This window comes from Pinus tabuliformis, chromosome Q (genome assembly GCF_031772625.1).
Source record: "Pinus tabuliformis cultivar Carrire ecotype Pingquan chromosome Q, CPIR1, whole genome shotgun sequence".
Lineage (NCBI taxonomy): Eukaryota > Viridiplantae > Streptophyta > Pinopsida > Pinales > Pinaceae > Pinus > Pinus tabuliformis.
In genome coordinates, this window is record NC_142296.1 from 883,179,775 (window position 1) to 883,323,953 (window position 144,179).

Consider the following 144,179-nt stretch of genomic DNA (forward strand, 5'->3'; position numbering starts at 1 on the left):
CAGGAGACCTGCGTGCGGACGCAGGCCAGACCAAGTCCAGGTGCGTCCAGGACGCAGTTCAGTAACTGAAGATATGCGTGGGGACGCAGAGCGATTGAGGATCAGGTGCGTCCCTGAAGCAAAAGGACGCGGCGCGATAATAATTTTGGGTGCGTCCCTGAGTAAAAGTACGCGGCGTGATAGTGTTTTTGAGTGCGTCCCTGCAGCAACAGGACGCAGCACAGCAGAAGATGAATTGCGTACCTGTCTCAAAGCATTTATTGGCTGATTCTTCTTGATATGCATGATCAGATTTAACAGATGGCACTGGTTCAGGGGGAGCATATGTCCTAAATTCATTATTGATGACAATGCTTATGATTCATCTTGCTATTATGAGTTGGTCACATGATCAGATGTATGGTTGATCCTCTAATGATGCTTGCATGAAGTCTTTATTATCCTTGGCACATATATGGATGAGGTTGGCTGATTTCGTGGATGATTATTCAAAGTCGCATTGTTGGAGACATGATGATGAGTTACTCATATGCATTTCATGATGATGTTGACATGAGCAAGATGCATGATTTCTTTCTTGGCACAAATGGATGAGGATTGTTGGCTGGATACAGGGATGATTATTCATACATATGTTGATTGATGCTGATGCTTTCATTTGATGGCTCTTGATTCATGTAGATCTGGATGGTTATGAGTTGATGTTGACAGATTCTATGGAGCAGATTATACAGTGCTGTTGTTTGTCATGATCTTTAGATGTTTGGAAGGTCGTAGCAAGACTCATGTTGTAATAGTCTATCTATTATCATCATCTCTTCAGGTCATGTAACGGCCTATTTCCCCCCACTATGCATAGGATGAAGATGTAATGTATTTGGTTTTCATATTTCTGATGTATTCCCACTTGGTTGGATGGATGATCCTTATTGTGATGGGTGATGGATGTATGTATTTTATAGAGTCATGTTCTTCTTGTAGAACATCTTTTTGCAGACCTTGCTTACAGTCAGGGGGAGCTTGAGCATGAACAGCACTATATAGCAGAGCAGACATCTCAGCTTGTTCTCAGAAAGACCATTATCAGATTGGAGCACCATGTTATATTCAAAGGGGGAGCTCATTCAGAGACTTCAGCAGATCTGGTTTATAGTCAAAGGGAGCATGTTCTTAGGGGAGCATACCCCTTTTCCCTTGATGTCAAAGGGGGAGAGTGATCTGGTGTTGTTGCCATCAAGTCCAAAGGGGGAGATTGTTGGCATTATGATGCATGTGTTGTACTTGATGGCAACCCCCCTCATAGAAGACCATCTCACTTATATACATTCAGAAGAGATATCAGATGTAACATAATACATAGATGCAGGACAGCTCAAAGGAATCAAATGGCAAGTTCTTAGTAAGCTTTGCCATCAAGTCCAAAGGGGGAGATTGTTGGCAATATGCCTAAAGTGTTGTCCTTGATGGCAACCCATTCAGGTGGTAGTTCACTATTCTTCAAGTCAGCAGCAGAAGTTGATGATCAGCTCTCATTTTATTGAAAAATTATGAAGGACGCAGGAAGCCAGTTTAGAAAGTGCGTCCCCGCAGGTATACCATGCAGAACCCGCGTCCAAAGACGCAGGCCAGCCGTTCAGGGGTGCGTCCACCCAGTGCACACATTTCAAGGCAGAGAAAAGCACGTGGGGGTTTCTTGTGTGGTATCTAGCCGACGGTTTTATATTTCTATGGTGTCGGCTCATGGTATTGTTCCATGTTTTGAGGAGGAGCTTGCCTATATAAAGCAAAGGAGATCATTTGGATTTGGTAAGTCTTGGGTTGAATATCTTATGAGGGCTAGATCTGGTCTAGATCTAAACAAGGCGAATCTACTGATGGACCGAGATCTCTTCGGCGCATGTTCAGATCTGTGGATCTGATTGTCTGGGTTACTTCTAAAGTCTTGAAATCATCTATGCCCGGAGGGACGCAGGTGTAGTAAGGGTTCAGGTGCGTCCGGGACGCAGGAGCGAAGAGTTTCAGGTGCGCCGGACGCAGACGCAGAAGGGTTCAGGTGCGCCGGGACGCAGGCAGTTCAGTAGACTCAGTGCGAGGGACGCAGGCTAGCAGTTGAGCAGGGTGCGTCCAGGGACTCAGGCCAGCAGTTGAGCAGGGTGAGTCCGGGACTCAGGCTAGCAGTTGAGCAGGGTGAGTCCGGACTCAGGCTAGCAGTTGAGCAGGGTGCTTCCTTCTCTTAAAATATTTGTTTATCATTGCTGTGTTCTGGGTTTGGTCCTATTATTGTTGATCTGGTTACTTCAGTTGATTGGGTGTTTCAGAAGGTTGTTTGAGCTTCAATGTTGTTGTTGGTTCCAGTATGAAAATTGGATGAAATGTGGCCTTTCAGTTTATGGGTTGTGCTTCAGTGTATCCAGTATGAAAATTGATGAAACGTGGTACTTGAAGGAGAGAAGATTGTAGGCCGGCGCCTACGTACTAGTATCTAAGCTAGTACAAGAGCTAAAGGAAATCTTTGGAGCATTGTAGCAGGTAGTAGCCTGCGTACTAGTAAATGGATCGGCTAGTACAAGAGCAAAGGGGGTTGTAGCTCCCGTACTGGTATAAGGCTGCACCAGTACAAATATTGTAAAAGAATTTTCTTATTAAGAAGAAGATTGAGATGACTTGCAGCAGGTGGTTTTTCTCCCGCATTGGGTTTCCACCTTACATCATTGTGTTCATGTGTGTGCCTTATGTGTGATGATCTACTTTATGTTACTGCATCTGTTAACTGATAATATGGTTGATAATGTTCTAATGCACTCATTGAAGATCGATTAACTTAATCATAAGAAGTTGTGGAAGTAGCATATATGAATCTGATTATGGAAATGAAAAAGTTTTATTAATATGATAATACTGATTCACCCCCCCCCCTCTCAGTATTATTTCCAACAATTGGTATCAGAGCAGGTCCTTTGATAGAAGCTTGATCGCTTAAAGGAGATCCGTGGAACAATGGGAAAGAAGCTTAAGAAGAAAGCTCATAAGAAAAAGAAGTCATCTCAGAAGAACTATGATAGTGGAAGAATCGATTGGGGATTAGGCATAAGAAGCTCTTCAGATTCAGAATCAGATTCAGAATCATTATCAGGTATGAATGTGTTATCATCTGATGTTCCAGCTATATTTCCTTGTGAAAGAGATGAAAGTGATAGTGAGACTACTGAACTTGCTCTTATGGGTGAGCAAGAAAGATGTCAAATAGAGGCAGAACTTAACAGGTTGACAAACAAAATTATTGAACAAGAAAAACGTTTTGACGTAAAGAATGGTGCCCTCAAGTTATGCAAGGAAAGGTATCAAAAGTTGCAGGATGAAGCAACATCTCTAAAGAATGAAGTCATTGAAAAGAACACAACAATCAAGGAGCTCAGAGATCGATCCAGTTATTATGAAAATCTTGAAGCTACAATCCTCTCACTAAAAGGAGATCTTGAAGAATCAAAGAAGCAGAATACAGACCTTCTCCAAGCTATTGAAAAACAAGAAAACGAAGTCATCAGCTTAAAATCTCAACTAGAATGTGCCTTCCGAGTTCGTCAAATGCAGCAGGATCTGAATGAAGAACAAGAAAAGGAGATTCTCAAACTAAGGGAACAAATGGAAGAAGGAAGGAAAGCTGAAGAAGTTTTGAAAAAGAAATCTCTTGAAAAGGAAGAACAGCTTCAGGTTGAGGTAAATATCTTGAAAGGTAAACTAGAAGAAAAGGATAAGCTTTTACGATTTCAAGATAGCTCTAAAGTATTGGATGATATTCTTAGTAGTCAAAGGTCCCCTGCTATAAAGACTGGTCTTGGTTTCCATGAATCTGTTGAAGGTGAATCTAGTTCACAAGGTGAGGCAAGAAACTCTAAAAGGAAATCTAAAGTGATCAACGAAGAAGTGAAAGATCAATCTCATCATCAACCAAGGAAAGAGATTCCTCAAAGAAAATCCTTTACTCCTCCTATGAATAATGTTGAATGTTATGTATGTCATAATCTTGGACATGTTGCAGCTAGATGTAGAAGAAGAAGAGTTCAAGACCATTATGCAGAAAGGTCATCTCAATCAAGGTACTTTTATGGATATTGCTTTGCTTGCAATATGTTTGGTCACAAAGCTACTGATTGTTACAGGAGGAATATGAAACATGTAAGATGTTATGCATGTAACAAGCTTGGACATATAGCCAAGGAATGCAGGAACAAAGTTTGGGCACCATATCAAAAGGAGAAAATGTCATCATCACGCTTGAAGATATGGAGGAAAAAGGAAGTACAGTTAGAAAAGGATGGCACAGTACAATGTACAGACATACCAGAATCAGAGGAAGCTGAAAGTACAGGACGCAGTGCAGTAACAGGAGACCTGCGTGCGGACGCAGGCCAGACCAAGTCCAGGTGCGTCCAGGACGCAGTTCAGTAACTGAAGATATGCGTGGGGACGCAGAGCGACTGAGGATCAGGTGCGTCCCTGAAGCAAAAGGACGCGGCGCGATAATAATTTTGGGTGCGTCCCTGAGTAAAAGTACGCGGCGTGATAGTGTTTTTGAGTGCGTCCCTGCAGCAACAGGACGCAGCGCAGCAGAAGATGAATTGCGTACCTGTCTCAAAGCATTTATTGGCTGATTCTTCTTGATATGCATGATCAGATTTAACAGATGGCACTGGTTCAGGGGGAGCATATGTCCTAAATTCATTGTTGATGACAATGCTTATGATTCATCTTGCTATTATGAGTTGGTCACATGATCAAATGTATGGTTGATCCTCTAATGATGCTTGCATGAAGTCTTTATTATCCTTGGCACATATATGGATGAGGTTGGCTGATTTCGTGGATGATTATTCAAAGTCGCATTGTTGGAGACATGATGATGAGTTACTCATATGCATTTCATGATGATGTTGACATGAGCAAGATGCATGATTTCTTTCTTGGCACAAATGGATGAGGATTGTTGGCTGGATACAGGGATGATTATTCATACATATGTTGATTGATGCTGATGCTTTCATTTGATGGCTCTTGATTCATGTAGATCTGGATGGTTATGAGTTGATGTTGACAGATTCTATGGAGCAGATTATACAGTGTTGTTGTTTGTCATGATCTTTAGATGTTTGGAAGGTCGTAGCAAGACTCATGTTGTAATAGTCTATCTATTATCATCATCTCTTCAGGTCATGTAACGGCCTATTTCCCCCCACTATGCATAGGATGAAGATGTAATGTATTTGGTTTTCATATTTCTGATGTATTCCCACTTGGTTGGATGGATGATCCTTATTGTGATGGGTGATGGATGTATGTATTTTATAGAGTCATGTTCTTCTTGTAGAACATCTTTTTGCAGACCTTGCTTACAGTCAGGGGGAGCTTGAGCATGAACAGCACTATATAGCAGAGCAGACATCTCAGCTTGTTCTCAGAAAGACCATTATCAGATTGGAGCACCATGTTATATTCAAAGGGGGAGCTCATTCAGAGACTTCAGCAGATCTGGTTTATAGTCAAAGGGAGCATGTTCTTAGGGGGAGCATACCCCTTTGCCCTTGATGTCAAAGGGGGAGAGTGATCTGGTGTTGTTGCCATCAAGTCCAAAGGGGGAGATTGTTGGCATTATGATGCATGTGTTGTACTTGATGGCAACCCCCCTCATAGAAGACCATCTCACTTATATACATTCAGAAGAGATATCAGATGTAACATAATACATAGATGCAGGACAGCTCAAAGGAATCAAATGGCAAGTTCTTAGTAAGCTTTGCCATCAAGTCCAAAGGGGGAGATTGTTGGCAATATGCCTAAAGTGTTGTCCTTGATGGCAACCCATTCAGGTGGTAGTTCACTATTCTTCAAGTCAGCAGCAGAAGTTGATGATCAGCTCTCATTTTATTGAAAAATTATGAAGGACGCAGGAAGCCAGTTTAGAAAGTGCTTCCCCGCAGGTATACCATGCAGAACCCGCGTCCAAAGACGCAGGCCAGCCGTTCAGGGGGTGCGTCCACCCAGTGCACACATTTCAAGGCAGAGAAAAGCACGTGGGGGTTTCTTGTTTGGTATCTAGCCGACGGTTTTATATTTCTATGGTGTCGGCTCATGGTATTGTTCCATGTTTTGAGGAGGAGCTTGCCTATATAAAGCAAAGGAGATCATTTGGATTTGGTAAGTCTTGGGTTGAATATCTTATGAGGGCTAGATCTGGTCTAGATCTAAACAAGGCGAATCTACTGATGGACCGAGATCTCTTCGGCGCATGTTCAGATCTGTGGATCTGATTGTCTGGGTTACTTCTAAAGTCTTGAAATCATCTATGCCCGGAGGGACGCAGGTGTAGTAAGGGTTCAGGTGCGTCCGGGACGCAGGAGCGAAGAGTTTCAGGTGCGCCGGACGCAGGCGCAGAAGGGTTCAGGTGCGCCGGGACGCAGGCAGTTCAGTAGACTCAGTGCAAGGGACGCAGGCTAGCAGTTGAGCAGGGTGCGTCCAGGGACTCAGGCCAGCAGTTGAGCAGGGTGAGTCCGGGACTCAGGCTAGCAGTTGAGCAAGGTGAGTCCGGACTCAGGCTAGCAGTTGAGCAGGGTGCTTCCTTCTCTTAAAATATTTGTTTATCATTGCTGTGTTCTGGGTTTGGTCCTATTATTGTTGATCTGGTTACTTCAGTTGATTGGGTGTTTCAGAAGGTTGTTTGAGCTTCAATGTTGTTGTTGGTTCCAGTATGAAAATTGGATGAAATGTGGCCTTTCAGTTTATGGGTTGTGCTTCAGTGTATCCAGTATGAAAATTGATGAAACGTGGTACTTGAAGGAGAGAAGATTGTAGGCCGGCGCCTACGTACTAGTATCTAAGCTAGTACAAGAGCTAAAGGAAATCTTTGGAGCATTGTAGCAGGTAGTAGCCTGCGTACTAGTAAATGGATCGGCTAGTACAAGAGCAAAGGGGGTTGTAGCTCCCGTACTGGTATAAGGCTGCACCAGTACAAATATTGTAAAAGAATTTTCTTATTAAGAAGAAGATTGAGATGACTTGCAGCAGGTGGTTTTTCTCCCGCATTGGGTTTCCACCTTACATCATTATGTTCATGTGTGTGCCTTATGTGTGATGATCTACTTTATGTTACTGCATCTGTTAACTGATAATATGGTTGATAATGTTCTAATGCACTCATTGAAGATCGATTAACTTAATCATAAGAAGTTGTGGAAGTAGCATATATGAATCTGATTATGGAAATGAAAAAGTTTTATTAATATGATAATACTGATTCACCCCCCCCTCTCAGTATTATTTCCAACAATTGGTATCAGAGCAGGTCCTTTGATAGAAGCTTGATCGCTTAAAGGAGATCCGTGGAACAATGGGAAAGAAGCTTAAGAAGAAAGCTCATAAGAAAAAGAAGTCATCTCAGAAGAACTATGATAGTGGAAGAATCGATTGGGGATTAGGCATAAGAAGCTCTTCAGATTCAGAATCAGATTCAGAATCATTATCAGGTATGAATGTGTTATCATCTGATGTTCCAGCTATATTTCCTTGTGAAAGAGATGAAAGTGATAGTGAGACTACTGAACTTGCTCTTATGGGTGAGCAAGAAAGATGTCAAATAGAGGCAGAACTTAACAGGTTGAAAAACAAAATTATTGAACAAGAAAAACGTTTTGACGTAAAGAATGGTGCCCTCAAGTTATGCAAGGAAAGGTATCAAAAGTTGCAGGATGAAGCAACATCTCTAAAGAATGAAGTCATTGAAAAGAACACAACAATCAAGGAGCTCAGAGATCGATCCAGTTATTATGAAAATCTTGAAGCTACAATCCTCTCACTAAAAGGAGATCTTGAAGAATCAAAGAAGCAGAATACAGACCTTCTCCAAGCTATTGAAAAACAAGAAAACGAAGTCATCAGCTTAAAATCTCAACTAGAATGTGCCTTCCGAGTTCGTCAAATGCAGCAGGATCTGAATGAAGAACAAGAAAAGGAGATTCTCAAACTAAGGGAACAAATGGAAGAAGGAAGGAAAGCTGAAGAAGTTTTGAAAAAGAAATCTCTTGAAAAGGAAGAACAGCTTCAGGTTGAGGTAAATATCTTGAAAGGTAAACTAGAAGAAAAGGATAAGCTTTTACGATTTCAAGATAGCTCTAAAGTATTGGATGATATTCTTAGTAGTCAAAGGTCCCCTGCTATAAAGACTGGTCTTGGTTTCCATGAATCTGTTGAAGGTGAATCTAGTTCACAAGGTGAGGCAAGAAACTCTAAAAGGAAATCTAAAGTGATCAACGAAGAAGTGAAAGATCAATCTCATCATCAACCAAGGAAAGAGATTCCTCAAAGAAAATCCTTTACTCCTCCTATGAATAATGTTGAATGTTATGTATGTCATAATCTTGGACATGTTGCAGCTAGATGTAGAAGAAGAAGAGTTCAAGACCATTATGCAGAAAGGTCATCTCAATCAAGGTACTTTTATGGATATTGCTTTGCTTGCAATATGTTTGGTCACAAAGCTACTGATTGTTACAGGAGGAATATGAAACATGTAAGATGTTATGCATGTAACAAGCTTGGACATATAGCCAAGGAATGCAGGAACAAAGTTTGGGCACCATATCAAAAGGAGAAAATGTCATCATCACGCTTGAAGATATGGAGGAAAAAGGAAGTACAGTTAGAAAAGGATGGCACAGTACAATGTACAGACATACCAGAATCAGAGGAAGCTGAAAGTACAGGACGCAGTGCAGTAACAGGAGACCTGCGTGCGGACGCAGGCCAGACCAAGTCCAGGTGCGTCCAGGACGCAGTTCAGTAACTGAAGATATGCGTGGGGACGCAGAGCGACTGAGGATCAGGTGCGTCCCTGAAGCAAAAGGACGCGGCGCGATAATAATTTTGGGTGCGTCCCTGAGTAAAAGTACGCGGCGTGATAGTGTTTTTGAGTGCGTCCCTGCAGCAACAGGACGCGGCGCAGCAGAAGATGAATTGCGTACCTGTCTCAAAGCATTTATTGGCTGATTCTTCTTGATATGCATGATCAGATTTAACAGATGGCACTGGTTCAGGGGGAGCATATGTCCTAAATTCATTGTTGATGACAATGCTTATGATTCATCTTGCTATTATGAGTTGGTCACATGATCAAATGTATGGTTGATCCTCTAATGATGCTTGCATGAAGTCTTTATTATCCTTGGCACATATATGGATGAGGTTGGCTGATTTCGTGGATGATTATTCAAAGTCGCATTGTTGGAGACATGATGATGAGTTACTCATATGCATTTCATGATGATGTTGACATGAGCAAGATGCATGATTTCTTTCTTGGCACAAATGGATGAGGATTGTTGGCTGGATACAGGGATGATTATTCATACATATGTTGATTGATGCTGATGCTTTCATTTGATGGCTCTTGATTCATGTAGATCTGGATGGTTATGAGTTGATGTTGACAGATTCTATGGAGCAGATTATACAGTGTTGTTGTTTGTCATGATCTTTAGATGTTTGGAAGGTCGTAGCAAGACTCATGTTGTAATAGTCTATCTATTATCATCATCTCTTCAGGTCATGTAACGGCCTATTTCCCCCCACTATGCATAGGATGAAGATGTAATGTATTTGGTTTTCATATTTCTGATGTATTCCCACTTGGTTGGATGGATGATCCTTATTGTGATGGGTGATGGATGTATGTATTTTATAGAGTCATGTTCTTCTTGTAGAACATCTTTTTGCAGACCTTGCTTACAGTCAGGGGGAGCTTGAGCATGAACAGCACTATATAGCAGAGCAGACATCTCAGCTTGTTCTCAGAAAGACCATTATCAGATTGGAGCACCATGTTATATTCAAAGGGGGAGCTCATTCAGAGACTTCAGCAGATCTGGTTTATAGTCAAAGGGAGCATGTTCTTAGGGGGAGCATACCCCTTTGCCCTTGATGTCAAAGGGGGAGAGTGATCTGGTGTTGTTGCCATCAAGTCCAAAGGGGGAGATTGTTGGCATTATGATGCATGTGTTGTACTTGATGGCAACCCCCCTCATAGAAGACCATCTCACTTATATACATTCAGAAGAGATATCAGATGTAACATAATACATAGATGCAGGACAGCTCAAAGGAATCAAATGGCAAGTTCTTAGTAAGCTTTGCCATCAAGTCCAAAGGGGGAGATTGTTGGCAATATGCCTAAAGTGTTGTCCTTGATGGCAACCCATTCAGGTGGTAGTTCACTATTCTTCAAGTCAGCAGCAGAAGTTGATGATCAGCTCTCATTTTATTGAAAAATTATGAAGGACGCAGGAAGCCAGTTTAGAAAGTGCTTCCCCGCAGGTATACCATGCAGAACCCGCGTCCAAAGACGCAGGCCAGCCGTTCAGGGGGTGCGTCCACCCAGTGCACACATTTCAAGGCAGAGAAAAGCACGTGGGGGTTTCTTGTGTGGTATCTAGCCGACGGTTTTATATTTCTATGGTGTCGGCTCATGGTATTGTTCCATGTTTTGAGGAGGAGCTTGCCTATATAAAGCAAAGGAGATCATTTGGATTTGGTAAGTCTTGGGTTGAATATCTTATGAGGGCTAGATCTGGTCTAGATCTAAACAAGGCGAATCTACTGATGGACCGAGATCTCTTCGGCGCATGTTCAGATCTGTGGATCTGATTGTCTGGGTTACTTCTAAAGTCTTGAAATCATCTATGCCCGGAGGGACGCAGGTGCAGTAAGGGTTCAGGTGCGTCCGGGACGCAGGAGCGAAGAGTTTCAGGTGCGCCGGACGCAGGCGCAGAAGGGTTCAGGTGCGCCGAGACGCAGGCAGTTCAGTAGACTCAGTGCGAGGGACGCAGGCTAGCAGTTGAGCAGGGTGCGTCCAGGGACTCAGGCCAGCAGTTGAGCAGGGTGAGTCCGGGACTCAGGCTAGCAGTTGAGCAGGGTGAGTCCGGACTCAGGCTAGCAGTTGAGCAGGGTGCTTCCTTCTCTTAAAATATTTGTTTATCATTGCTGTGTTCTGGGTTTGGTCCTATTATTGTTGATCTGGTTACTTCAGTTGATTGGGTGTTTCAGAAGGTTGTTTGAGCTTCAATGTTGTTGTTGGTTCCAGTATGAAAATTGGATGAAATGTGGCCTTTCAGTTTATGGGTTGTGCTTCAGTGTATCCAGTATGAAAATTGATGAAACGTGGTACTTGAAAGAGAGAAGATTGTAGGCCGGCGCCTACGTACTAGTATCTAAGCTAGTACAAGAGCTAAAGGAAATCTTTGGAGCATTGTAGCAGGTAGTAGCCTGCGTACTAGTAAATGGATCGGCTAGTACAAGAGCAAAGGGGGTTGTAGCTCCCGTACTGGTATAAGGCTGCACCAGTACAAATATTGTAAAAGAATTTTCTTATTAAGAAGAAGATTGAGATGACTTGCAGCAGGTGGTTTTTCTCCCGCATTGGGTTTCCACCTTACATCATTGTGTTCATGTGTGTGCCTTATGTGTGATGATCTACTTTATGTTACTGCATCTGTTAACTGATAATATGGTTGATAATGTTCTAATGCACTCATTGAAGATCGATTAACTTAATCATAAGAAGTTGTGGAAGTAGCATATATGAATCTGATTATGGAAATGAAAAAGTTTTATTAATATGATAATACTGATTCACCCCCCCCTCTCAGTATTATTTCCAACAGAGCTATCATGGAACATGGATTCTTTGAAAGAAAAAAAATCCCACTCATGAATATCATAATATACAACGGTGCTTACTAGCATGTGCTCAAATTGCTCACTGAAGAGCTTCCTCAACCAACTAGCTTCATAATAATAAGTCATGCATGCTCCTTAAATACATTCAATCTCAATAGTGCTCCCAAAGCAACAAATTCAAGAATTATATTACTAGATGTGCTCTTTCCACCCATCACACTACAAACTGGGCCACCATAAGAATATCCATGGAATATTACATTTTGGCAGTGTATCTTTGGCCATAGATAATAGAATCATAGAGATATCTCAACAATAAACTATATAATATATGAGGCTCATCCATAGATTGACTCAGATTCTTTATAATGAGTCATACGATAGGTGTTTATCAAGAACACCAAATATACTATAAGATATATATATCTAGACCAGCAGCTTCTCCATATCATCAAACCTTTAAGTGCAGGAAATAGTGCATCAAGGCTAGGTATTCCATATTGACTTTAAAAGTCAAATTATTATTACATTAATAAACAAGAGGGTCATCATCTGTTAAGCATAAATCATTAGTATATGTATATTTACAATCTAATTGACATATCTCGTCCATAGATCCCTTTTAATATAGGGAAAGTGACCTTGCCAAAACATAATTATCGAGTTATCTGCAACTTTCCCCTTTACTATTATTGACCCTTAGGTCCATGTACCAAAGTCATCAATCATAATCATGAAGCTTCCATGCAGCCTCTAAGGTAATAGAGATATATATCAAGCCATCATTAGAGTCATCATACTCAGATATCATGACTTTCCTTCATCAATAATCATTGGGCAAGAAAGTGATTGGGTCATTTTGCCAAGTATTTTATAGCTCCCTCTGAAGCCTTGCTTGAGGTGATAATATAGCCTTCAATCATGAGCTTCTCATAGGAGAGATGATAATTTACGCAAGGAATCTACAACAACAAACTTCTAGGAAGCTTGCTTCAGGTCAGAGAGAAAAACCCTGAAGACTCATCATGGTCCTCCTTCAACCAATGTGAAGAAATCCTTCCATGAGTTATCCCAAAAAAAATACATTATCCTTCATCGCTAGATGACTAGTACCAATGCATCAAATTATGCAATCCATGATGAGGAGGGGTCTTCTTCTTATTGTTCTTGTCAATACATAGAATCTATCATGCACTTTCTTCAAGGAACCTTTGTTTTCATGCTCATAAGGGTTGTTACAAGCAATTGCTCCAAAGTGCCATGCACTTCTTCTCCTAGCTGCTAGACTTCCAAGGGTACCCAAAGGTGTTGCATGAAAGTCCATTGCTTTAGTTTCTATACAAAGATATAAATTCTTGCTACCGATCTTTTCAACAAGATATTGCTAGCTGCTAGGCATCTTATCACTATCCTCCTTGAAGAGAACTCTTCTAACAACCCTTTCCCTTTGATTAGGGCCTCATAATTCAATGTATAGAATGATCAGAGTAGAGTTGTATGAGTATCTTTACTCTTACAAATTATTTCAAAGAAAACTTCACTGGGACTTGGTATAAATAGGAGACAATGAAATCCTTTCTTTGATGAGGTTGTACCTTTCTAGAAAAAAGAGTAATTTTTTCGAAGACAACAGGCCAAACCAAGGCACCAACTACCTCTTAGTTGGTTGATCCTTCTCACTGTTTAATTTTGCATAAGATATGAAATTGTACTGAGGATATTGGCCTCTATATCACAGACCTACACTCTTGAAGATAATGTATTATGTAAATCAACAAAATATTATAAGTTTAGACCAACTTGGCTTCATGTGCCATACATTGCATATATATATATATATATATATATATATATATATAGATAGGTTATGAAAAATATTTGGATTTATTCTAGACATACAAGACTTCACAATAGGGCTCCTCACATTGCATGTTTTCATACAAGAATGATATGAATCCTCTACAAATGAGGATATTTATTTTTAGGCTCTCAGCCTTATTACCAATCAAGACACCCAAGGCATTTTATTTTGGAGCTTAGAGAAAAATGAGAATGTTGGCCCATTCAAGCACCCTTATCAGGGTAGCTTACTTAGTGTATATATATATATATATATCTATATATATATATATATATATATATATATATATATATATATATATATATATATATATATATGAGACCAGGTCATAACTACTTGACTTTTCTACCACATGAATGCACAGAACAACAATGGCCCTTATAGTAGCTTTTTCAGTCATATGGATAAGCTAAAGACTACAAGGAGACTCAGCTCCATGGTAGGATTTCCCAAATTACTTGGCTCCTTCCTAAAGAGCTTAATACGACTGCAACAAAACATGGGTTCTTGGGAAAATCTTAACCAAATTGTTTCCTTATAATTTTTCCTTCATTAGGTACTGATATTTAGTTATGAGATTATAATATAGGTGCACAAGAAGGACTTGAATCCCTTTGAAGATGAATTTTTGGGCTTTCAAACCTTCTCAGAATTTACGAGGCTGGGATATGACTCTTTCTTGTTAGACAAAAAAGCATCTGATCTTGAGGTAGCAAATTTTCAGAAGTAAATATTCTTTTGTTTCCAAATAAAGTCTTCTGCAATGTAGTTTAAAAATTGTCTTTCTTACCTTTCAATGTATTTTAAGGTCTCTTTCCCACCTTCATGATTATAGGAGCAAACAAAATGGAAAAAAGATGACAGTGGATTCAAGTTCAACCATCCATATATTCAGAATTTTGATCTTTTCAAAAGCTCCCAAAATTGTGCCTTAATGATTTTAGTTGTTGTAGGATTAAAGCCAGAGGTCCTCACCGAAGCTTCTTTTAAAGAATATCAGTAGTGACACTAGCCCTCTCCTCAACTGAATTAAAGAAAATACCTTTTGGATATTTGAAGAGACTTGGATCTTTTACTAAGCTCTCCTCAGATTCCTTGTCTACTAAAAAAGGCTTGAAGGTTTAACACAACCTTAGATAACTTCAAGATAGGAATTCTTCCATTATTTGCTGAAGGAGGACTTTGCAATCATGATTAAGATCTTAAAATTTGATTAGCATGCTTCATGAGCTATTGAGCCCACCTCTAACATATACTCAAAGTTGAGTTCTTAGCTCCTTTAGATATTTTTCATGATTTCTAGGGCTTGCAACAAGATACTTCTTCTTCATTCTAACAGTCTCTTGCTTAATGGAAACTTGAAAACTTCTCTTATGATTGCATTCCTCCTCTTTCTTAGGCTTGTCCTCACCTAGCTTTGATACCATGTAAATTTTATCTTAACATGTTCTTTGCTTAGGACAGTTACTTTATTAAGCCATTAGATTTCTAGTAGAAATCACATTGATCAATATCATATCACAGTAACTGATGAAAGAACAACAACTATAAATGCAGAAGACAATCCAAGATAAGAGGACGCCATGATTTAGGCTTAAAGCGAGGGAAAAACCCCACAAGGGGGAAATCTCACAGATATTTTGTTCTTGAAAATATCAAATGTTTAGAGAGAGAGAGAAATCCATAAGTATAATGATACAATATTAAAAGTCAACAGACAAATTGACTTTCCCAATAGAATATCTAAACATCTCTGCAACTAGGTCAATTTGATGACCTCTTCCATCTCTCCAATTATGTCTCTAGTCAACAGAAGCCAACACTAGTCAATAGCAAACCCTAACCAACAAAGGCCAATAGTCAACACAACAACAACAGTCCACAAAGGATCTCAGCCAAAGGTGAGAGAAACTTGCCTTTCTAGCCAATCACAGTGTAGTTAACACAACCACAAAATCAGGTCAAACTCAATCAATAGGGTCAAATGGTTCTACGATCAAATCTACCTCGGACCTATGGTCAATGCAAGTCAAACATCAAAAATTGCCTCAATCTATGTGCCTACAAGCATGGTCTATCTGGAAGAATCCAAATCCACAAAAAATGCAGTCAAAAGAGAATTTGAAGATATTGGTCAATGTCAGTCAATGTTTCTCCATGCACTGGAAAAGTCAACAGTGGGAAATCAAAAAAATTACAATCAAACAAATCCACACATGTGAAGAGGAGAGAGAAACCATTTTTTCCAAGAAGAGGTGTCGAACTTCCAAATCATGTGAGGAGAGAGAAGAATATGCATGTTTTTGGATGTGCCAAAATGATCTCAACTCAACTTGTATTTATACGAGTCAATTTGGGTCAAAGGTTATGTCTCTTAGGCTTCATAAGCCTACATGACTGTGGGGCAGATCTCGACAAAAATCATCTCTATTGGATTGACTTCAAAAATACATTTTTGTTTGCCATAATCCATCGTGTCTTAGGTCAAAACTGATCCTCTCGAGAAGAGGAATCCAATGCCATCGTCATCTCATGCAAATGAGTTGTCTATAGTGGAATTGAACCTTATTTGTCCATTTTGAACACCAACTAACAATCATCCTTGGCACATGTGGTAAAATTTTGTGTTAACTCAGATATCAAATTTATTTTTCCAATTGTTTATGTTAACTTAAATATCAAATAGTATTTGCTTTTTGTTGTGCTCTCACCTAATGTTTTTCCTAGCTATTTGGATATTCTATCGAATAATATGCAAGAATTCAAGAGGAATTTGGGGTCACTGTGGGCAAAAGTCTTATCAATATGGACTCATGATTAAGATTGAAATTCTAAAATGGAACTATGTTTGATCACAAAAAAATATGGCTCGTCATTAGTGTGAGTGCACTATAAAAAATAAAAGTTGAAGAAAAATGTTATATTTTACTTAGAAAAATTAATTTTATATTATTCTATTTACATTAAAAATCAAAATAAATTATTTTTTCATATAAAAATAATATATAATCTAAAATTTTATGCATAAATGTTTATTTATAATTCACTACTAGTGAAAAATATAATTTGTAAATTATTATGGTACCCAATCATCAAATAAAATTTGTAAATTATTATGGTACCCAATCATGAAATAAAATTAAAAATAACTTAATATTATTTTAATTTTTCTTAACTAGATATGATACCACTATCCAAAATAAGTATCCAAAAATTATCAAAACCACATCATTATGAATAACTACGTCATCCTCATATAATGGAAATTCTAAAATCTTGATATCAAATAACAACAAAACAACACATGTTTACATGTTAAGTTCATCTTTAAACATAAGTAATTTTAAAATTTATCCTCATCCAATTATATAGATATATGTACTTACTGCTAACTCTTAGAAAAAAATATTAAATTATTGTTTGTGTGGATTGATATTCACATAAAGAAATAATTAATTTTATATGGAACTATGGGTTTAATTTTATATGGAACTATGGGTTTAGTTGGAGATCCGTTAAGGATGATCCCCGGTGGACAATGCTAACAGACATTCTAAACCATGATTTAGATGAGGCGACGGCGTCAGTGGGGAATTCATAATTACTTTCCACTTATGGTAAGACGGGACACATGTACTATGGTGTATGATGGTGAGGAGAGCAGGCAGGATCGCGCGGATGGAATGTATATTCAACTCGCTTGGAGTCATAACCATATAAACCAATTGATCATTTCAAGAAGCGGATGGGACTGGTTTCCGAGGATGAGCGGATGCAGCGTCAGGCTGATGGTAAGTGAATCCACTTACGGTAATACATTTGGAGTGAGGATTAATGAGTGTCTTAACTGGCATTGCAGCCAAAGGAACCTAAGGTGGCGGTCCGAACAAGCTTTAAAGCTTGCATGCATGCGACAGAATAGGTGGTCGGGATCATTTGTGAATTCTCAAGCGGGGAGGAGTAGACAGAGGGTTTTTGTGAGAAAGGGTATCAAGGATATGGCGGAGGGTCAGGACAGGGATGGAGGTCGCTGGTTGCGGAGCATGGAGAGCAAACGGGATACGAAGGGTAAGGGCCAGGTTGAGGAGGCCCTCCGGAAAATCATGTTGAATATTTCAGATGACTCTGAAGAGGAGTTTGACATTCGAGACTACTTGGTGGATGATGAACCCCGGCGTAGACAGGAAGGCGGGGATAAGCGTGGCAAAGCTCAAAGGCAGGAGGTCGAAGCTCGGATGGGCGAACAGGAGTTTGAGGAAGAGGCGGGAAGATATGGGAGTGGCAGACGAGGACGAAGTAGGGGAGGGTGTGTGCTGAAGAAGGAAGGGACCAGCCAGCGGGGCAGAGGGTGCGGCAGAGGGAGAGGAGGCAGAGGAGGTAGGACAGCAGCAAATGTTGAGTATGAGGAGGAAATGTGTAGTGAGGCCAGAGAGAAAAAAAGAGGTAAGAGAGATATGAAACAGAAATTACAGGAGGCTGAAGAGGCTTATCATCAGCGTACTCACCCTAATATTCGGAGGATCATTGAACATTTGGAAGAGGAGGCATTGCAGGAACAGTCAGGGTCAGAAATGGAGGATTGGGAGGCCTATATGCCTGACCCAGGACATACAAGAGGCAGGCTGACCTTATATAAACAATCTTTGCATGTCTATTGGGGCATGAAAAGGCTCTTAGCTAAAGCACTTGAACAGGTAGCCATGGACATGGTTGAATTGGCCCAGGTAGCAATGAAGAAAGAGATGCAGAATCTCCAAGTCACCTTAATGATGCAAGACAGGAAGATGGATGTGATCCTGAAGTATCTTCAAGCCAGGGGACCGGGGGTCAAAACGGAGAAGGAGGCCAATCTGGAGGCCCATAATTAACAACAGATGGAGCAGCTGAAAAGAGGTTTTTTGGATTTTAAGTTTTTCTTTACAGATACTTGTTTTGTATGTTTAAAGTCATAACCTGTTTTATAGTAAGTAAAGTAGAAGGATATGTAGTATGGGAGAAAAGACTGTTGGATCTAAATTTTTGGATAATCGGTTATATAGCATGGGTAGAAAGACTGAAGATATTCTATTTTTGGATGGGAATTAAGAACCTCAGGTGGTCAAGATATCCGGTTTCCCTTCGGGGCGGGTTGAGACCGGCCCATATGTGGTATGTTTTCGATGTATGATCCTTATTTTACAGTAATAGAAATGATGAATCTTGCCTTTGCTTACAAAAAAAAAAAATTGTTAAAAGGATAGGGTAATGTATAAAGAGCGATAAATATTATCGTGAAATTTGGTGCAGGGCGGTAGGCAATGGATGACCTTATCAAATTAATGGTAATCCTCACGAGTTATAAATTCTCTCAAATATTATCGTGAAATTTGGTGCAAGGCGGTAGGCAATAGATGACCTTATCAAATTAATGGTAATCCTCACGAGTTATAAATTCTCTCAATCTTAGTCCTGCGTGTTCAATTGTTATTATTCAAAAGAAAGAGAAAGAAGTGAACACCTTCTGATATTGTGTACATACACTATACACAGTGCAACGATTGGTTGTTAAGGAACAGAAATTAAGATTTGGACATATAAGGATCGCTTGAATTTAGGCACAAAAATTGTGATAGAAATCAAGAAATCAAGAAGATTTGGGTTTCTTGAAATCATAATCAAGAAAGGAGGTACTGGGTTTACCAGATGGCATGGGATTGTTGATATTTTTATTTTCTGCAATGCCCACAAAGGCAGAGACGTAAGGAAAAGGTGGAAATATGATGGAAAACTCAAGCATCTTTACAATGCACATGGTCCTGCCATGCAACATGATGATCTTCCACTCATCCAAAATGTTTTTATGATCATCTTCAACCCATCATCCAACATGTCCCTTTCGATCATCTGTGACCCATCATCCAATGTGTGTTTGGTTGTACCATCCCTGGTGAAAATTTCATGTAATAGAAGTTAATAAAGGCCAAATAAGACCACGGTAAAGGGACACTTATTCCAAGCTGAATGTTGGGCAAAGATATCCTAGTGGGCATCACTGGATATGTGTTTTGGCTAAGGAAAATTAGCAAAGGTTAAGGCAAATTGTTAAAATTGGCAACTAGGGAAAACTTCATGTGGGTCATCTTATTCATGGCTGATAATATTTTTATTAGATTCCTCTCGTCAAGAAGTGTAGGATTGATATAAAGATCATCCGATTCCGATAAGTATTCATGGAGATATGAATTTATTTTGATTATGGAATTATTATCAAGCCGACTACAACTCATGTAGGATCAGAAGCCCAACAGTCGCATCTATTCAAACACCAACGTTGTGTATAAATATAGGAGGACTTTTCTTCATTTGGACTCACTCAACTCATCACATCTCTCTCTCTCTCTACTGCGTAGAAAAGGGTCTCTCCCTCACACATGTGAAGCTGGAAGCTACTGAAACTAAAGCTGCAACTACAGAAGTAAAGTTTGACCTGCGTGGACTAGAAGATCTCTTCATCTGAACTGTGTTGTAGGTTCATCTGAACCTCCTCTAAAAGCTGAAACTTTTGGTGGTGGAATCAAGTCAATCCGATGGACGGTTTGCAAGATATTGATTGCCCTAGTTTGAAGGACGTTGCTGAAACTGAAGCTGCAACTGCAGAAGTAAAGTTTGACTTGCATGGACTAGAATATCTCCTCATCTGAACTGCATTGTAGGTTCATCTGAACCTCCTCTGAAAGCCACAACTTTTGGTGGTGGAATCAAGTCAATCCAACGGACGGTTTGCAAGATATCGACTGCCCTAGTTTGATGCCGGAAGCTGCCGAAACTGAAGTTGCAACTGTAGACGTAAAGTTTGACCTGTGTGGACTAGAATATCTCCTCATCTGAATTGTGTTGTAGGTTCATCTGAACCTCCTCTGGAAGCCGCAACTTTTGGTGGTGGAATCAAGCTGATCCGACAGTTGGTTTGTGAGATATCATCTACCCTAGTTTGATGATAAAGCCGCTAATGGTGATGCTGCTGATCTAGGGTTTGCTACTGCTGATATGAATCAGATTTATTGTACTATTTCTCTCTGCTGAATTATTGAAGATAAAAGAAGATTTCATCAAAGGGTTTCCCCACACATTGTGGGGTTTGTCCCTGACTAGCCGCCACATCTTGTGTCTCTTGTCTTGGCTTGTTTTCTGTCGATTGTTTAATGTTCTATCTACACTTTACTTTATGTACATGTGATTGCTAATCTTTGGAATATAATAAGAAAAAGAAGTAAACTGTTATAAGCATAGAACATACCATAACTTAATATGGTATCAGATCTGAGGTGAAGACAAAGCCCGAGCAAGAGCAATAGCAATCATCGAAGAGAAGATTAGCAAGGCTATCCTAAAAGAACTATGGGGTCCTCAACACTCTTTCCTGTTGAAGACAAGCTCCGTGAGAAAGCTGACTATCACGGATGGAAGATGTCTATCAATATAACCCTAGAAGATCAAGGAGTGCTGGACCATGTAAGAGGCAATATTGTTGAGCCTCCATCAAATGCATCCGCTGCTGCCTGGAACAAATGGAAAAATGGAGAAGTCAAAACAAAGAAGATCATCCGGGACTCTATCGACAAGCACTTGGTGGCCTACATCTCTGAACTGGACACCTCCAAGGAAATCTACGATAGACTAGTGAGTTTATTTAAAGTTAATGATGCAAATCAAGTTTTGTTTCTTAGAAATAAGCTGAGGGAAATCAAGAAGGGTAAAGATGAGAGTATGCAAGCATACTTCTTAAGAATCACCGAGATCAAGAACGATCTCCTATCTATTGGGGAGACTATTACTGATAGGGAAATGGCACTCACGACTCTTGGAGGATTACCATCCGAATGGTACATGTTCAGGACTACTCTTTTGAACAATCATGTAATTCCTGGTTTCAAGGAATTAATGGCTAGATGCATTCAAGAAGAAACAAGGGTAGAAGAGCGAGAAATGCCCTTGCCTAAAGGTCCTCTTGTTGTTTTCTCTTCTCATGCTAAGAAAAGAAATAATTCCGGGTCTAAATCGAAAAGAAAGGCTAGACCTAAGGGTGGAAGAAAAGGACGATGTTACATTTGCAACAGAGCAAGTCACTATGCAAGGGAATGCCCTGATAGAAAGGACTATCACCGTGATGATGATCAAAATCCCTCTCATGGTAATCGAAGGGATGGAAAATTCAATAAGAAAAGGTAAAAGGAATGCTGGAAATCAAGGAAGAGGACAACAATTCAAGAAGGCTAGAAATTCCAGGATGTATTAAATGCACCTGACATCTGAAAGAACCTAGTGTCCATCTCGACAATGGAAGACAAAGGCTACAAGGTAACCTTCAGCGATGGCAAGGTATGTGTATCAAAAAATAATGTTAAAGATGCATTTACTCTTGGGTTTTGTGTTGATTCATTATATCAGGTCGATGAAAGTCAGGTAGGTGTCATGTCTTATGACACATCTCTTCAGTCGGAACTTTGGCATTGGAGGTTTGCCCACCTTCATTACAAAGATCTACCTGATGTAAGACATATGGTAATGGGGATGCCCAAATTCTGAGTAGAAAAAGAAGGTGTATGTTCAGGATGTGCCGAAGGAAAGCTCAAAAGGGGATCATTCCCCTCAAGCCTAAGAATGACCTCTGATATATTATAGTTGGTTCACTCAGGCATACCTGAGGTTGGCATTAAGACGGAAACTACTACACCACATACTCCAGAGCAGAATGGTGTGGCACTGTACGATTGTGGAAGATGTCTCTATAGGTAGATGATGTAACAATGCCTGATGTGGAAGAACTGATGGATCCTATTTATCCATCTGAGCCTTCCTCTTCCAGGAAGAGGCCTTCATGGCTTAGGGGGATACTTGATGATGCTGAAAGACATGTTGCACCCTAAGGAACCTTCTGTGAAAGTAAAAAACCCAATAGGTATCAGGGATACCTGACCAGTATGAGCACAATCATACAAAATGAGCCTTCATCATTCTCAGATGCCGTCAAGCATCAAGTATGGAAGGATGCTATGACCATTAAAGAGAATGATGTCTTGGAAGTAGTTCCCAGACCCCAGGACAAGACAATTGTTATTCAAATGGCTTTATAAGATAACGCTGCAGCAGATGGAAGTACGGAATAGTATAAGGCTCGTTTTGTTGCTCGTGATTTCTTCGAGAAGGAAGGTATAGACTATGATGTGATATTTGCACTTGTTGCTAGATATGCGACCATCCACTTGATCATAGCCCTTGTGGATTCACAAGGATGGAACCTACATTAGATGGATGTCAAGACCGTGTTCTTGCACGGTTCGATCAAAGAAGAGGTCTATGTGGAGCAACCCAAAGGATTTTAGATTTATGATTGAAAATCTCATGTATGCAGGTTGAAGAAGGCTCTCTATGGGCTGAAGCAAGCACCCCGAGTGTAAGGACCTGCGGTTCCACCCAAGGTACGACCGCGTTCGACGATGGATGAGCGGTTGGAAAATGTGAAGTGCGACTGCTGTTGGTGAACGAGCAGCTTAGAACGAAGGAAAGTGCGAGCTCAGACTTAAAGTGCGTGGACAACAAGTTATAATGCGCACAAGAGGAGGAGAGCGACTTGATTTTATAGCATGGGAACATGATAGATTGCCCACGGGCCAACCCACACTTGTAGAAAGGCTGACATATGTTTTGAAGGCGTTTGCGATGAGTAGGGGCATTCATAACATGGAGGACGAGTCAGCTTGGGTAGCCTAACTCGCCCTACCACCTATATAAGTAAACTACGTGTGGAGCTCATTTGAGGCATCGATCATTCGATCAAGCAAAGTCTTCAACAAGAGGTGTGAGTTAAGGGCCGTAGTAAGGAGGAAGGCGTAGGTTTTTATGCGCCCAAGTCTTGGGCAGGTCGCTTAGAGGCACAAGTCTGAACGAAGGCATAGGGTGAGGAGCACCCGTCGTTCGAATGAAGGCATGCACGAGTGAAGGCATGGGCGCCCAGTTGTGTGGTTGTGCACGGGTTCTTGGGCAGCACGGGTGAGCGTCCGCCCTTCGTGTGAAGGCAAAAGCATGGGTGTCTTGGTGACTCAGGTGAGGATGCCCACCCACCTTGCAAAGGTGAACGAAGGGTGACTCGGGTGAGGTCGCCCACCCGTCGACAAGGTTCGGTTGTGAAGTTTGGAAGGCAGCTCGTGTGAGGGCATGCCTGCTCAACTTGGGTAAGGAAATCTTGGCTATCACACGGAGGTGTGATGTTGATGTAAAGTTGGCTAAGTATGAAGCTTGGAGTTTCCAAGTATAGTTGTAAAGCATTGTAAACTTGTAAAGTTGTATAATATATTATTCGGGCAGACTCATTGTTCAGAGAGTTGCCCCTCCCTTTATATTGTGCAATTGTGTTCTTCGTTTATAATTGCTGAGGATAATGAATGTGTATTGGTGTTCATTGGTATAAAGGAAACTTTAATAATACTTGGTTGCAAAACACAAACTAAGTAGGATAAGTGGTTAGGCATAGTCCATGAACATAAGTATCGGTGAAAATAAAGTGTTCGATGGTGCCGCACCTCGCCAAGAGCGGTTGAAAGACTACCGTTGGCCTGGGGGCGTGATAGTTGGTATCAGAGCTCGATTGGAGCTGGTGTTAGAGCTGGGTTTCTCGTGACAAAGTGCAGGTGATATTGAAGCTGATTCAGGGTTGAAGAAGCTTGACAGTTGGTGACATTAATGCAGGTACTTGCAGGTGAAGGAAGTTGTTTCACATACAAGTGGAACAAGAGTTGGTTCATGGTTGCAGGCATCTTGGTGAAGTTGTTGGATGGTCAAAAATAAATCACAAAGAAGAAGGAAACTATTAGCAATGACAGCTGAATCTCAGGTTGGGTCTATTCACGATGCGAAGGATTCTACTATGGAATTCATTGAAAAAGTGTTGGAAAAGATGGGGGACTTAGAGGCTTGCTGGACTAAAAAGATGGACTTGGTCGAGAAGGATCAAGAGGCCAATTTGAAGATGAGGGAAGAACTCGATGAACTTTGGACTCAACATGAGTACACTGATCTTTTGTGTACACAAATTGAAGTAAGGGTCAAGGAGATTGAAGAGGCAAGAAACGAGGCTTGGCAGAGATCGTGGACTTGCAGAAATCTCTTGATGAAGCCAGAGATGAGATCGCGGTGTTGAAGAAGGTCATGAGGCATAACTTAGGTGGAGGAGTGCCTCATGTTAAAGTCAAAGAACCGGAATCTTATGATGGTACAAGGACTTCAAATACTCTTGGAAACTTTCTATGGGACATGGAGCAATACTTGGAATGCTTGGGTCTATCTGATGATAAGACGAAAGTGAATGTAGCTGCTCAGTTCTTGACAAAGGATGCTAAGATGTGGTGGCGAAGGAGGATGGATCAGATTGTCAATGGCAGTGCTGGTGACATTACCTCGTGGGATGAGATGAAGAAAGATTTGCAGACCCATTTTAGTCCTCAAGATGAAACGTGGGAAGCAAGGATGAAGATAAAGTTCATAAAGCAGACAGGGAACCTACAGACATATCAGCGGGAGTTTGCAAGTGCGGTTCTGGAACTTCCTGACATGGCGGAGAGGGACAAGGTGTTCAAATTCATTATTAGGTTGAAACCTTGGGCATGCAATGCAGTGAAGAGGCAGAAGATTCAAACACTTGAGGAAGCTTTTGCAGCTATGGACAGGTTGGTTGAGCATTATGATGAGACTTCTGATGATAGGAAGAAGAAGTTCGATAACTGAAAGAGAAGAAGAAGGATGATGCTTCAAAATCGGATGATAAGACGAAGACGAAGAAAGCCTTGAAGTGTTGGATATGTGCTGAACCACATACGGTGAAGAATTGTCCTTCTAGACCGAAAGTGGCTACTATTGCACAATCTAATGCGAAGAATGAAGAAGCTTCTGTGGGGATGATGTAGATACTTGGTGCTGCTGCTACTACAAAGGTGGTCTCTTAGAGGGATCCTGAGAGGAATAGCTTGGAGTATGTTCAGATGAAGATTGGGAGTGTTGATATACTCACTATGGTGGATAGTGGGGCTACTCACAACTTCATGAGTGAAGATACTGCGAGAAGGATTGGGATGAAATTTGTACCAGTGAAGGCACAAATGAAGACAGTGAATTCTCCTCCTGATTGTGTTCTTGGTGTAGCTGAAAGAGTGGACACAACACTAGGTGAGTGGACAGGGAAAGTCGACTTCACTATAGGGCGGATTGATGACTATGAAGCTGCGTTGGGGATGGAATTCTTGAAACAATTTCACGCTATGATCGTTCCACATTTGAAGACATTGTACATTTACGATGGAAGGGAAGATGTACCCATTGGTGTTCCAACCATTGGTGTGACAAGGTCTGATTGTAAACTAGCAGTGATGAAAATGGAGGATGAAAAATGAATGGAAGACTTGAGTAAGTGGTTGTCTATGGTTGAGACAAAGCTTACCGAGCAGTCATTGGTCATCAGGACACTTTCTGATAGTATCTTGGATTTTTCAAGAAGGCTAGAAGTGGTTAAGGATGATGATGATGATGAGGAAGCATATGTGAGGCCGAATGTCCAGGGGGAGTATCGGGTCACTTATCTACAGAGGATGGAGATAGAGAATCTTGACAGATGGATTAAGATGATTAGTGAGGGTGAGCCTTCAGGCTCTACTCCCTCCACATCTTCTTAGATGACATAGAAGATGGAGCTCATTGTTAGCTGCTCATGGTAGTGAGTCCTTAAAACAGGTTGAGCAGGTATGACAGATGGTGTAGGGATGGTTCGGCATCAAGCATCATGACATGTTGCAGATGGGATGGAGTTTCCATGGACCTGAGCATGGGTGAGATTCTTGGTGAGTCCGAGATGTGGCAGATTCCGAGATAGACTGGTGAAGGCATAAGGATGTTCACTCTCATGGCTTGAGCATGACAGTTGGATTAGCTACCCAACTAGTTCAAACATGGGGTCCGAAAGTGCATAGAGAGATGTTGGCATCAGGCAGGCAAGGAGGACAGTTCACAGGATGGGACGACACATGATGGAGATGACAGTTCTACATATGTTGCAGGGATGTTTGCAGTATGTGGAGGAGTTGACATCATGGACCGAGGATGAGACAGTTGTTGATAATGACCTTGGTGGATGGCTACCAGGATGGTATGTTGTCGAGGACGACAACGACTTCAGGTGTCGGAGGATGTAAGGACCTGCAGTTCCACCCGAGGTGTGACCGCGTTTGACGATGGACAAGCGGTTGGAAAATGTGAAGTGTGACAGCTGTTAGTGAACGAGCAGCTTAGAACAAAGGAAAGTGTGAGCTCAGACTTAAAGTGCGTGGAAAACAAGTTATAATGCACACAAGAGGAGGAGAGCGACTTGATTTTATAGCATGGGAACATGATAGATTGCCCACGGGCCAACCCACACTTGGAGCAAGGCCGACATATGTTTTGAAGGCGTTTGTGATGAGTAGGGGCGTTCATAACGTGGAGGATGAGTCGGCTTGGGTAGCCTAACTCGCCCTACCACCCATATAAGTAAACTATGCTTGGAGCTCATTTGAGGCATCGATCATTCGATCAAGCGAAGTATTCAACAAGAGGTGTGAGTTAAGGGCCACAGCAAGGAGGAAGGCGCAGGTTGTTATGCGCCCAAGTCTTGGGCAGGTCGCTTAGAGGCAAAAGTCTGAACGAAGGCATAGGGCGAGGAGCGCCCGCCAGTCGAACGAAGGTGTGCACGGGTGAAGGTGTGGGCGCCCGGTTGTGCGGTTGTGCACGGGTTCTTGGACAGCTCGGGTGACCGCCCGCCCGTCGTGTGAAGGCAACCGCGTGGGTGTCTTGGTGACTTGGGTGAGGACGCTCGCCCACCGTGCGAAGGTGAACGAAGGGTGACTCGGGTGAGGTCTCCCACCCGTCGACAAGGTTCAGTTGTGAAGTTTGGAAGGCAGCTCGTGTGAGGGCACACCCGCCCGACTTGGGCAAGGAAATCTTGGCTATCACACAGAGGTGTGATGTTGATGTAAAATTGGCTAAGTATGAAACTTGGAGTTTCCAAGTATACTTGTAAAGCATTGTAAACTTGTAAAGTTGTATAATATATTATTCGGGCAGACTCATTGTTCAGGGAGTTGCCCCTCCCTTAATACCGTGCAATTGTGTTCTTCGTTTATAATTGCTAATGATAATGAATGTGTATGGGCGTTCATTGGTATAAAGGAAACATTAATAATACTTGGTTGCGAAACACAAACTAAGTAGAATAATTGGTTAGGCGTTGTTATCACTGTAAAACTTCCTTAAAAAGTTTGGACAACTTACATGGTTTCTCAATTCTTGTATCAGTCATGGTCAAGTCATGGTCAAGTCATTTTTATGTTTTAAAGTCTAAGTCATAGGGTTAGAGTCTCATGTCCATCTTCAAATAAAGTTTGATAACCTCATTCCATGTCCTAGAAGCCTCACCATGTGTTTAGAAGACATATCTCACATAATTTCAGAGAAATTTTGAAACTAGCTACGAATCCACGTTTTCGTAGCGCAGACAGTGTAAAAATCCTGTTTTGCGCTACGAAATCAGTGTTTTCGCAGCGCGCTGCGAAACCCCTGTAGCAGCCTGTTTCAGCAGAAAAAACTGTTTTACTAGGTAACTTCCAGAAGCTTTCCAGAGAAGCTGAGAACTCAATTTTGCAAACTGAAAGAGGCTTTTCTTCCTAACATGTTTAATTACAAAAACCTCTTTCAGTTTCTTCAATTCCATTCTGAGGTGGGAGAAATGTGTGGTTAAACTTGCGCTACGAAACTGCTGTAGCTGCCTATTTTGATGTAGTTAACCAATTTTGAGGGACAAAAGGGAAACCTTTTTTGAAAGGGAGTTTCTGAAGAATGATCATTTGCACAATGCAAGCATCCAGCAAGGGAAAAACGGGCAAAGGAAAAGCATATATGAACCATAAGCCATTTGTTATAAAAGTGATCACAGCTACTATTGTTCATCATACTTCAGGCAGCGTTGAAGAGGTTTTATTTTCACAGGGATGCATGAACAAGGTCTACAGCACATGAAGAACATGGCACTTCAATACATTTTTGTGTAATCAAATAAGATCCTTGTGGAGACCAAAAGCAAAAAAGGAGAGACATTTTTGAACTCCAAACTTCATCAGTCAACTTATCAGTCAAACTGTCTTCTTGTTTTTACCAGTCAACGTCTAGAAGAGTTTCTGAGCAGTTGAAAACTTATCTCTGAAAAGTGAAAGAGGTTTTCATTCCTAAGATACTAAAGTGCAAAAACCTCTTCCACTTTCTTCAAATTGATTATGAGCTGGGAGAAAAGGGTGACCAAAGTTGCGCTACGAAACTGCTGTAGGTACAGTTTTTCATCTCCTGTTTGACAACTATTTTTCAAAGACTTATTCTGGGCAGCTGGAGTAGTTTTTCAAAAAACCAAAAGAGGTTTTTGTTCAGAATGGATTTTTTCACAAAAACCTCCTTCATTTTTTCCAAATACATTTTGTACGATAATTTATGACCTCTGTCCCAAGACCTATTTTTCAGCCAGAACAGAACAAGGGACAGTTTCCTGTTTGACATGTGTTTTTCAAGGACAGATTCTGAACAGCTGGAGGAATTTTTTAAAACACCAGGAGAGGTTTTTGTTCTAGACAACATGGGCTACAAAAACCTCCTTCAGTTTCGTAAAATGTGTCATGGATGAGGAGATAAAGGCTCTGTCCCACGTGCCATTTTCAGGGATTCTAAACCTAAAAACAAGGAAACATGTTCCCTAATTTCTAGGGTTTGTCTTCAGCAGTCAGATGACCACGTGGGAGGCTTCATCAAATTTGACTTCATGGAGTGTTAGGTGTCAAAGAATGCTTTAAATGTTTAGATAAGGATGTTGTAATCATAATAAGGAGTTACACTCCTAGTTGTATTAGGTCACTAGCACTCCTAGTTAACAGCTAGTTTTAATTAATGGTTGGTTTTATGGTTAGAATAGGTGTCACTAATGGAAAATTCGAATTCTCTTGATGAGGGATGATGGAATCCTAATTGTAAATGCTTTATATAGAGCAAGAGGTCGAATTAGCAAAGGGTTGGAGACTTTTTGGCTCAGCTGTTGCTCTATGTGCAGACTGTGTATATTTTTAACCTAATGCAGATTTCTACTTAGACAACTCAAGATTCATGAAGAGTTCTTGTATGTACTTGTTATGATGGTATCTTCCAATACTTACATTGCAGTGGTGTTTACTTATGATACTCAGAATTCATCACTGATTCTCTGACTTTCTTCATAGATAAACTTACTATGTTTCATTGTTTTTTATTGTCATTTCTACACTCGAACTCTATAATGCCTTGACTTCCATGCTAGGTAGAATGCTTTGGCTTCACTACTCAGGATTCATGAAGGATTTCTTATATTCAGAATGTGGGTTGTCCTTTCCTTAGTTTTGTTTACAGTTGCATAGGTGTACAATCACTCAGAATTCACTGATTGTGCTCTGACTTCCTGTGTGCACTTATGAGCTATGGTTCCATATGTGTGTTGTGTTCTGAATATTCAAATGCTGAATGCCCTGACTTCATGTTAATCTGATCTTGTTGTGGTACTGAAACATACTTTGACTCCATAGCCCAATGGTAGCTAGCCTTCATCTTTCAACCTATAAACATATACAATTACAAACCATAGAGTTAGCCTTCTATTCATATCTTTAATCTAAATCATTAACCCTTTGAGAGAGCCCTCTCAGGCTGAGGAGGCTAAGCCTTAGCTAAAAGATTGGTTTGAAATAGTTACTTGAAGTCTTCCTGGTTTGCAGCCTTCCAGAGCTTGATTTTGAGATAACATTTTGGTGCGTCTACCGGGAGCCTGAAGATTATTCATTCCCGAAATCAATGGCTGAACTTCTGAAGGTAGCAGGAGCTCAGACATCTTTTTGAGGCTGCAAAACTACCTTGGCGACTCCACACATCGAATAAGAAATTGGAAGGTGACTCCACTGCTAGAAGATCAGTAGCTTGATGAAGTTTCAAGATGAATTCCACTGCAAGAATGAATGCCAGGTATGCTCCTATGAATCGGTCTCATATCCCTGGTTTTCCAAATCCTATGCCAAAGGTTGATTGGTTAGAGGATCTTTCGATATTCAAAGATGAAAAGAAAGACAATGCTGCTCTTCATTTGGTTAGGTTTCATATGCATGTACGCAGTCTTAAGGTTCACTTTCCTGAGGATTGTCTCATGAGGATGTTTATGACCACTTTAGAAGGAAAAGCATGGTCTTGGTATAAAAGTTTGGAAAATGGTTCATTATATTCTCTTGCTGATTTCCATGATGTGTTCTATGACATGTATAAAGAATGTCATCCTTCCTTATTGTTGCTCAAAGATTGCTGTAGACATTCTTTAAGTCTTATTCAGTACTTGGAGGATTGTTATGATGATGATGAATTTATGGATGAAGAAATTTTAGAGGCTCTTCAAAACAATGCATTTCAACACCAAGAAGAAAGTATAACATCTCATGAAATTCAGCATGAAGATCAGCAGGGGTTTACTTATGAAAATCATATTACATCCTCTGAGATTGATGTAGAGATGCAGCAGATTTGTCAGGCTTCAGATCATTATAAGTATGAAATTGATTGCAAACAGCAAGAAGAAGTACTGGAAAATAGCTTTTATAGCCCTCAGGCAGAGGAAAAGGTTGTTCAATTTTGTAATTCCTTGCAGCAGGTTACTTCAAATAATGATCACAATAGTGAGGAAAATTACATTGTCTATGAGAATCATGCAGAAAGGCAGTTGGATAGCACATCAAAGGAATTTTGTGTGGCTGAGGATCAGTTGTCTGAAGAGATAGAATGTTATGATGATTATCAAAATAACCATGTTTTCTTTGACCCTATAAATGAATACATGGCAAAGTTTTGCACATCAGTATTTCATTTTCATTTGCATTATGAAGATCATATACATTATAAGTTGATTTGGTCATCTCACTATCATGGTTATTTTGAGGTTGAATGCAATCAAGAGCCTCCCATATCAGAAAGGACAATTGATTGGCTTTATTGGAAATATCATGTTGCTTGAGCTACAAGTGGAGCTTGCAGCTGATAGGGTAGGTAGGAATGTGCAAATAAGCTCAGGGTAGGTTGACTGAGAATCTGTTTCAGTAGGTGCAGTTGGAATTCTTCATTCAGAAATAATTAAAGGCTTGAGGAGCAAATTGGGTAGAAGTTCAAAGTTTTCTTCTAAAGGATGGATAGCGGCACTGGAGCTACAGGTTCTTAATGTACCACAAGGGCACACTATCCCTAGTGGAGCCACTGTTATCACTGTAAAACTTCCTTAAAAAGTTTGGACAACTTACATGGTTTCTCAATTCTTGTATCAGTCATGGTCAAGTCATGGTCAAGTCATTTTTATGTTTTAAAGTCTAAGTCATAGGGTTAGAGTCTCATGTCCATCTTCAAATAAAGTTTGATAGCCTCATTCCATGTCCTAGAAGCCTCACCATGTGTTTAGAAGACATATCTCACATAATTTCAGAGAAATTTTGAAAATAGCTACGAATCCACGTTTTCGTAGCACAGACAGTGTAAAAATCCTGTTTTGCGCTACGAAATCAGTGTTTTCGCAGCTGCGAAACTCCTGTAGCAGCCTGTTTCAGCAGAAAAAACTGTTTTACTAGGTAACTTCCAGAAGCTTTCCAGAGCAGCTGAGAACTCAATTTTGCAAACTGAAAGAGGCTTTTCTTCCTAACATGTTGAATTAAAAAAACCTCTTTCAGTTTCTTCAATTCCATTCTGAGGTGGGAGAAATGTGTGGTTAAACTTGCGCTACGAAACTGCTGTAGCTGCCTATTTTGCTGTAGCTGCCTATTTTGATGTAGTTAACCAATTTTGAGGGACAAAAGGGAAACCTTTTTTGAAAGGGAGTTTCTGAAGAATGATAATTTGCACAATGCAAGCATCCAGCAAGGGAAAAACGGGCAAAGGAAAAGCATATATGAACCATAAGCCATTTGTTATAACAGTGATCACAGCTACTATTGTTCATCATACTTCAGGTAGCGTTGAAGAGGTTTTATTTTCACAGGGATGCATGAACAAGGTCTACAGCACATGAAGAACATGGCACTTCAATACATTTTTATGTAATCAAAGAAGATCCTTTGGAGACCAAAAGCAAGAAAGGAGAGACATTTTTGAACTCCAAACTTCATCAGTCAACTTATCAGTCAAACTGTCTTCTTGTTTTTACCAGTCAACGCCTAGAAGAGTTTCTGAGCAGTTGAAAACTTATCTCTAAAAAGTGAAAGAGGTTTTCAATCCTAAGATACTAAAGTGAAAAAACCTCTTCCACTTTCTTCAAATTGATTATGAGCTGGGAGCAAAGGGTGACCAAAGTTGCGCTACGAAACTGCTGTAGGTGCAGTTTTTCATCTCCTGTTTGACAACTGTTTTTCAAAGACTTATTCTGGGCAGCTGGAGTAGTGTTTCAAAAAACCAAAAGAGGTTTTTTTTCAGCATGGATTTTTTCACAAAAACCTCCTTCAGTTTTTCTAAATACATTTTTTACGAGAAGTTATGACCTCTGTCCCAAGACCTATTTTTCAGCCATAATAGAGCAAGGGACAGTTTCCTGTTTGACACGTGTTTTTCAAGGACAGATTATGAACAGCTGGAGGAATGTTTTAAAAAACCAAGAGAGGTTTTTGTTCTAGACAACATGGGCTACAAAAACCTCCTTCAGTTTCGTAAAATGTGTCATGGATGAGGAGATAAAGGCTCTGTCCCACGTGCCATTTTCAGGGATTCTAAACCTAAAAACAAGGAAACATGTTCCCTAATTTCTAGGGTTTGTCTTCAGCAGTCAGATGACCACATGGGAGGCTTCATCAAATTTGACTTCATGGAGTGTTAGGTGTCAAAGAATGCTTTAAATGTTTAGATAAGGATGTTGTAATCATAATAAGGAGTTACACTCCTAGTTGTATTAGGTCACTAGCACTCCTAGTTAACAGCTAGTTTTAATTAATGGTTGGTTTTATGGTTAGAATAGGTGTCACTGATGGCAAATTCGAATTCTCTTGATGAGGAATGATGGAATCCTAATTGTAAATGCTTTATATAGAGCAAGAGGTCGAATTAGAAAAGGGTTGGAGACTTTTTGGCTCAGCTGCTGCTCTATGTGCAGACTGTGTATATTTTTAACCTAATGCAGATTTCTACTTAGACAACTCAAGATTCATGAAGAGTTCTTGTATGTAATTTTTATGATGGTATCTTCCAATACTTACATTGCAGTGGTGTTTACTTATGATACTCAGAATTCATCACTGATGCTCTGACTTCCTTCATAGATAAACTTACTATGTTTCACTGTTTTTTATTGTCATTTCTACACTCGAACTCTATAATGCCTTGACTTCCATGCTAGGTAGAATGCTTTGGCTTCACTACTCAGGATTCATGAAGGATTTCTTATATTCAGAATGTGGGTTGTCCTTTCCTTAGTTTTGTTTACAGTTGCATAGGTGTACAATCACTCAGAATTCACTGATTGTGCTCTGACTTCCTGTGTGCACTTATGAGCTGTGGTTCCATATGTGTGTTGTGTTCTGAATATTCAAATGCTGAATGCCCTGACTTCATGTTAAGCTGATCTTGTTGTGGTACTGAAACATACTTTGACTCCATAGCCCAATGGTAGCCAGCCTTCATCTTTCAACCTATAAACATATACAATTACAAACCATAGAGTTAGCCATCTATTCATATCTTTAATCTAAATCATTAACCCTTTGAGAGAGCCCTCTCAGGCTGAGGAGGCTAAGCCTTAGCTAAAAGATTGGTTTGAAATAGTTACTTGAAGTCTTCCTGGTTTGCAGCCTTCCAGAGCTTGATTTTGAGATAACAGGCGTAGTCCACGAACATAAGTATTGTTGAAAAGAAAGTGTTCGGTGGTGCCGCACCTCGCCAAGAGCGGTTGAAAGACTACCACCATCCTGGGGGTATGACACTGAGCATGGTATGAGAGGATCGATAGCTACTTGATGAAGTTGGGATTCACTAGGAGTGAAGCCGATCCTAACCTTTACTTTAAGGTTGAATATGAAAAGCCTCTCATACTGGTGTTGTATGTGGATGACCTCTTTCTAACATGTGCATACCCTCTCATTCACAAATGTAAGAGGGAGTTGGCTTCTAAATTTGAAATGAAGGACCTAGGATTGATGCACTATTTCCTAGGACTTGAAGTGTGGCAGAAGCCAAGGGAAATTTTCCTATCTCAAGAAAATATGTGGTGAAGATTCTGAAAAGATTTGGTATGGTGGACTGCAAGCCTGTGACTATCTCAAGGATCTTAACCTTCATAAGTTATATGGTAGTGATGTCGGACCAGATTTGGGAAATGCCTCTGAGTTTCAAAAACTCATTCGCGTTGATGTTCTTGGTGAACCTCCATCCGAATATATATTTTTCAGTTAGCATTGTGAGCTCATATTTGGTTGAGCCTCACTAGATTGGTGCCAAGAATCTTCTGAGATGTCTTCAGGACACAATCTCTCATGGATTGAGATACACTATTGGGAATATGAAACTGCATGATTATTCGAATGCTGATTAGGTAGGTAGTGTGGAGGATTGATGAGCCCAAAAAATGGATAATTATATGGGCTCATTCAACCTCCTAATTCGAATTAATCCACCATTCGCATTAGTTTATTGCATGTTTTTTATTATATTTATGCTAATAGAGTGAATTGGGTTAGTCATTATGCCAAAAAGTCTAATGGGTGCTTTGTGCAAATGTTTAGTCAATTTTGAGACAAAATCAAAGGTTTTAATGAGCACTTGGCAGCCAAATTCGTGGGAGAACAAGGGAGAGGATTTGTAGGAAGGTGTCCCCTTAATTTATGGGCCCTTACCTCGAATTCTCCACCATCAGCTCGAAGTTCAAGGGCCACCAAATCAATTATCACAAGGGCAGCCGAGCAAGTGCTAGTAAAAGTGTTGTTAACTACAAGTTTTGGCAGTCGAGTTCCTAAAGTTTAGGAGGGCTGTTGGGCTCCTCAATTTGTATAAATAAGAGGGCTTAGGGCCTCATTTTAGTTAGTCACTTTGTAGGCAGAAGTTAGCTAGTTTGTAGTTCAATTTTAGTCAGTATATTAGTTTTGCATTTCAGCACATTTTCAAGCTTTCCCTTGTGGACAGTTTTGATGTAATTCTTCTTTTCTTACTCAATAAAGATGAATCTAGCTTTGCAACAGCTCTAAATCTCTCTTAGGAGGCTGTAGCTCTTGGGGTTGGGCCCATCTCAAGTGCCCAGTACCTCCTTTGTTTACTTTCATGTGTCTTTGCTGCATTCTTAGAATAAAATCTGCTATTTAGATTTAAATCTTGTTTTGTTATTTAAGTTGTTTTTGATTATTAAAATAGCTTTTCATGTTCAGATTTGGTTGATAGGTTATTAATAGGGACAAGCTTCAGAAAAAGGCCATCAAGCACCTCTAATTTCACCTCTCCCTCAGTGGGATCAGGGGTTGGGATCAAGGTGACCTTGCTGCCAACAAAAACACAGTCTTTGCTTCGCCATGCAATCATTAGTGTTCCATTTTTATTTGCAGAAGTTGGTTACATGTTCAAAGTCTTGATTGCTTAGTTTGCATAGCATTTCACATTATTTCGTTGCAAATAAACTGTTGTTCATTTTCCTTGCTGTTACTTAGGTCAAATTAGGTCATGATAGCTAGATCTTGGGTTTGCATAGTCTTTGTTTGGTCAGTTTTAGAAAATTGTGTGCAGATCACCTGTATTACCTCTCTATCTACCTTTCCTCCATCAAATAATCTGCTCCAACCCTTAATCCATGATTCCTACCCTTCATTTGCCATACTTTTCCCTCCTTGCCCTAATTTCTACATTCTTGTGCATCATGGCTTCCTCCATACTTGAACCAAATCCAATCGCTCCTTAGCCTCATGCGCCAGGTATTAAACCCCTTAACATCATTATCCAACCTCCATTTCCACTTTCCCACCATTTTTCCTCCATCAACCCTCCAAAATCCGCTTTTCGGAACATCTTGTAGAAAATTACAGAACATCCTGAACATCATGTAGAACCCCTGCAGACTTCCTGTAGAAGCTCACGAATGAGGTTTCTTGATAGCCAAACTCTGTGAAACTCTCTGGAAGGGTGTTAGGGACCCCTTAGGCCCTCTCTGAACCTTCTCGACCTCCTCCAAGCATGTCCTCTCGCCAATCCACCTATGCATAGTAAAAAACAGTTAAATCGCATGCATGATAATTCTGATAACTTATTCAAAAATACAAAAAGATGTTTTCTTCAGATAGTGATAAATTAGACACATGAATTTTACCTTCCTAGAAGTCAATGGCATATCTTTCAGTAGCTTGCATCCTCTTTTTCGCATCAGTAGGGCCAGCTGATAAAATTAGGGTTTGCTAGGGTTTGCATTTCCTTTCAACTTTTCAGTTCTTTCTGCAAGTAGATTAACTTCCTTTGAGTTAGCTTTCATCCATCAGTTAAAAAGTTTCTTCTCAGAGCTCATAGAAGTTGGATTAAGCCCCTAGTGGACTTGTGCCAACTGACCAAGTGACAGCTGCGGCAAGAGCTAGTACTTGTGCATACAGCATCGTCGCTTCCAAGTTTGTTACGAACTACCGGGTTGATAAAATTAAAGAAGGGAGTCCTAGGAGTTGTAGCAGTATTGCTGCAATACTGGGGCCAACCAAGGATCATTGGAGCACTTCTTAGTGTTGTTTCTCTTTGGATTCTACTTCGATATAATGGATGAGCAGGAAGAAGAAGTTGGTTGCCATAAGCACTGTCGAGACCAAATACATATCTATGAGTATGATCTTGTATGAAGCTCCGTGGTTGGGGAAGCTCTTCAGTGAGCTGTTTGAACACATACCACTATGATTCTATGTAACAACCAGAGGTGGGATTCGATTATTGAGGAATCCCGTAGTTGTCGATTGCTCCAGTAGATAGACATCATCTGGGATATGGTAAGTCGATGAGCAAGGAGGCTCCATCGCATTAAGATGATGTACAGGTCGATAAACCTTGTCAAAGCCACGACGAAAGATCTAATATATGATTTTCCCAAACAATTTGGAGTCATCAAGAAACCCTTGTAAAAGGGTTCTGCATGTTGCATACATTGAGCTATGGGAGCTCTGAGGGCTTGCGGTTCTTACTGGAGCAACATACGACCACAGGGTGACTCACCCTCCCCCGGTGGTGCGCACTAGAACAAGATGATTCACTCTCTTGTGGGACAAGATGATTCACTCTCTTGTGGAACAGGATGATTCACTCTCCTGTGTAGTAGGATTATTAGTTCTCCTGTGAGGCCTGGATTGATGTGTTCTCCGTGGAAATTGTAGCAGGATTGATGTGTTCTGCTATGAAGCCTGGATTGATGTGTTCTCCATGGTGATTGTAGCAGGATTGATGTGTTCTTCCTTGACTGTGACCTTCCATTGTGGCCGGCTATCTTTCTCTTAGTTGATAAGCCATGTCAGCATCAAAACCATCTAGGAATTTCATGATGGCTAGTCCCACAGGTGGCCTTAGATGATCAGGAATTTCATTATAAACGGAATTGAATCTAATGCAGTAGTCTTGGACTGACTCACCAGCGTTTCGTTTGATCTACTCATATTCAGCTAGAATTTGAAGAGGATTCTTTTTTACTTCCCAGTGGTCTAAAAATTGTCTTTGCAATTCGGCCAAGGTAGAAATACGTGCAGCCGGCAAACCTCTGAACCATTTCCTAACTTCACCGACAAATGTCTGTACAAAGAGTCTCATTGTCACATTCTCTACATCAATCTCATGAAGGTCACATAAATCTCCCATTCTGTCCACATGTTGTTGAGCAATAATGATGTTAGGAGCACCATCAAACAAAGGGATTTTGCTTTGATAATCTACGGGCATGTCATCTAAAACTTGAGGCAGCACAAGAGGTGCAAAACGGGCAGCCATCACTCTTGGTGGGTTTGGTATTGGAGGTGTTGGATGGGTGTGTGCAGTTTGTAGGGAATTAATAATTTGAGTTTGAAGCTGTGTCGCAATATAATTATCAATGGACCGGTTAGCCCTTTCAGTTTCTAGGTCTACAAGAAACAGTGGATTGGGGACAGTATAGTCAACAACCCTTTCGGATTTGGTCTCGAACAATGATATTTCAAACCGCTCATCAAACTCAAGCTCTTCAAGATACTCAAAAATGTTAGGACATGAAGGGGATTTGAACACGAGAGTTATAGTGCTCTCTTGACGAAGGAGTTTTGGAATCAAATTGGGGTTTTCGTAGATATGAGGAGGATCTGGATCTGGATTGGCTCTGGTATATCGTCTCGAAGCCAGCGTGCTATTTTCAAAAAATCAACAAGACATGAACAACTTACTTAGCATATCAAATCCTAAACTTATCATCTGGAAGCTTAGAATTATCAGAAGTATGGGGTGTTTGTAGGTTAAGCCTACCATTTATGCAACAAAGAAGACTAACAAACGAAGAATTTTTGTCCCCAGCGGAGTCGCCACTATGTTAGTGATTAAATCCGCCTTAGGCTGAAGGAAGGAAAAATTCAGGGTAACCACAAACCACGCTCAGTCGGGTAGCCAGCCCTACCAGAACAAGAGAGGGCTCTCTTTGAGTCATGCTCAGGAAAATAAACAATAGGGTCTGAGATGACAGAAAAATGGATACTGATTTTAGGCTAGGTAAACAAATATGATGGAGGTATTTTGAAGAATGACTGAGTTTTTTGGGATGTATGGGGCCAAGGAACAGCATGAGCAGAGAATTTAACTCAAAGACACAGATTATTTCGTGAGGCAAGACAGGCGGAAAGTCTAGCAATTAAATTCGAAATAATATGAAGTGGAGAGATTGTTTAAGAGTGTGAAAAGGGCATAAATACATGAATCCTTTTCAACAAAAGAAAACATAGAACGTGAAAACTATCCCAAGGCAGAGCAGTACACTGAATTCTACCTTTTTTACTCAGAAAGCTTTCACTGGAAATGAATATGAATGAAAATATGAAACATAATGAAATACATATGAAACATAAAGAAGATACATTTGCTAAACTCACGCCACAGGAATCTCATGAATCAGAGCTGCAATCTTTCATTAAGTCTCTGTCAAAATGTATAGTGAGTGACTGGGTTTATCTCCCACAGTTTCCTAGAAATTCCAGCCCTTTACAAAATGACTCTCAATACAATAAATAAGCTTTTCCATGAGAAAGTCGATCCACCTAGGAGATGAGGAGCCAACCATCAGCAGTTACATTCAATTTTCTATGAGGACCAATTAGAAAAAAGCAAATATGAGCGTAGATTTTTTGGGTGGCCATTCGCCTTCATTTGGCCACTTGGGTAGAAGCCAAAAATGCTTTTTAAACTTTGCCTTTGATGATGGGAAAAATGTATTGTAAATGAGCGGGCCCACTTGGAGAAAATTGTGAATCGAAATTTCGCGAAGCGGGAGTGATTTTGGCCTTTGGGTCTCTATGCGCCGCGCCAAAAACTGTATGCGTCGCGCCACTTTGGAGCTGGTTTTGAGGCACCTTTTGAAGTCCAAATTGAGCCCAAGTGTGCTTGTTGGAAAGCCCTACCTGTCTACTCTCCAACCCAAGTGGAATTTCTGAATTTGGTGCCCATTTTCCCCTCCAAAACTGCAATCTCCCAAGATTGCTTCCTGTGTGTCAAAATAGGGGCAGAGAGGTCATTTTTTGGGTGTTTTTGACCTCCTGAGGACTCAAAATTGGCCCAAACTTCTTGTCCATGCACCAAAAGTCATGATTTTCCATGGAAAATCCAAAAATGTAAACCTTTTGTCATTTGGAGCTCCCTATTGTAAGCGCGCGCCACGTGGCGCGGCGCACAGGGAGAAAAACCCTGTTTTTTGCACAAAAATTTCCAAAAATCCCAAAAATGCCCCAAATTTCTTGAAATTTGGGCTGGAGCTTCCTTATCAAGTGTTATGCTAGGCTAGATTCAGCCAATATCTGAAGTCGATTGAGCTCCCTTTTCCTCTTTTGCTTCTTGATTGCCTTCCTCAATTTCGCCTTCAAATTCCTGATTCGGGCCTTGCACACTTTGTTTCGCACCATGTAGTGGAAAGCCATGTGTCTCAGAAATGCATGGTCCTTGTCAGCCTTGTCCAACAACCTCTCTAAGTGCATGTTAACTCCCTCGAGGTTAGCCTCCCGATCTTCATTAATCTCTTGCTCCAATGACATGAGCTCAACTCTTCTCCTTTGCGCAGCTTGGCAATTCTCGCGAATGTTTTGTAGCTCCATGATCGCTTTCTGATCCTCAAGCTGTTTGTTCCTCTGCTCCAGATATTTCTTGTTCCACTTATCCCTCTCCAAGTCAAGGGATAAGGCTTCAATCTCTGATTGCTGCTCTTGGATGATCTCTCTAAGTTTGGCGCTTTGTGGACCCGTATCTGTATCATCATCATGAAGGAGAATGAAGTCGGTCTCTCGTTCACCTGATGACTCACCTGAAAGCCCCTCATCCTGCATTGGCTCCTTGCCTTTGTCATTTTCCTGTGATTTTGATGGAGGAAGCGAGGCCCCTTCCACCCCGGGTGGAGATAACACTCGCTTTGATGTTGCAAACAAATGTCTAGCACCCCTCTGATATGTGACGAATATCGACATACTAGCAGTCTCATGGCGCTCATACCGATGAGAAGGTTCACCCTCATGCTTAACCTCTGATACTCTCCGTGAAGCTCTGAAGAAATCACGTGAGATGAAATCATCCCAAGTGATGCCCTGCAATCCAAGCTGATGAACCACCAAAATCTTAATAAGAGCGAAATGATAGACACTGTTAAGTTGTTGCTGAGGTGTTTTGTGCTGTATAAAGGTGGTCATCCTCTCTATGTTCTAGCAAATGAAATATGGAATGTTCATCATCCGTACCCTGGTGAAATGCATGAGCAACCTGATGTGATAAGCATAAAGACGAGAGAATCACCCCTCACAGCTGAAATATTTCATTATCAATCTCATTAGTGGAGCATATTAATCTTTCAGATACCAGAATGGAAACACTCTCTTGAGCTTCCTTAAGAAACTGGTTTTGATGTAAGGCTCATCATGCTACCGGTTAATCTTCTGTTTCTTGTGCCATGGTTCACGAATGTTCGGTATACTAGTCGCTAATGAGACATATTCTGGTGTAAGTGTGAAGGTGACACCAGCAAAGATAGCATGATCTTCGTGCAAGTGCAACACAAAAAGACGAGCCAACTCATGATGAAATTGGACACTAGCCACCTTTTGACAAAACTCATAGCATGACTGATGCTAAAAACAGGACATAGCAAGAGGACAGGCCTGCAATTCTATAAGGGTGGTCGGTTCTTCTCTAACATGTCTGCCACTCTTATGAGGCCTCCAGGGTGCCTGTTCCTCCAAGGGAGAGTCACTTTGGGTTTCCACCTCATAGTCCGATGAATGCTCAGATGCCATGACTGCTATACAAAATACCTTGAAGACAAGATGACTGTTGTGTATGAACTGTGCTTGAACTGCTCTTTTTGGTGTTGAAATCTGTCACCAAGGGGAAATGCAACAAGGGGTTGTTAGGAAGGGGAATAATATGAAGGGATTAGGGAATTTAGGAGATTTTATATGGGGTAGTGTTTGGGGTGTTAGGAAAATTTATATGGGTAGGGTTTTGGGTTTTACCTTTGACCAATGTGCGGAGGGGATAGGGAATAGGATTTTAGTAGCAATTTAGGATAGGGAGAAATGGAAAAAGTGGAATAGGGAAGAAGGGAATGAGGGTAAGAAGAAAAAATGAAATGGAGGAAGAACCTTGGCACCAACACAATGAGTTTATAACCCTAACAGCATTTGCTTTGGTGATTTTAAGTGGTAGGGTTTAAGATTTTTTGTGCAACCATAAGCCGCCATGAACTATCATCATACTAACATAAAAATGGATGAAACATTGAGAGATTGACCCCACCTGGAAAATTCAAGGGATTGAAGGTGATTGGTTGCAAATTCTGAGCAAAATCGAGCTTCTGTGTATATGTGCCGCGCCAAGAACCCAGTGCACTGCACCCTCTGTGTGCGTCGCGCCTGTTTGAATTAGCACTAGGCGGAAATCCCCAGTGCGCCGCGCGCTCTATGTGCGCCGCGCTCCTCCACCTGTGCACCGCGCTCCAATCCTTTGACATAGTCACGGCCTTTCAACTGCGGTTTGTTCTTCAACCTCCAAATTCGACTTTGCTAGAAGATTTCATGAATGTAACTTGTCACAAATGATTTATATAACTTGGAGAAATATGTTGCAAGAGTTGGATTTGATTTTTTCTTCCTCCAAAACCCATTTTGTAATGTTTTCACTTTGGCACTTTTTCACAATTAATACAATTGTGCTTTTCACACTTCCTTTTGATTTCTTTGACTAAAATGATGAAATTTTTGGCAATTTTTTGCAGGGGTAGCCGACATAGAATTTGGTTGTGCTTGGAGAAATCCACTGAGAAACTTTTGAAAATTATTACAAATGGAAAACTGTTGACTTTTCTTCAAAACAAAGTTTTGAAGAACAATCGTAATCTATCGATATGACGATGAAAACCTTTGAATCACAACTTTATAAGAGCCTCCCTCTGGCCTTGCTGGCTTTATTAGATATTGTTTGAAGACCTAATGACTAATCCCTAGACTTAATGACCGAAATGACTCTCGTCCACTAAAAGATCAAACATTGACTGTCATGGACTTTAATACACATTGATGAAAAGACCTAAGCCAACAGGTACAAGACATGAGGGGAATGAATGATAAGGCCCTTCCGTTAGATAATGGCATGCCCCTAGCGGAATGCAGCTGAGTGAATGGAGCGAGACACCTAAAAATGAAATGCAGAAAGAGTTTTGATCTCTGACGGAGGACTGACAAGACTGACTCTAACAAGTTGGTGGAAGTCACAATTTTAGTGGTTTGCCACTAGGAACTGAGTGCTTTGAGTGAGCATATGGGGAATATTCTCTCTGTAGAGCACTCTTTTGATTTTGTGAAATTCAGTGAAGAATAGGGGCCAGAATGAAAGGAATGAGATCATGCTATTGGGCGGAAAGGTAGATGACCTTGCAACATTGCTTAGGATCTTTCATGAATTCAACAACTTACTCATCAAAGATGAGTGAAGTGATGGAAGAATAGGGATGAGATGAGGTAGTAGTAGAAATAGGAGTGGTTGATGGTGGGGGAATAGTATTGGTAGGAAAACTAGCAGAGATAATAAATGTGGAGTTGGTTTCCATATCTTCCAGCTCATCAGGGATGATGGGTGAATCTAGAAGGTTAGATATTGTCACTTTCGATGAATGAGGTGTTTGGTCAATTTAGTGTGTCCTAAATTTCTATTTAAAATGTCAATCCGAGAGTCGTAAACTGCTGAAGTGAAGTGCACTGTATATGCAAGATAACCAATTTCTTAGTTCTTTGTCGTTTTTGAGTTTTTGGTTTGTTTTTGGGTTTATCTTCTGTTGATTCCCTAATTTGAGATGGCAAAATTGAAAGTCAAGTATGGATGGTGATGATGATTTCTACAATGATTTTCCAAACTTTAAAGTTCTCAAAAAGGTTTCAAACTGGTTGTGATGAAATCAATTCTTAAAAGAAAATAAAAATGTACCAAAACAGTGAACTAGTGATAATGAAGCCCAATATCCTTACTGTTGTATAAAAAGAAAATAAAAACTGAACTCAAAGCAATTCAAAGACTGTAAGCAAAGCAAACTAAATCACACTACTTCAACTCATATTTTGACCCTTCACCTTTTGACTCGCTCTGGCTATAGGAAGCAATCATAAACTAATTGAGTAATATGATATCTAAATTGCAGGAAATGAAATTGCATAAAATGAAACTAAGATTTAAACTACTCATTCATACTTCAATCCCTGAAAATGACATAAGTAATTTAATCACTAACTTTCAGGAAAGTAAACTAAATCATACTACATCAAGTAATATTCTGATTCCTCACTATTTGAGTCACTTGGCTATAGGAAGGAAATCATAAACAAATGAGTAATATGATATCTAAATTGCATAAAAGTAAATAAGCAAAGCAGAACTGAAAGAAATGACAATGCGGGAATTAAAACTCAGAAAATGAATCAGCAGAAAGGACAAGATGATCTCATGTCATTAGTCATTAAAACTATGTAAATTGCCCGGGCTGCCTACAAGAACCTGAAAGAAAAACACTGATCAGCTAACAATCATGAGAAAGCATAAAAGGAAATATGGACAACAGTTAACATGAATAATATACAAGTAAACGACTATGAAAGAAGTGACATAATGAAAGAAAGTGAGAAACTATATAGTAGATACAGAGCCTTGGTGTACAGGGGCCCTCTGCAACCTCGGCCAATCAATACTCAGTCACAAATTGAACTCAAGAATGTTGTCTTCTCATATATTAAAGTGCAGTCAAAACATAAATATAGAGCACGGCACAGTGGGCTCGTAAACACAGTCAAGATTACATGTAAAAGCTAACTATCAAGCGTATGATAACGCGTTATTTATAACTGAAGATGCTATAACTGATTTCTAAATTCTACGCTGCCAAATAGACACGTAAATCTCCACGTCCTGAGATCTAGCAGTATGGTAGCCGTGACAAATAAATCTATGGAGTGGTGGCTGTTCAATTTGGTTCACGGATTGATCCACAGGTGTTAGCACACCTCCAGAGATTGAGGAACTTGCCACGCAAAACTTCACGTGGGAAAAACAAAGTCGTGCCACCACAAAACTCTTGGTTTGACCACTCCTTTCACCGTCCTTAACCATGGCCGTTTGTGAGTGATTCGACTGAACCAAGGGGACATGCTCCATGTACATGTCATTTGAAGCTTGCCCATGTGGCCAGATTCTCCATTGGACACATGTAACATAGTCTTCAACAAAATGGCTGCGGAAACTTGAGCTGGCTGTGGAAAGTGACAAGTTTCCGCAGCTGATTGAACAAAAATCTAAATCAAACAGCAGTCACAAACATAGTTAGGAAACCATTTTATAAGATATTTTAAACTAATATGCAATGATTTGATAGCTTGGTGGGTCAAGTAAATGGAAAAGAAGGCTGAAAAGGTGTATAGGGAAGATGCAAGTTTGGGACTCAACATACCCTCACTGTGAAGGTGTTGCATGTCCTCATGCAACCAAAATTTTCTTCATTCGTCTTTAATCCATATGTTCTGAAGCCTCTGCTAGGACATCTAGTCCTCTTTTCTTCTTTCTTGGTGCTACCACCATCCTGGGTTTCCTTATCAGACATCTGAATTTGAGATTGATCAATTCTCTGCTCAACTTTCTGCACTTTTTCTTTAGTTTCTTGTTCTTCTTTTTCCATAGTGCCAAATGAAGCATAGTATTATCATGAATAATTTTATCTACTTTTCTCTGCTCCTTAAGTGCTTCATTTTCTTGCTTAATATTCCTGTTTAGAACCTCTAATTCAAACACTTATTGCTTTAAGGATTGAACTTGTGCATCTGGTGTCATGTGGGGCAGAGTGGTACTCGGGCCTGCAGCTGTCTTTTCTAAAGATTTGAGGTATTCATACACCTCCTGTTGACTGAGATCTATTTCGGGTGTTTTTCTTGGACTGACTTCAAAGTCTTGTGGAGGAGGAGGACTGCTTTCTAGCTCTGGCCGAGAAGGGCTTTCATCAACATGTGGAGGACTAGTTTCAATACTTGGCTGAGGACGAGGTGGACTATGGCCAGCTGGAGGTTTCTCGGGTGTTTCCCCACCCAAGTCAATGAAGTGGGGTCGTTTTACTTGTGTTTTACTCCCTCTTCCTCTAAGTCTGTTGCTTCTTCTTAAATACGGTGGACTAGTACTCCTTTCTTTTATGCTCTATTTTCCTTTTTCCTTCTTCTTTGCTGTAACAGCCTGTTCTTGAAGATGCACTAATCTCTCAGACAATGTTTGATAGTCTTCCTCTATAGATGGTTCAGGTGATTGATAGACTTCTTCTATGTTTCTTTTGCCTTTCAATTTTCTCTGTTTCTTGTCCTTAGTTCTGTTATCTTTTTCTTTTTGACCAACTTCTTGAGTTTCAGTAGTAGGAGAGTCTTGGAATATGGCACTCTTTTCTTTTCTTCTACTCCTTCTCGGTGTCTTTGGTGTACTACTTTCAGGTGCCTCAGATGGCTCTTGAAAGTAATTTCTTATTAAGAATTGTTCCCAGGTATCTTTGTTTTTCTTCAGTTGGTCTTCAATGAGAATCTTTACAAGTCCATGATGATATAGATGAGGTTCTATATTTCCTATGTGCTTTTGGACTGTGGTACTCATCTTTTTCAAACTCAGTAGTAAGAAATAAGGCAAATTAAGAGTTTGACTCTCTAAGAAGTTCATCAACAACCTAACATGGTACATGTACATTGAACCAAAGCATCCTTTGCAAGTGATAAACTTTTGGATAACTAACAGTAGGCTGGCCCATTCTTTTTTCAATGCATGAACATGAATTCCTTTTGTAAACACAGTAACGTCCATACCTGGGTTTCATAGCATAATTCTCCATGCCTGTTCGTCCACGCTTTTATTTTTAAACCATCGCTCACCTTCCTGGGGTAAGCCTATGGAAGCTGCTACTGTTGCTTCAGTGACCGTGAGCTTTAAGTCTCTAATGTCCACCATCTGGCCATCGAAAGACCGTGCAAAGGCTTTGGTTACCTCTTTATTATGGCCCTTAAATTTTTGGATGAAGCGTAACCATTTTGTTTTCTTCAGAAAATCTTTTGCTTGAGGGTAACCTTCTAAATATTTAGGTCCTTCTGGTTCTGCCCTTAGTAATCGTCCCATTCTTTCCTCTATTTTAAATTTCAACTGAAAATTCAATTGCGTGTGAGGGTTTAGTAGAGGGAAGGTGGCTCGATTGCAGGGTTTATGGCAAAAATACACTGGCTGCAATCGGTAGATGGATAGCAGGTAATGGGAGTGTTTCGGAATTACAGGTGGAACAGAGGATGAGCAGCCATGGTGAGTTCACAGGATGAAGTGCAGACGTATGTGAAGAAGATGGTCTTAATAGAATGGTAATGAAATGAAGAGGAGTTGGGATTTTGAATTGAACGGCTGCATACGAAATGTTACATGTTTAATGAATGGCTGCGGAAAATGCGGTGGAGAGGAGCTGTAATGAGATAGGTCACATCTCATGATTACAGGTGGTGTATGAAAGTGCAGTCGACTATGAGTTTAAACCCGAAAATCAATCATGAGACCGTTAAGAAATGAATGCATGGTGTGCGGAATAATATCGTGGGATGGTAATGGGTAATGGAGCTATCGTGATGATCATTGCACATAGTAGAGCTTTTATGGTTTGACAACTATGCAAAATCGTGACTTTAATTGCTATTTGAAAGAAATTTTTGCTCATACCTTTGGGAACCTTGTCATTTGTTGTCCATTAGCTTTTAACCAACTGCTCTTTATTGATGTCTGGAGATGCTCCATATCTTCATAGCATATGCTCAATCACACCTGCATTTTCATGATTATTGCACTAACATTTTGACTGTAAATTTTGAAAAACAGAGTGGTGGCTGCGGAAACTGCTACCAGCTGCGGAAACTGACACAGCACCCACTTAGCTGAACAAAGATAGTTAGATAATAACTAACTGAGTGAAAATGGTCCTGAAAGGGACATTTATTGATGAAATGGAATGAAATGAATGAAATGGAGTGAGATGAAGCGGAGTGAAGTGAAATGAAAATGAGATGGAGATGGAGTGGAATGGCAAATGAAGTGGAGTGAAGATGGAAAAAGAAGGAGAGAAGATTTTTTTTTTTTTTGGAAAATATAGAGTGTCAGGTGTCCCTGATTTTCACTCTATATTTTCTGTATAAGACCGCCAATCTGTGATTGGTTTTCAGGCTTATACCATTATTATTATTATTATTATTATTATTATTATTATTACTAAAAGAAACAAAGGCTAGGCTGGTGGGGAAGAAGGATTATTCTTCACCAGCCTTATTGCACAATTCTCTTGAAATATTTTGACAAATTCCTCTTTTGAGAGTGGCTTATGATAAATTTTCAATCTGTGGCCATTCACAATAAGAGGAGTTTGAAATTCATCAATGGTCTTGATTATTACCGCTCCATTGCTAAAGACTTTGTCAATTTCATATGGCCAATGGGTATGAAATTTACCTTTGAAGTCTTTAAACTTGGAATCAAACAGTAGTGCCCAATCTCCCTCTTGAAACTTTTTCTCTTTGATGTATCTGTCATGCCACTTAGCTCTTTGATGTTGAACTAGATCAGTTCTTAAGATTGGTTCTTGTCTGATCTCATCTAGCTCATTCAGCTGCTCCATTCTGTGCTTTTGGGCTTCTGATAGATTCATCCCCAACTGAACTGCCATCTTGAAAGTCTTGACTTGAAACTCAATGGGGAGTAGGACTTCTTTCCCATAAACGAGTTCATAGGGAGAATGTCCTGTTGTATTCCTCCATGTAGTTCTGTAGGCCCACAAGGCTTCAGAAAGCCTTTCTGCCCAATCTCTTCTGTGTAGATGGACAGTTTTGGTGATGATGCTCTCAAGAACTTTGTTTGTAGACTCCACTTGGCCATTTGCTTGCGGATGGTAAGGAGTAGATTTTCTGTGCTTGATTTTGTATTCTTCCATCAGCTTCTCCATCAAGTTAGATGTAAATTGACTTCCCTGATCTGTCACAATTTCTCTTGGGACACCAAAACGAGTAAAAATATCCTCATAAAGAAAATTAAAAGCTGAATTTTCAGTGGCAGAAGGCAATGCTTTGGCTTCTACCCATTTAGTGACATAATCAGTGCATACCAATATATACTTCTTCTGTTTAGATGGTAGATTAATGGGTCCAATGAAATCTAAAGCCCATTTTTCAAAGGGTTCGATGAGTACCTGTGGTTGTAATGGCATTTCATTTGAAAGAGTTGGTCTCCCAACTCTTTGGCAGCTGTCACACCTTCTGACATATTGTTTTGTATCTTTGAAGAGGGAAGGCCAATAATATCCTAAAGAAAGGATTTTATAGGCCGTAATTTTGTCAGCAAAGTGTCCACTGCATGGTTCATCATGACATGCCTTGAGGATGTCAGGCATTTCATCTTCCCGAACACATCTTCTGATCACACAATGTAGCCCTGTTTTAAACAATTCGTTAGAAATCCATGAATAATTCGAACTCTCCTGAATAATTCTTCTTTTTTCACTAGGAAATAAATGTGGAAGTAGCTTCCCTGCAACCAAATAGTTAGCAATATCTGCATACCAAGGAGTTTTAGTAGTTACTGCAAATAAATATTCATCTGGAAACTTATCCTCTACAGGAGAATCTTCATTAGTATTTTGGATCCTAGACAAGAAATCAGCTACTGTATTTTTTTCCCTGGTCTATCCAATACAGTAATATTGAATTCTTGTAAAAGTAAGAGCCATCTTGTAACTCTGCCATTAGTAACAGGTTTGTTTATTAGATATCTAATTGCAGAATGATCAGTATGGACGAAAGTTTCATACCCTGTTATATAATGTCTAAACTTATTGATTGCATGAACAACAACTAAGAACTCTTTTTCAGTCACAGTATAGTTCAACTCAGTGGGAGTCAAATTTTTACTGGTGTAGTAAATGGCATAAGGAACTAAGTCCTTTTGACCCACAGCTCCTAGAGCTGTATCTGAAGCATCTGTAGAAATATGGAAAGGAAGTTTCCAATTTGGCCCTCTCAAAATGGGTGCTTCAGATATTCTTGTTTTCAAAGTTTCAAATGCAGATTGACAATCAAGATCCCCTTTGAATTCACAGTCTTTTGTAAGTAATTTGAAGAGTGGAGATGCTATTTTGGTGAAGTTTTCTATAAATCTTCTATAGTATCCAGTAAATCCCAGAAAACTTCTAACATCATTTTGACAATTTGGAATAGGCAACTTGGAGATGACTTCAACTTTTGATCTATCAACTTTAATCCCATCCCCTGAAATATGATGTCCCAAAACAATACCTTCAGTAAACATCATAAAGCATTTTTCATGACTCAATGAAAGGTTTGTTTCTTTACACCCTATAAGGACTTTTTCCAAATTCTCTAATGCCTCTTCAAATGAATCACCATAAACTATAAAATCATCCATATAAACCTCTACACAATCATGGATTGGATCAGAAAATATTCCTAGTACTGCCCTTTGAAATGTTGCGGGTGCATTACATAATCCAAAAGGAAGTACTCAGTAAGCAAAATTTCCCCATGGACAGGTAAATGTGGTCTTATCTTGATCTTCAAGTGCTACCTGAATCTGATTATAGCCACTAAAACCATCCAAGAATGAAAAGTACTTCTTACCTGCTAGAGTATCTAATACCTGATCGATAAAGGGTAAAGGAAAGTGATCCTTCAAAGTTGCTTTGTTCAATTCCCTGTAATCAATGCATACCCTCCATTTACCATTCTTTTTAGGTACTATAACCAAAGGAGAAACCCATCGGCTATCTGAAATTGGATAAATGAAGTTTACATTGAGTAGTTTTTGGAGCTCTTCTTTCACTATCTCCCTAAGGTTTGGATTCATCATTCTCTGAGGTTGTCTGATTGGTCTACTGTTTTTCTCGATGTAGATGTGATGAATGCAAGTCTTAGGGTCAATACCTTTCATATCAGTATACTCCCATGCAAATGCAGTAGAATGTTTTTGCAAGATTTTGGTTAGCTCTCCCTGTTGTGATTTTTCCAAGTTTTTGTTGATATTCAATGTTTTACTTGGAAAGATCTCAATGGCGGAACTACCAAACTCTTCCATAGAGAAAAGAGACATTTGTCTAGATGATAGATACTCAATGTCAGAATCTAACTGAAATTATGTGTGGTCATATTCTGAATATGTTTCAAAGTTTTCTAATGTGTTCAGAATTTGACTATCTTCACTGATTTCAAAAATGGCAAAGACAGGTTGTATAGTATCCTCATCATCAACCCACTCATTATCTCCTATTTCTGTAATTACTTTTGCTGGAGGATACAGATTGAATTTCTTTGTCGAATTACCATCAGAAATATACATATACCAAGATCTACAACTGATAAAAGCATCAGCTGTGGCTAGCCAAGGTCTTCCTAAGATGAGAGGGTGTCCTCCTAAATTACTCTTGGGAGTTAAAATCATGAAATCTACTGGATATTCCCAAGAATCTAAGGAGACCGAAATGTCTTCTAATACACCATCTGGTTTAATAATTGATCGATCTGCAAGTTGTAGTAAAGTAGGTGTAAAAAGAAGATTAGGAAGTTTTAGATGTTCCATAGTCTGTCTACTCATAATGTTGATAGCAACCCCTAAATCAATCAAAGTATTTGGAATTTCTACCCCATTGATATGTGTTTTGACAATTGGAGTACCAGGATCTACATACTTTTGCATAGTAATTTTTCCCATCATGATATCTGCAATTTTTCCTACCAGGTGGATTCTTCTTGTATCTCTTGGTTTCCTTCCTGGTCTTTTAAGACTCAACTACTTTATTGTTTTTGCTATAATAGGAATCTCTCTAATGGCTTGTAACAAGGGAATCTTGATATAGACTTCTTTAATTCATCTAGAAAATCATAGTCAGGCAACAAGATTTGTTTTTCCACCCCTTTGTCAATTTGTAATCTTTCAGGAAAAGGAGGTGTGGATGAAGATGCAGGTTGCTCAACTATAGGAGTTGTGGGGGTTGACTCTTTTTCTTTTTCTTTTTGAATGCTTGGGTTTTGAAGAGATGCTTCAGAACCTTTATTGGCTTCAAGAGAATCTTCCTCAGAAATTCTTTGCTTTTGAGCATCTATAGAAGGCTTATCTAAAACTCTACCAGATCTGAGTTGTACATCATTGAGAGGAACAATCATATAGGTAGGAAATTGTTGTCCTTCTACCATGTAAGCATTTTGAGGGTTTTTATTGTTGGGGTTCGGCAATGGCTGGGAAGGTAGTTGATTTGTCTTCTGTTGGAATGGAAGCAAGAGTTGAGAATTTGGATTCTGTTGAGAAGGTTGTTGTTGTTGTGGAAATGGAAATGATAGTTGTGGATTTTGATTTGGAAGTTGTGGAGCTTTTTTATTTTGAAAAGATGGAGGATATTGATAAAATTGAGAAAATCTCCCATAAGGATTTTGCATACCTTGTACCCATGATTGAAAATGATTTTGAGGTTGGGAGCAAGGTTGTTGCCAAGGATTCCAATTTGGTGGTGGTTGAAAGTTCATAGAGTTGTTAAACCCTTGATTTTGTTGCCCCTGCCAAGGTCTCATTGCAACAAAACAGAGAGACTCAATTGAATTTGGATCTTCTTGAAAGACAGCCTTAAGCCCAGGAATTGAAGGACAATCCTTGGTCTCATGGTTTTCTGAACAAATCACACATGTTTCTACAACTTTTGCATCCAAGGGACATTCCCTTAGAGCATGTTTCTTTCTACATTTTGGGCAAAATATGGCCAAAGCTTCAGCTTCTGCTTTCTGCTTGTTTTGTATCTTAAGGGTGTCTAATTGCTCACTAAGACTCCCTAAGATATCAATTTTGAATTCATCAAGCATTTTGCCAATCTCAGCCCTACTTACTGATCTAGTTGCTGATTTGTTTGCTCTAATGAGAGAAGGATCTCTAGGCCATTTTCCAGTTTTAGATTTTCCCCTTGAGAGATGGACACATAGCTCTGCTATATCATGAAGTGGAAGTTGAGATATATCTCCTTTTCCCATCATGTTCAAAATATCTATCCATTCATCTCTAATGGCTTTTAATAGAAGCTCTTTCAAGGTTTCCTCATCTAAGTTATTCATTTTTGCTCTTTTCAGGTTGTATTGAAATATTTCAAGTAAATCCCCCAAGTTTTCATTTTGTCTTTGCACCATTTTGAATACCTCATCCTTGTGATTGGTGGGCATAAAATAGTCCAGGTATCTATCCAAAAATGTTTGTTTCATATCATTCCAAGTCCTAATGGATTGAGTGACTAATCCCATGAACCATTTCAAAGCAGCTCCTTTCAATGTTGAAGGAAAAAATTTGAGTTTTTGAGAGTCTTCCAGATAATCATAAGTTCGACACACGACTTCAAACTCAAATAGAAATGTTTCAGGATCCTCATTTCTTAACCCATGAAAGTTTGGGAGGACAGATGGTGAGATGTTTTTCATTGTTTCTCGAGAATCCTCATCAACTATCTCCTCCATTGTTTCCTCCTCCTCCTCTACCTCTACCTCTACCAAATCCGTTTACTACCTCCTCTGTCATGATAGTTTCCTCAGAGACTTCAGAGTCCTCTGGTTCCTCTACTAATGGCGAACGAGGAGGAATTTCTCCCTCTTCTTCTTCAGGTGATTCTAATTCTTCAATTACAATGTGTTTTCCTGTAGAAATAAAGAAAGGGTCTTTTCCTAATTCAGATTCGGTGGATGGTGTGGGTGAGTCTCCTAATTCAACTACTGCCTCTTGAATTCCAGGAATCCTAAGGCTAGGAGTGTGAGTTGGAGATGATGGAGGTGTTTTTTTTCTATTCCTTGAAGTAGATGGAGTTGTAAAAATCGAACTCTTGGCCCTAGCTAAAAACCTTCCCCTAGAATCTCTTGCTCTATGCATGTCATTTTTTTTTATTTTTTCTTCAAGTTGGTCTAATAATTCTCTTTCTGATCTTCTAGGTCACTCTAGGTGCAAGAAGAGAGCATACTCAAGAAATTATTAAACCAATAACTCTCTTTTTTGATCCTCCAGATCACACTAGGTGCAAGAGGAGAGCATACTTTGAGAAGTTATCAATTTTTACCTTCCTTGAAATTTTCTTGTTTTTTTTTTAAGAAATTGGCTACCTAGTTTCACTTCCCCAGCAACGACGCCAAAATGTTTGGTCAATTTAGTGTGTCCTAAATTTCTATTTAAAATGTCAATCCGAGAGTCGTAAACTGCTAAAGTGAAGTGCACTGTATATGCAAGATAACCGATTTCTTAGTTCTTTGTCGTTTTTGAGTTTTTGGTTTGTTTTTGGGTTTATCTTCTGTTGATTCCCTAATGTGAGATGGCAGAATTGAAAGTCAAGTATGGATGGTAATGGTGATTTCTACAATGATTTTCCAAACTTTAAAGTTCTCAAAAAGGTTTCAAACTGGCTGTGATGAAATCAATTCTCAAAAGAAAATAAAAATGTACCAAAACAGTGAACTAGTGACAATGAAGCCCAATATCCTTATGGCTGTATAAAAAGAAAATAAAAACTGAACTCAAAGCAATTCAAAGACTGTAAGCAAAGCAAACTAAATCACACTACTTCAACTCATATTCTGACCCTTCACCTTTCGACTCGCTCTGGCTATAGGAAGCAATCATAAACAAATTGAGTAATATGATATCTAAATTGCAGGAAATGAAATTGCATAAAATGAAACTAAGATTTAAACTACTCATTCATACTTCAATCACTGAAAATGACATAAGTAATTTAATCACTAACTTTCAGGAAAGTAAACTAAATCATACTACATCAAGTAATATTCTGATTCCTCACTATTTGAGTCGCTTGGCTATAGGAAGGAAATCATAAACAAATGAGTAATATGATATCTAAATTGCATAAAAGTAAATAAGCAAAGCAGAACTGAAAGAAATGACAATGCGGGAATTAAAACTCAGAAAATGAATCAGCAGAAAGGACAAGATGATCTCATGTCATTAGTCATTAAAACTATGTAAATTGCCCGGGCTGCCTACAAGAACCTGAAAGAAAAACACTGATCAGCTAACAATCATGAGAAAGCATAAAAGGAAATATGGACAACAGTTAACATGAATAATATACAAGTAAACGATTATGAAAGAAGTGACATAATGAAAGAAAGCGAGAAAATATACAGTAGATACAGAGCCTTGGTGTACAGGGGCCCTCTGCAACCTCGGCCAATCAATACTCAGTCACAAATTGAACTTAAGAATGTTGTCTTCTCATATATTAAAGTGCAGTCAAAACATAAAGATAGAGCATGGCACAGTGGGCTCGTAAACACAGTCAAGATTACATGTAAAAGCTAACTATCAAGCGTATGATAACGCATTATTTATAACTGAAGATGCTATAACTGATTCCTAAATTCTACGCTGCCAAACAGACACATAAATCTCCACGTCCTGAGATCTAGTAGTATGGTAGTCGTGAAAAATAACTCTATGGAGTGGTGGTTGTTCGATTTGGTTCACGGATTGATCCACAGGTGTTAGCACACCTCTGGAGATTGAGGAACTTGCCACGCAAAACTTCACATGGGCAAAACAGAGTCGTGCCACCGCAAAACTCTTGGTTTGACCACTCCTTTGACCATCCTTGACCATGGTTGTTTTTGAGTGATTCGGCTGAACCAAGGGGACACGCTCCATGTACATGTCATTTGCAGCTTGCCCATGTGGCCAGATTCTCCATTGGACACTTGTAACATAGTCTTCAACAAAATGGCTGTGGAAACTTGAGCTGGCTGCGGAAAGTGACAAGTTTCCACAGCTGATTGAACAAAAATCTAAATCAAACAGCAGTCACAAACATAGTTAGGAAACCATTTTATAAGCTCTTTTTAAACTAATATGCAATGATTTGACAGCTTGGTGGGTCAAGTAAATGGAAAAGAAAGCTGAAAAGGTGTATAGGGAAGATGCAAGTTTGGGACTCAACATGAGGTGACTCGTCGGAAGATGTATGTGGGCATGGGATTTGTTCTTCATCAATGGGAATAACAATATCATTGGATGGCAGCTTGACATCAAGGTAGATGATGGTGGAAGCAAAGGTATCAGGACGGGATTGGTGAGATGAAGTGGAAACAAGGGTGATAAAAATTGGAATGGTGGCGATGATGGTGGGAAGTGCAGTGGACATAGGAGTGACTTGATGTACGCGGGTAGCTTTCTCAACCAAAGAACCTACCGTAGTCCAAGTAGCATATGTCAAGCTTACACACTCCTTTGATTTCTTCAGCATGGGTTGAATATATTCTTGTGTATCTTTGGGATTCTTATGTGAGGGATGAAGGGGCATCGCTGATAGGTCTCGTGGCATCAAAATTGTACAGGTGCGTTCCATCTTTCTGTCACATCAAGACTCCTGGCCAAGTGATGACTTCATTGTGGAAATCGCTCTCACTGATGTAAAAAAATAGTTATAGGACAAACATGCAATGGTCGAAGATAACAATAATTATGAGTTATATCGAACCAGACATGATGAGCATACTGGTCAAGTAGAGGGAGCACACTCGCAAAATGGTTCAGGTCACATCATCCATTTCTTCGAGCTAGTGTCCAAATGCAAGGTCATTAAAATCCTTGTTGGCAGTGTCATCAATACTATTCCAAGGTGCATAAGCATATGCAAGAGGTTCACCTTCTACAACCATGTCCAGGTCTTGGCCTTCTAGAGTACACCATTTGTACATAGAAAGTGGAAGAAGAAGATATCCAAAAATAAAATGAGTCAGGTATAAACATCATTTGTAGCTTCAAATAATTCATGAAGAAGATAACTAGACCAATTGAGTTGGGCCCCTCGGACGCAAGCCTTTGCAATTGATAGGGCGTCCAATGAAAATTCTCCTCTGGTAAAATGGTGCATGAATTTAGTAGTGATAATGGTGGCAGCAACTCAAACCGACATATTATTAATTATATCAAGAACAACTCTGCACCCTTTTCTGGTGGTTCCATACTTTTTATACAAATTAGTTGCATCAGTCTTTTTGTCGCATTTAGCAGTGTTCTGAAAGTTGAGCTAACATCGAAACCATAAACAAACTGTCCTATGAGTCTGTAAATATTTTCTGCATGAATTCTTGGTCCAACCAGAGAGAACCCAAATGGAGCTGACTGATTAAAAACTTGGTGCAATGAGTAACTTCACCAGTGGTGCGAAAAATAGATAACTTGCATAGAACAAAGAGAGTAGATTATTTCAACAGAAGGAAATCGGTTTTGTCTTTTAGGGTAGAACAGGAATTGGGATGGGTATTGGGATCTATAAAGGCATCTGTTTGGAGCGCAAGGAACAATGACAGATTAGAGAGGTCATTATCAACAAGAGTGTATTTTTCATATTTCCCTAAGAGGTCATCCTGGCAGTGGATACAGGAGTCATTAGTATACAGAATGGAAGCATTTTTAACTTGACGAACCATGGTTGTAGAACAGTGGGGGAAATAAGGCAATGACAATTCATGGGTAGCAGAATAGTGCATGCACTTCTACCAAAATGCTTGGGCATTCATACTCTGGTACATATATGTACAGTATCTCATTAGGGCACATTTTGTATAAGTGTCCAGCGATCACAGAGAAATCAGCCACGCGTACCACCAATTACTTCTTCTGTTGTGTCAAATATTCTGCTGGGGATATTCTGGTAGACAAAAACTGAATTATATTAGCAAAGTGATCATCTGCGACACAAACAACAAAGAGTTGTGCATCAGGTAACCCTTCTTCCAAAATTGTAGGCTCATCACCAGTCTCAATCCAAGATAAGTGATCAGGACCATCATTCAGGCATCCAGGCTTCACAATCACCTCAAAATCATACTCCTGGAATAGAAACAACCATCTGCAAATATTCCCCCCCCAACACAGGCTTATTGACCAGGTATTTTAGAGCAGAATGGTTTGTATACATTTTGAAGTGTGCGCCTAACAGATAGTGCTAGAATTTGTGTAGCACATACACCATTTCTAGTCCTTCATGCTCTGTAGTCAAGTAGTTCTTCTCCACCTTTGATAATTTCCTACTTGCAAATTCTATAGGATGCTCAATATCTCCTTCGCCTAGTTGGGTCAACACCACATCTAGCGCAATATAGGACATGTCCACATGGACATGAAACTCCTTTTTCCAATCTGGGAATACCAGAATGGGTGCGATGACCATTTTCTCCTTCAAAATGTCTAAACTATGTTGACAATATTCGTCCCAGCAGAAGGTTGCATCCTTCTTCAACAACCTCTCCATTGGTGTAGTTATTTGTGCATATGCCTTGATAAACTTTCTATAATACCCTGTATGGCCCAACATTGAGCACAAATGTTTTATGTTCATCAGGGCTTCCAAATTAACAATAAAAACTATATTTGTAGGGTCTACCATCAAACCCTGCTTGCAAACCACATGACCCAACAATATTCCATAGGGTACACAGAAGATGCACTTTTTTAGATTAAGGGAAATCTCATGTCTTTGACAGGTATCCAGCATAAGGCGCAGACTAGCAACATGGCACTTTACCAATCCAAATATGGTCCAGTCATCAAAGTAGACTTCTAAGAATTTGTGGATAAATTCCTTAAAAGCCGTAATTACCACTCTTGAAAAGATCGCAGGTGCATTCTTCAGCCCAAAAGGAATTACTGTGTATTGAAAACAACCTCATTCTGTCGTGAAGGTGGTCTTGCTTTGATCCTTTGGTGTGATCTTGATCTGATGGTATCCCGAGAACCCATCAGTGAATGAGTAGGCTTCCTGTCCTCCAACATTCTCCAGTACTTCATCTGTAAATGGTGTTGGGAATGGGTCATGGACGCATGCATCATTTAACTTCCTCAGGTCTATGCATATCCAAATTTCATCCTATTGCTTCTTTTCTTAGACTACCATGGGACTCACCCAATCTGATTCCTCCACAGGTTCAATGATCCCTACCTCCAGCATTTTATCCAACTCCTTGTGCACCTTTTCCTTATATTTGGGATTTAATCGGTAGGGGTGTTGCTTTACAGGCTTTGCATCTAGCTTCAAAGTAATATTCATAATGCCCAAATCCCCTACTATCCCCTTCAGATCCGAGAACTTGGTGGGAAACAAGTCCTGGTATTCGCTCAATAGTTCCATGGCCTTGTCAACTGTGTCCTCATCCCAATAGTCTCCTATATTAGCAAACTTTGGCTACACGTCTGATCCAATATTTACTTGTTTAGTATTTAAAGGCTCCAATATGTCAGGGATTGCTGCTTTGGGTCCCTCGACCTTGTGCTTTCCTTCAGATTCAAGAATATTGATTTCTAGGGTCATCTTCGCCTTCTTCTGTAGTCACATTACAACATTCCAACACATGGCGCAATTGCATATTCCAATATGGAATAACCCATTGTATAGGTTCCTCAGGTATTTTAAAGATCGCAACTTTGATTTCTTGGAGTGCCTCATCAATACACTCAAAACCATCTTCAAAGCTAAAAGTCAGCATGAAACTTTCCTTCAAGATATCCCATTCGGTCTTCCCATGTTGCAGCTCAATTTCCAGGTACCAGTTCATTGGGATGGCATCCAAAGTGTAGAAAAAGATGTGAACCCATTATGGTTGCGATTCCTCTCCCCATGCCTTAGTCCATCGTGCCAAATGTTCACGCAAATCCTCCTTCCTAGTGTATTTCTTTGTCATACGGGTATTGGCATACCCAAACCTCAGCTTCATCCTTCGTTTGTATTCTTTCCAATCAACGAATTTGTTCTTATGTGTACCCCACCAATGGACAGGCATATCTCAAAGTGCCAAATCTGGCACTTGGAACCGATGCCCTTCTGGAACATCCCTTTCAAACTTATCCAAAAACAAGTTAACATATTATAAACTATCATAATAGGGAAGATTTCATACCTCAGTGGATATGTAGTGAAGCGATTTTGACAACATGTTAAACGCAACGAGGAGACTTCGTGTAATCGGTTCTAGCAATGCTCAAGATCTTCATCAAAATCTGAAGTGTAGGGGCTATCCCTATCCCATGTGATTCGTCCATCCATCGTAGGATTAATCTAATCTTCATCACACATAGTGATCTTATAAATTTGGTCAAGTTCATCTTCTTCTTCATAATCACAGACCGGTTCCATATATCGTGCACCTTCAGTTGGATCCAATGGAACAATGACTTAGAGCTCCTTTCTTTCGAACGCCATTCTGTGCTTCTTAAGATTAATAATCACATCCATATCAAAGGCCCAATCAATGCCTAGTAGCGTAGGTTAAGGGTTACTATCGTCCACTATCTCGATCACTTCAAGGTTATCCAGGGCACTCGCTCCTTCAATATCTACGTGACCCCGTATAGGCACCCCATAGGAATGATATTTTGATTATTTACCATGCGTAGTTGGATAGAAGACCATTGCGGTGTAGGTCTTCCAATTCTTTCCTATGTTTTCTTTGGTAGAACATTCACATCAAATCCTAGATCGAGAACCACCTATTCGATTTCATACTCTCCAATTTGTGCAGTTAGCCTCATCTCACGACCAGTTCGCTTCCTACTTCTACCCACTTTACGCACTATGCGTTGTTTTGGAGGATTTTAGTCTTATGCGTACAATTATCAGTTAGCTCTTAGAGCTCTTATATCACTTTTTTATCCCGTAAGAGCTTCATGCAAGTCTTCAGAAAGGTTTCAATAGTGAAGGATCTATGTCCCACACACCATTGTTTTTGCTAGACTTCTCCTAACCTACTGAGGTAGAGGCTTTGGCGAAGCTCTTTTTAGCTTCCATGAAGGTTTCCTTCACGTGGCTTAGTTCGAATCCAAATTCCTTTTAAGCAGCTTTACCCGTCCTTCAACCTCCAACTGCTTCCCTTTATCTTCTCCAGTGGAAATACCACTTCACGTCACGATATTGATGCTAGGTCTTCTTCACAAGGTTTCGCTCTCATCATTTGGAATCATATTCTGTGTAGATGGTTGAGATTTATTCTCCTTCATCTTTGCTATTAGTATGGGGAAATATTCGATGACATGATCAAACTACCGTCAATACTGACAGGTGGGGTGCATCGGATTCTGACAGTCGCGTGCAAAATGACCCGCCTCTCCACAATTGTAAAAAATAACCTATCTGCGACCCCTTGTAGCTCCTCCTCCTCATCCTCTTCCTCGGACTTGGAATCCTCTGTGCGCTGCACCTCTACCTTGATCCTAAGGCTGATTTTCCACCTTCATCCTATATTTAGGGGTCCACTCCATCATCATTTCATAACTCCGAGAGTTGTGCTCATCATGCCTAACCGATTTACAGAAAGTGAAAAATAATTGTTGTGGATTTTTCACAACAGAAGAAGTAATTGGTGGTGCGCGTGGCTGACTTCTCTGTGATCGCTGGACACTTATACAAAATGTGCCCTAATGAGATACTGTACAAATATGTACCAGAGTATGAACGCCCAAGAATTTTGGTAGAAGTGCATGCACTATTGGCCAAGCATCACATGCCCTACAATATGCCTTCGAGTGCTTATGCACTATTGGCCAAGCATCACATGCCCTACAATATGCCTTCGAGTGCTTATGCACTATCCCATTAGCCCGTGCGTGATATGGTGTGCTCTTTTGGTGATATAAATTCCTCCGTTAGTGCGTTTATTGTCTCATTTAGGAAGTGCGTACCATGATCACTCATCAAGATCCTTGGACATCCAAATCATGTCAGTACATGCTCAAATAGGAACTTTGCGGCCGTCACGCCCGTGCAATCCTTCACCGGTTGTGCTTCTGCCCAACGAGTCAAATACGCCGTCGCAATGACAATGTACCTCACCCCTATCTTCCCTTGTGGCTAAATGGGTCCTACGAAATCTATTGCCCACTTCTCGAAAGGTTGCAACGTCATTTGTGGATTCAAAAGAATTTCATCCCTTCGCGATGGCCTGCCTATTCTTTGACATACATCACATGCCTTGTAAAATGCTTTTGAATCCCAATGAAGGGTTGGCCACCACAACCCTAGAATCTTCTGTGTGGTTTCTCTCCCTGCATAATTTCCTCCCACGGCACCTCCATGAGCGTCCGCAAGGATGTTGCTTCGTTCGAACTCAGGTACATATCGTCGCAATATCTCATCAGTCCCCATCTTGTATAGATGACCAAAAATGACAAAGAAATATGTTGCGCGCGCCACTAATTCCTTCTTTTCCTGGACATAGTATCCTTCTGATGCAGTTATTGTTGTTAGGAAGTGTATTATATCCTCAAAATGACCATTCACAACACATACTGCAAATAGTTGCGCGTTAGAAAATCCTTCTTCCAAGTTAGTAGGTTCCTCCCCTGTTTCGATGCGCAATAAATGATCTAGTCCCGTGTTCAATCGCCCAAGCTTCACAAAAACTTCAAAATCGTACTCTTGGAACAATAAGAGCCATCTGCAGATTCGCCCCCCCCAACACAGGCTTATTGACCAATTACTTCAGCACGGAGTGATCTGTATGCATTTTAAAATGACCTCCTAGCAAGTAGTGTTGATACTTTTGGAGCGCATACACCATAGCTAGCACCTCGCATTAATGGTAGAATAGTTCTTCTCTGCTTTGGATAATTTGTGGCTTGCTAACATGATAGGATGGTCCAAGCCTTCGTCTCCATCCTATGTTAGTACTGTCTCTAGCGCTATACATGACGCATCAACATGTACATGAAACTCTTTCTTCCAGTCTGGGAAGATTAGAATCGATGCGGTAACCATCTTTTCTTTCAATATATCCAAGCTTTTCTTACATTCATCATTCCAACAGAACGTGACATCCTTCTTCAACAATTTTTCCATCGATACGGTTCTGGGCATAGCCTTTGATAAACTTTCTGTAATATCCCGTATGTCCCAGAGTAGCACGCAACTGTTTCACACTCCTCGGTGCTTCCAATTTTAGTATCACCGCGATTTTTGCGAGGTCCACCATCAGTGCTTGTCTGCAAACCACATGCCCCAATAGGTTCCCAAAAGGAACGCAAAACAGACACTTCTTGAGATTGAGCGCGATCTGGTATCTTTGACAAGTATCCAGCATCAGGCACAAGCTTGATACGTGGCGCTTAAATAGCCCAAATACACTACAGTCATCAAAATATACCTCCAGGAACTTATGAATAAATTCCTTAAATGTCGCAACAACCATGCGCAAAAATATTGCAGGCGCATTCTTCAATCCAAATGGCATTACGGTGTATTGAAAACAATCCCACTCAGTCATGAAGGTTGTCTTGCTCCTATCCTTTGGCACGACTTTGATTTGGTGGTACCCAGAGAACCCATCAGTGAAGGAATATGCTTCCTGGCCACCTACATTGTCCAGCACTTCATCTGTGAACGGACTCGAAAAGGATCATGCACACAAGCATCATTCAGTTTTCTGAGATCCACGCATATCCTTATCTCATCCTTCTGTTTTTTCTCTTGCACCACCATAGGGCTTACCTAATCAGATTCTTCCACACGCTCAATGATGCCTACTGCTAGCATCTTATCTAGCTCTGAGCGGACCTTCTCCTTGTATTTTGGATTGAGGTGGTAAGGCCTCTGCTTAACTGGCTTCGCGCCGAGTTTTAATGTGATCTTCATCACTCCTAGGTCTCTGATTATTCCTTTCAGGTCCATACACTTGGTAGGGAATAAGTCCTGGTATTCGTGGAGCAATTCAGCGACCTTATCCATCGTCGTGTCGTCCCAGTGGTCTCCAAACTTCGTGAATTTGGGTTTTGCCTCCGTACCAATGTTCACTAGTTTTGTTTTCACTGGCGTGGTTATATCAGGGTTCTCAATATGCGGTCCTTGAACCTTGGGGTGGCCTTCTATTTCCGGAATTTTAATCTTCTGCGAATCCTCATCCTCATCTTCAGCAATTACATTATAACATTCAAGCGCGTGACTCAGCTAAGTAGCCCATTCAGGCTGAATTAGGTCTAAAGGATCTTGCAGTATCTTAAAGATGGTTGCTTTCACTTCTTGTAGTGCCTCATCAATATTGTCAAACCCGTCTTCAAAACTGAATGTCATCATGAATTCTTCACATAGGATATCCTAGTCGCATATCCCATGGCGGAGCTCTGTTTCTATATACCAATTCATTGGGATAACATCCAGGGAATGGCAGAATAGGTGCACCCACTCAAGTTGGGGCTTTTCTCCATAAGTCTATGTCCATTTGGCCAAATGCATGCACGGATCATTCTGCCCATCGTACTTGTTTGTCAATTGCATCTTAGGCTTCCCAAATTGTGTTATCATCATCCTCCTACATTTGCGACAATCATCAAAGCTTCCCTTATGCGTACCCCACCATCTTGCGAGCGTAGCGTGCAGTGCCCAGTCCAAGTCCTAGAAGCGTTGCTTTTCTGGTATCTCCCTTTCAAATGCATCCAAAAAGATATCTACCTCATTTAGACCATCATAAATAGGAAAATTTCTTGCCTTTGACGACACATAGCGCAGCGACCAGGTCATCATGTTGCAATTGAATGTAGTTACTTCGTGTAACCAATTCTACCAGCGTTCTATTTCTTCATCGGAATCCGAAGTGCAGGAACTCTCGCAATCCCATGTAATCCGTCCATCCGTGGTGGGATTCACCCAGTCCTGGTCTCACGATGTTATCTTATAGATACAGTCCAAATCATCATCACTCTCATAATCGCAGACTGGTTCCGTATAACGCGATCCTTCAGCAGGATCCAGGGGTATTATTACACGCATTGATTTCTTCTCAAAGATCATATTTCACTTCTTCATATTGATTACCCCATTCATATCAATAACCCAGTCAATTCCCAAGAGCACAGGGTAGGGATTGCTATCATCGACTATCTCTATTACTTCAAAATCCACTAGCGCGCTTGCTCCCTCAATGTCCACGATCACCCCCTACAACCGCCCCACGGGGATGATTTTCTGTTGATTTTCCATCCTTAGCTAAATCAGAGACCATTTAAGCGCAAGTCTCCCCATTTTCTCCCAAGTCTTCTTTGGTAGGACATTTGCATCTGACCCCAGGTCCAAAATGACCTGATCCATTTCATACTCTCCTATTTGTGTGGTCAGTCTCATCTCCTGTCCTCCTTTTATGCTTGCCAATTTTTCGTAATACGCGCGGCTCACTTGGCGCGGTCCCTACACTTATATTGATGATTTCTTATAACCCTTTCACAACCTTACTATCGCGCAGTAACTTCATGCAAGTTTTTAGGAAAGTTATGAGCATAGAAGGGTCCATCTCCAACTCAGGCTTATCCTTGCTTCCTGAGGTGGACGCCTCAATGAAGCTCTTCTTAGCTTCCATGAAGGCTTCACGAGCACACTCCAAGTCAAATTAAGCCTCTCTTGCTGAGCCTTTGTGAACCCATGTACTGTCTTCTGGCTATTTCCCATTGTCATCCCCTGTTGCGATCCCACTCCTGAGCACTATGTTTACGTTTGGATCCTCCTCGCATAGCTCAGACCTAATCATCTACAGGTTCTGATTCGGTGGAGGTGGTAGCGCCCCTTTGTCTCGTATCCTAGCTGTCATTGTAGGACATTGTTCTGTTTCATGATCAAACAACGTGCAATACTTGCATGACAGACACGTTGGATTAGTGCAATCGTGAGCATAGTGTCCTAGTCCTCCACAATTGTAGCAAATAAACTGTCCTCAACCTCTACTAGGTCCTCCTCTGCCTCGGCCTCATCCACGCCCCTGAAATCCCATCTGCGTCGTTCCTATTCTAGTCGAGGGGCCATGTTTTAGCCTGAACCCTGTAGGTGGGAGTTCTATCCATCATCAATTCATAGCTCCTGCAAGTATGCTCATCATGTCCTACTGACCTACAAAAGTTGCAGAACAACTGTTGCAGTGCTTTTACATACTTCTGTAGCAAAGTGACAGTGATTCGTGGCATGTTTTCCGACTACCTGACAGATAGCGCACCATAATGTAGGCCCCACACTAGGTCCTACTTGAGCTTTCAGCCTTAAAGGCATTGGGCCTCCCCCTACAAGGTAATTCACAAAGATTGGGAAATGGTCTTTGTCATGACATTGACTCTTGCATTTCAAGCACCATACTTCCTCACGTACCTCTGGTCGAACCGTCCTATCTTGCTTCAGACCTTGCATCTCAAGGCACAGATTCTTTAGTTGTGCATGGATCTACTGAACTCCTAGATTAGGATCTTGCATCGGACTCTCATGTAGTCTCATGGCAATCTCCAATGCCTCTGCCTGAGTTGTTATCTTCTATTGCAATAGCGCACTCCTTAAGTTTGGTAGTGGTGAAGCCACAAACCACTCGCAATGTTTTCCATCTGTCAAATTCATGTTGGCTTTGTGGATTGCAGATTTCAACCTCTAATCTAGTTCCCAAGGCATCTCGTCTTGTCGCATCGCGATCTCTTTGAATTCCACAATCGACTGCGCCTCAGATTTAGACCTATTAATTCCCTATTTAGTGCCGCCTGGATGTCTGCTACTTCAGCATTTGGGTTATCGTTAGAGTACTTAATATAACAGGTGTCGACCGTGAATTCAGTCACAAATCCTCCTATGACGTGATTGAGCCAATGATCGACAACGCGGGCAATCTTATCCTCCGATGCTTCCAACCTTCACACTAGCTTTGGGGTCCACACAATAGGACCGTCAAGTTTCCACCTTCCTTGGCTATCTGCTAGCTTTGCGATCCACTCGTATAACTCAATAGGGAAAGAGCAGAAAAATATTTCATGGATCTCTGTATACAGGTATCGGTCCAATCACTGTTCTTTTGATAGCCATGGGTTTCTGCTCTCCTGTGCTGTGAATTCATGGATCTTTCTATCCAACCAATCTCCAATCTCCTTCTTAGTTGGATTCCAGTGAAACAAAATCACATATCTCTTATGCAGATTCTGGTTCCGGAAATGGAACCATTTGTTGGCTTAAGGGTGCCTGACCCAGGTTTAGCGTTAGTTAGCCAAACAAATCCCTACACTACTAGCCCTTTCAACATCAGCCCGCGGAGCGCGAATTGAAGTCTCACCTGAAGCAGTATGGGGGGATGGTGGAACCAAGTTTTCGCACCCAGAGATGGTTGTGATGTCAGTTTATTCCAGCTATACCTGCCTTCATGCAGGTTTCTTAGCCCTCTGTTCCACCCTTCAGTACCTTCGGGTACAATTGGCTTTCACGCAACCCTAACCTACGGCTCAGGGACTTTCGTGCTGCTAGGGCAGCGAACTGCGATATCTCCCAAACTAGGCTAAGTGTCTTACTTATCTTATTAACTGATCTTAGTTAGCTTCGCGTAAACAAATGTTCTTACTTGTGTTCACTTAACCAACACATTTACATACATTCGCGCATCATATAAGCATTATAAGTGAAATTCATACCCAACATAACAAGATGCATAAACAAGAAATAAAGACGTATAAATTGTAGAATACTTCTCTTTATTGATAATTCCGAACGATTACAGACTCGACCCGCCCTGTGCACTCAACTGTAGGGGTCTGCGCACTCAGCTACAGACTTCTACCCTAGGCCTCTGCGCACTCAGCTACAGAGCCTCTACCTATGCTACGACCCAAACTTAGACTTCTACCTCAGAGCTATCTCTCATACATCATATCTTTGTGTGTCTATCTTCTATTCTTGCTCTCAAACTACTTAGAGCTTAGCTCTATTTATATAATCCCATGGTCCATGGACCATGGGTAGATATTTTACATCCAACATTCATTTCCAAAATAAGGGCGGACAACCCTATGACTCTTTAACACCTACGTGATCCGCGACCACAAAATGTGGAGTCTTTACACTTGGATTACAAAATTTGACCAAAATATGGGCTTTTAGCCCCAAAGCTATCCTTGGGGGATCCCGCGCCCAATAATTGCCATCATGGAGAAACGGGTTATGGGTATGGGATGATGATGGTGGCGTCTCTTATGGAAACTTAAAGGCCCACACAAGACTCAGTTATTCATGTGGTGCATCCTCTCAAACAAGGTCCCTACAGAAGCAAATTTAAGAAAACGTACTTTTCAGGGCCCCTCATGATGTTGTCTTTGTAAATCTGAAGAAGAGGATTCAGACCACTTATTTGTCCACTACCCGGTTTCTACCAAGGTTTGGTATTTCATCACATCATCTCTGAACATAGTTAAAAAATGGAATGGACAAAATATTGAAGAAGCCTGGCTTCATTGGTGGACTGAGGTTGTCTCCCAACAAGCTAGGAATCTTCCTCTGATCGTTTGTTGGGGAATCTGGCTGAACATGAACCACCTTATCTTTCATGAGCCCCCGATCCACTGGTTTGTCACATGCAACCACATTCTTGCCATTTACAACCTGATTCCCAAGGATTTCGTCTGCCACAAGAACAGGGTCATCTCTCTTGAAGCTGTAGACACAAGTATCCCCTAGGCGTACTTCGATGGCTCGGTGCAAGCAGTGGAATATGGGGGGAGTGGGTGGTGTTTTTCTCCATGTAAATGCTTCCCTTTGTTTCCAAATCAAAGTGGGTCTTGGGAGGGGTACAAACAACTTTGTGGAGTTAAACAACTTAAGACACCTTCTCCATTTTGCTCTGGAACAAAACTGCCACAAGATTCAGATTTTTGGGGACTCACAGCTTGTCATAAATTGGATCAATGTTGAATATCACTGTCACTTGCACACACTCAGGGATTTACTGGAGGATGCCCTCTCCTTAAAATCACAATTTGATTTTATTGTATGCTCTCACATATACAGGGAAAGGAATGAAGTCGTTGATCTTCTATCCAAAGAGGTTGTGCAACTGATCAGGGGACATTGGTTGATTTAGGAATTCAGGGATGGGGAATTCTACCAGTTCTTTCATCGTCCATTCATCGATGTGGATGGAAACCTCTTGGAATGATCTTCATGATCATTTTTTTTGCTTTTTGTAGTTACAATTATTTTCTAGACTCATAATGGAATATATAGTTTTTTTTTTTTGGTAAATTATTGTATTACCAGGCATCAATATGTAGTGTGTCAGAACATTGTCTGTTTCCAACTTCATGTGAATGCATCTCATACATGTTAGAGATTCAACATGTAATTTTCTTAATTTATTGATGAAAATTACGTTTTTTCCCTCATAGAAAAATAGAAATAAATCATATTGACTTTCTTACAAATACTAACAAGTCATAATTAAGTTTTTGCCTTGCAACATGATGTAAAATAACTTAATAACCTAAGAATTAAAGACATCTAGAAGCATGAAATTCTACCTCTTTATAGACTCCAGCCACTTTAAATAATATGTTTTTTCTTGGGTAACAATGAAATTGAAACCATATTTTCTAATAGTATCTACTAATAACCATCCTCACTACTAATTAAAAACTAAATAATAATACAAATTTTCCAACTTAATTTTTTTAATTTAAATTAGAAATTAGAAAACTTAAGTTTACCAATAATTCAGAACTTCAAGAATATATAACTAACAATATTTTGATAGGATAAAAAATCTAATATATTTAAATGTATAACTTATTTGAAATGTAATTTACTTTATAATTAAAATCTAATATATTTAAATGTATAACTTATTTGAAATGTAATTTACTTTATAATTATTGTCAATTTATAATTATTGTTAATTTCAGTAAACCCAAAAGATAAATTCAATAAATAATGATTTATATGTATAAAAATAAAAAACAATTTAACAATATATTATGTGTAATGAATTTTACTTTATTATTATTTTTAAAAATGCTTAGTCTAGATATTGAGAGCATCGCATATTGTTGAGTGTTTTTTTATTTTATTTTTTAATGATCAGGATTTATATGATAAAAATTGTAGCAGATTGAAACATATATATTTTAGCGATGTAACTGTAGAAGAAGAAGAAGAAGCCGCCTATGGCAGACCGCAAGAACGTGATCACATATGCCTCGTGCGCATCGCATCATTTTCAACCACCACCAGATACGAAGCCTTTGCTCCCTTCCCCTTTGTCTTGCGTTTATGTCGTTGCGGGCAATAAAGAAAAGAGGCGAGGCCATCCGGTAAACCCAACCCAGTACCTCCTTTCTTTCTTCATTCCCATTTCAACAAACCCAAACGTTCGTTCTTCATTAATTATGGTGTCGTTGCAATGTCGGTTGTATCAACGCAATATCACAGGGATTTCACTTCTTTCTCTTTCTTTCAACAATAACAATTGAAGGCACACCACTAACATTGCAATAATTTATAAGTTGTGAGAATTATTGTTAGTTTGACAAGGTTGTCCATTGCATATGTCCTGCACCAAAATTTTCAATAATATTTATTATTCTTTATTCATTACCTTGTCCTTTTAAAAATTAAACCTCATAAATAATAATTTAATACTATTTAATATTAATTCTAAAGAGTGAGTAAACCTTGTCTTTTTAATAATTAAATTTCACACATAATAATTTAATACTAAATATTAATTCTAAAGAGTTAGTAATAAGTATATAAATGAAATGAAATGATATTTTAAAGTTCACGAGACTAAAAATAATATATACAATTAGATAAAACTTTTACCATAAATCGACAATGATAAGACTTTTGTCCATAATGACCCCAAATTCCTCCTGAATTTTTTCATATTATTGGAGAGAAGATCCAAATAGCTACATAGAAACGTTCAAAGGTGACATCACAACAAAGTGCAAATACTATGAAAAATAAATTTGATATTCAAAACAATTGGCGAATCAAAGCAATATTACTACATCTGCCAAGGATTATCATTAGTTGGGAGAAAATATTAGATGCATTGATGTGACAACTATAATTACTTTTAAAGAGTCATAATGTTTTTTTTTTTCTATGTTTTTTTTCAAAACTAAGGGTTAGTAAGTTAGTTTTGTGTGGCTAAAAGGTGAGTGGTTAAAAATAAAATTATTAGAAATTAAAGTAATTAACCAGTAAATATTAGTGCATTCAATAATATGGATTTTTATTTAATAAATTCAGATTTGCAAATTAAGAATTAGAGTTTAGTTAGACCAGGATTGGGAAATATTAGTTACTAAGTTAAGCATAATTAGTTAATAAGTTAAAGGTTAAAGTTGTTAAAATGTGTAAGTTAAATTAGTAACTCATTAGATGCATTGATGTGACAACTATAATTAATTCTAAAGAGTCATAATTAATTATTTTCTTTAGGATTTTTTCAAAACTTGGGGTTAGTAAGTTAGTTTTGTGTGGCTAAAAGGTGAGTGGTTAAAAATTAAATTATTAGAAATTAAAGTAATTAACCAATAAATATTTGTGCATTCAATAATATGGAATTTTATTTAATAAATTCAGGTTTGCAAACTAAGAATTAGAGTTTAGTTGGCCGAGGATTGGGGAATATTAGTCACTGAGTTAAGTATAATTAGTTAATAAGTTAAAGGTTAAAGTTGTTACAATGTGTAAGTTAAATTAGTAAGTCATTAGATGCAAAATATTAGATGCATTGATGTGACAACTATAATTAATTCTAAAGAGTCATAATTAATTATTTTCTTTAGTTTTTTTCAAAACTTGGGGTTAGTATGTTGGTTTTGTGTGGCTAAAAGGTGAGTAGTTAAAAATTAAATTATTAGAAATTAAAGTAATCAACCATTAAATATTAGTGCATTCAATAATATGGATTTTTATTTAATAAATTCAAATTTGCAAATTAAGAATTAGAGTTTAGTTAGCCCAGGATTGGGGAATATTAGTCAATGAGTTAAGAATAATTAGTTAATAAGTTAAAGGTTAAAGTTGTTACAATGTACGTGTCAATGATGCTAATTAATGTGATAAGATGGCCGGCTCGCGGACAGGAGAGCCATATGGCTTCAAGCTTCGTCCCCCGCACCAACCTCAAGGGAAGTTATTACACATTGCATAAGGCAATTAATGATATCGTAAGCCGAGATACCTCCATCTCCCTCATACCCATGGCTCCTGCAGATCGACAGACAATTCCTTCGTTGCTTCAAGGCGTTTGCCCTTTGCAAACTGCTGAACCTTGCATGCGCACCATGACCTGCAGTCAATGTTGGATTCTTCCTTGCCTGGACCTTGGCAATGGCTTTCATTTCTTGCACTCCAGACACTGCATTTTAGAGCAAGCCCAGACCTCTTCTGCTCTCTCGTCACGTCGAAATTCTTCCAATTCCTCTGCTACCAACATAACTCATATTTCTACTATGGCTCACATTAGGCACAGAATGCGCAGTAGGCGCGGCGGAACCCGTGGAGGCTTCATTCGCACGTCGGCTTCAACCAGCTCAGACAGTGATTCCCCTGACTCCTCCACAGATACGCTCAATCCTCTCAGCCGCTACCCAAATACCAGAAGTGGCAGGGGTCGTGCTAGAAATCAAGCCGTTGAAGGGAGAGGTGTAGCAGTGCGTACTGCGGATTTCCCTCTTCCGCCTTACCCTGCTCCTCACAACACCCAGTTCCAGTTCAGAAGTACCTTAAACCACCCAATAATCATTGTAACTGTAACAATTTCCTTTGCGGAAGAAGCTGAGCCGCAAGCTCCTCTGACTGAACTCAAGGGCAAGCAAAGCATGGAGGCTTCAGGAAACCGAGGAATCAGCATTCCTGGCAACGGGCCACAAAACGAAGGTAAAGCGACTCTGCATGGCAAGGATGCCGCTAGCGGTCCTTCAACTGAGAGCGGCAAGCATAGTGGCACAAAGGCTTCAGGCAGTAAACCGAATGACACTTCTGAAGCGCAGATGGGCACAGGTGGCACTGAGGAGGCTCCACTTACTCAGGGACGTGGCATGTCTGACGCGGGTGATGACTGGTATCAATTTGCATGTAGAATCGAGGAGGAACCAACCCCGAAGGATCCTCCGAATTGACACGTGGCAACCTTTTCATGTTGTTTTCTGCTAGGTGGATATGTGGATATGTGTTGTTTTTAGTGATGTTTCCTGCGTGGCAACCTGTTATTGCTGTTTTTTATTCTAGACATGCTTATTACATTTTTGATTCAGCCTCTTTGGAAAAACTATGTTTACCCAGGAACGGTTTTCTTTCTAGTTCAATCGCTGGTATCCCCTATGCTGGGGCAATCTCTAAGGTTCAATGGACTGGTTTCCCCTATGTTGGGGCAGTCCAAAACAAACTGATTTTTGGTGTTGATTGATGTTCAACAACTTTGAAGTCAAGCCTCTCTGTAACTTTTTGTATCGTATCAATAGAACAATATTACTTAGGAAAAAAAAAAATTGTTACAATGTGTGAAGTGTATGGATTAATTAGAGAACATGTGTATGTCCTAAAAGAAAAAAAATGTGTACAAATCTTGATAATCCTAAAATATATGCTTATTAAGTCTAAATTTAAGCTTTTTTATAATTTTCCTAGTTTATACTTGAAACCAATCATTTTATAAACATTTAGCAGCCTAAATATCCTTTAACTTTATTAAGATTAAAGCATCATTTAAAAAATTAATTCACCTTTTATCTTACATTTTTTCTTTTAAATAGTTGTAACTTTGTAATAAAAAAAAAATAAAAAAAAAATTCTATCAAAATTTTAATATTATTTTATATTTTAGTTCAAACTATTCTTTACATATACCTCTAGTTTTGAAAATTACAGTAAATGTAAAATTGTTTCATTATGCATGGTTAATCTCCTTGTTACTCTAGTAGTAATTTTTCCTACAATAAAGATGATGGATGTAAAATTGTTTCATTATGCATGGTTAATTTCCTTATTACTTTAATAATAAGTTTTCCCACTAGAAAGATGAAGATGACCATCTTTTCTTTTAATGACAATATTTGTTATTTTATTTTACTTATTACTATGATTAAGTAAGTAGTCTACTATACTATACTAGAAAATGATCTTTGATTTCTTTGACAGAAACCTAATAATATTGTTAGAGTAAAATTGAATTAAATGAATTTATGTATATATTTAATTTTTAAATTGATAGATAAGTATTTTAAATAAGTTTGTGGTAATATTTTAAATTGTAAATAGGATAATATATATTTAAAGCTAAGCATTATTAGAAAATATATGACCACATTGGAGATAATTAAAATGATGACCACACAACATATTGACTTTCTTACAAATATTAATGAAGTTAGAATTGATTTTTTGTCCTAAAACATGATGTAAGATAACTTAATAACCCAAGGCTTTAGGACATCTAGAAAGACTTGGAAATATAATTCATACCTATCTTTGTTAAGATTTTTTCAATGTAAAGGAGTTTGTTCCTATTCTCTAGGAGTTGTTTAGATCTATTTGTTTCCTAGATTGTTGTGTGATTGAGATATTCTCTCAACGAAATAATTGTGTGTCCAAGGCAATTTCCCTATCTTGAGATAGCACTTCATGTATAAATGTAACATTATTTGATAAATGTAATTGAGTGTGCATTTAGAAAATATTTTTTGGTATCTCAGCTCGTTTGGGCCTCGGGCCTTGACCCCTTCTGAGCCGACGGAAATAAATATTTTGGTGAATGTTTATCTATCCATTCATTTTTTGGTATTTCCATTGATTCAGGCTTAGCCTGGCAGAGTGTGGACGAGTGTTTACACTATTTTAGAAGTCTTATGTTGACTATGTTGTGACTTTGGAAGAGCCAATAAGAGCAGTGGAATTCTTGTTGGAGCCTGGATGGAGGTGTATTGGAGAAACATTGTTCCTATAGGTGCCCATCGTTTGACTGGGTGTATTTCATTTGACCCTGGTGTGGTTGCTAGGATACGAGCCTAGGTCTCCATGGAAAGTGGACGAGTAATCAAAGAAAACCCATGATGACGATGATGGAGGGGGATTTATTGGTATAGGTACATGTATGCAGATAATGTTTTATTGAACCATGTACACGAAGGACATCCTAGTAGACTGGCAGTTGCAGCAGTTGGTACGCATGCATTCCGTTAGATGGTTGTTTCTTTATATGAATGTCTACATATTATTTTTTATATAATGTTTGTAAACACCAGGTGTTGATTTGAGGTAGCATAGGATGTGCTATAGCCATGAAAATTGGTGGAGAGGCTAAGGCACATGAGATCTCCAGTACCTAGAAAGGTTTTGGGCAGATTCTAAACATTTTGGGAGATATTAAAATAATTAATATTTTTAATGAAGTCCCTAAGTCTAAACTTAGGGAGAAAAATATTAATGTGAATTAATATAATACTATGTTAGAATGGTCCAAAAGTCATGGATCAAGCCATATCTAATCTTAGTCGTTGATTAGGAACTTAATCTCGACCGTTGATTTGTCAACGAGAAGAGTATAAGAGGAGGCTTGAGGGTCACTTGGAGAACACACTGAGGGATACCAGTGAGTTCAATTTCTTGAGTGGGGTTAGCTGAGAAATTAAACTAGTGGTCTAGTGAGCAGTCAGGAGGCAGCAAGTAGGAAACATATAGATGGGATCAGTCACTAGAGATCAACGCTGAGGTAGGACAGGTAGACGCATGGCACTTCAGGAAGACACAAAGGCAGCAAGAGACTGCACAGTCACTAATTGGGCCTGTGTGGGTGACACAAAGAGGCCCAGGGTTGACGCAGTCAAGAGGGGGATGACGCAGAGCGTCTGAGAGCCATGTAGAGGTCAGTCAGGTTGATGCTAGGATTGGGAGAAGTGTTGGAGAAATTTTCTCTCTGTGGGTAAGCCAGTTTGGCACCCTGTTGTACTGAAGAATTGCTAAATAATAAAAACCTCCCTTGCTGCACCGGTTTTCCCACATTGGGTTTTTCCGGGGACTGTTGTCCAAAATAACTGTGTCAATGTGTTGATTCTTGTGCATATGTTTGTTTCTGTGTTACGGTGTGATATCTGCAGCAGTATTTATTTTAATGTTTATTGAAGTAATTTCATAGATAACTTATTGTGGAATAAGTAGAAAAAGTAAATCAGTTGTTGTAGTGATAGAATTTTCACACCAGGACCATAGCTAGAATTTACTGATTAAGATCGAGACAAGTAGTCATTAAGGGGGCAACTTGGAAATATAATTTCTACTTGTCTTTGTTGAGATTCTTTCTGTGTAAAGGAGTTTATTCTTATTCTCTAGGAGTTGTTTAGATCTAGTTGTTTCCTAGATTGATGTGTGGTTGAGATATTCTCTAAACCAATTGATTATGTGTCCAATACAATTTTCCTATCTTGATACAACACTTCATGTATATATGTAATATTATTTGATCAATGTAATTGAGTGTGCATTTAGAAAATATTTGTGAAAGCATGAAATTCTACCACTTTATAGACTCCAGCCACTTTAAATAATGTGATTTTTCTCAAGTAACAATGAAAACGAACTCATATCTTTTAATGGTATCTACTAATAACTCTCCTCACTATTAATCGAAAACTAGATTATAATAAAATTTTTCCAACCTAAAAAAATACAACTTTAAATTAAAAACTATAAAAACTTAAGTTTACCAATAATTCATAACTTCATGAAAATATATAACTAGCAATCTTTTGATATGACGAAAAATCTAATATATCAAAATGCATAACTTATTTGAAATAGATTTTTCTCTATAATTATTGTTAATTTCATTAAATCCAAAAGATAAATTCAACAAATTGTGATATATATATATATATATATATATATATATATATATATATATATATACACACATATTGTTGTGAGTTTTCAAATTTGTTTATTTTTTAATGGTTAGGATTTATATGATAAAAAAATGTAGCTTAATTGAACATCATTACAATAAAGAGTAAATTGTTCATGCTTAAACATGGGAAATATACACACCTCAATGATTGAGAAAATTATAGAGAAATAAAACATAGCTAAAATAAGTTTCAGTTCTCATTTTTAGTTGTCATTTGTGATAAATACAAAATGTTTTTTTTCTTTTAGATTTTTTTCATCTGTGGCTTAAGTTTTGTATAGTCATCATTGATCCAATTGTTCTCTTGCTATAATTAGATTCACAAAAACATATTTTAAAATATTCTATTCTATTTCATTTATTACAAAATGTTCTACTTTACTTCATTTTCCACCATATATTTATATTCTTTCTCATCTACCTGTTTATCTTAGCTTACATGAGGCTAAGGGATGGATTTATCGATTCTACTCATTCAAGAAGAAGATTTGAATCCATATTACTTAAGTAACAATCTATATTTTTTAATAGTATCTACCAATTAATATCTATCCTCACTACTAAAGTAAAGAATAATAAAAGTTTTCCAAGTTGAAAAATAAAAACTACTTTAAATAAAAAATTGGAAAACTTAACTTTACCAATAATTCATAACTTCATGAAAAGATATAACTAACATTTTTTTGATATGTTGAAAAATATAATATATCAAATGCATAACTTATTTGAAATGTTATTTTATTTATAATTATTTGTAATTTCATTAAATTCAAAAGATAACTTCAACAAATTAAATGTATGAAAATAAAAAACAATTTAACCTTATCTATATACTAGTGTATTTCATTTTACTTTATTATTATTTTTATGTGGCTATTTATTGAGAGAATCATATATTGTTGTGGGTTATTTTTATTTTATTTTTTAATGGTTGGGATTTATATGATAAAAATTGTAGTTTAACATTACTACACTAAAGAGTAAATTGTTCATGCCCAAATGTGGGACATATACACACTTCAATGATGAACTTTTTACCAATTCCTAAAAGAACATGTTTTCCTAAAAATTCTTTCATAAGCTGGAATGCAAGGCATAGGTAAGTGAAAAATATCTAATGTAATGCCCCCTCGTAAAGTTGGTAAATACTGGTTTATTGTAGTTAAAATACTTTGTTTTATTTTGTGGATCATGGGAAGGACCAAAAGAGTATTTGATATGGACATATAATTTTAATACTTTGTTTTATTTTGTGGGCCATGGAAAGGGCCAAAATAGTATTTGACATGGACATGCAATTTTATTTGTTTTATTTATTAATTTCCTAATGACTATGTGATAAACGTGAACTCATAAGTGACACAATGCTAGAGAGGCTCACACAGAGGTAGTTGAACAATTATGGGCAAGGAAATTACCTACCCAAGTTCCTCCTTGGAAATATAATTTCAAAAATAAAGCCAAGAGGGTTATCCTTGAACCTGAGGCAGAAGGAGGAAAGAAAATTGCCGATATCTAAGAAATCATTGTTACTACAGGATTCTAGAACTCATTGGCTAGTTGCGTCCATCTTAGGTTTGAATGCTCATATTGGAAAACTTGACCAAGTCTGGTCGGAATCAAATGGTCATTGAAAGAGTTAGTGTAGATTGACCACTATTCTGGTAACTATACTGGGTGTGAAGTAGGCTTAGGAGATGTAGTGTTAAGGCTAGTCTCATTGGTTGAGCGGAGCGTTGTGTTCCTCGTGACTTGGTGGTTGAAAAATAATCAAACTAAATCGAAGGAAACATATAAGTACTTTAAAATTGTCATTCTTGTATTCACTGCTCAAATTTTGTATTAGTAAAAGTATTAGTAGTAGTTTGAGATTAAGAAATTGAATCTGGAAGGATTTCCTTGTTAAAAGGAATTGCAATGTTTGTGATTGGTTGTATGTATTACTGATAGTGAGAAAGTTTGAATTTCCCCTCTTTAATATTTTCTTTAAGGGATTAGGGTTAGTTCCCAGACCAAGTTAATTGAATCGACAACCTAGGTACAATCCCTATTTCCCTATAAAATAAATAAGAACCAATATAATTCAAATAAACTATGTGTTATGAATAAATCGTAAATGATTGAGAAATCGTGGGAAAGGCAAAGAAAGTGAACGGAAAAATTAAATACAATGCTGCAACATTATATTACGGGTTTGGGAGTACCCCTATAACCGAAAGCTAAAACAATTTGTTATAGAAATCTAAAATTGGAAATAATCTTGCTCATTTAGTAATTAAATGCAACTTTCTATAATACATTTTTTTAAGAAAAAATTTGAACAAAATTTAAACTTACAACATAGTGTATGCTCTTAAATATTAACTATCAAAAAAAAAGTATGTTGCAAGTATTTTGGAATTTAACAGTTATGGAAAATTGTCGTAGAGATGTCCAAATTTATTTACAACAATAGAATTATACATATACAATCATTTTGTATTACTCACATGACTATTAAATATACCAAAGTAAAACCAAAACTACACAACAAGAAAGGACATCATGACCTCGACTACAAAAAGAATGCAAGAACCCTTCTAAATATTCAACAATAAAGAACGTTGGGCATGTAACGAATAGCCAATCTATTGATAAATCCATATAATCCATATAGGACGCACACACATGTAATGGAAATAAATGATTTTAAAATTGGAACATTATTCTAGGAGACAAATAACCAATGTTTATATATCCAAAATAAGATACAAAAACCAGCCTGGTACAAATACGATTTTCTCTTAAGAGTTTTAGGGCTGCACGAAGCAGGTAGAAATACCCATGTTCCAAATAATTTATAATCCAATAATTTAACAAGAGCCCTCGTAACCCAAATTTACAGTAATTTCCAAGAAAAATAAGTATAATTTAACCTTCCAAACAAGGGTCGAAACTCGTGCCATAGGACCTAGGGGTTCAGGCACTATGGGAGATTACAAAATAAAACTACAAACCCTAAATGAAACAAAACAGAGGCTACCATTTAGAGAAACTTGGAAACCCTTATAGGGTAAGAAACTTTTGGACCTGTAAACGAAATAAAGGAAAACAAGTAAATTATTAGAAAATAACTTGGGGTCGTGAGTATGAGTTGAATGGTAAACCTCAAAAATGGAGACCGTGAACTTGTACCTATAAAGTCCATATCAGAGAAAACACAAAATTCAGAATAACATTCTCCATGGAAGGGAAATACCTCAAAGGAAAAAAAAAAAAAAATATAAAAGAAAAGAGTGGGAAAGAAGGAATACTTGAAGAATCATTGTTAGTCCCCCACACCTTTGTCTTGTGAGCCACAAAGCTTAGAAATTCCTAAACTGAGTGTAAGAAGAAAGAATATAGTAAAGAAATCAAGTAATGGAACCCTCCAGGAGAGTTTCTCTACCTTGCTAGAAGCTCTGGGTTGCATGCACACAAAAGCTTCAGACCTTCGTGAAACTTGAAGAGCCCAAACCATCCCAGAAGAAAATTGGGGTTGGGGTTGCGTCTAGTAGGAAGCTATCAAACCAAGTAGATAAAAAGAATAAAAATAAAAATTTCTGAAAACATTTATGGGAAGAAAAGAGAAACAATAGTGTAACACCATACCTGATTGGATGTACAACTACCAAAAAAAGGTTGTTGCCAAGGGTGTATTTCCTCAGAGGTTGTACAGGGTGGATGCACAAAAGGAAAGGGAAGGAATGAATGGCAGATCACTAGGGAGGAGTGGTTGGTTACTTAGTAACTTCTACCATCCCATACCACTGTTTGATTAACCCTAACCTCCCTCCGTCGTATATCTCCTTCCGCATCCCTAGGGAAGGATTAAGCCACCAGGTGGCATAAATCCATAGAGGCTCTAGAAAGTTCCTTTTGAAGGCATATGATACCCCTAGTATGACAACAAAGAATTGCAAGTTGACAAAAATAATTTAATGTTTCCATATGAAAGTTTAGGGAAGGATGGAGTTAACATAGTGCGTCTGATACAATCTTTAATATATGATTAAATATAAAAATCTTTATGTTGTGTGAAAGGATAATTATGAATGATAATTAACAAAGGATAATTACAAATGATGAATATTATTTATCCAAATTATAAAATTATATGCTATATTGTAAGGTAAAATAAAAAATCACACAGTGGTGTCTTACAGTATTGAGGTATTTTACATCCAAGAACCAAGAAAATTGTAGAGACATACCTATAACAAGTTTTGATCCTAATTTTTAGTTGTTGTTTGTGATAGAGAAGGGATGTTTTTTTATTCTTGATTAATTTTTTCCATCCCTCCCTCAAGTTCTGTATAGCCATCATTGATCCAATTGTTCCCTTGCTATGGTCAGATTCATAAAAGATTATTTCCAAATATTTTACTCTACTTCATTTTCCACCATATATTTATATTCTTTCTTGTCAACCTATTTAGCCTAGATTACTTGAGGTTAAGAAACGCATTTATCAGTTCTACTCATTCAAGAGGAGTATTTGATGTTGTTAGGACCTCAATCTACCTCAGGCTGAGAAAGGCAGGTCTAGGGTAACATCAAACCACGCTTAACCTGGTAGCTAGCCCTACCAGGTTGGGAGAGGGATCTCTCCTTATCAATCTCAAAGAAAATATGGCAAGTAAGGCTTGAGATGACTGATATGAATTCTAATTTTAGGCTAGGTATGTTTGCTCAGAGGATTTTGTTTGATTTTAATGGTTGGTTGCTGGATCAGATGGGGAAGGCAGCTTTGGGTCCGGGAAATCAACTCAGATTTGCAGAGGTTTCTGTGGGGAAAGGTAGGAAATTGTTTTAGCACTTTAAATTGAGTGAAATGGAGAGTCTTAAGACTGGTGAGGAGTTGGATAGGGCATGAAAGTGTCAGGAATCCTCTTCAAACAGTTGAAAACATGAATAGCTAAACAAACCCTAGGTAGAGCACTGCAACATCAATGATTTCTACCTTTATCCTTGATTCATTTAGTTAAGCTGAAAAGAGAGAGATGATGGCATACATAAACACATGTAAACTTGAATTAAAAAAGGAAAAACAATACTAATTCACCTTTCCACAAGAATCCCACAAAATGTTGCAAACCCTAGTCTATTTCCTTGCCAAACTGCAGAGATGAATGTACAATAATGCTCAAAGCATTCACAAGAGTCCAAACTTTACAAATGACTGAAAAAGTACTAGATATAGGCAACAAACAACCCATGCTATCCTTTAGGGGTCGAATTCATGATTTTAGGAGCTATTTCAACAAGATCTAAACTAAGAACTGAAAAGTAGGCAGTGGAACAGCTTGCCTCTAAAACCTAGGAAACTAATTCATTCAGTTCAAAACCACCTAAACATGATGTATCTACATCCATGAGTGAAGTTTCATCATTTTTTACATAAGTCCATCAATTTACATCATGATTTTGACCATGAGAGAGAAAAAGTCAAATTGAGAAAAAACTAGGCGAAAAACAGATTTTTTTGGCAAAAATGGCACTTTTCCATCCTGTGCGTAGCGCCACTTTCCCTGTGCGTAGTGCCTTTTTTGCAGATGATTTTGGAGGCCTTCCCGTGCACCAAATTTGATCCAAGTGGGCTTGTTGTAAAGGTATGTCTGTCTAATTTCCCGAACAAGTGGAATTTCTGAATGTGGTGTCCATTTGCCCCTCCAAAATTTAGTTCTCCTAACACTACTTCTTGTGTGGCCAAAAAGTGGCAGAGAGGGCATTTTTGAGGTGTTTTTGACCCTTTTGGAAGCTCAAAACTTGTCAAAAACTTCTATTAATTTCTGGATATTCATAATTTTTCACAAGGAATCCAAAAATGTATAGTTTTCCTCCGGAGGAGGTCCCTACCAAAAGCGAGCGCCGGGTGGCGCTATGCACCAAGCAGAAAAACCTGTTTTTTCCTTCAAAAATTCAAAATTGTCAAAAAGTGTGCCAAATTTCTTGAAATTTGGGATGAGTGACCTGCATCAAGTACTATGTTGGGCCAAGGAAGCTTCAGTGAAAATCTTGAGCTTATCTTGCTCCTCAAATTTTTCCTCAACTTGGCTTTTAGGCTCCTTATCCTCGCTTTGCAAATCTTATTTCTTGCCAAATAATGAAAAGCCATGTGCCTCAACATCTTTTTCTCCTTATTTTCTTTCTCAAGTAGCTTCTCCAAGTGCATGTTTGCCCTTTCTAGCCAAGATTCCCGATCAGCATCAACCTCTTGCTCAAGCGGTGTCAATTTGATTTTCCTCCTCTTGGTTGCTTGCCTATTTTCTCTTATGTTTTGCAGCTCCATGATTGTCTGCTTGTCCTCCAACTGCTTGTTCCATTTCTCAAGGTAATTTATGACCCACTTAGCTCTTTCAAGGTTAAGAGATAAGTCATTAATGTCAATTTCTTGTTCCTTGATGATCTCCTTAAGTTTTTAGCTTTGGGAGCCCAAATCAGTGTCCTCATCCTGAATCAAAATGAAATCTTTCTCTTGACCTTCAGAAGGCCCCTCATCATGCACTGGTTGTTTCCCTTTGTCCTGTACTTGCTTTGCTGAAGAAGAAGGCAAAGCCCCTTTCACCCCAGGTGAAGATAACATTTGCCTATGATCTGATTAAGGAAACGAGACCCTTTCCACCCCAGGTGGAGATAGTACTCGTTTGGCAGTTGCAAATAATCTCCTTGTGCCCTTTTGGTAAGTGAAAAATACTGGCACAATAGTAGTTTGAGTCTCATGCACTTCTTGCTGATTTGAAGGGCCTCCTGCCTCTTGAAATACTAATGGGGTCACTTGAGGGCTTTTGAAAACCTCATGTGAAATGAAATCATCCCATGAAACATTCAACAAACTCAGCTGATGCAAAACCACAATCTTGATCAATGCAAAGTGATAAATGTTGTTGTACTGTTGATGAGGAGGTTTTCTTTGCACCAATGTGGTCATTTTCTCAATGTTTCTGCATATGAAATAGGGGAGGTTCATCATCCTCACTCTAGTGAAATGCATCAATAGTCTAACATGATAAGTGTATAAGCGAAAAAATCTCCCTTCATAGCTGAAGTATTTGATAATGAGCTTCATGAGTGGAGCATAAGTGTTACCGGGAAAAGTGTCTATTTAGAATTGCTCTATCCCACTAAGGTGTGACAGCTGCCTTAGAAACAAACAGAGAAAACTACTTTTGTATTTCCTTTATGAATTGAAGATAGAGGGGGATAGAAAGAACCGACATGTGTCTTGCGCTAATCCTTTGATACAATCCCTCTCTTCTTTGACAGCTTCCAGCTACCTGCTCCCTTACTTGCCCAGCTTCACCAAGTTCCTGTAAGATCACAGAAGAAGAAAACTACACAAAGACATGGATCTATATTCATAAAAAGCTTAGGATCAGATTTAAGCTAAACATACAAATGTAACAAGCATCAATGATACACAAGCATGTAGGAGAAACTCAAATAGTTTTATTGATATAACAAGAAGATCCAGGAGGAGTTACAACCAATGATTCCTAATCCAGCATCAACCTCCCAGCAAAGAAGCCCCTTCTTCACCTCCAACAAAGCATAAATCACCCAATACTCTAATCTCTATCTCAAAACCAACAGCAATTCCTTGCAATGCACAAAATTCTCACCTCTGGATCTCTGGGATGAGGGATCCATATATAAATGTATGCAAGGAGGATGAGTCAGCTTATGATTTGACTAGTGTCTTCTCTCTGTCAATTCTTGCTTCCACTTGGAGACTGAGAGCCTCTTACTCATCCTTGGTCGAATTCAGTGAGGCAAGTGTCATTGGAGAAGATTCTGGAAGCTTCCATGGTCTTTCCACCTCGCGGAATGGCACTGCCATTTGTCATTTCCCGCTCAACGCACCCTGATAGTACATTTAGGTGCGTTGCAATGCACCTAGATAGTGTATTTGGGTGCTATGCAACGCAGCTAGCCAGTGGAGCAGCTGAAATGATCCTGATTTGACTGATTCTGAGCAGTTTCTGGTGGAGAACTTCTTGGAGAAGCTGTAATTTGTTGACCTTGTTCCTTTAGGGGTCGGAACAACAATTTTAGGGACTTAGGATCCCTTGGTTTATGGACATTCCATGCTTGGTGCTGCAAGGCACAAAAATGTCTATAACAGTTGCCCCCTAAAGTATGAGGCCGTTAATAGGGTGAAATGATTTATTATGAGGATCCGAAGTTCTTTCAATGCTGGGAGGAGACCTGTAATAAGATACAATACAATACATTATCTTCATACGGTTTTTCATGATCTAGCTGAGGCGGGCATTCCCATGCTCAGCTTTATAAATTCATTTTAATGTACATAGGACAGACAATCGTCTGAGTGTAGACTGATGATTCTGATAGAGCCATCATCCTTTTGGTAGGATGATTATCTGTGCTGCAATGTTGTACATTTAATGTCTTTATTTTCCTGAATATATATCGCAGCCCGGATGGATGAAACTAGATCCGGGGTATTCAATCTCGTTCGATCTTCACTCGAAGTACAAGTCGATCCATGTGAGAAATGTTCTGAAGTCGAACATGGAAAGACATCACTTGATTACCAGTCAATGATGTAAATTGTTAACAAGCGCGAGAGGAATCACCGATAATGATAATGACCCTCAAGGTACTACAGTACAATTCACGTGGTGTGAATAAAGGACTTGGCGTTGAACACCACGCAAAATCTTTCGGTCGAAGGCCATTGATGTAAACCTGTCGTCGGAAGTGAGAAACTTGCCATTGAGGCATGCAAGCTTCAAAGTACTGAACAGGGTGTTCCTAGACCAACTTCTTGGATAATGAGCTGATGTCGACAAGAAGTGATCCGTCAAAGGAGGGCCTTAATGAATCCCACATCAATGACACGGAACGGAGCAAATGATTTTGATGGAGGTGAAAACAATCTGATGATATACGGTTCAGGATGGCGGTCATGAAAGAATGAAGTATGATGTATGGTAGTGGATGGGACACAGGTGACTTCTCTAGATGACTTCTCTTGAACATGTCGGCGACACTTATGTGATGGATTGGTAGCATTTACCCCAAATGTGGATGGTATGGCGTGACCATGGCGATGTGACCGGTGAATGAAACAACCCAACCTGACTCGGACACGGAGTGGAAGTGTCATGTTCAAGAGTGACTTGCTACCAATAAAGATTCTTTGAGTTTTCTTCCCAATTTTTCCCCAGTCATTGCTGACCAGTACCTCTTTATTTTTGTCAAGCTTGAGGAGGATAACATATGCTTGTTCTATAATTTGTCCTTCGGGCAAACCCATCGCTATGTTTTAACGAGCCTAGCGATAGTGAAACTCGTTCTCGTCTAAAGACAAGTTTGTCGCTATAAATCTTTTTAACGAGTTTAACGACAAAGATAACTCGGTCCTTTTCATTTTTAGAGAGTCTGAAAAGGTACGTAAAGGTAACTCCAAAATTCCTTTTTCGTCATCTAATCCCTTAAGTCCGAAAAAGTATAAAACAATACAGAAGGGATGAATTTTCGATAGTTTTAACGAGCCGAACAAAACAAGCGCTCGATCTTTTTGTGCAATAATCCCTCAGGTCCAAAAATATTAAAATCTAGAGGAGGGATAGCACTTCCTGTCCCTTTAACGAGTTGGAAGGCCAAGGACTCGGCAATCTTTTCATATTTTACGAGTCAGTTGAAAAGAGCTTAAAGAAGACTCGTCTTTTGAGGAACGAGTGATAAAATGGGTAGCAACTGATTCCAGGTAAGGTTTGGAATTTTCCAATCACGACAGTGTCATAAGGATGGCTAGTGAAATCACTCTTCGCAGTTGTTCCTCAAAATGGGTAAACAATAAAATGGAGGTGAATGATCGGCCAATGGAAAAGTGGAGGTGACAGTGCAAACACGACCAAGGCTTTAATGGCTGAAGTACTACATTCACGGTGGTTATTTACCGGGGAATAGTTCATTTTTTAACGAGCTTAAACGCGGGTGGAAACATTTGCTCGGTCTGGGTTTATTTTTTAACGAGCTTGAACCTCGCGGTAAACACTGCTCGATGCGGGTTTATTTTTTAACGAGCTTGAACCTTGCGGTAACACTGCTCGATAAGTTTGCATGCCCCCAGCATAATAACTCAAATCGAGGTGCATGCCCCCCAAGCTTCATTGCATTCAACTCGGTGGTTGGAATGAAGGTTTACCTTTGAGACTTGGAAAGGGGATTTGTTTCATTTTTTAATGAGGTTGACACAGTAAAAGAACTATCCTCATAATCCACCGTGTTTACAGTATTTGATAGAAAATCAAAAACTGAAGGATAATTAAGGTTATTGGAATGATCTTTGTTGTAATCGGGAAGATGGGAGCGATGGTGGTAATCTTCCGATGGTGCCTCTCGTATCATCATTGTCTGATTGATTCCTTTGTCTGTAGAATGTACATGCGACCAAGGATATGAAGAGGTACCATATTCCTTAGACCTATCTATCCAAACACTCGATGAGCGTTGATTTGGGTTTGCCCCCAAGGCCAAGAAAATTGATTGCTACAATATTTCTAAAATGGCGATGATCCATGCTGACAAAATGTTTAGGAATATTCTGAATCCATTAGATATAGAAGATTTCATATTGTAGGTTTCCACTGTGGCCACTTCCGCCAGATTACTCGGAGGCGGTAGGGAAAAAGTACCCATTAAGGCAGGGTCTTTTAGGAGGCCTACTCCAATATTTTGAAGCGAATGGGGGCTTCCATGGATCATGGGAATGCTTCCAGTAACTTGAGAACCATTGGGGAGGAAGTTTTGTTGATCGACGATTGTAATCCCTCCTTGAAATGGAAATGCAATCTTTCTAAAATAGGTCGACACAACAGCTGCCATGGCATAAATCCATGGTCTTCCTAGTAGGATGTTGTAATCAAGATTCCCATCGATGACTTCAACATCTATTTCTACCGTTTTCCCTCCTAGTTCAACTTTCAAGTTATTTAGGATACCATATGGGGTATATGTCCTTCCGTCGAATGCTTTTAATGTCGTCGAAGATCGCGACAAGGTTGGAGATCCTAAATTTTTCCAGCAACTCATCGACATAATGCATGTAGATGCCCCCTCATCAATAATTGTTCGATGAACAGTTTTGTTGAGGGCTTTCACTTGAATAAGGAAAGCTAGTTGAGCTGGTAACTGAGGATCGTATCCTTTATGATCGAAGGATACAAGATTGGAATCCTTTGGGTCAATCCCACCAATGGCTGATAATAAAGCCTGCCTTTGGGATGGGCAATTTTGTAGTACTTCAAGAGTCGACATAGTGGATGGTGATTGGGCCAAATCTTCCACTATGTTATAATGTTGTGCCACTCTAGTGCGGGGATTAAATGTCGACTTGTGTACTACTCCCTTTGGCGGTTTTATCGTTAATTCAGGAATGGTGGGTGGTACAACTTCTATTGAAGTTGTTGTCGAACTACTTGGTTGATCTTTATCCTTGTTGTTCGACAGCTATGGATTCCCATAATCTTTGTTCCTTGTCGATATCAAAGCATCATTTTGTTGTTTTGAAACCGACAACATTAACACTTGAGACGGGGAAGCATTTCCACTTTCATCCAGGTTTGTTCCTGGATTTGGAAACGGATCAGTTAACACTGCGGAGGTTTTTGAATTCTTGAAGAATTTTTTAAGCTCTGCTCTGTGTGGACAATCTAAAGTCCGATGATCCTCATCACATATCATGCATGGATATTTTTGTTTCCTATTTCCAGGAGGGTTTGAAGAAGATTTTTCAGGTGATGATTCCTCCTGTTTCTTATTCTTCCCTTTGCCCTTCTTCTTGCTTCCTGGTTGTTTGGTTTCTTTGCCTTTATCTGTCGATACGGCATTTACTTCCAAAGCAAGAAGTTCGTCTTTTGCATTTTGACCTGAAATCTTACGGGCCTTTTTGAATGCAGCCTTTGTCGATTTCGTGTCTGTCGTGCCAATCACGCCATCGCCAGCATGAGAGTCATTGTTTGATTTAGGAGGAGGAGGAATTGAGAATTCCAGTCTAGGGGCGTCAGGTATTTTGTCGTATAGCGTGCCGGACTGAGTATAAATCAAGTCCAGATATTGTGCACGAGCGATAACTTGCTCTTCTGTTACGACTCCCCCCTTTGCCACATCTTCAGTGATGGAAGGCAGTAATGACTTGATAAACCATTCAGCTAATAGCTGATCGGGGACGTACGTTTTTACCATCCTATGACGACGTCGCCACTCATGTATATGATCAGATATGTGAGTGGCCGTTGTCTGTTTGAAGTTGGTAAGGAGTTCTATTCCCGTTTCGTACCTTATCGGTAATTAAAAATGGGTTAAAAAGGTTGTGGCTAAGGTACTGAAGTTGTCGAACAAAGCTCTAGGCAATTCAATGTACCATTTTTCCGCTGGACCCGTTAACGTCCTCTGAAAGAGGCGAAGTCTTATCGAATCATCATTTAGGGTGTTTGATGAACACCATAGATGAAATGTCATCACGTGATTCGATGGATCTTCACCCGGATTTCCATTAAATTTAGGAATATCTGATGGAAGTTTATGCGGAATCGTTGGCCACCAAGGGGTGTAAGCAATTGGATCGTTTGTTAACCGATTTAAATCAGGTAACTCTAAGGTTTCCAGAAAGGGTCACTGCTGATTCAGGTTAGGTGAAGCATACCCAGGATAAGATGGTATTGCCTGAGCAGTTGGTCTTTGCATACCAGCATAATGCATTTGATGCTGGTATGTTTGGTAAGGTTGGTGGACATGACCATTATAAAATGGTTGATTTTGACCATTTTGAATGTACGACTGTCCACTGTTCACAAAGATTTGCTGCTCAGAACCTTGGTATACTTGTTGGAATTGTGGTTGTTGGTATTGCATCAGCCATGGTTGTGAAGCAATGTGATGTTGCGCTATACTAACCGTTGGACCAAGGTGAGGGGTAATTGTACCCGTCTGGACCTGTGTCGCCCCACCAATCGGCAATTGTGGTTGAGTCGCAGGGTCAAGGGGCTGTTGCATTACAACCTAAGAAACCTGAGGTTGGCATACAACAGGCAGCGTTTGAACTTGTGACACCGTCACAATAGCTGGTGTAGTCAGGATATTCAACATAGGTACGCATTGTTGCATCGAATACACAACTCCTGGTTGTTGAGGTAGTATAGGTACCCAACCACTTGAGGTAATTCCAGTGTTACCTGAATGTTGTTGTGAACTCCCGTATGGATATCCTCCCGGAGGGGTTAATGAAAGGGCATACTGCCCCCCATACGGTGGTAATCTGGAATTCCAGGGAATTGTTTGTCCTGGGGGACCGGACTGCCCAAATTGACCTCCAAATGGATCAATTTGTTGAGACTCAACATAAGAGTTCCCGGATATTATTCCGGATGAAAAAATAGGAATGGAGCATACTGTCATAATAACCCCTGAATGGGCTCCTTCTAGCGGCTGAGAGCTAGTCGGGACAGATGGTATGTCGGCGAACATTGTAGGAGTGATAGCAGGAAGTTTTGCTGTCGCTGTGTCGGATGACACAGTCCTAGATGTTGACGGTTGTTCAGACATTTGTAGTCTATCCAAAAGATTACCTAGCGATTCTACAGGAGCTTCCGCTGGTGGTAGACTAACTTCCGGTGAAGAAGGATATAGATTGATCCCGACTCCAAAGTGCGTTGGAGTACTTGTTTGAGGATCTTCTACAATTTCTTCAATTGCAATCAGACCAGGTGGAAGGGGAAGACCGTCAGGTCCGTAAAATATTTCTAGTGCCGAAGAAGGTATGGAATCGACAGCGACAGATGTCTGAAGAGCAAGACTCTCCGAACCGGTTGTAGATGGAACTGGTTCGGTAACACAAGTGTTTACTCTCAGACTAGGATCAGTATCACTGTCCCTCTGTGGCTGTTGAACTTCTTCTGTAGAGGCAGGGATTCCAGAAATGTTTGGAGTAACCGGAGTCTCTGATGTCGTTGGAACACTTGTTCTAACTTTAATAGGAGATTTGGAACCGGTTAAACGAGTTCGCTTTGTCTGTACTGGTTTCGATTCCGGAGACAAAGACGGTTGACTCGTAAGCCTCCGCGAACGACGGGGTTTCAATTGACTTTCTTCCACGATTGCGGATTACTCAATCAACTAAAATAAAAAGGGAAGTATGTTTCCGAATTAAATGAGTTTTAGACGCTTTTGACACAACTTGTTTTTTCAGTTTTTAAGAGTCGAGAAAAAACAAAATATGACTCTAGTCTCCTTCGATTTTTAATGAGCTTGAAGTGACAAGTGCTCAGATGGACCTTTTCCGTTAAGGAGTCTGAAAAGGAACGAAAGGGACTGCTCTGGAGATCTAGGTAGAGGGAGTACCAAACCAATCGCAAAACTGCAGAATACTTTTTACGGTATGGCAGTCAATCTTCCCGAATGCTGTGTTCAGTGCATTGTGATCGATAGGGCGACAAACACGGCTTCCTATGGATAAAGGATTTAAGCCTATAGGGGTCTCCCAATATATACTCGACGGTACGTGGGAGCACAAGTCCATACTGGCACTTATCGTCTCAAAGTGGAGGAATCACCCAACCATCAGTGAGGACAACAGTTACCAGGCTTTACGACGCCGGAATACGTCTCTAGCCTAGACCTATAAATGTTGTGCGTTAAGTTCCAAAGCGTTGTTAGATTCATTGAATTTATTTTAAGTTGATCTTTCTTATGAAGTTTTCCTTTTGGGTTCACCACGAGATGTAGATGTAATTCCTAAAATGCAGTCTAAAGATGATAAGCAAACCTTTATCTCTTTTCAGCAATGAAAATCCTAGCTACAAGGGGAAAATAAAGACACAATCTTTTCATAGAGAGCAAAGAGCACACTGTAAATGCACTTTCCTAAATCAAGCCAAACAGACTGTCAATATGCAAATGCACATGTGCATGTATTTGTTTTCGACTTTCTTAATATTGATGCTAAAAAGAAAGTTGATGCACAAATCTGAATTTGCTTTCAAGCGTCAAACACAAACAAGCTTCTTTTCGAAATCAAAAGATAAAGACGATTACGACGCTTTACGATTTTGAAATAAACACTCGTTTTTGACACTAGAAAAACATAAATTCAGACCAAAGGCAAAAGTAAAAGTATAGTCGACCATCAACAGTAATCAAATTTTCTCCTATGATCAAAATCGACACTTGCGACAGATCTAAATCAAAGGACGACAGTACGACTATTCTACTTTTGCAATGGAAAACTGTAAACGACTCAACAAACACACAAAAACATCTACAGTCTTTTTGTACAAAGGAGGCGGAATTACAGCAAGGAAAAGGGGTTTTTAAACAGACACATACACTGATCACAGGCTGCAAAAATCAGAGACAAAACTGGAAAGAATGAAGCACAAGAACCTCAGCTACACAGGGCTAGTCTGATCAGCGCACCTGTAACACAGAGAAACTGCATTGCAGCGCAGGTTGCCCTCTCGAGAACTGTGCTGAAATGGAGGAACTCTTCACAGTACCTACGCTGGGGTAGAAACGAGAATTCTATCTGGTTTCTGGGTCACGGTTTACAGTTTAGTCTTTGGTTTTTGGCCAAGTAAAAGCAATCAGTAATGCACAATTAGGGGGTAGATATAAGGAGGGTCTAAGAGCTATCACAAAGGGCAATCAGATCATTCATGAATCAGTTGTTCAAATCATAAACAGATCCAGTGAATGGATTGAAGTAGCAGATGTCTACTTTGCATTTGTTATGGCAAATGCAGTTCGAATGCTACTTATAAGTTTATGAAACAAACAACAAAATGATACACAAATAAACTAATTAGACAATCATCCCCAACGGAGTCGCCATTTTGTTACCGGGAAAAGTGTCTATTTAGAACTGCTCTATCCCACTAAGGTGTGACAGCTGCCTTAGAAACAAATAGAGAAAACTACTTTTGTATTTCCTTTATGAATTAAAGATAGAGGGGGATAGAAAGAACCGACCTGTGTCTTGCGCTAATCCTTTGATACAATCCCTCTCTTCTTTGACAGCTTCCAGCTACCTGCTCCCTTACTTGCCCAGCTTCACCAAGTTCCTGTAAGATCACAGAAGAAGAAAACTACACAAAGACATGGATCTATATTCATAAAAAGCTTAGGATCAGATTTAAGCTAAACATACAAATGTAACAAGCATCAATGATACACAAGCATGTAGGAGAAACTCAAATAGTTTTATTGATATAACAAGAAGATCCAGGAGGAGTTACAACCGATGATTCCTGATCCAGCATCAACCTCCCAGCAAAGAAGCCCCTTCTTCACCTCCAACAAAGCATAAATCACCCAATACTCTGATCTCTATCTCAAAACCAACAACAATTCCTTGCAATGCACAAAATTCCCGCCTCTGGATCTCTGGGATGAGGGATCCATATATAGATGTATGCAAGGAGGATGAGTCAGCTTATGATTTGACTAGTGTCTTCTCTTTGTCAGTTCTTGCTTCCACTTGGAGACCGAGAGCCTCTTACTCATCCTTAGTCGAATTCAGTGAGGCAAGTGTCATTGGAGAAGATTCTGGAAGCTTCCATGGTCTTTCCACCTCGCGGAATGGCACTGCCATTTGTCATTTCCTGCTCAACGCACCCTGATAGTGCATTTAGGTGTGTTGCAACGCACCTAGCTAGTGTATTTGGGTGCTATGCAACACAACTAGCCAGTGGAGCAGCTAAAATGATCCTGATTTGACTGATTCTGAGCAGTTTTTGGTGGAGAACTTCTGGGAGAAGCTGTAATTTGTTGACCTTGTTCCTTCAGGGGTCGGAACAACACTTTTAGGGACTTAGGATCCCTTGGTTTATGGACATTCCATGCTTGGTGCTGCAAGGCACAAAAATGTCTATAACAATAAGTGTCCTATAGGTATCTGAAAGGGAAGACCCTACTGATTTTCTTCTGATAGCTAGCCTTGATATAAGGCTCATAATGCTCTTTGTCCACAAGTTGTCCTTTGTTCCACTGTTCACCCACATTCGGAATACCTGTTACTTCAGCTATAGTTTCAGGTGTCAAAGTGAAGGTAACACCTGCTAAATTAACCTGGCCATTGTGAAGATGGAGAACAAATAGTCTAGCAAGCTCATGGTGGTATTTCACCCTTTCCACCATCTCACAAAACTGGTAGCAAGACTGATGTTTGAAACATGCTACTGCAAGAGGACAAGCCAATAGCTCTGTGAGTGTAGTGGGCTCCTCCCGGATGTCTTTTCCTCCCTTAAGTGGTTTTCTTGGTGCATGATTTTCTTGGGAGGAACCACTCACAGTTTCCTCATCCCTTTCATAGGCTGAATGTATTTCCATGTTTGCCACTGTTTGGTGTAAAATGATGAGTATGAAGAGATTTTAAATCAAGAATAGGTGTCTACTATTTGATCTTTGGGATTAATGATTGGGATTGATGAATGAGGGATTTTATGCTGACTGTAGGGTTATAAGGGAGTGATATGGTTTAGAAATGCAAATTAGGGTTTTGGAGAATAATGGGAATTTGTTAGGGTTTTAGGGTTTTGGGGATAGGGGGGTAGGATGAGTGTAAGTGAGAGAGGGAAGGGAAAATGAAATGAGGGAAATGTAGTGAAGGGGAATGTAACAATGATGTAGGGGAGCAAAACAACAAAAATGACAAAATTGAAAACCCTAGACAATTTTTTCAATGTAACTGTGCAACAAACTAGGGTTTTATCTTTCACTTATTAGAACACCATTAAAGTTGATCAAATCTCTTGCAATGGAACTTAGGAATCTTTACTTACTTGGAAGAATGAAGATTGCACAAATTTGGAGCTTGGGCAAGTTGATTGAGTGAAATTATGCTTGGAGGACTAGTGCGCCGCGCCAAGACTCAAGTGCGTCGCGCCCATTCACTTCTCTTTGCAAATTTTGTGCTCTATGCGCCGCGCTGACCAAGTGTGCCGCGCCACTACCTAATTGCGTCGTGCCCAGGAAACTTCTAGGTTTTGCTTCAATTTTTCTCTCCTTCAGCTCAAATCGTGATTTCACCTTGTTCTCTCTTTCCTTAGCACACAAATGATGTCTTTAACATGAAAAACACTTTATATACCCTTTTGACTTTAATTTTTGCATTTGGAAAACCCACTTTCTAATGTTTTCTTTTCACTTTGTCCTTTATAAACTCTGTTTTGCAGTTTGAGTTTCTTTTTTACTTTTGATGGACTAATGCTTTGAATTTCTTGTCTCTTTTGCAGGAGCTGGAGTGCAGGAGTTTTGCAAGGTGACCCAGGGCTGCTTTTGCGAACTTATTACATATAGGAAAATAAAATTACATGAAATTTTATACATAAAACATAAAAAAACTCTGTTTTTGCTCAAAATAGGGTTTTGAGGAAAAATCAATCACTGAGCATGTGATTATTGAAATTTCTGATGTTGAGACTTTATTTGACCTCCTCATGTGCCTGCTGACCCTTATTGAGCTTTTACAAGACTAAAATGACAAAACCTAGACCTAATGAGACCTGAAACCCTAAAAATGGCTTTTGCAAGTGTAAAGACAGAAAATGACTGTAAATGACCTAAATTTATGAAAATAGGCCAGCAAGTAAAGATCATGAGGGAAAATTGATAATATGCCACTACCATCAGATGATCCATGACCTAATGGAATGCAACTGATCGGATGAGACACCTAAAATGCAATGCAACAAGAGAATTTTGATCACTGATGGAGGGATGAAGATACCGACACTAACAGATGTAGTTTTTATTGGAGGAAGATGTAGAAGGGTTTCTCATGGAGAATTAAATGTAGGAAATTTTGTAATAGATTTCAATATTAAATAAGCATATCCATGCCTATGTACACAGGCATGGATATGCTTATTAATATTAATTGAAACTGTTACATTGATAGGAAATTTTCCCTCTCATCAAGTACAAAAGTACATTATTAAATTGGGGATTAAAACCTAGGGTTGCATTCATCATCCCCTTATTTCTAGACCATCCTTAGTCCTCAACACCATACAAATGTGCATATATACAAACTTACGATTTAAAATACAAAAATAAATGTGGGTATGCTTCTCACAAAGCGTCTTCAAGCTCCCATGTTCCTTATTTAGGGTTGTGGCATATTGATTGGATCTTTGCCCACCCCATGTATTTGTTCCAAAGCATCATGGCCTTGTTGTCTAGTATATGCATTGGTTGTACCCAAAGGTCTCCTTCTAGACCCACTTAATAAAATTCTAGTTAATGACATGGTTAGGATCATAGGCATAAGTTTTCAATAAAGAAACATGAAACACATTATGCATTTTCAAGGAAGAAGATAATGCAAGCATGCATGCCACTAGTCTTATTCCGTCCAATATTTCAAATGGACCATAAAATTTGGCTACTATCTTAGTATAAGTACGCAATATCAATGAGATTATCTTTGGATTCACTTTTAAAAATACATGCCATAGCACTTCAAATTGTGTAGCTATCCTACTATTATTTGCATAATAGTTCAATGCATCTTTAGATGCTTTAAATTTTTTCTTATATTTTACTTTCTACTCTTCTATCTCCTTAAGTAATTTTGGCCAAGGTATTAATCTCTCTACTAGGTTGTCCCAAATCATTTGAGTATTTCATTTTATACCATATAAATCTTCAAATCCATTGATTCAAGTGGATATTGGTGGCCACCCGCCTATTCCACCTAGACCTCCAGTTGGTTTCATCCGTTTCCTTGTCCATTGCAACATTCACTATTTTTAGCAATTTTTCAGGTCTTGAACTTCCAGAGTAGTTTTGACCCCACAAAAATTTTTTTTTAAGGCCTGTAGCAAGCCCACAACCATTATGGTCCTACCACGAATCCTGTAGTACTCGGAGAGATCTTTCCAACAAGGTATCATACAAGAAAAACAAAGATAATATGACCAAGTTACGACCTCGGGAAGTTGGCTACCCAACTAACCCCAACGGGGCCCACAAACTCTTGGTGTTCCATCTCCTGGGGTTAGGGTTTTAGTTGTTTAGGGGTTTCTCTTATTGTTTAATAATAATTAGGCCCTTTAGCCTCATTGTAACACAATTCAGAGGCATGTAGCCATCACATCTCTTCTCAAAGATAAGATACCATCGTCTTAGCTAGTTTATTTTTATTCTTGTATGTAAGCATATTTCAGTTCTTTGATATTAATGAAATGAAGTTTTATTTCTGTACTTCTCTGTGTATATGGGTATTTCTGTATTTTTTTGCATTTTTTCATAAGTCCAGATCAGTGGTATAATGAGATAAGGCTCGAACTAGTTGAACCTTTGCAAGACCATCCTCATAAAACCTAATGGCCTCCCTTGGAGATCCTTTCAAAATATTTCTCGAGGAAACCCTCGAGCGATAGAGGAACACAATGATGGATAAATTTGCTCAAATCCTTCGATGAATACCCACAGGGGATACATCTTCATCTAGCAGCCACTCTAGAGACGCCACTCAATTTAAGGTACAAGTTAAATTTGATATTCCCATATTTGAGGGCTAGATAGATGCATACGTCATAGATAAATGGTTAAATCTTTGGAAGGATATTTTTCATTCATGACTTTTCCAATCGAGAAAAAAATAATTTTGTACTTCTCAAATCCACCCCACACTCTAAGGACTGGTGGGAAACCTACTGTGAACAAAAGGACAAGAGGGAATCCTCACTGTTTTCAACCATAGAAAATTTTAGGGGCGAATGTTCGCCCTTTGGCGAAATTAAGGGGTTTTAAATTTTTAGTGGGCGAATATTTTGTATCATAGCACATTTTTACAAATCACCTCAAATAGCCCACCTTATTTTAAGGGAGAGGGTTAAAAAAGTAAATTTAGCCCTTGAAACTAGGAGTTACAACCTTCCATTCGCCCATTTTCAAGAATAGGTTTTATTTAAGTGAATCCATTTGCCCATTTTCAAGAATAGGTTTTATTTAAGTGAATCCTATGGGCCAAATACCATATTTATAAAAGAGGTATGGTAAATTAATAAAAATATAAATAAATGAGAGGTATGGTAAATAAATAAAACATTTTTTATATTTACTCCATAAGTCACCTTATATACATGCAAGGGTGTAAACAAATAAAAATATAATAGATATCATTTTTGGGATTCAACTGCGTTAAGTAAGTCATTCAAACGTATGACCATTTCCATGAGAGGTAGTCGTAACTGACTAATTTCTCATGATTTTTGAATAGTTCACTTAGCACTCATTGCATCGGGTGATGCTCACAGGGGTGAAGAAGTGGGATTGAAACTAGTGAAATGTGGAGAACGAATCACATAGCATCAATCATCACTTCCGGGGCTTGCACCCGGTAACCAGGACTTCCCAGGAGGTCACCCATCCCAGAACTCCTCTGGCTCAAGCGCGCTTAACTGTGGAGTTTTTTCCCACAATCAAGCCCACTTAGCTTGCTACCCCATTTGCAAAACCTTAGCAAGTATTGTGCCTCATGAACCATTCAAGTAGAGATCCCTTGACTCTTTTTGAATTTAAGTATGGGGGATTTACGCAGTGCATTATATTAGATATCATTTTTGGGATTCAACTGCGTTAAGTAAGTCATTCAAACGTATGACCATTTCCATGAGAGGTAGTCGTAACTGACTAATTTCTCATGATTTTTTAATAGTTCACTTAGCACTCATTGCATCGGGTGATGCTCACAGGGGTGAAGAAGTGGGATTGAAACTAGCGAAATGTGGAGAACGAATCACATAGCATCAATCATCACTTCCGGGGCTTGCACCCGGTAACCAGGACTTCCCAGGAGGTCACCCATCCCAGAACTCCTCTGGCTCAAGCGCGCTTAACTGTGGAGTTTTTTCCCACAATCAAGCCCACTTAGCTTGCTACCCCATTTGCAAAACCTTAGCAAGTATTGTGCCTCATGAACCATTCAAGTAGAGATCCCTTGACTCTTTTTGAATTTAAGTATGGGGGATTTACGCAGTGCATTATATTAGATATCATTTTTGGGATTCAACTACGTTAAGTAAGTCATTCAAACGTATGACCATTTCCATGAGAGGTAGTCGTAACTGACTAATTTCTCATGATTTTTGAATAGTTCACTTAGCACTCATTGCATCGGGTGATGCTCACAGGGGTGAAGAAGTGGGATTGAAACTAGTGAAATGTGAAGAACGAATCACATAGCATCAATCATCACTTCCGGGGCTTGCACCCGGTAACCAGGACTTCCTAGGAGGTCACCCATCCCAGAACTCCTCTGGCTCAAGCGCGCTTAACTGTGGAGTTTTTTCCCACAATCAAGCCCACTTAGCTTGCTACCCCATTTGCAAAACCTTAGCAAGTATTGTGCCTCATGAACCATTCAAGTAGAGATCCCTTGACTCTTTTTGAATTTAAGTATGATTGATGCTATGTGATTCGTTCTCCACATTTCACTAGTTTCAATCCCACTTCTTCACCCCTGTGAGCATCACCCGATGCAATGAGTGCTAAGTGAACTATTCAAAAATCATGAGAAATTAGTCAGTTACGACTACCTCTCATGGAAATGGTCATACATTTGAATGACTTACTTAACGCAGTTGAATCCCAAAAATGATATCTAATATAATGCACTGCGTAAATCCCCCATACTTAAATTCAAAAAGAGTCAAGGGATCTCTACTTGAATGGTTCATGAGGCACAATACTTGCTAAGGTTTTGCAAATGGGGTAGCAAGCTAAGTGGGCTTGATTGTGGGAAAAAACTCCACAGTTAAGCGCGCTTGAGCCAGAGGAGTTCTGGGATGGGTGACCTCCTGGGAAGTCCTGGTTACCGGGTGCAAGCCCCGGAAGTGATGATTGATGCTATGTGATTCGTTCTCCACATTTCACTAGTTTCAATCCCACTTCTTCACCCCTGTGAGCATCACCCGATGCAATGAGTGCTAAGTGAACTATTCAAAAATCATGAAAAATTAGTCAGTTACGACTACCTCTCATGGAAATGGTCATACGTTTGAATGACTTACTTAACGCAGTTGAATCCCAAAAATGATATCTAATATAATGCACTGCGTAAATCCCCCATACTTAAATAAAAATATAAGTAAAGTGGAGGTATGGTAAATAAATAAAACGTCTTTTTATACTTACTCAAAAGGTATGGTAAATAAATAAAAATATAAATAAACTAGACGTATGGTAAATAAATAAAACCTCTTTTTATATTTAGTCCATAACCCTCGTTCTATTTATGAAGGCTCAAGAAAGAGGTTTTATTTAAGTGAATCCTATGGGCCAAATACCATATTTGTAAAAGAGGTATGGTAAATTAATAAAAATATAAATAAACGAGAGGTATGGTAAACAAATAAAACATTTTTTTATATTTACTCCATAAGTCACCTTATATTTATGAACACTCAAAAAATGCGTTATATTTAGGTGAAACCTATGGGCAAAATACTATGGGACAAATACCATGGACTAGATTGTTATTTTTTTTCTAGTTAAGACTAACCTAAGTACCCACGGGGGATTTGAACCGGTGACCTATCGCAAGGAGTGCCTTAACAGCGCACCCATTCACCGTCAATCCAAAGCCCAGTGGGCTGGACTAGATTGTTATTAATACCATGCATAAAAACATTATTAACCCTAATATTAGTATTAATAAAAATTAAAAATGGCACATGGTATTGACCCATGGTATTCACCAAAATGGCACATGGTATTGACCCATGGTATTCACCTGGAATGTAGCCTATTTAAATGGGGGAATTAAACCAGCATAGATCCATCTTTACTCTGGATCTACTAACCCCCGAGAGGTATCAAATATCGTGATATGCAAATTAGCATAGAGTGAAAAAATATTTGATCCCTCTCGGGGCTTGGTGGATCAAGAGTAAAAATGGATGTTGTAATTTAATGTATGTTAAACATTTTAGCTTGGTTAAAATAAAAAAATAAAATAAAATTCAACTATTAATTTTATTAATTTTTATAAATTACTAATAGTAATTTTTAAGCTCCAAGTTTATGATAACCGATGGTATTGACCCATGGTAATACCATAGTATTCATGTGAGCATAAACTATTTAAAGGGGAAATTCTATCATCTTAGATCCATCTTAATTCTGGGTCTACCAAGTGCTCAGAGGGATAAATAGATTTCATCCCCCTAAGAGTGGTAGATGTGGAGTTAAGATGGATATAGGTTGGTTTTTATGATAATGAAGATATTAAATAGACTTAGGAAATTATATTGTAAAAACATCTTAAGGTGAAAGGTTAAAGCATAGACATTGGACAAGTATATTTGTATAATTTTGTTTTAAACTGAAACAAATCCAGGGCTAAAAGGAATGGATTGATTGCACTAGTCATCCTTCTATAACTTTCAAACATATGCTGAAGTAAACAGATGGTAATTTGGGTAATTTTTCTAACTGCAAACAGGAACATACTTGTGTATTGGCAGGGTGGTTACGAGGTCCCTAGAAGTGATGAATTTTAATTTTTCTTGGTTTTATATATAGTATTAGGTTTTTTTCTCATGCTTTCTGTGAATGACACCGGTGAATTTATCCTACACCCACTAGGTTATTGATATGTAATTTCAGTAATTTTGATTTCAAAAGATATTTTAAAGAAATGCAATGATTTCATTTGTGTATTCAATAAACACAATATTCTAATGGAATTTTGCATTTGTGGTTTACCTATGTAGATTCCATGGAGAAGTGTTAGTGGTGTGACATTAATTGTCCTCAAGTAGAGGCTTTAGTTTTACTCTTTTTGGAAGCAAATACTTTCTTCCAACATTTTTGAGTTCCATGAAAAATTTGAAAGTCCTAATAGTATTCAATTATGGGTTAAAGAGATCCACACTGAATGATCTATCGGCCTTATCTTCACTCAGTTTAAGACTATTCACTTGGAGAGCTTGCATGTGCCCCCACTTCAAGAGCATAGTAAAGTCATGTAGAACTTAAAGAAGCTATCTTTAAGCTTTTAGTGAAGAATGGAAAAATGTCTGGGTTCAATAACAACTAGTCGAGCATTAAGCTTCCAATAATGCTAGATTTTAACCTGGAGCACTTTTGTGATTTGGAGGAGATGCCCCCTCGTATTTGTGACACATCTTCAGTTCTGAATTGGACTATTACTAACTGTCATTTCCTTCGAAAGTTACCTGATGACTTGGGGAACCTCAACTCCTTAAGAATGTTAAGGAAGGAAAGAAAGTACAATATGCTAAGTTCTCTTATGCTTTTCAAATTTTTCTTGGATATCTACAACGTTTCAAGTAGGAAAGTACATTCTGTTAATGAAAATTTGTCTTAATAGAAAGGCCCAATTTCAAATTCTAATGCTTTGAAAAAACATTGTATAATTGTAATGTTTCTAAAAGGAAAGCATATTTTTTCAATTTAAGTATCATGATCCCATATTCCAACTTATTTTTCAGTAACCCATTAGGCTTTGTAGCTTTGAATAAATCAAATGTCTTTTGATAAGATTCTCTTCCAAATTAGTATGTAGTTTCCTTTTGGAAATAACCACATATAATGTCTTGATTTTGTTATTGAGAAAATAGAGGTTCTGAAACAAGCTTGTGCCATACAAGGACTTGATTCATTGATTATGTATCAATTATGGCTCTTGATGTAACAATGTCTTGATTTTGTTGCTTGAAAATAGAGGTTACACTTTACTATTTCACATAATTTCTTACAATCTTTCCATAAGTATTGATTTGTAATCTCAGTCACTGAGGGATGACAGTAATGACAAAGGTAATATTCCATGGTTTGAAGTTACCCTCTTACTAAATATTTAAATATATCACCACAATTTAACTATTAGTTAAAGCAATTGTATTTGATTTGTAAACAATTCATTGCTTGAATTATAGATTTTGATTTTTTCCCTTTTTTATTTTTTTCTCAAATTTGGTATGAGATATCTTCCAATATTTGGGTTCCCTAGTTTCCCCACCATAGCTATGAGGTTCAGATGCTATCATTAAATATTCTTAGAACGTTACAACATTTCTGGTAAGTGTACTTTGAAACATTGTTGTTGCTTTTCCATGGTGTTAATGCAAATAAGCACTATAACTAGTGCCATTGTTTAGATTAAGTGCCGAAATCTAGGTGGTCTTGTAATGATGGAGTGATTGTTTTCTAGCTACTAAGGCCATATGCATTTTTATCTCTTATGTTGTCCTGAGATATTCAAATTCATAATAAGAATTGAGTTCTCGTTTCCAGTATAGATTGCAGTCAGTTTCTTGAACATAATATATAGTAGATTATATTTTACTAATCAACTGTGGATGTGATCCCTCGCAGGAAAGGAAATCCAAAGTGATTTTGATTTCACATTGATTTTTCAAAACATCCACACAGGAAAGGAGATTCAAAGTGACACTGATTTCACACTGATTTGTCAAAATGGAGGCAAGAGAAAAGGAAACTTTGTATTCAACAATGCTCTTAATTTCATATGTACATGCATAGACATATTAGTAGAAAATATTGAAGGGTTGCCTAAGTAATATTTTCCATTCCACTACATTATTTACAGCTTGTAAATAAATAACTCGAAACAATTCATTACACTACTTGTTATTCTTTATTAATCAGTGGTTAAGATTTTGATATTGAACTAGCTAAGATTTTTCTTCCTTCTGTGAAATTGTGTGTTCTATAATGCTTCTTTTCCATTCACTATGTATAGAATATAAAGTGTGTCTAATGGAGTAGGAAGATTGGAAAGTCTTGTGATCCTTGAACTATTTTACAAGGCAGAAACCCAACAGGGCAGGGTAGGTGCATCCCCACAAAGGGGTCACAAATACCAAAGTTGGTATTGGCTAGTGCCTTGAGCTAGAAAATTTCCTTTACCCTTGTATTAACAGTGAATCCGGAGAGGATTCTAATATTATCTTTATAAGATTTATATTAGTTAAGATTGATGAATAAAATTCATGAGAAATGAGCTAGGATGTCCTTGCAAGGTGGTTGTTGATTATTGGAAGCTATGATGGCCATTATGTCAGGCTAGGTGGTCGCACTCCATTGATCGTGAGCACAATTGTGATCAAGATGGAAGACTTCATAGTCTGGATTGATTGTTTAGTAGTGATAATTAGTGGGCTCATTCACAAAAGCTTCTATTTCACTAATCCTTTTTATAGAGTTGTCAGATTCAATTTCCAAAGGTTTTAATTACACTATAGAGTTGAGTTCTGAGAGAGTTGTGATTCACAGTGTTAAGTATAGCAGCTATGACACTTGAATGAAGACAAGCAGAGTAGATGTATTAGACTCTATTATAAGCTTACCTACATATTATAAGGGACTTGGTTGGCTTTTTTATAATTTTATAAACAAGTTCCATTTTGTGGAAATGTGAAAAAAACAGTGATATTGCCACCATGTGGCTCTTGTCATATATGGTTTTATACTTTTTCAAAAAATTCTCTAAGAGTTCACAATGCTAAGATTCACTAGGACCTTACAAAGTTTTATTATTTAGTGAAAGACTCACCAAGATCTTACAAGATTTTATAATTGAGTAAAATATTCGCCATGCCTGGTGAGAGATTTGCCAGAAAAGTTTATATATATATATATATATATATATATATATTATATTATTGATAAAATCGCCTTTAATTTTTCCTATATACCATGGAGATTCACCCATTTATTATACATATAAATTTGGGGGGGTTCTTAAAAGTTTCCATGTTTTCAACCGCACCCACTTGGAATTCTTTCTAAGATGCCATCAAGGAACAATATTACCTTGTCGGGAGCTATGAAGATAAATATAGAAAGTGGACCACGCTACGGTAGGGAAGGGACCAAGATGTGTCAGAGTTTACAAATGTTTTCTATTATCACTCAGATGTATTCCTTGGAAGTTATCAAAGCAGGAATAGTCTGAGGTAACCAAAAACCTAATATTTTAGACTCGGGTCCTAGCCAACCTAAGTCCAGAGAGGGTTCTCTCTCTATAATTTAACTTTGTTTTGAGTAGGATTTCAGGCTAGTTATTAGTGCTCATGATGTTTTGTTTTGATTGGGTGGTGGAATTAAGAAAATAGATGGGCAGAACAAGTATTTCAGGCCATTGGGCTATGGATTCAATCAAAGAGTGGCTTAACTAGATAAGATCGATCACTAAGTTAAGAGTTCACAGGGCAGGCTAGCACAACGAAAAGCAAATCTACAGGTTCAAATGGATGAGGTAGTCCTAACTAGGGCAAAGGGCAATGAAGAATCCTTAATCAGGATTAAGATGAAGAAAAGAAAAGAAGGATGATCAGTAGCAAAGGGCAACTAAGAATCCTTTACTATGGACCAAAGGGGGGGGACTACGGAAGTAAGGGAGCAATTAAGAATTCCCAGACCAAGATAGTTTAGCAAAAAACATATAAAAAGCAAACAATTAAAACATAGAGCATTTAAGCTAATTCTGAGGTATCATTCCTTGTTTACTTTTAAGATTTCGTAAGAGGCACATGTGAATATTTAAAACATGATGAGAAAACAATATTTAAGCATGAAGAGATAATACTTATTTGGTTCCAATTGTGCACAAGAATCCAACAAAATGTCCTTAGCTTTATTTCATAACCCAAAAAAACCAGTCCAGTCTTGAGTACAATAGCTCCTTGGCTCAATATAAAATGTCTACAGAAATGTATTTTAATCCAAACTAATTACTTCATTTTGTGAAGAATTTATACAAAAAAATGTTACAAAATATCTCATAACAATATGAGAATTATTCTAGGAAACTGAAAATATCTTCAAGCATGAAGATAGAGACAGATGGAGAACTACCTTCTTGTTGTCCCTTTTATTGTGACTGTGCTGACTGTTGTAATTCGGATTTGGCTCTTTCAGTTGCTTGATCCTTATGTGCTGGAATTACTTTATGTATTCTACCTACTGATACTCTTTACCTGCTACACTTTGACTCGGTTTTACCTTGCATATGGATTTACTGCAGTAATTTTATAGTAAATATGTTAGTTTCATCCACCATTCACTGCAGGTAATTTCATCCTTATCACCTTTCTATATATATCATCACCTTCGGTATACTTGTAAAAATTTGACCTGTCGACGAACAAGTGCTTTACCTCATGCTCTATGAAAAACAGATTTTCCAAACTATCATATAATACCTTTCCAGTGGGCAAAGCTTTTACCCCTGAAGTACTAGCTTGGCTGCTAGCCAATTTGTTTAGTCTTTCAACATAATCATCTTGGGTCATCAGCTTGTCATTTATTACCATAGGACTGGGAAGTCCTTTTTCTCTTAAAATACCAAACTTTGTCATAAATCTATCAATATCAGCTTGGATGCTTTGGCACCTTTTCTCCAGATTGAGCATCAGGTTCCTCTTAGTGAGAACCTTCTTTATTTCTATGATGGTTCCTGTTCTATCTTCTATTTCTAGTTCATCAAGCTGGCACCTATTTCTGCTGTTCAAAAATGTTATCAATTGGTTGACCTCTTCAGGTTTCTCTCCCAACTCTTCCCTTGTCTTGTGGATTGCTTCTGTAGCCATTTTTACTAGTTCATTTTGTTCAAAAATTACTTGAATAGATGGCCAAACATCATTGATAGAATCAATGATGTTGGCCCAAAGAATTTCCTTCATGTCTCCAAGTGGCTCTTGTAATGTCAAGTCCTTTCCAAGGACTTTTATTCTTTCTCCCATTCTCTGATTCTTTTGAACTTATTCCTTCTGTTGTATCTGTGCAAGTTTGCAATCAGTCTCCAAACTTGACACTTTTTCTCTAAGTTTCTTAAGTTCGGTAGCTTGAATCCTCATTTCCTCCATGGCTTTTACCAATTCAGTTGTCTTTTCTGTGGATGTCCCTACACTTGTTGATGTACCTGTCACTGGCAGAGCAGCAGCTGGTGGAACTATTGGTGCTAAGGAAGCAGCCAATGTGGAGAGTAATGTTGTAGAGACTGTAAGGATTACGGTCTGAGGAGTGGTGGCCAACTCACTCTGTTTAGACTGTATCAAGTTATCCAGCTCTTTTTCTGTTTCTTTCAGTTGTTCATTTATCTTAAGGACTAAGTCCATAAGCTCTCCCTCCTTCTGATTTTCCAATACTTCAGCTGTCTGAGGATGATACAGAGGAGGAATTTTGAGTTGCTGCTTTAGTGCAGCTATGTCATCATTTTTATTTTTAATAAGCTTTTCTACAGCTTTCACATCCTTAGGATCATGCCCCGGTTCTATGACCAAATCCTCTAAGGACTTTATCCTGGTATCCTTGGCCTGTGAAGAGGCCTTCTCTAATTGGAGTTGCGTTGATATGTTATTCAGCGAATTTTGGAGTTGGTGAGCTGCAATTGCCTTGCTGGTCAAGGTGGAGTAGACCATTTCCCCCGTCTGCTTGTGTAATTCTATTTGGTCAATAGGATGAATATCCTTTGCCAATACTTCAAAGTCTATTTTCAAATAATCTGCAATTGACCTGGGCTGCTGTGTAGTTGGCTTCAAGAAACTCATTTGCATCTTACCTTCCTTTATATCAAAGGCTGACATTAGCCTTGTTTGATTGGTAGGAGCCATTTTAAGGTAATGTGCATAACTTTGGGCCTTCAATATTTCATTCCTGGCCTTTATTTCTTTGTATTTATCTTTAATGTCCTGGCTTTGGCCACTTGGAGCTCTGAATGAAGATAATTCCACGCTTTGTTGTCTCTCTAGCATTTGAGCTTGGGAAGTGGAAGGTTCTTGTGTACCTCCTGAGGGAGTGACCTGCCTGCTTTCTACTCTTTCTGTACCTGCAGTTCCAGTTGTTTCTTCAGTAAACTCTTATTCTGAAAATGGATTCAACCTTTGCCTCTTGACATAAGTCTGGGAAATAGGTCTACTAGAAGGAGTGGCCTCCTCTCTATCTCTCTTAGGATTTCTCTCCTCATTTAGAGGAGTCTATAAAATAGGTGGATTGTTCATGATATGTTCTGGCTAAGAAAGTTCTTCTGATATCTTTGGCTGTTCTGATTCCTCTGGCTGCTCTAATGGCTCTTGCTCTTGAGGTCTTTCTTCTGCTATTTCCCACTGTGTCCTTGCGATTCCCTTTGAGATTGGGACTCAGGTCTTTCTTCTATTGTTTACCCATTGTGTCCCTCTGATTCCCTTTGAGATTGGGACTCTCCTGGAACCTGTACAAATGAATCTTTATCAAGTCTTCTTTCTAAATCAATCAATACATTATTGACAACAACTTTTGTGCTATCTCGGTCTACCAAAGTGTTTTCCACCCATTCTAGTTGATTTGCATATTGTTCAATTTCATGGATTCTATGGTGGATATAAGGAGATAATTTGTTCTTTTGTCTCTTATTGCAAATGAACTATAAAGGGTCATATTCCATATAAAACTTTGTTTCAGTTTTAGCTTTTGGAGGATTCCTTCTGCTTCCTTTATTGCTTCCCTACTGTTACATATAAATGGGCCAAGCTGACCTTTTATCCTAAGTTGAGCTTTCTTCTTAGCCTTCACAAAATGCACCTCATCTAAATTGATCATTTTCCTGTAATACTCCAGAGCAAACAATCTATGGGGAGGTATCTAGGCAGTTTGTAGGGAGCCAACTCACATCCATATATTTTGATTTCAGTGTGATTTTGGTACAAGTACCAATCTCCCACTCTATATTGTTTGGACAACTGTAGGACCCTCCTGATATCTGCACTTATTCTTTGGGGAGGACTTCCTAATAGCATAGTTACCACTGGGTGCACAAAGAGATATATGAAATCAATATAAGAATATTGAGAGTCATATTGGTGGATTAATGAAGTCCAGAAGACCACTGATCTAGGGTTGCTTTTGGTATCAAGATTTTGGAGTGTGATTGGGAATTTGTCAGCTTAGTAATACAAAAAAAGATGATATAAAACTGATGAATATTTCAACACTCTTTCATTATCCATCCTCATGAATTGATCGTGCATTTTATCAGCAATGAACTTAGCATAGTCAAACATGATGGCTGGGGGCTGCCAAGGAGAGTAGATGGACATAAAGGCTATAATGATTTCATCATAAATTCACTTGTAGTTTGGCCTAATACACTGGATATCATGTCTATAATGTCTCTGCCAAGATTAGAGAATATGGTAGTTATGTATGGTGGAGGATTCTTTGGAATGTAATGTTCTTCCATAATGAAGGTCTGGAATAACCGAACAAGTTTGATGGAGGTGAGTGTGGGGAATTTGTTAAGAAAATCTCCAATAGAAAGACATGTTAGGTTTTGGCCTGGTTGTAACTGCAGAATTTCGTTTATGGACTCAATACTGATGGAAAATAATACAGATTGGTTAGGATTCATCACTACTCTTTGGCTAGGGCTATAGTTCATATGGCAATAGTGGATAATCTCTGGGAAGATATGAACTCTGGGGAATTGGTACTTGGGTAAACCTGATTCCCAAATCCCTATGTAGTCTGCATGGTTTAGGTACTAGTCTCTGTACCTGCAATATAGTTTTAAAGGGGATTCTTGGATAGAGGTATGTTTAATTTGAAAATCTTTATCTGCCAATGGAAGATGGTCGAAATCCCTGTGGGGAGTAGAAATTGGGAGGACGTTCAATGCAATGGTAGCATCCATCCTTGGTTCTTATGGATTCAAGGACAAAGGCGAAGGGTTTTCAGTGAAATTGGGGAAAACTGGTCTAATTCAAAGTATTTTGGAGTCACTGGGCAACTGTCTTGATGAATTACTTACTAATTTAAAGCAATTGAGTCAAGTTTCAGGAATAAAACAGGGTTTCTCAGCAGATTTGGGTAAATACCTGGTTTCGGCTTTGAACAGAGTAATAGGCAACTGTGCATGGTTTTCAGGAAGCACACGTGACTGAAAAGTGGTCTGGAGTTTCAGCAGCTTCAGCAAGTTGGCAGTTGGACATGGGTTGACGGTTGTATATGCTCTGGTGCTTGCATGGAGGTTTGTGTGGTCTTTTTCACGGTAAAACTAAAAACAATGAGTTTTTTAGTTTTATTCACAAATTCAACTATTTTGGCAGGTAGACAAAGAAAGGGACATTTGACGTTACACGGGGGATGCGACATTTTTTCGTTTAGCGGGAGGCGGTAAGCGGGATCATATCGCACTGCTTTTGGGCTTGAGCGGTTTTCAAGGGAGGCCGCCCAATGCCATTCATCGAGTGCCACGTAGCAGCGGGGTGAAGGTCAAGGTAAAGGTCAACCTTTGGAGGCCACCCGATATGAGCATCAACCGTTGGATTAAAAGGGATCAGATCGTACGGTGATCGGGGTGATGATTTGATATGAAGTTTAATGGAGGGGCTTGGCGGGGTATTAGTGTGGCGGGATTTAATTAGTGAAGGATTATGGAGGTTTAATGACATCGAGAATGATTTCATTGGTGAGGATAGATTATTATTTAACCACTGATTGATTAATTAATCTCTTTTATTCGACGGTGGGTCTTGGTTATTAATTAGCTGTTGATCGACTTAATTAACCCATTAATCATGACATTAATAAAGTTTATGTTTCAAACTTCAGGGATGGGATATTAAAATTAAAGGGGTTTAATAAAATATACGGGAAAGGGGTATTTTTTGGATTTAATACATAAATTTAAAGTTAATATGAAATAAAGGCGGTAAATGGATTTAGCGCTAAGTACAATGTACGTTTATAATTTATTTGCTTTGTATAAACACATTATAACTTATGATTAGTGTTATTTTTGTGGGTTTTTTCATAAAAAAGGGTATCCATGGGGATGATTACTTTTCCTTAGGTAAATGGTGTTTTAACCTTAGGGAAAAGGGGTTTTTTAGGAGAATTGAGTGAATTATGGAGGGGGTGAATGCTTGTGAGAGGACTTTTAGTACTTAGGACCTATAAGTTATTATGCCAAGGGTCTGGTCCCTCCAAAAGTCAGAGAAATTCTCTGAGCCCCTTTAACTTAATGTTTTAGGTACTTCAAGACTTTCTTTGGAAATTAGTTAAGTGAGAAATGAAATGAATGAGGGAAGTTAACCAATTGGCTTTGTTTACTTTGGTAGATGCTAAATTATTATCCATACTTCAGAAATTTGATGATGAAGGTAAATGATATAATCTTATCTAATCATTGATCACAATTCTGCAACCATTCAACTACCTACCCATCTACTCATCCTACCATATTTTATACTCTTTATTAGGGTGAACTTAAGCTGGCAAACCCTTATCAAAACATTTTTTTCTTTTCTTTTTACAAAAGTAATCTATCTAAGTCCAACCTTGTTCCATCCAAGGGCTCAGATTAAACAGTTGAGCTCCTTTTATTTTCTCTACCTATCTGCTTATCTGCCAAGATTAAATTGTTTGGTCAAATTTTATTCTCTATTTCTAAGCATGAAATAGCCGAGTTTAAACATTTTGAATATCCATGGGTTGTGGCAAAGGTAACAAGCTGAACACAATCATTTATTTTGTACAAAAAGTAAATAGTAGTGGAATTTTGACTTGTACACTTTCATGGTCTTTTTCTTTTTCCTTGGGGTTCATTTTTTCATCTTTTTTGACCTTTTTCTTCTTTTTGTCCTTTGATTTTTCTTTTAGGACAAACCCTCTTTACATTTTTTTTTTTTTTTTTTTCAAAATTGGAAAACATTTGCAGGAAGCAAAGGTATGTACATATTACAGATTTGACCTCAGCTATTCAAAAATTATGACTCCTATTGGTATAGGAACATAACAGTGGCTCCACTTGGGGATGGCATTTCCTGGTGAAATGTCAAGAACTAGTAGATCAATGGCCTTCTGAATTACTGTGATTTTACTCTGCAAATTTTTTCCCTTTTACTTTGTTGCTTTATTGATATTTATGACAGTGAAACTTTTGAAGCTTAGGGCCTTCTCTTTAGGCTTCAACTCCAAAATTACCATCCAATCAACACTAAACTTTGTGAAAAATAAAATATGTACAAGTGATTAGTGAAATCAGTGACTGGGATCTATATAGTGCTTAAGCATTTGACCATTAACTGGTCCTCCTTCTACTTCTGCACCATCCAATTCTTTGAGGAAATAAGCATTATTACCTCTAAAAGCATAAATGATGTAAGGGCCTTTCCATAGGAAGTCAAACTTCCCATGTTTACCTTTTTCCTCCCTTCTTGAGTCCCATTTCAAAACTTTATCTCCTAGATAGAAATCTTCTGCCTTGGTTCTTTTGTCAAAAGCTTTCTTGATTCTCTCCTGCACAACTTGGGATCTGATATACACTTCTTCCCTGGTTTGTTGCAAGTGAATTGTCTGGTTGATCCTCCTTTGAATATCATTTGGCTCAACCTGTGCTTCTTGGAGCAATTTCATCACTGGTGTTCCCAAGGAAGATGGGAAAACAACCTCCATTCCATAGAATAGCTGATAAGGACTAGTACCAATGGATTTCTTTGTGGTCAGCCTATCTGCCCACAAGGCATTTACTAGCTTCTTATTCTAGGTTTTCTTGTTATCTTCCAACAATTTTTTGATGATATTCACTAAGCTCTTATTGGAAGACTCTGTTATTCCATTTCCTTGGGGATGGTAGGCTGTGGAGTGACCCAGGGTTATATGATATTTGTTACAGAAATCAATCATCCTTTTTTATTTGAAAGTTGCTGCATTTTCTATGATGATTTTGGTTGGACAACTGAATCTGGAGAGAATGTTGGCCTCAAGGAAACCTATTATGACAGTATCAGTAGCTTGTCTTGAGGGTATGGCTTCTATCCATTTTGTAAAATAACCTGTGGCAGTCAAGATCCATTTATGTTGGGCAGAGGAAGGGGGATGAATTTCACCAATGAATTCAAGACCCCACTGTTGAAATGGTGCTTCAGTAGATATTGGTTTCAAAGGTAATGGTAATAGTTTTATTTTTCCTTCAAAAATCTGACATTTGTGGCATGAGGTTACAAATTTCTTTACATCAGAAAACAAAGTGGGCCAGTAAAAACTAGCTCTTAAGATCTTATCAGCTGTGGTCTTCCAGTAAATATGTCCCCCACAGTCACCTGCATGAAACTCCTATAATATTTTGTCAGATTCTTCCTTTAACAAACAATTAAGAAGGATGCCTTCATGATTTTTCCAAAATAAAGCATTGTCAATTATGCAAAACTTCAAAGATTTCATTTTTAAGAACCTACTTTTAGTTCTGGACAACTCAGGAGGAGCTTGAAGATTTTGTAGAATGTATATAATGTCAGCATACCATGGTGAGTCAGTAAAGGCTTGGCTGATCTGTGGAGTCGCCATCTCCTCTTCGTTATCCAATTCTGCAATGAAATTTATGTCTAGGGCCTGACAGTTCGATTTAGCCATGAGTTTGGCTAAACCTTGGCCTTTGATCAATTTTGTAGGTTTAATTTCTAAGTCATATTCTAATATGGTAGCTATCCACTTCCCTCTCTTTCCATCTGGTCCATCCTGTGTTAGAATGTCTTTGACTACAGCATTGGGAACATAAGCTACTATATGAGAGTACAAGATATAAACTTTGAAATCTTTAATAGCTCTAACGAGAGAAAAAGCTTGCTTTTCCATTATATTATACTTTAAAGGTGCATCTCTTAGGGCTTTAAAGAAGGCTATTGGTTGTTCAAAACCCTGATCATTTTTCTACAGTAGGACTGCAGCAATTGTATGTTCTGATGCGAAAGAAAAAATGATGAAATCCCTATCAAACTTTGGACTGATGAGGAATGGTGTTTGTGTTAAGGCTCGCTTTATATCTTCAAAAGACCTTTTAGCCTCTAGAGTCCATTTAATAGTCGAATCTTCTTTAACATGTTGTTTAGTAATCTAATTAGTTCAGCGAAGTTAGAGATAAATCTTCTCAAAAAGTTTATTTTACCTAAAAATGCTTGTAGTTCTCTGATGTTCCTAAGATGTGGTATCTACAAAATGGCTTCAATTCTTGTTAGTTCAATCCAGATACCATCTTTAGAGATTATGTGGCCTAGTAATTTTCCCTCTTCCAACCTAAATAAATATTTTTTAGGATTCAGTGAAATTCCATACTTCCTACACTTGGTGAAGACCTACCTGAGATGATCTAGGTGTTGTTGATCTGATTTAGAGAATATTGTGATATCATCTAGGTATATGACCAGGAATTCATGGATTTCCTTAGCAAAGGCTATGTCCATTTCTCTTTGAAAGGTGGCCCCTGTGTTTTTTAACCCAAAAGGAATTTTCACATACATGAAAGTGCTCCATGGAGTAGTGAATGCAGTTTTTGCCTAATCATCTAGGTGGACTAGGATCTGGTTATAACCAGAAAACCCATCTAGTAGTGAGATTCTGGTTGAACCTACTACCCTCTGTAATATGTGATCCATTTTAGGAAGAGGGTAGTTATCCTTGAGTGAAACTTTATTCAAATTCCTAAGGTCAACACACAATATAATTTCGCCAGTTTTCTTTCTTGTAGGTACTAAATTAGAGACCCAATCTGAGAATCTAATTGGTGCAATAATCTTAGCTTCATACATTCTTTTGATCTCTTTTTCAATGGAAGGCAATAGAACAGGGTTAATCCTTATAAGCTTCTGCCTAAAAGGCTTCTAGTTTTCTTTTAAGGGAATGGTGTGTTGTATTATGTTGGTATCATAGGACTTAAGGTCCTCCTAATTCTAAGCAAAAATGTCCTGGAATTCCTTTAGCAGTTTTATGTATTTCACCTTTTCATTGGGAGGCAAATACTTTGAAAGTTTTATCATTTTGGGATCTTCTTCAGAGCCTATATTACATTCCTCGATGTCTGATTTTAAAGGTTCCATTTTCAGCTTTTTAGGGACATCGTTTGAATCAAATAAGTCCTCCAAAGGAGTTAATCCTTTGGGTAAAAAATTGTCTTTAAGATTGATGACTTCAGATTCTTCATCGATTGCTTCATCAATTTCCATTTGTTTTAGGTTTCAAATATATGATTTTGTAAACTTTGTGTGATGGAATATATCTATCCTTTCATCTTCTACTTTGTTAATTTCTATTTTATCAAGGTAATCAAAATCTAATGTTATGTCTGTGTCTATGTTGCTATTTACAAATTCCTCATCTAAAGTCAGAAAATTGTTAATTTGTTGGTCATTATTGAACACTTTCCAGTTCTTTAAGTTGTCAGGAATAGAAGGTCTATGCCTAACCTCAGCAGTGTACTGATGATTAGGTTGAAATGGCAACTTGCAAGTACTAGCAAACATAGCTAAGTTTTGAGCTTGCATATTGTGTTTTCTTGGAATAACAACAAGCTTGGTTTCTAAAAAAGTATTTCGTATTTCTACAATTATTCCTCTATAAAATCCTAACCTAGGATCCCTAGTCATATAAACAGCGTTAATTTGTTTTATTACCAACTCAGAATCTCCCATAATAGAGACTCTTATGGCTCCTAACCTTTTGACCAATTTCAGACCTAACAGAAGTGATTCATATTTGGCCATGTTGTTTGTACATTTAAAGTTCAATCTGTAGGCATGACCCTCTGAATGATCATTTTCTAAGTTGTAAATCCATACACCTACTCCTACACCTAGTTTGTTAACTGACCCATCAAATTCAAGATGCCATAGAATTTCATGTTCATAATTCTTACTGTCTGGGGGAACAAAATCTTCTTTGACTACTATATCTTGGTCATCTTTGTTATCTAAAATTTCTTGAATTTGGACACTTTGATCTTCTTTTAATACTGCAATTTCTTTTGGTTCTACTATTATGTTATTTGAAGTGTCTTCTTGGTTAGATTCAACATTGTAAAGAATGAAAGAATCAATATCAGAATGCATTGAATATATAGGAAAGTTTTGAGGCCTCTCCTAGGTGCTCACTATATACTTCATCAGAGTCTCTCTATACAGTTTCTTAGGATGTCCAAAGACTGATATGGTAGCATATGACATGTCAAGTTGCAGAGATCCCTGGAGTTTGGCACCCCAAGATCTAGACAACAACATACCATACTTAGGTGGTATAACATAATTATGGTCTTAGCAGGGTACTGCACTAGGGAAACACACAAATCTTTTATAAGTCCTAGGAACTTAACTTGGCTTGAATCAAATGAAAACATATCCTTGTAAGGTCTAGTGATATCCAAGTTTAGATTCTCCATAACATATGTAGGCATAATATTGTGTGAAGCACCAGAGTCTAGCATGGAATTATGTAGGATTTTATCATGGATGTTAAGGCTAATGTAGAAGGGTGGTATCCCTCCTTCCACTAGTTTTCCATTAACATCAGGACTGAAAATTAGCTCGGTTGATCATCAAATAAGTTAACAGAGTCTTCATTCTCAACGAAGTTTAAAGATTTACTTATTTGAGATTTGTAAGTTTCATGTTTAACCAGTTCTGTTAAAGGAACTGAGATTTTAAGTTTGGCCACCTCTACTCCCAAATTGAAAGGCAAAGGGGTTTTGTCTATTTGGACATTTGAAACCTTAATAGAAGGGTTAGGAGTAGTATGTTCTTCTTTTTTAGTGTTTAGAGTATTCTTAATTAGATTTTATAATATAATTTCTGGAGGTTGTTCCACTGTTCCCTTGAGGGGGACTAAAGTGGAAGGTTGCTCATTAGAAGTTTGGTCATTGGTTACATCTTCAATGGTGGGACTAGGAGGGTTTTGATTTGATCTAGAAAGGATTTGTAGAGTTTTTGTAACTAGACGAGCTTTCACTTTCTTCGGCTGGTTAGGTATTGCTTTCTTATTTTGGTCTGGAACATCAGTGTTCTTTTTGCTTCTCAAATTGTACTGTTTATGTACTTTGAAGATAGCAGAGTCATACCCTTGCTTGTAGTCGAAGGATTCTCCATTTTGGGTTTGTAACTGCTGAAGCATGTATAATTCTTGGTCATCCTGAGTCAAAAAGATTGATTCCTCATCATCTAATCCCATTAATTTTATTTGGGTGTCTATCTCAGGGTCTTCTTGATGGGAATTTTCAGCATAATTCTCTTGGAAAGGAGGTCTAATGTTCTGATCAGGCCCATTTTTCCAATGTTTTGGTTCTGGTTCTTCCTAAAATTTGGACTCCTTATTGGAGGTGCCTGTTGGCTATCCCAATGAGGTTTCCTTTCAATGTTTTCTATTTTGTCCATCAATTTTTCCATTCCTTTAGCTAAAGCATCCATTTTTTTATCAAAGGGTGAAGTTTCATCTTTCAAGGGTGTTCTTCTTTCATTTCTAACCCTAGCTCTTTTGGATAGCAGATTAGCTTCTACGCTAACTGCAACACTTTTCATATCTTCTAGTGCAGAGGGATTCCTTTCTCTAAGTTGAAAAGCCATATCTGTGTCAAATCCATCCAGAAAATTGATCGGGACTAAACCAAGTGGAGGTCTAAGGTCAAGTGGTATTGCATTATAAACATTGTTAAACCTGGTACAGTAGTCCTCAACGGTTTCGTTTGGTCCCCACTTGAGGTTTTCATATCCAGAAAGAATTTGAAGAGGGTTCTTTTTCTTCTCCCAATTATTTAAAAAAATTTGGTAAAGAACTTCTAAACTATCTATACTTTGAGGAGGCAAAGATCTAAACCATGTTCTCACTTCTCTAACTAGAGTTTGGACAAAAATTCTCATTTGGACATCTCCTATGTCAATTTCATGCAATTCAAAATAATTTGTCATCTTTTTTGTGTGTTTTTGTGTTGTGTAAGATCCAATTCCATCAAATAAGGTAATTTTACTCTGATATTCTGGTGGCAAGACACCTTGAGGAGCAAGCATCATAAGGGGAGCATATTTGAGTGCCATAGCTCTAAGTTGGACAGGATTGAGAACTGGAGTTGTGGTAACAGGAGGATTTGGGACAATAGGGAAACTTGTGGTAACAGGGGTAATGGGTATTTAATGGGTAATGATAGGCTAATGGGGAAGCGAAGGTATGAATGGAGATGAGAAATTGATCCAAATTGGATCTTAGAACACTCTCTAAGTTTTCATGAATTATTTAAAAATCATGCCAAGGATTAAAAGTCTTATAAAGATCAAGCTTATCGGAGATATCCTCGTAACAGTTGCAATTTGTGACCAATGCAAAGCAACGAGGACTGTCGGTCAAGCGCATAGACTGTCGGCCCATGGTAATGCGCGTTGTCGCAAATTAAGCAAATCCAGAGGCCATTTCGAGAAACGGGGGTAGTTTCTAATATGCGATTCGCTAATCGCATATCGTAGGGAAAACCCCTCAAAGAAGGAAAGGCCGCAAGCACCCGGACCTAAAAAATCATAAAATGTAATGGATATCGCTCTGATTCCATCAGAAGCGAGATTCCACAAAATCCAGCAGAATATTAGAAGGGCTTCGAGCGGTAAGCAGTTTCAACCAAGTCCCACCCGATGCCATTCAACGGTTGCCACGCATCCGGCTGAAGGGAGAGAAAATCGCTCACATCGGACGGGTAAACATCATGTTACTTATCCGCCCAAAATGGATGATGACTATAGGATTTGGAGGCTCCAGATCAACGATGGAGACGCATTCCGATGGATGACTGGATTTGACAAGGTTCATAGGTAGAGTTGTATAGGATTTGAAGTCCGATGTGGATGATGTGTTGGCAGAAGGTCGTGTTTCGCGGGCATTCTTGGAGATAACGGAATAAACAGTCATGTCCAAGAGAACTGACACTCATCCGTTATGAAATAGGTGGCCACCTTCCTATAAGGCGTTATACAGTGACTAATTACGCAGAACAGAGGGATTCGAACGGACAGAGGTAGGGGAACCAGAAAGCCAAGAAGCGGAAACGAACAGTTAGAAAGCAGATTGGCTTTAAAGCCACGAACTGACAGAAAGGAAAAATGGAAGGAGCAGAGAACAGAGAGAAGAAGCCGAGCTGACCTACAGAAGCAAAGGTAGCATCGAGCCAGAGTTAGGACAGAGACAAAGAGAGTCAGAGAGTCTGTGAACTCCAGAGAAGGCTTGAGAGGTTCGAGCATACTCCTCTGTAATGCCTGTCATGTATGAGTCTCATATTAGGCTCATACTACTATGACCAATAGAGGTCCAGAGTCAGTAAAGAGAGTCTGTGTACTCCAGAGACTTGGGGGATCCAAGTACAGTCTTACTGATTTATATCTATTGTGTGAGACTCAAATTGAGCTCACTGTTGTAAAAACTCTGCTTTGAAAACATAATAGAGAGGCCACCACTGAAGGCTGGACTAGGAGACGTAGCCCAGGAGTATTGGGTGAACTCCTTATTAAACTTGTTGTGTTTATATGTGTTTCCTTTTATGTTTTCCTTAATTGCTTCATTGACTGTGTATTTCACAATCTTATCGATCCGTTGCATAAAATAACATAGGCACATCCATGCACATAAGTCTGTAATACCTTATTGCCTGTCTTAGATCAATTATGGATCAAGTCGTATTAGAGCTCTAGGTTTCTAAGGTTAGACAAGCTTGTGCTGGATTTTTTTTGTTGAATGCTAACTAGGACAAAGCTCAAATTAGGAGAAGGAGAGTTGATTGAAGCTAATCCAGAAATTGGAAGAGTCTATCCTAAGAGAAAAATGGCAGAAGAGAGTCCCTTTGAATCAGACTCCCAATTCATGGATAGTTTCATGACCATGAGGGCCATGGTAGAGGAAATGTATAGAGAGTTTAAGAAAGGTCGAAGTGAAGATTCTTCAACTTCCCAGCATGATAAAGGAGTAGAAGAATCTCTCCTAAATGACCATTCTAAAGGCAAAGGGAAAGAAGAAAAACTTCCCACACCTCCTGATAGTCCTGAAAATAAAAAGAAGAAAGCATCTTTGATTAAATTAGATGTTAAATTTGATTTGCCAATATATGATGGAGAGTTGAATGTAGAGAAGCTGGATAATTGGATTAGACAGATTGATGTGTATTGCAGGGTGCAGAGCATTGATTCAGACAAAAGTAAGATTCAATTGGCCAGCCTACGCCTTGGAGGAACTGCCTTGGTATGGTGGGAAGGCAGAACACAAGCTAACATGAAGAAGCATGGTAAAATTCTTTCTGTCTAGAGTGAATTTGTTTCTGCAATTAAAAAACAATTCTATCCACTAGCTTATATGCAGCAAGCTATGATGAGTTGGCAAACTCTTCGCCAATTGAAAGGGAAAAGTGTACAAGGTTACACCCAAGAATTTAGAAAAAGGGCTTTGATTATAGGCATTTCTTTAGACTCACCTAAAACTCTGCTGAATTATATAGGTGGTTTACACAGCTATTTAAAGCACACCATTCTCATGTTTAATCCTGCTATCATAGATGAGGTATCTGTTCAGGCTACACATATAGAGGCTAGAGGCAAGAATGTGAATCCAAAAGTTGGGGGATCATCAAAACCCACTGCAAGCAAGAACAAGGAAAAGAGAAAGTAGAAATGGAAAGAGAGGAAGACCAATGCTATACAAAAGACCAAACCTTCATGCACTCACTGCAAGAAGGATGGGCATGATGATGAATGCTACTGGATTCTGCATCTGGAGCTGAGGCCCAAGAAGTTCGATGGAAAAAAGAAGAAGGCTGTTGCAGCTATTTAGAAGAATTTGGGGTCAGACTCAGGTGATGAAACAACAATTGCAACCACAGGTATAAAAGGTATAAATTCTGAAGCATCTACTAGTAATTCTGCACAATTTACTAATAATGAAGAAAATTAGAGGAAAAGGCATGAGATTTTTGATATTAGAGTTATTTCCAAGCATCAAAAGATTGATACTTTGTTTGATAGTGGCTCAAAAGTAAACTTAATTTCTGAAGCAACTGTAAAGAAGCTGGGATTACTAACCACACCTCACAAGAATCAATATCCATTAGGGTGGTTATGTGATAAAGCAAAGCTACAAGTGACTAGACCATGTGAACTTAGGTTTTCTTTTGGGTCAGCATTTGTAGATGAGGTTGAGTTAGATATAGTTCCCTTGGATATATGTGGAATCGTTTTAGGAAGTCCTTACTTGTATGATAGAAAAGCCATTTTCTATAGAGCTAAAAACGAGTATCAACTTGTCAAAGATGGAATCGAATATATTGTAAGAGCTCATAAAATCAAGAATAATTATACTCTCTTAAACTTAGGGTAGATGAAAAGAATTGTAAATTCATGCAAACACTTTTTACTAATGGTTGTAAAGGAAAAGAAACCTGATAAAACCAATGTATTCGAGAGCTATAATGCTAAAAAACAAGCTGATTTAGAAAAAGTTGTTTCAGAATATGATATGCTATTTCAAGAACCTAAAGGTCTGCCACCCAAAAAGGAAATAGTACATGATATTAATTTGCAACAAGATGCTTTGTTGCCTAACATCAGAATGTATAGGTTGTCCACTTTAGAGAATACAGAAATCAAGAAGCAGGTAAGGGAGCTGCTCGAGAAAGGATTCATAAGACCTAGCACATCACCATGTGGGTCTCCAATTGTCTTCGTGAGAAAGAAAAATGGCTCATGGAGAATGTGCATTGATTACTGAGCACTGAATAAGGTAACGATAAAAAATCATTATCCCCTTCCTCGCATAGATGATCTATTAGATTAGTTGAAAGAAGCTGTTTACTTTTCCAAGTTTGACTTGCATATTGGCTACCATCAAGTCAGAGTTGCAGAGCAAGATGCATGGAAGACTGCTTTCAAAACGAAGCAAGGATTGTATGAGTGGTTAGTTATGCCTTTTGGCTTAACTAATGCTCCCACTACTTTCATGAGAGCAATGAATGATGTACTCAGGCCTTTTATTGATGATTTTGTCATTATATATCTAGATGACATTCTTATATTTAGTAAAACATGGGAAGAACATTTGAAGCATGTAAAGCAGACTCTAGATGTTTTGAAAAGAGAAAATCTTTATGTTAAGCTATCAAAATGTGAATTTGGCAAAACATCTTTAAATTATTTGGGTCATGTTGTAGGGGGTGGTGAATTGAAGATAGATCCCTCTAAGGTTGTAGTCATTGTAAACTGGCCTAAACCCAAATCTGCTACAGAAGTTAGAAGCTTTCTAGGAGCAGCACAATATTGGAGAAAATTTATTTCTAACTTTTCCTTGATTGTAGCTCCCTTACATGCTTTAACAGGATTGAACAAGGTGTTTCAGTGGGGAGGAAAACAGCAAAAAGCCTTCGACACCTTAAAAGAAAAGATTAGTACAGCACCAGTACTAGCACTACCCGATCTTCAAAGACCCTTTGAGATTGAAACGGATGCCAGTGACTATGCCATGGGAGCAGTGTTGATGCAGCACGGTAAACCCATATGTTATCATTCTGAAACATTTAATTCTGCAGTAGTTAATTATCCCACATTTGATAAAGAATTGGAAACATTATGTAATGGGAAAAGAGACAGTTATACATACTGATCATCAACCATTTCAATATTTACACTCACAAACTAATTTTCAGCAATCAAGACACTATAGGTGGATGGGTTTTCTACAACAGTTTCATCTTGTCATCAAATATAAAAAGGGCATACACAATAAATTTGCAGATATGTTGTCCAAACCAATCATAATTGCATCTACTATACTTAAGCATAACTCAGTATTGCATGAAAGCTACATTGAACAATATGCTCAAGATATAGATTTTAAAGATGTATATGCAACTTTAAGTAATGGAAAAAAGGTAGAAGAATTGGATTACTATATTAAGGACCAACTCTTGTATCATTTTGGAAAGCTATGCATCCCACAAACAGAGAGAGTTAACATAATTAGGGAGGCACATACTTCCCTGATATCAGGTCATTTTGGGGTAAGTAAAATAGTTGCACAACTACAAAGATTTTGTTCCTGGCCAAAAATGAATGAAACAATTTCTAGATATGTAAGAGGGTGTACCATGTGTGCTAAAAGCAAGCCCAACAATAGAAAACTAGGCTTGTACACTCCACTACCAGTTCCTTCTCATCCTTGGGAAAGTGTTTCCATGGACTTTGTTGGGGGGTTGCCTAAATCTAGAAAAGGTCATGACTATTTATATGTTATTATGGATAGGTTCAACAAAATGTGTATTTTAATACCTTGTAACAAACATATTACAGCTTAACAAACAACAAAGTTGTTCTTTCAACATGTATGCGTTCATTTTGGATTACCCACTTCCATTGTATCTGATCGAGATTCCCGATTTGTTGGGAAATTTTGGTCAATTTGTGGGAATTGATGGACACTAGACTGAAGAAGAGCACAACCTTTCATCCACAAACAGACGGTCAAACAGAGGTGGTCAACAGGATAGTGATCCAGTTGCTCAGAGGCTATTGCAGCAAGCATCCCAAGCTTTGGGATGAACATTTGTGTTATATGCAACACGCTTACAACTGGGCTAAACATTCTTCTACACGGAGATCCCCTTTTGAGACCTGTTTTGGTTTCACACCAAGGTCTCTCTTGGATTTTGTCTTTGGTAAAGACATAGCGGTTGATGGACACAGTGATGTGGACAAGGCAACCAAGTTCATTGAATAAATCCAAGAGATTCACCAGGCAGTACAGGAACAGCTGGAAAAGAGCCAAGCCAAGTACAAGGCAAGGCATGATAAGCATCGAATTGAGCATAGGTTCCAAGTTGGTGATCAAGTCTGCCTATATATTAGTAAAGGCAGAATGCAAGGTGAAGGTAAGAAGTTGAAGCCAATAAGGTACGAACCTTTCAAGATACTTGAGAAAATTGGTGAGAATGCTTTTCACCTTGATTTTCCAGCTTACATGCAAATATATTTAGTAGTTAATGCAGAAAGCTTGAGACTATTTGAACCTTCATTAATTGAAGATCCTAAAGAGTAGAGTCAGTTTCCTTCTATTGATGATCTGTTACCTGAATATCTCAACGAATTGTAGGAAGATACAGCTCTGGACAAGAAGGTGAGAACCACGCACAGAGGGGATGTTGAGTACCTCAAGATTGGACTCAAAGGTTCAAAACAAAGCAGTGCAAGATGGATAGAAATTGGGCAAGTGAGGAATCTATATCCTCACTTGATTGATGCTTAAAAACCAACTTTTGGTGGTCCAAAAGCTTTTTCAGTGGGAAGGCCGTGATCCAAATTGGATCCTAGAACACTCTCTAAGTTTTCATGAACTCTTTAAAAATCATGCCAAGGATTAAAAGTCTTATAAAGATCAAGCTTATTGGAGATATCCTCGTAACAGTTGCAATTTGTGACCAGCGTAGAGCAACGAGGACCGTCAGTCAAGCGCGCAGACCATCGGCCCATGGTAACATGCACTGTTACAAATGAAGCAAATCCAGGGGCCATTTTGAGAAACGGGGGTATATCACAGGGCAAACCCCTCAAAGAAGGAAGATCGCAAGCACCCGGACTCGAAAAATCATAAAATGCAACAGATATCGCTCAGATTCTGTCAGAAGCGGGATTCCACAAAAATCAGTAGAATATCAGAAGGGCTTCAAGTGGTAAGCATTTTCACATTCAATGGTTTCCACGCGTCCGACAGAACAGAGAGAAAACCACTCACATCGGATGGGTAAACATCATGTTACTTATCCACTCGATATGGACGATGACCGTAGGATTTGGAGGCTTTAGATCAATGGCGGAGATGCGTTCCGATGGATGACCAAATTTGAAGAGGTTAACAGGCAGATTTGTATAGGATTTCAAGTCTGATGTGGACGATGCGTTGGCAGAAGGTCGTGTTTCGCGAGCATTTTGGGAGTTAATGGAATAAACAACCATGTCCAAGAGAACTGACACTCATCCATTATGAAATAGGTGGCCACCTCCCTATGAGGCGTTATACAGTGACTAATTACGCAGAGTAGAGGGATTCGAATGGACAAAGGCAGGGGAACCGGAAAGCCGGGAATCAGAAACGAACAGTCAGAAATAAAATTGGCTTTAAAGCCACGAACTGACAGAAAGGAGAAGGGGAGGAGCAGAGATTAGAGAGAAGAAGTCGAGCTGACCTGCAGAAGCAAAGGTAGCATCGAGCCAGAGTTAGGACAGAGACAGAGAGAGTTAGAGAGTCAGTGAACTCTAGAGAAGGCTTGAGAGGTTCAAGCGTACTCCTCTGTAAGTCCTGTCATGTATGAGTCTTAGATTGGGCTCATACTACTGTGACCAATAGAGGTCCAGAGTCAGTAAAGAGAGTCTGTGTACTCCATAGACTTGGGGGATCCAAGTACAGTCTTGCTGATTTATATCTGTTGTGTGAGACTCAAATTGAGCTCACTATTGTAAAAAAACTCTGCTTTGAAAACATAATAGAGAGGCCACCACTGAAGGCTGGACCAGGAGACATAGCCCAGGAGTATTGGGTGAACTCCTTATTAAACCTATTGTGTTTATATGTGTTGCCTTTTATGTTTTCCTTAACTGCTTCATTGCCTGTGTATTTCACAATCTTATCGATTCATTGAATAAAATAACATAGGCACATCCATGTACATGAGTCTCTAATACCTTATTGCTTGTCTTAGATCAATTACGGATCAGGACTTCGAAAATGTGAGGAAATGATGATGGACTGAAATATGTTGAAGCTTTTTCAAAAATTTCAGGGATTCTATCAGTTGTAAGGTATTTCATCCTTATCATATTTCTATATATATCATCAGCTTCCCTATGGTGTTTTAACCTTAGGGAAAAGGGGTTTTTTTGGAGAATTGAGTGAATTATGGAGGGGGTGAATGCTTGTGAGAGGAATTTTAGTACTTAGGACCTACAAGTTATTGGGTCGAGGGTCCGGTCCCTCTAGAAGTCAAATAAATGCTCTGAGCCCCTTTAACTTAAGGTTTTAGGTACTTCAAGACTTTCTTTGGAAATTACTTAAGTGAGAAATGAAATGAATGGGGGAAGTTAACCAATTGGCTTTATGTACTTTTGTAGATGCTCAATTATCATCCATACTTTAGAAATTTGATGATGAAGGTAAATGATATAATCTTATCTAATCATTCATCACAATTCTGCAACCATTCAACTACTTACCCATCTACTCATCCTACCATTTTTTCTACTCTTTATTAGGGTGCACTTAAGCTGGCAAACCCTTATCAAAACCTTTTTTCTTTTCTTTTTACAAAAGTAATCTATCTAAGTCCAACCTTATTCCATCCAAGGGCTTACAGTAAACAGTTGAGCTCCTTTTATTTTCTCTACCTATCTGCTTATCTGCCAAGATTAAAATGTTTGGTCAGATTTTATTCTCTATTTCTAAGCATGAAATAGCCAAGTTTAAACATTTTGACTATCCATGGGTTGTGGCAAAGGTAACAAGCTGCACACAATCATTTATTTTGTACAAAAAGTAAATAGCAGTGGCATTTTGACTTGCACACTTTCATGGTCTTTTTCTTTTTCCTGGGGGTTCATTTTTCATCTTTTTTTACCTTTTTCTTCTTTTTGTCCTTTGATTTTTCTTTTAGGAAATACCCTCTTTACATTTTTTTTATTTTTTTTTATTTTTTCAAATATGGTAAACATTTTCAGGAAGCAAAGGTATGTACATATTTACAAGGATGGGTGACCCAGGACTACCCACTGAAGCCGCAAGAAAAGGAAAACACCACGAAGACAAAGGACATGGGAAAATGGTGTGAGTTCCATAAGAGATCCACTCACAACATAAGTGAGTTTCGGGCCAAGTAGTCACTGGTGGCCAAGCTGAAGGCTTCTGAATCAAACACATGTTTTAACTTTGATTCAAAACCCAACAAGGGTAATTTCAAAGGAAATAAGATCATTAATGCGGAGCCCAATGCCACTGCAACCACCACTAATATCAAGAAGAATGAGCCTCAAGATACAAAGGAGGGGGAACACCTCTTCCACTCATAAATGTGGGTGAAGTGTTCTCTGCTGCAGTTGATTTTCGACAATGGGATCCAGAAGAACCTCATTTTAGAAAAGGTTGTGAAGTGGCTGGGCCTACCAACTAGGACACATCTGCAGTCGCATACCATCGGTTGGCTTCACCAACGATGAGATCTCCACGTCATTAAGCAGTGTCGCCTTGCCTACAACATCAAGCCCTTCCTGAATGAGGTATTGTATGATGTTTCTCCTCTTGAAGTTTTTGATGTATTATTAGGACAACCATACTTGTGGAAGCGACATGTTATATATGAGTCTATACCTATCTCTATGATTATTAATTTTGGAAATAAGTTATACAAGATACCGTAGGTAGCCCCACCTACCGCCATCTCTTTGATCACTACAAAGCAATGCAGTATGATCATTTCCCAAACCACGAAATTTGTTTTCCTTATGATTCACCCTTAGGGAAAGAAGAAGGTTGTGGACACAACTTCTAGACAAGTCTCCTCCACATAGAAACAATCAATGGAGAAGGTCATGGAGGAGTACAGGGGAATGTTTATCTCAACTACAGGGGTACCTCTGCACTGCCAGGCCAAGCACTCCATTGATTTGACCTCGGGTGCGTCGCTACCCAATGGACCGATCTATTGACGCTATGTTCTAGAGAACAATGAGATCAAGAGGCATATTCAAGAGTTGTTGTAGAAAGGGCACATCATTCCAAGCTCATCACCTTTTGGGAGCCTGATTGTATTGGTACAAAAGAAGGACGGGACTTGGAGACTCTGTCTTGACTTTGAGGCACTGAACAAGATCACGATCTGGAATAGGTACCCAATCCCCTAGATTGATTACCTTCTGGATCAGCTCAAGGGGGCCAAATATTTAAGCAATATTGACTTTAATTTCTATTATCATCGGGTGCCTATCAAACCCTTCGATGTGTGGAAGATTTTCTTGAAATCTAAGGAGGACCTTTTCAAATGGTCGTTCATGCCTTTTGGGTTGACAAATGCCCCCACAACCTTCATGAGATTGATGGATGAAATATTGAGACTCTTCATCAATGAATTCGTGGTGGTTTATTTATATGGCATCTTGATCTTCAGCTAGAGTTGGTAAGAGAACCTCCACCATATTCAACAGGTCCTTCAAAGCCTACAAAAACACAAGTTGTGTGCCAATTTGGAGAAATGTACTTTTGGCATGACCCAGGTTCAATATCTAGGGTACATTATTGATGAGCAGGGTGTGCACGTGGACCCAAACAAGATACAAGTCATTTGGGATTGGCAAACTATGACTACTCTAACAGAGCTCTACAACTTTCTAGGTATTGCAAATTTCTACTGTAGGTTCGTGTTGGGGTTATCTCATATCACTTTGCCTTTAAGTCAAGTCACCAAGGGCGGAGCGATTTTTTTTTTTGTCTGAAACCCAACTGAAGGCATTTTCTGAGTTAAATTATCGCCTTTGTTCTGCACCAGTGCTCATGTTACCACACCTGCAACAACCATTTGAGAATGATACATATGCCTCTGACTATGTTATTGGTGCAGTTCTTAGGGCATCCAATGGTTTACCTAATCCAAGTGGATATTAGTGGACACCCGCCAATTCCACTTGGACACCCACCATTGTTTCTTTACGTTTTTCAGTTTCCTTAATTGTAGCACAGTTTACTATTTTTAGAAGTTTTTCGGGTCCTGAACATCCGAGCCATTTTGACGCCCTAAACGGTGTTTTTTGGGAAAACTGGGAGCAATATTGGTGCATGGACCATGTTTCTCATCCAAAAGTTGTATTCCTAGGATAGATCTTTCTAATGAGGTATTGTGCACGTCAAACAGAGATCATATGCCAAAGTTACGACCTTGGGAAGTTGATGTACCAATTTACCCAAATGGGGCCCATAGTTTGGCGCTTCATCTCCTAGGGTTAGGTTTTTGGATGTTTAGGGTTTTCCATTGCTTCTCAACAATAAATAGGCCTTCGAGCCTCATTGTAAGATAGTTCAGAGGCATGTAGCTGCCACATATCTCCCCAGAGATAAGCTACCATCGCCCAAACTAGTTTATTTCCATTTCTGTTTGTAAGCATATTTCATTATTTTACAGTAATGAAATGAAGTATTATTTCTGCTACATCTCTATATTTATGGTTATCTCTGTAATTTGTAGCATTCTTGTTTAAATCCGGATTAGTGGTATTAGAGGGGTCTTCTCTTTCTCTGTTTTTATTTGCATGTCCCCAATGAGGTCGGGATATAAGGAGTTAGGGCTTGAATTGGTCGAACCTTTACAAGACCAGCCTTGCAAATCCCGCCTACCTCCCATAGAAAATGAAAAGAAAGATGAGGGGGCAGGAGATCCTATCAAAATATTTCTTGAAGAGGCCCTTGAGTGGCAAAGGAATGCGATGATGGACAGCTTTGCCCAGATCCTTCATTGGCTACCCAGGGGTGACACATCTACTTCCAGCAGCTACTCTGGAAGCGCCACACCCTTTAAGGTACAAGTTAACTTTGACATTCCCATATTTGAGGGTCAGATAGATGCAAACACTGTAGATAAATGGTTAAATCTGCTAGAAGGGTATTTTTTTGTTCATGATTTTCCGACCAAGAAAAGATTACTTTCACTCTTCTCAAAGTCGCCCCCCACGTCAAGGACTGGTGGGAAACCTACTGTGAGCAGAAGGATGAAAGTATGGCCTCACTGTTTTCAGCCGCACCCACTTGGAATTCATTCTGGAATGCCATCAAGGAGCAGTACTACCCTGTCAGAAGCTATGAGGATAAATACATAAAGTGGACCACGTTGCGGCAGGGAAGGGACCAAGACGTGCCAGAGTTTACCAATATTTTTCATACCCTTTGTACAAAGTTGGGTATCAAGGATTTTGAGCTACATTTGGTACTCAAATACCGTGACTGCCTACATAGGTACATCCAGGACGAGATGGAGTTCCTGGACATCTCCTCGCTCGGCATGGCGTATCGATACATTATCAAGATTGAGTTTAAGTTTAAAGAGAAGAAGTGAGACTTTGGATCTGCAAATCCGAAGCAAGGGAAGGGCACCCCTAAACCGTTGAACAAAGGACAAAGCCAAGGCGGGGTGGCCTAGGACAACCCACCAAAGTCGCAAGAAAAGAACAACACCGCAAATCCAAAGAAGGACACAGGAAAGTGGTGTGAATTCCATAAGATCGCCACTCACAACACAAGTGAGTATCAGGCCAAGAAGTCACTGGTGGCTGAACTAAAGTCTTCAAAATCAGATGCATGTTCCAACTCTGAGTCAGAACCCGATAAGGGGAATGACAAAGGGAAGTATATTATCAATGCGGATCTCAACACCACCATTTCCACCACGAAGATCCAGAAGGAGGAACCTGAAGATCTAGAGGAGGAGGAGCACCTCTTCCACTCCCAAATGTGGGTAAAGGGCTCCCTGCTACAGTTCATTGTCGATAGCGGGAGCCAAAAGAACCTCATATCAGTAGAGGTCATGAAGTGGCTGGCCTTACCGACCACAACACATCCACAACTATACACCATCAGGTGGCTTCACCAAGGACGAGATCTTTGCATGAGCCAGCAGTGTCACCTTCCATACAACATCAAGCCCTTCACGGATGAGGTATTGTGTGACGTTGCTCCCCTTGATGTTTGTGATGTATTATTAGGCCAACCATAATTGTGGAAGCGACATGCTGTGTATGAATCAAGGCCTCGTGCTATTATTGGTACTTTGGGAAATAAGTTGTACAGGATACCATAGGTAGCACCACCTACCGCCATCTCTTTGGTTACTGCAAAACAATGCAGTAATCTCATTTCCAAAACTGGGAAATTTGTTTTCCTAACGATACACCCTCAAGGAAAGAAGAATATGGTGACCACGACCTCTAGACAGGGCCCCTCCGCACGACAAATACAGATGGACAAGGTCGTGGAGGAGTACGAGGACATCTTCACCTCCCCCACAGGGGTTCCTCTACACTGTCAGGTCAAGCACTCCATCGATCTGACCCCAGGTGCGCCACTGCCCAATGTACCAATATATCAACACTCTGTTCTGGAGAACGATGAAATCAAGAGGTAGATTCAGGAGCTACTATAGAAAGGTCACATCTGACTGAGTTCATTGCCCTGTGGGAGCCCGATCGTGTTGGTACAAAAGAAGGATGGGACTTGGAGACTCTGTATTGACTATCGGGCACTAAACAAGACCACTGTCTGGAATAGGTACCTGATCCCACGGATTGATGACCTTCTGGATCAACTAAAGGGGGGAAAATATTTCAGCAAGATCAATTTGAAGTTAGGATATCACTAGGTACCAACCGAAGCCTCCGATGTGTGGAATACTGCCTTCAAATCCAATGAGAGCCTTTTTGAATGGTTTGTTATGCCTTTCGGGTCGACGAATGCTCCTACAACCTTCATGAGGCTAATGGATGACATCTTGCGTCCATTCACCAACTCATTTGTAGTGGTATACTTAGATGACATCTCGATCTTCAGCCAAAGTTGGGAAGAGCACCTCCACCACATCCGGCAGGTCCTCCAAACACTGCGGCAACACAAGTTATGTGCCAATTTGGAGAAATGAACTTTTGGCATGACCCAAATTCAGTATCTAGGATACATTATTGATGAACGCGGGGTGCATGTGGATCCAACCAAGATCCAAGTCATTCAGGCTTGGCCATCTCCAACCACCCTGACAGAGCTCCGAAACTTTCTGGGTATTTCCAACTTCTACAGTAGGTTCGTGTTGGGATTTTCTCATATCACTTGGCCCTTAAGTCAATTCACCAATGGAGGAGCGAAAGAAAAATTCTTTTGGTTTGAATCTCAACAGAAGGCATTCACAGAGTTGAAACATCACCTCTGCTCAGCACCAGTGCTCGCATTACCAGACTTGCAACAACCATTTGAGATCGAGACAGATGCCTCTAACTATGTTATTGGGGAAGTCCTTACTCAACATGGGTATCTAATGGCATATCACGGTGAGACGCTTTCAGACACAATCCAGAATTATCCCACTTATGACAAAGAGATGTATTCCATTGTGCAAGCTTGCCAACAATGGAAGAATTACATTTTTGGGAAGGAAACGGTCATCCACACAAACCACCAGCCCCTGCAATTCATACAAACCCTAGGGAAGTTACATAATTATCACCATCAGAAGTGGTCCACATACGTGCAACAGTTCCATTTGAATATCAAGTATAAGAAGGGGAGCACCAGTAACGTTGCAGATTTCCTCAGTCGACCATCGATCATGGCGTTAACCACCGTGATCAACGCTTGTGGGAACAAGACTTCTGGTTGGGCACTTCTCTACCAAAGTGACCTGGAATTCGGCCACACATACCAGACACTCTTGGAGGGTCAGCATGTTCCAGATTCTCACCTATAGGATGCCTTGTTATGACATGTAGGTCAACTTTGTGTTCCTTCAAGCGAGCGTGCCAAGATGATTTGGAAGCACATTACAGTCGGGATGTTGGGAATTTCGGGGTCGAGAAAATAGTGGCAGTATTGTAGAATTATTTCTATTGGCTGAATCTTCGATAGGATGTCGAGAAGTACATCAAATCCTTCACTACCTGCACCATTACCAAACCAACCATCGAGAAGCAAGGCCTCTATACTCTGTTGCCTACCCCTAGTCGACCTTGGGAATCCATCTCCATGGATTACATGTCGGGCCTTCCTTCTACTTCATGGAAACGACTATGTTTTTGTGGTTGTCAACAGGTTCTCGAAGATGGCCATTATGGCGGCCTACAAGAAGAATATCATAGCAGAAGCCACTGCTAAACTCTTCTTTGAACGAGTGTGGGTACACTTTGGGATCCCACGGTCTATCATCTCAAATCGGGACAACAGGTTCCTCAGTAAATTTTTGTCCAGTCTCTGGTCAATACTGGACACCAAACTCACTAAGTCCACAACCTTCCATCCCCAAACTAATGGCTAGACAGAGGTTGTCAACAGGATGATCGTACACATTCTGCGCATGTACAACTCAAAGCATCCACGCACATGGGATGAGAGCCTCCCCTTTGTTCAACACAGTTATAACCAAGCTCTCCATAGCTCGATTGGCCATAACCCTTTTCTGGTGGGCTTGGGATTCCAGCCACTATGTCCCATTGATGTGGCCATGCCAATTGCAGCTACGCAGGCAGATTTGGCTCATGTCCAGTCTGAAATAGATAAGGAAAAAAACTTCATATAGCACATCCAACATATCCGCAACCAGGTCCACTACATTCTGGAGAAATCAAATGCCAAGTACAAGTAGCGACATGATCAACATCGGGTGCCACACAAGTTTTAGGTGGGCAACAAAGTCTGGTTGCATTTGCAAAAGGAATGCCTTACTGAAGCCTATCGGAAACTCAGACCACTCTGATATGGTCCTTACACCATTACCAAGGTTGTGGGAGACAATGCATTTGAGCTCAGCATTCCCCCATTCTTTGGCCTGCACCCAGTGTTCAATGTGGACTGCCTTTGACCATACTTTCCACCATTCCTAAACACACCCGACATTGTAGAACAACTCACACCAACATATTTAAATCTAGATTGCATGGAACAAGCTGCAACTGATCAGATCATGGACACATAGATCAAACACACTCTCCAGCAGAAGATCCAACTGTATCGAGTTGTCAAAGCAGACCAACTCCTTCACCAGGGCAAGTGGCTTACCAGAGACCAAGTTTGGTATAAGTTTCCTCATCTCATGGAGGAACTCAACGCAATGGGGACCATTGGTTCCTAGGGGGGAGGAATGATCCAGGTGGATATTGGTGGCCACTCGCTAATTCCACTTGGACCCCCACCATTTTTTCTTTCCATTTTCAATTTCCTTAATTGTAGCACAATTTACTATTTTTAGCAGTTTCTGGAGTCCTAGACTTTCGCAGCCGTTTTGAGGCCCTAAACGACGTTTTTTTAGGAAAAATGGAAGCAAAATTGGGTTATGGATTAACTTTCTCATTCCAAAGTTATAGTCCTCAGATATATCTTTCTAATGAGGTATTGTGCACATCAAACGGAGATTGTATGCAAAAGTTATGACCCCGGGAAGTTGATGTACCAATTTACCCAAACAGGGCCCATAGTTTGGCACTTCATCTCCTAGGGTTAGGTTTTTTGATGTTTAGGGTTTTCCATAGCTTATCAACAATAAATAGGCCTTCAAATCTCATTGTAAGACAATTTAAAGGTTGTTATAGACATTTTTGTGCCTTACAGCATGAAGCATGAAATGTCGATAATCTAAGGGATCCAAAGTCCCTAAACATGTTGTTCCTACCCCTAGAGGAACAAGGTCAGCAAACCACAGCACTAAAAATCAGTTCTCCACCTGAAAACACTCAAAAACAAGCTAATTCTGGATCATGTCAACTGCTCCACTGAGCATCTGCGCTGAATGTCAACTGCTCCACTCTGTACCTGCGCTGAATGTCAAATCTAATGAAGGCTACCTGCGTTGGGCGAGATTGGCGGCACAGTCATTCTGCAAGGTGTCAAATGCCCGGAAGCTTCCAAAATGACACTTGGATCAGGGAATTCGCCTTGTGATGAGTAAGAGGATCTAAATCTCTAAGTGGAAGCAAGAAACTCCAAGTGGACTCAAGAACTGAAGTATAACTGAAGTGGGAGAGGACACTAGTCAGCTTCATGCCAGCCTCAAGCTGACTCATCCTTTCTCCAAATCTCCTATATATAGAGCTCTCTCATGAGGTCTATGGGGGCTGGAATCTTGTCAATGTAAGGAAGTGTTGTTGGTTTGAGTATAGAACTATTGGGTGATTGCTTTGAGGGAGGTGAAGAGGAGATTTCCTTCTGCTGGGAGGTGTTGCTGGATTGGGCCTATTATGGTTGTAACACTCTCAGAACTTTACTTCTTCCATTAATAAAGCATTTGAGGTTCTTCTATATGCATGTGTCTTTGTGGCGTATTGATGCTTGTATATTTGATTTATTCTAATCCTTGAATCAGTTATGGATGTATGCTTCTTGTAGTTTCCCTTTCTTGTGCTTTTGCAGGATCTTTGTGTAGCTGGGCCAGTGAAAGAGCAAGGAGCTGGGAGCAAGCAGCAAGGAGAGAAGATTGGATCAAACATTAGCGGAAGATAACGGTTAGTGGATCTCTTTCTCCCCTCTCTTACATCTCATAAAGAAGTAATCTTGAATAGCTTTGCATTCGGTTGTTGCTGAGGTACTATCACCCTTAGAGTGGGATAGGGTCATTCCGTATTGGATACTTTTCCCAACAAAAAATTGGCAACTCCTCTGGGGATCGTATCTTGTTGGTTGTTTGTGTTTTTGCTATTCATTTCATAAACAAAGGGAGTACCGAATCGAACTGCATTTGGATCTTTCAAATGCAAAGTAGAGGGCAGCTACTCTAGCTCAGTTTCTAGGCAAGTTTATGATTTGAAGAGCTGATCCACAAGGACTCTAATAAGCTCTTAGTGATAGCTTTTCATCCTCCTTGTCATCCCTTAGTGTGCCCTTGACTGATAGCTTCTGATTTGGCCAAAAACTGTGAATTTTTGAGCAATCTGTGACCCGGAAACCAAGAGAAACGAAAGTTTCGTTCTTTAGTGCAACTGCTGTGAAGGCTGTCTGCATTTCAGCGCAGTTCCCGAAGGGGCTACCTGCGCTGAAGGTCAAACAGACAGTGTCCCACCTGCGTTGGACCAGTCTTGCCTTGTGCTACTGGGGTTTCCTGCTGTTTCTTGCCCTGTTTTCACCCTTGTTTTTGCTGCCTGTTACCAGTCAATGTGCCTATCTGAAACCAACCTTCCTTGCCACTATTCCGCCTCGGTTGAATAAAGAAACTGTGTTTGTTCTTTGTGTATTTCTTGTATCATTTACAGTTTCCCATAACGAAAGTGAACTAGTCTTGTTGTGGCCTCTTAGATCTAGACCTGTGATAAAGTGTCGTTTTGGTCTAAAGAGTTAGTTTGTTTGCTGTTCATAGCTGATTGAGCTTTTGCTTTCGTCATATGGTTTGAATTTATATATTTCTAGTGTCGAAACAAGTAAATCTTAAGGTGTCTTTTGATTTTGGACAAGCTTGTTTGCTTTCACTTGAAATTGAATTCAAAATTATACAACAGCTTTCTTTTTGCATTACGCCAACATTAAGAAAGAGAAAAGAAATACTTGCATTGTGCATGTGCATTATGACAGTTTGCATGTTGATTTAGGAAAAAGTGCATTAGTGTGTGCTCTATGATCTGTGTGAAAATATGTTGTCTTTCTTTTCCCTCAGTAGTTAAGATTTTCAAAGTTGAAAGATTGAAAAGCTTGCTTATCATCTTAGACTGCATTTTAGGAGTGTTACTATACATCTCATGGTGATCCATAAAGGCAAACTGCTAAACAAGATCAACCTTAAAATAAATTGAATTTACATAACAACGCATTGAAACATAATGCAAACACATAGAGGTCTAAGCTAGAGACGTGTTCCGGCGTCGTTAAACGTGATATCTTAGCGTTGAGTGGTTGGGTGATTCCTCCACGGTGAAGCGATAAGTATCAATACGGACTTTTGCTCCCACGTACCGTCGCGTATATATTGGGAGACCCCTATAGGAACAAAGCCTTTATCCAATAGGAAACCGTGTCGGCCGCCCTACTGATCGCAATGCAGTGAACACAGCATTCACGAAGATCGACCACTCGTACCGTAAAACGTATTCTGTGGTTTTGCGAAAAGTTTGGCACACCCTCTGCCTAGAACTCCAGAGCAGTTTCTTTTGGCCTTTTTCAAACTCTATAACTGAAAAAGTCCATCCGAGCATTTGTCACTTCGGGCTCGTTAAAACATCGAAGGAGACTAGAGTCATCTTTAGCTTTTTCTCGACTCTTAAAAAGTGAAAAAGCAAGTTGTGTCTAAAGCGTCGTTATAAAATTTATTTTAAATGGAACATAATCGCCTCCTATTCCCGCGTTGATCTGTAGGTTGAGAACATGGAACGCCCCAACCAAGGAATTCCACATGATGGAAATCCTAGTCCATTCTCCTCTTGGGGAGAAGTTGGTGCGCCCCACATGGCCACATTGTCGCTTCCAGGACTGACAATTGGCCTGCCTATTTGGCTATTCTCAACTAATGTAGTTCAGACTACCATGGTTCCTGAACAGTCGAGTCAACATTTAGATGAGTCTAGAGCTGCCCACCAGCCTTCAACTTCCTATAACTCTTCCTCCAATCCTTCATCTTCGCAAGGTAGAGCCGGCAAAAGCCAAGCTCCCATGGAGAAGAAGGAGAAGAAGAAGAAGGAGCCTAAGGCGACTGGGGGCAAGCAAAAGACATCTGACAAAAATCCACACACAGCACAGACCGGGCCTAAATCGCCATGTGTCATATGTAGAGGAGACCACTTCCATAGAGATTGTCCCTGTATTCCCCGGATACTAAGGGACTGGTCCCCTCGGTTGCACAATTCGGGAGCATCAACCTCTAATAGCCATGTTGAATGCTTACCGTCAACCAGCGAAAGTGAAGGTTCAAGACAAAGAGGGGGAATAAGATCCCCCTGCAAACTGTGTAAAGGCGATCACGCCATCCACCGTTGTCCCTTCTTAGACGAAGCGAAGAGAGTTTTGGAAGATCGTCCGGTTTCACCGTTGAGACTTCCTCCTGGATACAAAAAACTCGTGCCAAGTCCTTCGTTGGTTGAAAATACAGCTGGCCCGCTCAAGTGGTTAGCTGAAGCGTCAGTCATTGAAAATGAACCTACTGAATCCAGACCAGACGAAAGTCTAAAGGTCGATACGGCAGTTGACCCGGTTCTTCCTTCAGAGGTTTCATCCTCAAATGACACCGTCACTGAAGATTCATCTTCAAATGACACCCTCACTGAAGAGAATAAGGATGACACCATCTAGATTCTTTTCATCAACACCGACTCTGATGAGCATCAGGGCAATGCGCCCATTCCTTTATCGCAGGAAGGAACATCGTCAAGGTCATATCCGGCCATGTATTCGGTCCCACCACCAAGCAACCTGGTTGTATCCTTTGATTGGAACCAACTAGGCAGACCCCGGTTACCAGCCAGTATACCATTCAGAATCATAGTCCAAATTTACAGGATGGTAATGGCTGGAACTATCATTGATGAAGGGGCATCTGTGAGTATCCTTTCCTTTATTGCTTGGAAAGCACTGGGTTCCCCGGAGCTTTTGCCTGAGATAAGAAATCTCTCGGGTTTTGATAAAGGAACCAGTTGACCATTAGGTATCCTCCCCAATGTGCCTGTTACATTGAAAGGGAAGATCGTTCAGATGAACGTGATGGTCGTTCAAGGACCCTTGGATTATAACCTACTCCTTGGACGAGACTATATATATTGCATGGGAGCTATAGTCTCCTCACTCTTTAGAGTAATGTGTTTTCCACACGAAGGAAGAATGGTCAAGCTCGTAGACCAACTTTCATTTCCGGGATCACGCATCGCAAATAGTCATATACCAACCCTGAATGGTCTATTCACCCAAGAAATGTCTCCACCCCCAGTCCTCCTTCCTGATGAGTGCGAGTAATTCAGAAAGATGGGACTGGAACCCAGGGGGCATGCATCCTGGTCTGCTTTGGGCAGAGGAAACCTTGGGTATAAGGTAGAATTTCCGCGGGAGAATATGACTAGTCCGTAACCCGTCCGTGGATGGAAGAGGGGTTGTTCTAGAACATGATTCTTTTGTCAAGGTTATGTGTTTGACGGAACAGGGTCATTCACCCTTGTCTATTTCGGTAGACATTGCCGAAGAAAGAGATTGATTTGCGGCAGCAAATAGAACCATCTTTGGGTAACCAGAAAGAGGCAAGCCTCACCCTTTAAAACAAATGTTTTATCGGATAAGTAGGGGCAGCCTTGAAATTATACCTTACACCTAGGGGCATGCAACCTTTTGGAGTGCAAGCAAGGGACGACTATTTATTTTTTAAATTTTTAGGTCCTCCCTTTAAACCTGTAGGTCTAACCCTTTAAACTCGTAGGATTAGCCATTCCCAAACTTGCATAAAGAAAGGATATGAGGAGCACAGCTTCGTGAGATAAAGCTCCGTAAAAAATAGCTATCTCACAGGAGACATTTCTTATCTTATGACTGGTATATCGAGCAGTTTTACCGCGGAATTTATGCTCGTTAAAAAATAGAAAAGCGAGATCCGAGCAGTTTTAGCGTCATAGTTCATGCTCGTTAAAAAATAAACATAAGCTTTTGAGCAAGTTTAAGCTCGTTAAAAAATGAACTTCCCGGTAAATAACCATTAAGAATGTACCCTGATCAAACGTAAAAAGACCTTGGTCGTGTTTTGCTGCAGCCACCACCTCCATTCCATTTGGCCAATCGTTCACCTCCATATGATTGTTTACCTATTTTGAGGAACAGCTGCGAAGAGTGATTTCACCTAGCCATCCTTGTGACACTGCCGTGATTGGAAAATTCCAACCTGTACCTGGAATCTACTGCTATCCCTGTTTATCACTCGTTCCTCAAAAGACGAGTCTTCTTTGAGCTCTTTTCATCTGACTCGTAAAATATGAAAAGTTTGCCGAGTTTTGGCCTTCCAGCTCGTTAAATTGACCGGAAGAGCTATCCCTCCTCTAGATTTTAATCTTTTTGGACCTGAGGGATTATTGCACAAAAAGGTCGAGCGCTTGTTTTATTCGGCTCGTTAAAGTTATCGAAAACTCATCCCTTCTGTATTGTTTTATACTTTTTCGGACTTAAGGGATTAGATGACGAAAAAGGAATTTTAGAGTTGACTTTCTGTACCTTTTCAGACTCTCTAAAAATGAAAAGGACCGAGTTTTCCTTGTCGTTAGACTCGTTAAAATGATTAAATAGCGACAAACTTGTCTTTAGACGAGAACGAGTTTCCCTATCGCTAGGCTCGTTAAAACATAGCGATGGGCTTGCCCGAAGGGCAGGTTATAGAACAAGCATATGTTATCCTCCTCAAGCTTGACAAAAATAAAGAGGTACTGGTTAGAAATGACTGGGGAAAAATTGGGAGAACCTCAAAGCTTTAATGGTAGCAAGTCGCTCTTGAACATGACACTTTGTCCTCCGTATCACATCGGGTTGGGTTGTTTCATTCACCGGTCTCATCACCATGGTCCTCGCCAAACCATCCACATTTGGGGTAATGCTACCGATCCATCACATCAGTGTCGTTATATGTTCAAGAGATGTTGTTCAGAAAGAGTCAACCGTGTCCCATCCACTGCCATACATTATCCTTCATCCACCCATGATCGCCACCCTGAATCATATTTCACAGATTGTTTTCACCTCCACTAAAATCATTAGCTCCGTTCCGTGTCACTGATGTGGGATTCATTAAGGCCCTCCTTTGACGGATCGCTTCTTGTCGACTTCAGCTCATTATCCAAGAAGTTGATCTAGGAACACCCCCCTCAGTACTTTGAAGCTTGCATGCCTCAATGGCAAGTTTCTCACTTCCGGCGACAGGTATACATCAATGACCTTCGACCAGAAGATTTTGCGTGGTGTTCGACGCCAAGTCCTTTATTCACACCACGTGAATTGTACTGCAGTACCTTGAGGGTCATTGTCATTATTGGTGATTCCTCTCACGCTTGTTAACGGTTTACATTATTGACCGGTAATCAAGCGATGTCTTTCCATGTTCGACTTCAGCGCAATTCTCACATGGATCGACTTGTACTTAGAGTGAAGATCGAACGAGTTTGAGGACCCCGGATCTAGTTTCATCCATCCGGGCTGCGATATATATTCAGGAAATATAAAGACATTTGATATGTACATCATTGCAGCAGATGATCATCCTACTCAAAGGATGATAATTTCAGCAGAGAATTATCAGTCTACCATTAGACGATCGACTGTTCTATGTACCAAAATGAATTTATAAAGCTGAGCATGGGAATGCCCGCCTCAGCTAGATCATGAAAGCAGAATGAAAAATAATGTATTGTATTGTATTTTACTACAGGGCACCTCTCAGCGATTGAATGAACTTCAGATCCTCCTGATAAAGTATTTCACCCGATAAACGACCTCATACTTTAGGGGGCAACTGTTATAGACATTTTTGTGCCTTACAGCATGAAGCATGAAATGTCGATAATCTAAGGGATCCAAAGTCCCTAAACATGTTGTTCCTACCCCTAGAGGAACAAGGTCAGCAAACCACAGCACTAAAAATCAGTTCTCCACCTGAAAACACTCAAAAACAAGCTAATTCTAGATCATGTCAACTGCTCCACTGAGCATCTGCGTTGAATGTCAACTGCTCCACTCTGTACCTGCGCTGAATGTCAAATCTAATGAAGGCTACCTGCACTGGGCGAGATTGGCCAAGTGGCATAGTCATTCTGCAAGGTGTCAAATGCCCAGGAAGCTTCCAAAATGACACTTGGATCAGGGAATTCGCCTTGTGATGAGTAAGAGGATCTAAATCTCCAAGTAGAAGCAAGAAACTCCAAGTGGACTCAAGAACTGAAGTATAACTGAAGTGGGAGAGGACACTAGTCAGCTTCATGCCAGCCTCAAGCTGACTCATCCTTTCTCCAAATCTCCTATATATAGAGCTCTCTCATGAGGTCTATGGGGGCTAGAATCTTGTGAATGTAAGGAAGTGCTGTTGGTTTGAGTATAGAACTATTGGGTGATTGCTTTGAGGGAGGTGAAGAGGAGATTTCCTTCTGCTGGGAGGTGTTGCTGGATTGGGCCTATTATGGTTGTAACACTCTCAGAACTTTACTTCTTCCATTAATAAAGCATTTGAGGTTCTTCTATATGCATGTGTCTTTGTGGCGTATTGATGCTTGTATATTTGATTTATTCTAATCCTTGAATCAGTTATGGATGTATGCTTCTTGTAGTTTCCCTTTCTTGTGCTTTTGCAGGATCTTTGTGTAGCTGGGCCAGTGAAAGAGCAAGGAGCTGGGAGCAAGCAGCAAGGAGAGAAGATTGGATCAAACATTAACGGAAGATAACGGTTAGTGGATCTCTTTCTCCCCTCTCTTACATCTCATAAAGAAGTAATCTTGAATAGCTTTGCATTCGGTTGTTGCTGAGGTACTATCACCCTTAGAGTGGGATAGGGTCATTCCGTATTGGATACTTTTCCCAACAACAAAGGCATGTAGCCACCACATCTCTCCTCATAGATAAGCTACCATCATCCGAGCTAGTTTATTTCCATTTCTGTTTGTAAGCATATTTTAGTATTTTACATTAATGAAATGAAGTATTATTTCTGCTGCATCTCTGTATTTATGGTTATCTTTGTAATTTTTGGTGTTCCTGTTTAAATCTGGATCATTACCACAGTGAGACACTTTCAGGCACAGTCTGAAAGTATCCCACTTATGAGAAAGGAATGTATTCCATTATGCAGGCCTACCGTTAATGGAAGCATTACATTCTAGGGAAGGAAACGATCATCCACACAAACCACTAACCCCTGCAGTTCATATAGACACAAGGGAGGTTGTAGAACGATCACCATTAGAAATGGCCCACATACCTGCAACAGTTCCATTTGAACATTAAGTACAAGAAGGGCAACACTAATAATGTTGTTGACTTCCTCAGCCTACCACCAGTCATGGCGCTGATCACTGTGCTTGACTCATGTGGGCAAGAGACTTCACGGTGGCTGCATATTTACAAGAGCGATCCAAAATTCGGTAGCACATACCAGACACTCTTTGAAGGTAAGAAAGTTCCAAATTTTCACCTCTGGGATGCATTGTTATGCCACCTGGGACACATTTGTGTTCCTTCAAGCGAGCATGCCAAGATTATTTGGGAGGCGCATTATAGTTGGGTCGCTGGACATTTTAGAGTAGAGAAAACAGTGGCAGTACTTCAGAAATATTTTTATTGGCCGAACCTTCATCAGGATGTTGGGAAGTACATTAGATCCTGCATCACCTGCTCCATTGCCAAACCAACCATCAAGAAGCAAGGCCTATATACTCCTCTGCCTACTCATAGTCGACCTTGGAAATCCATCTCCATGGATTAGATGTTAGGCCTTCCTTCTACCAAGCATGACAATGATTGTGTTTTCGTGGTCATTGACCAATTCTCTAAGATGGCCATTATGGTGGCTTGCAAGAAGAGTATCACAACTGAGGCCACTGCTAAGCTCTTCTTTGAGCGAGTGTGGGTACACTTTAGGATCCACAGTCCATTATCTCAAATCAGGATAACATATTCCTAAGTTCATTTTGGTCAAGTCTCTGGTCGATGCTGGATACCAAACTTACTAAGTCCATGACTTTCCACCCCCAAACTGATGTCCAAACAGAGGTCGTCAATAGGATGATCGTAAACATTCTGCGCGTGTACAACTTGAAGCATCCACACACATGGGATGAAATCCTCCCTTATGTCCAGTACAACTATAACAGAGATCTCCATAGCTCAATGGGCCACATCCCCTTTCAGGTAGGGATGGGATTTCATTCACTATGTCCCATTGATGTGGCCATACCATTTGCAACTACTCAGAAAGATTCGACTCACGTCCATTCTGACGCTGATAGGGCTAATAGCTTCATTGAGAACATTCAACACATGCACCAATAGGTCCATGATATATTGGATAGAGCCAATGCTAAGTACAAGCAACACCATGATCAACATCAAGTGCCACACAAGTTCCAAGTGGGCAACAAAGTTTGGCTACATTTGCAGAAGGAGTGCCTCACTGGACTCCACCACAAGCTTTGCCTGCTCCAATATGGGCCATACACCATCACCAAGGCTATAGGGGACAATTCCTTTGAGATCAACATTCCATCGTTCCTTGGTCGACACCCAATGTTCAATGTAGACTGCCTTTGACCATATTTTCCACCATTGCTAGACACATCCGACATTGCAGAACAACTCACACCAACGACGCTAAATCTGGACTGCATGTAACAGACCACAACTGATTAGATCATGGACATGTAGATGAAGAACACTCACCAACATATGATCCATCTATATCAAGTTGCCAAAGTAGTTCAACTCCTTCACTAGGGCAAGTGGTTCACTAGGGACCAAGTTCAACATAA